The sequence below is a fragment of the Streptopelia decaocto genome (genome assembly GCF_964273445.1).
Source record: "Streptopelia decaocto genome assembly, chromosome: 23".
In the NCBI taxonomy this organism is placed as follows: Eukaryota; Metazoa; Chordata; class Aves; order Columbiformes; family Columbidae; genus Streptopelia; species Streptopelia decaocto.
The window spans coordinates 3,059,797-3,199,479 of NC_138678.1; the positions used below are offsets into that span (position 1 = coordinate 3,059,797).

The 139,683-nt window shown below is 49.4% G+C and overlaps 6 protein-coding genes and 1 long non-coding RNA gene across 13 annotated transcripts; 3 read left to right on the plus strand and 4 right to left on the minus strand.

The window, feature by feature from the left end:
- Window positions 1-6,795: 6,795 nt before the first annotated feature.
- Window positions 6,796-41,698, plus strand: LOC309449531 (zinc finger MYM-type protein 4). Of its 7 annotated transcripts, none has more exons than XM_082071723.1 (29): window positions 6,796-7,066; window positions 14,749-14,791; window positions 15,197-15,727; window positions 16,983-17,050; window positions 17,335-17,778; window positions 20,623-20,701; window positions 21,138-21,390; window positions 21,810-21,984; window positions 22,088-22,300; window positions 22,842-22,992; window positions 23,641-23,756; window positions 24,412-24,684; window positions 25,176-25,326; window positions 25,582-25,754; window positions 26,123-26,273; window positions 27,296-27,415; window positions 27,711-27,748; window positions 28,601-28,745; window positions 29,355-29,473; window positions 29,661-29,832; window positions 30,881-30,934; window positions 31,062-31,241; window positions 31,412-31,506; window positions 32,066-32,237; window positions 33,603-33,754; window positions 34,582-34,693; window positions 35,745-35,993; window positions 36,375-36,504; window positions 37,354-41,698. In XM_082071723.1, the coding sequence occupies exons 1-29, from the start codon at window positions 7,025-7,027 to the stop codon at window positions 37,559-37,561; spliced, it is 4,809 nt and encodes a 1,602-aa protein (XP_081927849.1). In that variant the 5' UTR covers window positions 6,796-7,024; the 3' UTR covers window positions 37,562-41,698. The 7 variants fall into 7 exon arrangements, with proteins under 7 accessions (XP_081927849.1, XP_081927850.1, XP_081927852.1 ...); XM_082071724.1 differs by having other exon boundaries at window positions 22,845-22,992; XM_082071726.1 differs by having other exon boundaries at window positions 17,608-17,778.
- Window positions 41,699-41,791: 93 nt separating this feature from the next.
- LOC309449532 (interferon alpha-inducible protein 27-like protein 2A) lies at window positions 41,792-43,199 on the minus strand. Its single transcript, XM_082071730.1, has 4 exons — window positions 43,109-43,199; window positions 42,924-42,971; window positions 42,436-42,597; window positions 41,792-42,042 (listed from the first exon to the last, which is right to left on the minus strand). The coding sequence occupies exons 1-4, from the start codon at window positions 43,182-43,184 to the stop codon at window positions 41,948-41,950; spliced, it is 381 nt and encodes a 126-aa protein (XP_081927856.1). The 5' UTR covers window positions 43,185-43,199; the 3' UTR covers window positions 41,792-41,947.
- A 7,380-nt stretch (window positions 43,200-50,579) lies between these two features.
- Window positions 50,580-73,042, minus strand: KIAA0319L (KIAA0319 like). The gene is made up of 21 exons (XM_082071317.1): window positions 72,758-73,042; window positions 71,416-71,582; window positions 68,418-69,112; window positions 64,796-65,087; window positions 64,183-64,284; window positions 63,251-63,348; window positions 62,513-62,600; window positions 61,302-61,394; window positions 60,497-60,629; window positions 59,190-59,418; window positions 58,487-58,610; window positions 57,800-57,932; window positions 57,075-57,223; window positions 56,634-56,785; window positions 56,314-56,452; window positions 55,855-56,014; window positions 54,719-54,861; window positions 54,479-54,601; window positions 53,888-53,978; window positions 53,442-53,533; window positions 50,580-52,234 (listed from the first exon to the last, which is right to left on the minus strand). Exons 2-21 carry the CDS (start codon window positions 71,555-71,557, stop codon window positions 52,047-52,049), a joined length of 3,366 nt encoding a protein of 1,121 aa, XP_081927443.1. The 5' UTR covers window positions 71,558-71,582; window positions 72,758-73,042; the 3' UTR covers window positions 50,580-52,046.
- A 154-nt stretch (window positions 73,043-73,196) lies between these two features.
- On the plus strand, window positions 73,197-76,907 carry NCDN (neurochondrin). The gene is made up of 6 exons (XM_082071576.1): window positions 73,197-73,355; window positions 73,715-74,701; window positions 74,923-75,149; window positions 75,326-75,550; window positions 75,742-75,884; window positions 76,205-76,907. Exons 1-6 carry the CDS (start codon window positions 73,254-73,256, stop codon window positions 76,639-76,641), a joined length of 2,121 nt encoding a protein of 706 aa, XP_081927702.1. The 5' UTR covers window positions 73,197-73,253; the 3' UTR covers window positions 76,642-76,907.
- A 4,843-nt stretch (window positions 76,908-81,750) lies between these two features.
- TFAP2E (transcription factor AP-2 epsilon) lies at window positions 81,751-101,730 on the plus strand (the record flags this gene model as incomplete). Its single annotated transcript, XM_082071424.1, has 8 exons — window positions 81,751-81,777; window positions 81,895-82,341; window positions 82,664-82,715; window positions 94,804-95,022; window positions 97,149-97,377; window positions 97,603-97,721; window positions 100,218-100,359; window positions 100,986-101,730. 8 exons carry the CDS (start codon window positions 81,751-81,753, stop codon window positions 101,272-101,274), a joined length of 1,524 nt encoding a protein of 507 aa, XP_081927550.1. The 3' UTR covers window positions 101,275-101,730.
- A 5-nt stretch (window positions 101,731-101,735) lies between these two features.
- Window positions 101,736-106,579, minus strand: LOC309449356. Its single transcript, XR_014185942.1, has 3 exons — window positions 106,108-106,579; window positions 104,246-104,476; window positions 101,736-102,978 (listed from the first exon to the last, which is right to left on the minus strand). It is a non-coding gene; the product is annotated as an uncharacterized lncRNA (long non-coding RNA).
- A 4,965-nt stretch (window positions 106,580-111,544) lies between these two features.
- On the minus strand, window positions 111,545-119,173 carry PSMB2 (proteasome 20S subunit beta 2). Its single transcript, XM_082071641.1, has 6 exons — window positions 118,989-119,173; window positions 117,992-118,114; window positions 117,739-117,809; window positions 114,273-114,435; window positions 112,714-112,763; window positions 111,545-111,775 (listed from the first exon to the last, which is right to left on the minus strand). The coding sequence occupies exons 1-6, from the start codon at window positions 119,077-119,079 to the stop codon at window positions 111,668-111,670; spliced, it is 606 nt and encodes a 201-aa protein (XP_081927767.1). The 5' UTR covers window positions 119,080-119,173; the 3' UTR covers window positions 111,545-111,667.
- Between the last annotated feature and the right edge of the window lie 20,510 nt (window positions 119,174-139,683).

A 139,683-nucleotide genomic window follows, 5' to 3' on the forward strand; every position in this document is an offset into this window, starting at 1 on the left:
CTGTACAGTTTTCACTCCCTCCTTGAGCGCGGGTTAAATCTGCTCTCCAAGAGGTTTTTCCTGTATACCACAAATACACCTGCAGGCCATTTTTCAACCCAGATGAGTGAAAACGATGCAGGGCCCGATACGAGACCACAGTGACAGTCAAGCACATTCAGAGACTGAAAGAAGATTGTCTTTGCACAGTCACACCACTGATTTCAGTGGATATAATCTTGATTCCTAGTGGAACAAAAGAGACCCGAATCAGGCTCAAGAGTCTACAAAAACGATAATATAGCATCAAAAGTACTGCCAGAAACTGACTTGTGGATGGCGTACTGATAATTTTGAAGGCTACGGAGCAAAAGAAGAGTCGCTGCTGCAGAGCAGCATCAGCTGTTCCTAATACCAACTTAGAAGTCTGGGTGCCACATTCGCACATGTTGGTCACTATCTGTTTAAATATTTCACAATATACTCACTTTAGCTCCTTCATCACTGTTGACTCTGTGATTTCAGAAATCCAGTGGACTTATCTATGTTCTGGGCTTATTTTCGCATTTCCGCAGGGTTGTACAGGGACAATGAATGAACACAATTTCCTTTGTATTTATAACCAGATTCACTTTGGGGATCTGAGAACTGCCATATTTGGTGTGCAAAAGCTGATGTCTGGCATGTTTGGCAACAAAGGCTCTACTACTTAGACTTAAAAAGAAGATGCAGAATAGGTTTATAATTATTGTAATTAGAATAAAAGCATGATTGCACTGAACTTAAATCCTGGTCCAAATTTCATACACACCCACAAATCCACCCAAATAGAAATTAACTTCATTAATACTGGATCATTCCCATTTCAAAAAGACACTATTAATTATTGCTGATGCTTCTATTTCTTCCTAGCTGTTTACATCTTTCCACCCTCCAGTTCATGGAGTGCTTTGGATAATGCAGCATGTGCAAATCAAATCCCTTGCAGATGTGTGACTGCTCCGCTCTCGTCCTGCCTGCTCACAGCCAGACCTGCTCCTGGATGTTCTTATCAAGCGAAATACAGAGGGGCATTTGTTTGCATGAGCAGAGCTAGAATATTCTCTTTAGAGTTCAGCTTCCTCCTTTCATCCCACCCACCATCAGACACTTCCTGACATTTCTCCTGCAGGCAGAGCAAGGCAACTGCTTTTCTTTTTTTTCCCCCCTTTTGCAACGGCTGCTCCTTCAGTAACGTGTGGGTGGTGGGGGAAGGGGATGTTATCTCAACAGCAAACACAGCCCAGCAACTCTGGGACGTGAGGGGGAGTTTCAGGATGAAAATAGGCCTCTGCCAGCCCTCCTGCGTTTCTGTATCTATGACTAAGCAAGCTGAATGCGTCGCTTTTTAAAACTTGGCTTCTCTCTTTCCTTGATCTTTGTTGTTTCCAAGCCTCCTGCTCCCCTTTGTCCTCACAGGCCCCTGACATAACCAGTGCCCGGGGGAAAAGCAAATCCCGCCCAGCCAGCCACCCCCATGTGCTGGCAGGACAAAGGCAGAGCAGCTCCCGAGCTGGGGCACAAACCCCCCTCATTGCTGGCCCTGGGATGGCCTGTCCCCCCATCTGCTCAGGCACTGAGAGGAGACTCCACTAGCAATTGTTTTTCCACCAAAATATTCACTGGTTTTGCTTATGTCATTGGAATTGTCCACAGTACAGGGTCTCACCTGAAACTAAGAGGTTTCCAGAGTTGTCTCCATCGGTGGGACAGAAACGGCTGCTGGTGCTCACCTCCTGCCGAGCCGATCCTGCTGCTCCCCTGGGCAGATTCCTCAAGGGACCAGCAGGAGAGTAGGAAATCCAGCTGCCAGGCTCCAGATCATCTCGCCTAGACCGCACTCAACCTCGTTCCCCAACAGAGCCTCCCCTGAGTTTTAAACACGATCTTCTCTGTGCACCCAGGCCAGATGTGTTGAGGTCTGGGATTTCGGGAGCTCCCACTTTGTTTACACTGCCCAATCTATCTCGTCACACTTGATGTAGAATTGGGCTCTCATCACATCCAGTCTCAGTCTCCCACAACGAAGGGGGCAAAGCAAAGAACCACATTTCAACTCCAAGCCTTCCTTTCCTTCATCTCTCACGCTCCTTTAATTCTCCAAGTTCTGTTTCCTCCGTTTTCTCATCACTCTGTCCCTACTCTCAGTCCATCCTATGCCACAAGCACACAGTGCTGCGCTGGTTCCACTCCTGGCATCACATGCCAAGGGAACTGGCACGCTGCTCTTCACAAGTCTCATGCCTGTGTCTGGACTAGACGCTCGTCCTCCTGTTACAGTGTCCGCTGGAGGCCAAACGCCGTCCCGGCAAAAGGTGGAATTTGCAGAGGGATTGAGCACAACCTGAACGAATCTGTTGATTTTGCTGAGGAAACTCCCCTGGCAATAGCACAGTTAGGAGCACAGAGCGTGTTTGTAGAAGAGTGACTTGCCAGTGTTGCTGCACCGGTCCCATCTACGCTGGTTCAACCCTTCCTACTGCCGTATCTTGGGAAGAGATAACACTTTGCTAACTCTAAACTCCCATATTTTCAGGCAGTGCATCCTACATTGTTCTTCTGAGTCTCTCCTTGGGCCCCCGATGTGGGTATGACACGCCACAGCCATGTTGCTCAGTCCATCTTACAAAGCCTATTTGGATGCTCACTGAGCTCACTGGAAAGGAAACGGTTTTCGTTGTTATTAATTTGCGCTTGGCCCGAAACACGCAGCAGTACTGCAAGAGTGTGCAACTGCAATTCTCTGCAGAGAACCTGCGCAAGAACAGAGGAAGAGGCGCCCGGGTCTCGGCGTGCACGGCTGGCGGGTTTTCTGGGTGAGCTATATTCAGCTGTGCGTGCCCGTGGGCATGTGGAAAGATCATTCATCCAGTTCATTGAACTGCAGCCTGCATGAGAAAGGAGTTTCATGGCTTCTTTTTCAAATGTCACTGTTTTAAAGACGAACAGCGTCACGCAGAACTGTGCAGCAGATTATAATATGGGCACTCCAGGGGTAAATTAAAAAGCAATTAAAAAACAAAACCGTGGAACAATCTTATCTTTTCCCTGCCTTATCTAGGCATTTATCTAGGTCTGTTCTGCACTAGTTATCACCACATTATCTACATATTATACAGTGTCCTTTTTAGCCACATTAGTACATACATACTTCATTTAGAGACAAAAGTAAGTCAGGTCTGAACAAGCTGGAAAACATCCCTCACTAGTTCAAATGGCCTATTCAGAACACACCGGGGCTGATCTGGTTTTAAATGGGGCTGCTCACTGTCACCATCTCACCTGGCCAAAGCAGCAGCTCAAGCAAACCTTCATTCAGGCATACAATTCAACATCGTACGGTTGTACTATGATCTATTTTAATGACAGGATCTATTTTTAACAAAATGTTTTGTTTAACGGTCTGAAAGCATTTTCGTTCACTCGTTTAAAGTTCAAACATTTCCATCAACTCCCTGATTTATAGATCATGGAAGGAGGGGCTGGCCACTTGGGGAGAATATAAGGCTGTTGTCAGAGGGTGTAGGGAGGTAACTAGGAAAACTAAGGCCTCCTTAGAATTAAACCTGGCAAGAGGGGTCAAGGAGAACAGGAAGAGCTTTTTCCAACATGTGGCAGATAAAACTAACAGCTGAGGCAATGTAGGCCACTTATGAACGAGGTGGGTGCCCTGGTGACAGAAGATACAGAGAAGGCAGAGTTACTGAACACCTTCTTTGTGTCTGTCTACCCTGCTGGAGTCTGTCCTGAGGATCCCGTACCACTGAGGCCCCAGAGGAAGGCAGGACAATGGGGGAGTTTGCCTGGGTTGGTGAGGACTGGGTTAGGGAGCAGTTGGACAATCTGGACATCCATAAATCCATGGGTCCGGATGGGACGCACCCGCGGGTGCTGAGGGAGCTGGCTGAGGTCATTGCTGGACCGCTCTCCATCATCTTTGCCAAGTCTTGGGAAACGGGAGAGGTGCCTGAGGACTGGAGGAAAGCAAATGTCACTGCAGCCTTCAAAAAGGGCAAGAAGGAGGACCCGGGTAACTCTAGACCGGTCAGCCTCACCTTCATCCCTGGGAAACTGATGGAACGACTTCTCCTTGGTGCCATCTCAAGGCATACCAGGGATAAGAGGGTCATTGGGGGCAGTCAACGTGGCTTCACCAAGGGGAAGTCGTGCTTGACCAACCTCATTGACTTTTCTGAGGACATAACAGGACGGATGGATGATGGCAGAGTGGTGGACGTGATCTACCTTGACTTGAGTGAGGCATTGACACAGTCTCCCACAGCATCCTCACAGCTAAACTGAGGGAGTGCGGTCTGGATGAGCAGGTAGTGAGGTAGACTGCGAACTGGCTGAAGGGAAGAAGAAGGTAGTGCACTAGAATGTCTCAGAAACCAGAGGTTGAAAACAAAAAGTGAGTTTGTTACCCTTAAGATCTTAATTCATAAACCAACATCATCTTCTAAGGTCTTCCTCCTGACTTCTGAATACTTGGATTTCTCAACGTTGTCACTAATTGTGTAGCTGGTTTAGAAATATTTCTATTCTAAGAAGCCTATTGCTTCTTTTTTCTCTATTTTCTGCCTTCCTAGAAAATTCCATTCAGAAATACGTGGATTTTCAGTGTTCGGATCATCTGCACATGTACAGCACATCTGTGCCACCATACACATCTGGGTAGTTACACACATCTGGACAGTTATACACATCTGGACAGTTACACTCCTGCTTTTGCAAAGCTGTGTGCACAGCGCCCATTTCCACACAACATCCACACGTCCCGCCGGCTGCGCAGGGCACGTGTGGACGTCTCCGAGGGAACCTTGACATCTGGCAGCCCTATATTTAGACCATATCAGAATTTCTAGCTATCAAAAAAAAAAAGCCAATATAAAGTAATATTAAAATCTTTTACTGTCACAATATTTTGTGCCATTCTTTTAATCTGTAGCTATCTCACAATTAAAGTTCTTTTTGAATAATTAAATTTCACCTCAAGCTTACAGTTTACATATAACATCTTTTGTCATTAAAAAATCCCAGATTATTATAAGAAATTTCACAAAATCACTCATCAATTAGAATTATGTTATACTTCAGGATGAGGACTCTTGTATAAATGAAAAGCACTGTTCATAGCTTATGAAATTATTACATTTAATTATTTCATTGTCATTGGAATGCAATCATTTCTAAAAAGATATTTGACAGGATTTCCTAAATGAATCCCAGTGTTAAATATCTGACATTTTGGGCCCGATGAAGGACAGTGTTTACATAAGGTTCACTTCATTCACCACTGAAATGCAGCTGCTGCTTAATACCAGCTTCGAATGGTGCAAATCAGATAAAGCTAGGAAGTGGAGATTTCTCTTTAAGACAAAGTTTTAATTAGCAGTTAGATCATTTAAGTAGCAAGGAGAAGGGAACACATTGTTCTTATCAACTGCTTGTGGGTGCGGGTAATGTTTGACATTGTTCACCATAAAAAAAGGCAACAATCTGTATCTTGTGCATAGTTTCAAATTTTTTTCTTAATAGGCCTATGTCCTGCTAACATTTTGCGTGCTTAAATTATCGGAAAGCATGACAATGACAGGCAACATTACAAAGCTTTAAATATTTAGGTTTTAACCTTGAAAGGTTACAGTGATCTTTGCAAAAGAAATGGGATCTCTCAGGTATTTCAGGCTAAGCATACATGCAAATCTTCATGGGCTTAAGTCCTCAGAGCCTGTAAAACAACCATTATAAGAACTTCTGATCAACAACAGATGAGGAAAAATGTGGTCAAATTTAAACCATTCATTTCAACATTAAAAACATGGCTGTTTCACAGTTGTACCAACAAATGTTAAATTAACTAAAAAATTACATAATGGTTCATTCATGAGTGATACAGCAGAGGCACAACAAACAAAAACCAGATTGGTCTGTATTCTCTGGCTGATTCCAATAAAGGGAACAAACCAAATGTTCTGCAAATACTCCATACTCCAAAACCACTGGGCAGCAGATTCAGCACAGGAAGGAAGTGCTTCTAGACTCCATGGCAGCACAAAATTAAAAGTGAATAGACTTGGGCTGAAATGTATGTTAAAACCTCTCATTGCTTTGGTTTGGAACGCAATGACTTTGTTCAATTACGGTTTGGGCTGCGTTGAGCATCCTGTCGAATAAACACATACATACCCTCTCCAACGGGAAGGCCGTGGGTCCAACGTGTCAACTTCTGGAGCGTTCCTGGATGGAAATTACGACAACCCTGGTTTGCCTCGTGCCGCCGGAGTGATCTGCAGGGCGCTGGGCACGAGGCCGCGTGTCCCGGGGTGGCCAGAGGCACCAGCGTTGCGCCATGGAGGCGTCGTGGCGGGAGCCGCGGCCTGGCGGTGCTGCGGCGGGAGCGCCGTGTCCTGGCCTGACACCCAGAGAACCTCGGCCTGGCGCCGCGCGGGGCCCGGCGCAGCCTGCCCGGTGTCACCGCCACCCGCCACCGCCACAGACCAGCATGGCGGCCATGCCACGAGGTTACAGGCGCTGTGGCCGCCATGGGGCCAGTCGAGGCTCGCCCAGGGCCTCACACATCCCAGTACGAGCCTCGCACCTCCCGCCCCGAGCTGGCCTGGGGGTGCCCAGCTTGGCCCCGACCCCCCCAGCTTGGGGGCGCCACCCAACCTGGCCCTGAGGAGGCCGCACTGCGCCTGCGCGGGTGGGCGCGGGAGGCGGGGCCGCGCGGGCGTGCGCAGGCGCGCGGCGCATGCGCGCTGGGGCCCCGCGCTGGGCTTGTCGTTGCAGCTTTAAGAGGGCTCGCGGCCTGGCGAGTCCGACCCCCCCCGCCGCCCTGAGGGAACCGCCGGGCCCCCGCGCCTGCCCCCTCCCGCCGCCGCACGGCGCGGGGCCGGCACCCCGCGGAGCCTCCCCCCGGCGCCCCCCGAAGGGGAGGGAAGGCTGAGAGGGAGTGACCCCCGGCCCCTCGCCCCGGGCTGGGACAGCTGAGGGGGGGCGCAACATGGCGGAGGCCAAGGAGGAGGGGCCCGGCCCCCGCGGCAGGGTGAGTGGGGGGCACGAGGGGAGGTCAGAGGGGAGGGGTCAGGGGGCGGGGGCAGCGCGGGAGGGGCCGGGGCGGCCGCGCATCGCCGGGATCCAGCGTGCGAGGCCCCGCCGGTGCCGCCGCTGTCCAGGGCCCTGACGGCCGGGCCCGCCGGGCCGGGGGCTCCGCAGGCTCCCCAGGCACAGCGGCCGGACCCGGCGTGCGGGGCCCCTCCGGCCCGGTGGCCCTGCTGGCTGCAGGCCCCGAGCAGCGCTGTCCCTGCTGCTGCCCAAGGTGTCTTTAGTTTTCTCTTAGTTCTCCTTAAGGAGCATGTCCAGACATCATTTGGCATCACTTAAATAATAAACTTACAGCTAACTGGGATCCATCATCACCATCTGTCTCCTTGTTTAAAACACGGCGTTGTTGTTGCTCTTTTTAAATGTATTTCAATTGTCCATGTCAAGCCATAGTGAGTTGCCAAGATGGCAGTTTCAGCCAGTTCTTAGGTGCTCAGACTGCAACCATTGTGTGAGCACCATTGGCCATGCTAATCCTGAGACGTGGCTCTTCGTTCTCACGGCTTGGTCTAAGCACGCTGGACAAACTCCTCTGCTTGAAGAAATACTTTGTCTTTTAAACAAATGGAGGGTTCTTTGTGTCCACACCTTGTAGCCCTTGGAGCAACTGAGGGAGAATAACTTTTTAAGTGGTGCTCAAAATAATCTTGCAACAAGTCAAGTCCTCCTTCTTGCATGCAAGTTGATTGAAACCTTTCTGTTGCGAGTGAGGTGAAGTCGCATTTGTAGTTGGGTGGAAGAGTCCACAGTCCATGACAAGACACTGAGCTGTCCAGTTCCCTTTTCCCAAAGATGAAGTTTTCCTGTTCTCCAGCCTTGAGAAGGACAAGAACGCTAGCTCACTTTTTCCATTCCTGTGCGTAAGAGAAGTTTAATTTGCTGAACTTGTTTCAGGGAACATGAAACTTGTGATTGCGGTGAAGCTAATTGTTGCTAAACAGAACAGTTGGCCTTCAGGGTCTAATTTGAGGCGTTGCACAGGCACCGTTTGGCTATTCTGCAGTTATGGAAATGGACATCATCACTAAATTGTCTTAGACCCAAATATTTCAGACACTTGCACTTATTTCCAAGCAAACTCAAAGAGTTTTGCAGAATTGCTCACAGATATTACATAAATGTATAAGTCTTCGGGGGAATCGTGATTTTGCCTGTCTGCAAGAAGTTTAAAGTGAAGTGGCTGCATGTAGGCCAATAACTTAAGAAATCTTAAATTAAATTTCATTCCCAGTAAGTGAAATGTTAGCAGACATAAGGAAATGCTTTTACACCACGAGGACAGTCAAGGTTGTGCTGCCTCTGTCCCAATGTCTAGAGGACTCTTTGTGCTCGTTGCGTTGATAGGATCAATTTTTCTGTTGTGTTACCTGGTCTTCCCAGTTGAAAAAAAGAAGGTTGCCTTTTTTCTTCTCGAGCTTGCCAATTATCTGCTAAGGAATAACAAAAAAGCATCATCAAGTTAGTGCCATCTCCACCAAGTTTTAAGTGCAAAAGTCTCCATCAGTTGTTGCTCCATGTGTCCCTGAACATTATGGAATGCATCCTGTGCTCTTGGCATTGACAACAGTCTTTGTTCCTGCAGAAGCAGAGAATTTGTTTAGTAAAATCTAGGAATGGTGCAGGAAAGTTCATGCATCAAGAAGTTCATGAGGAACGTGGGGATAAGTGGATCCTTCCTGGCTGCTTGAGTGACAGATGGAACCTGTGAAGAATGAGCTGGCTTTAATTAAAAACTGAATGACATAATCTCATTTAGAAAGTTTTGGTACTGAACTACTCTTGAATGGTACAAAGACGCTGAAGACTTCTCTGCAAAGGCTTGTGCAGCTCTCAAAGGATCCTTTAATGTCATAATCTTTGAATTCACCTTTTTGGTAACAAACCCAAAACCTAAATTTTACACTTAGTCCTTTTCCATTTTGATAGCTGGTCCAGATTCAGAAAAATATTTGAAGTCCTTTAAGAGCTTGGATAACTTGAGTATCAAAAATCCAAGCCTTGAGTTGTTATAGTGCCATATGAAAAAATTACACTTTTTTGGTAGTTTTTGGCAAAATTTCTGCTATCTCAAAACTTTACCAAATTAGTTGGTTAAACATGTCTAAAGAAAATGTCCTTGGAGGGAGGATGTGTATGGAAAGCAAGCTTCACCTGCATCACTCATTTTCAGGCAGAATAACAGAGCAGACGGGGGTTGGTGTTTTTAACTGTCTCGCTGTGATGGTTTTGGTGTCCTTGCTGGTGTTTTTGCAGACAGTCTGTTTGTTCGTGTGACAGGGCAGATCTCGAGGGCCTTGTGAAGCAATCACAGTGGCTCTGATCACACAGTACTCGTGGGTTTTCTGCCTGTTTTTCCAGGTGTTCAGGCATTTCATTCTGAAGAGCCTTGGATACTTGTAATAGTATCTGCAAAGAAGGTGGAACATCCAACTAAGCTGCCTGTTGTAAGAACCACTTCTTCATAGGAAAAGAAAAAGTAGAAGCTAGCCAGGGCAACAACTACAAATGGGGCTGGAATTGTAGCAAATGAAAGAGAGTTTTTGTAAAAACACGAGAGGAGAAAATCGTAGAACTGTACAGGAATGTGGAAGAGAAGTGGAACAGGCAAAAAAGAAGCCCAAGTTAGGAAGGTCCTTTGAAGAATAACGTAGATCACATACCTGCTTTTCTCTCTTTAAGGGCAGAAGTACTGAGATAGAGGGAACCGCATATACATACAGACTGTCCAGTTTTCACCACCAATTGGTGTTGTTGGCACCAAACTCTTAGGAGAAGCGAAAAGACTTGCAGTACCTCATGGTGGATGGGATGATTCACCAGTGTGGGCATGTTCATGTGTGAACCGGTTGGTGAATGACGGCTGATAATCCCCGCTGTGTTTATCAACAAGCAGAAGTTGCTACGGTTGTAAATTTTCCCAGTGTGCATGCAGAGGCTTCTTATTTGAGGACACATTCTAATGAAAAGCAGACTTAGGCTTTAGACATATTTCACTTTCTTTAAAGATTAATTTACAGAGAGTTGGAGGTTTTTCCCTCAGTAGCAAACAATTGCTAGCGTGGTTAATTATCCTCTTGGGGGAGACATTGAGTAGAGGGAGGTTGCAGTACTGATCCTGCATCCTAGACTGTTACTCTCATTTCTTCCGAGTTGGATTGTGTGGACTGGTTTCCCTCCAAAGCCACAGTGATGGCTCTTCCTCAGTGAGCTGCTCAGCTTTGGGGTTACATGGAGTTAAGGGAATTGTGTGCTTTGCAGAACATAATCTAAATAGCCATCCTTTGGAAAGGTTTGCCCAAAAGTGTACCTATGTAATCTGGGAAATGCTGTCTTTCTCGTAGGATGCCGAAATATGTAACTGAACTGAACTGTTTGCATTGGAATAATTGCTTGCTGAGTATCACAGCAGAAACAGGCATTGTTATGGTATGGACCCTACTCTGATTTTGGTGGTTTTTACATTCGTGTAACTTCAGTTTAGTTTTTCTGACTGATGCTGCAAGAAATAGGAGTTTTCCTAATTTCAGCTCACAGATTTAGTGTAACCAAAATCCCATAAATCAACAATTGTTTGTAGTGTCTTAACCAGCAATAGGAAAGTTCAGTGTGTAGCCAGGGGTGAGGTTTCGAGCGGTGAAGTTCTTTGTTTTTAGAAGAAAGCCTTTATTGTGGATGTCTTGGTTAATTCGCTGGATGTGTGTCTTGTGTCTGCACGTTTCTTAATTTGCCAAAACCACAAGTCTTGCAGGCGTCAGATCAGCACATCAAACTGGTGTCTTTGCAAAAACCATTGCAAGGTGAAGCCGCTTCCTTCTCAAATCTACGGTTTTGTGGGCAGATGGGAGAAGGGCTCAGATCCCCCTCTGGCTTTTGTAGGTATAGATTAAAACCACCGATCATTCAGAAAAAGTAAGGCATGCTGTGACTTTGTGTGTTTGACAGACTCATCTGCTTGACCCCACGTAGGTTGGTAATGGTTTGTAGCTTGTGTGTACATGTTTGGTGGATATGGAAACCATAAGGTCGACATGGGCTTTGGTTGGAATTGCTTGTAAAGAGTCAGAAAACTTGGGAATGTTGTAAAAACCTGGGGCTGGAAAGGGGCAGTAGATGCACTTCTGTGCTGAAGGGCTTCCCATGATTTCTGGTCAATCATTCAGTATTCTGAGAATGCACAAATGAAATGGCAGCAGCACACACCTAAATCCTCTTTCACAAAACTTAAAAATCGAAGATGCATAAGTAAGTGAGTTGCAAGGTAAAAGTGTGTTTCTGGAGCACAAAGACAGGGAGCCACAAGGAACTGAAACATGCCTGCCTTTGTCTGTTTACATGGATAGGTGGTTCTTTGGGATTTGCCTTTAAAAATACCCATCATAGTAACCATTTGGTCACCCTTAGACTAGAATAGTGATTAAAAAGACTCTTTTAAAGTCTCAAGGACACACTTTGCAATGTCTGCCAAGCTCGCGCTCTCCCCACGCACGGCTCTGAGCCTGTTCCCACCCACAGAGCACAACGCGAACCGCACGGCTCCTGGGGTGCCGGGCCACGCGTGGGGGCCAGGGCACACATGGTGGGGTACCGGGCCGCGTGTCGGGGACGAGAGGCCGCGTCTGTGCCGCGGGTGGCTGTTGGTGGTGGGGGCCAGCGTGGAGGCCGGCGTGGGGCTTGGGGGCTCCGCAGGCCCCGCTCGCGGCCCCAGCTCCTTGGCCGCGCTGACCCTGCCAGGTTCCCTTCCTGCCGCAGCGGCTCAGTTCCTGCAGCAGGTGTTGCCGCAGCCTGGCTCGGCTCTTTGTTGCCCTCTGCTCCGGTTCGACCCCACGGCTCTGGCTGCGGTTTGGAGGAGAGCGGATCCACTGCTGCGTTCCCAGTGTTCCCATGGTGGAGGCTCCCGCAGCCTTTTGGGGTTGTGGTGTGGAAGGTCAGGGGATGCTTTCTGGGCTCACCTGGGTCAAGAATAGCAATTACCATTTAAATTACTTTTATTTTTTTTGTTTTTAAATCGCGTCTTATCAGTTTCATTACTTCTGACATGGGGGGTTATGCTGGAACCAGGAAACTGTATAGACAAGAAACTGAGAATCATCACTGACTATTTTTAATTGCAGTTTTCTTAACAGCTGCTTCCTTTCCACAGTTTGCTTATGGGTGCAGTAAAACCTAGGATCAAACTTCAAAAGGCTTGCTAGAAAGATATGCGCATATGTATGTAAAGTTCTTACATTGTTTTGTTTATTTTTTAAAAGAAATTCTCTATTTTGCATACAAAACAAGGTTGTAGCCATAGGCAACTTCTCTCTTTATATTGCGCAAAACCAATCTATTAATTGTTAAAGACTGTTATGGAATGACTAATTTATTGGGGAGATATATATTTATGTGCATATAGATACATATGTATCCACATGCACAAGCTTACAAACACTTCCCGTAGTTTCCTCTCTTTGGATTTACACCATGTGGGAGTTCTGATGATTCTCACCATCAGAAACTGATGGTGGCTTAGATAAGACTGCTGGTGGTATCAGATGCTGAAGTTCCTGTTTTATAAATAATTCCAGTCGAAGCTTTTGACCACAGACACAGATCTTCCTGCAACTGATATTAGAAACAAACTTCTTGCTGTCAGCTGAAGCCTGGGACAATATGTTGTCGTGCTTTCCTGGAGCTGACTGCTACTAAACCCATAGTTCCCATTACAGTCCTGTGGAATATTGGATTTATCTACTATATGAGTTAAATGAAATTAGAGATGATCCCTTTGCTATCAAATCGCATTACTTTGCTTAAGATGGCTTAAGAGTTAAGCATGAGCAGGATCTACCAGAAAAGAAAGTGCAGAGCCAGAGAGCCGTGGTCAATGGGGAGGAGTCCAGTTGAGGCCTGTATCTAATGCAGTGCCTCAGAGGTCAGTACTGAGGCCTGTATTATTCAATATATTCATCAATGATTTGGACGAGGGAATAGAGTGACTGTCAGCAAGTTTGCTGATGGCACCAAGCTGGGAGGAGTGGCTGACACTGGAAGCTGTGCTGCCATCAGAGACCTGGACAGGCCGGAGAGTTGGGCGGGGAAACATTTAATGAAATAGAACAAGGGCAAGTGTAGAGTCTTGAATCTGGGCAGGAACAACCCCAGGTTCCAGTATAAGTTGGGGAATGACCTATTAGAGACATTCATAGAGACATACTCTGGAGACATTCAAAACCCACCTGGACACCTTCCTGTGTAACCTCATCTGGGTGTTCCTGCTCCATGGGGGGATTGCACTGGATGAGCTTTCCAGGTCCCTTCCCATCCCTGACATTCTGTGATTCTGTGAGCTGGGGGTGTAGAGAAAGGAGAGATGACTGAATGAATGGCTGGTATCTTTGGGGCAGAAAGGAAGGATGCTAATGAGATATTCTAAAGGGAACTTTAATTATGCTGAGCATAGAGACTTCTTCAGGCAGCGTTCAAGCATGCCATCAACTTTAACGTCTGTCAGAGAATGTTTAATGAAAACAGATGTTTTGTACAGCACTCAGAGTCATCATCTGGTTCTTTTTGGTTGCGCTCGTGCTGACATTCGTCGTCTCGTTCCCGGTAGGAGGCTCAGCGTTATGTTCCACTGTTCCTGGAACATTCCCTGTTAGAGATGAAGCCTTTCACAGAATCACAGAATCAACTGGGTTGGAAAAGACCTGAGAGATCATCAAGTCCAACCCTTGGTCCAACTCCAGTCCGTTTACTAGATCATGGCACTAAGTGCCATGTCCAATCTCAGTTTCAAAACCTCCAGGGCCGGTGAGTCCAGCACCTCCCTGGGCAGCCATTCCAATCCTGACCACTCTCTCTGCACAGAATTGCTTTCTCATCTCCAGCCTCAATTTCCCCTGGCAGAGTTGAAGCCCATGGCCCCTTGTCCTATTGCTGATGCCTGGGAGAAGAGCCCAATCCCCACCTGGCTAGAACCGCCCTTCAGGTAGTTCTAGAGAGTGCTGAGCTCAGGTCTAAGCCTCCTCTTCTCCAGACTGAACAAGCCCGGCTCCCTCAGCCTCTCCCCATAGGGCCTGTGTTCCAGTCCCTTCCCCAGTCTTGTTGCTCTTCTCTGGACCCGCTCTAGCACTTCAATCTCTTTCCTGAGCTGAGGGGCCCAGAACTGAACACAATACTCCAGGTGTGGCCTCCCCAGTGCAGAGCACAGGGGAAGGATCACTGCCCTTGTCCTGCTGACCACGCTAGTTTGTCCGTGGAAGCTGCTGTTTTTCCACATGTACCATTCAGAGGAAATGAAAGCTCTTAGATCATTGAAAAGCGCAGAATCTGCGATCTTGACCTGATACAAGTGTCTCACATGGAAGTGAAAATTTTGACATTCCTTCCCTCTCTCCTCCACCTTCTACAGGAAGTGACACTAATTCTAAATTTTCATTGTGTGCTTTTTCTTTGTGCTTCTGAACTTGTTAGAGTAAATGTGACTTCTCAGTAATGTAACAGTCTTAATTTGTAGAACTTTGCTTGGAGCAAGAAAGGAAGGAGAAGGAATCATGATCCTTCTTTTTGGTTTTGATCAGATACTTTTTAGCAAAGTACGTGGCAGCTGACCAAGATAATGATATAGTGCTTTCCTTTTTACAGTTCGAAGATAAATCTGATGCGGTATTTGATATTACAGAAAAATGTAAGTATTTTTATTTATTTATACAAGGCCATAGTTTCACAAAACATCTCTTAGAAGTATCATTGCTGCTGAAAAAGACTCTCTTGCCCTTCTCCCAGCCCTTGCTGCTCCTTCCCTCCCTGCATTGCCTTCTTCACAATTGTTACAGATGAGATGAACTGAAGTGAATGTTTTTTCTCTCTTTGGTTAGTTTTACTCAGTTCAGCTTCTGCTCCACTGCGTGGTGAGTGGGACAGAACTGTTTCTGATGTCAGCAATGTTTTATCAGTAATGTTGGCCCAAGAATGTTTAGAGTATTCAAGGAATTGCAGCATCAGACAGATTAGCAAAGGACACACACTTGTCCTTTGATACACATGAAGGTGGTGAATTTTCTGACTGTTTATGTGTTTCTTTTCTCCCTAGGTGGTGAAATTCTGGATGCAGAAATGTCTGAGGACACTGACCACAACTTAACGCCTGCCCTCGACAGCATCTCTTACAGAATACAGAATCGAACAGGATCTGAAAACTCCCTGCTGGATGATGATGATGATGATTATTTTCTGAACTCTGGGGATCTTGCGGGCATACCTGTTGTTGGGAGCGACAATGAAGATGATCAAAATTTCGCTCCAAAAGACACTCTTTCTTCAGCAATGCATGATGAAGACCATCTGGAAGAGGGCAAGAGAGTTACAGATCATGAACTGGACAGTGAAAAAGAAATTCAGATTCAGAATGCAATCCAAAAGGATCTTGCTTCACCATTTGAGCAGGGCCCTGTATTTAAATCAATGCGGAAAGATTTTAGCATAACAAGAGATAATGGCAAAGAGACTTTTTCAGCAAAGGACAAGAAGAGAGAAGGACATTTTCAAGAACGTGAAAAACGATTGGAAAAAATCCCTAAAGATATGGATTCTAGATTGAAAAGCAGTTTTCTTGACAAAGCAGGTAACTGTTGACATCGTAGACCTGGCTACCCTGCAAAGAGGAAGAAGGAACTAGACAGAAATTAGCAATGAGGGCTAGTTATTAAAACCATCATCTTACTGAAGAGAATATGCATGGCTGTGTGTAGGGCAGCATTTTATAAAGAACCCTGAAACACCATGAACTCTGTATTAGGACTAGGATTTGCAAAAGGGCCTGGCAGCGTTAGGGGCATCTCATCCTCCACAGCTTATTTCAAAGCCTCAACATATCCTTTGTTGTTGTGGTTTACTAAGCCAAGTTGGGTGACAATTTAAGCTTCCTTTTGGTTTTTTTCTCACTGTTTTGTTTTTTAACAGACCTTGGAACTCCTTAAAAGAAAAGATGCTGAAGTTTAGGTTAAGTTTGTTAAGCTTTGTCCAGCTGCCATGGGGAGAACCCAAGCGCGTGTCGTCCATTTCTCATTTGAGGGAGCCTGACAGTCACCTCTAGTCTTGCTGCCCCCACGCTTGTTTTGGACTTCCCAGGCTCTGAAAAAATTCTGATATTTAAACTTTTTACGTTTAGTAACAGTGTCTTAAAATCAGTGTTTCCAGGTTCCGCAGATGGTAGAGCAACAATACAGATGCTTTTAAAACAAAGAAGAGTTAAATATGTCTCTTTACTTTTGCCTTCAGGTAGAAATCAATTGAAGAATATTTCTGTGCAAAGACGTATTTCAGAAAATTGTAAATACCTGCAGTTATAAGATTGTGGCTGAAAGCTGGGCAGCCTCAGGTAGAGTAGTCAGTAATGGAAACAGCAATTGTAACTGCTTATAGGCAGCATGCAGTATCCAGGCAAATCCTGTATTGTTAAAAAGATACATACTAAAAAAGCATAGCTACTGTTTCCTAAGAAGTGCGGGGAAGAGGCAGAAGACCAGGAAAGCAAAGAAAAGGATGAAAGTTGTTGCTCTGAAAAATGTTTTCTGTCAAAACATGGCAGAGTTCAGAACTCACTGGGGTACAGAAAATTCTGAATAAACGATTTGCCTCAGAGTCTTCCAACCATTTTGCTGGAATGGGAAAATAATGACCCAATAGACTAATTAAAAAATGTCAGTTCTCTTTAAGGATTACCATCATCTTTGCAGGGACGAGAAAGGGAAAAGTTTCATACTTCTGAGGTGCTGTCAGACTATGGGGTTGGGGATCAGTATCAGACTCTAGGTAGTTTTAAAGGAAATGCATTGGAATCTGTATTCATTTCTATTTAATGTATATGTTTTCCTCAGTTCATAATCAAGTAGAAGAAACATTACGGACGCAGTTAGCGCCACAAACTCCAGAAACTAACTTCAGGGTAAGCTATAGATCTTTCAAACACTTTTGCGAGTGCAGAAATATACTGGAATAATTCAAAATACGTATTTTGTATTTGAGTGTAAATTTGAGTATCAAGAAAACTGATCTTCTGACTCTTAGACATCTTTGCTACTTAAGCAGTGCCTTTAATTTTGTAAAATTTTGCTGACCCTCTCTTTGGATTGAGGATTCTTTTGATAGCCGTGTTCAGCACGGTCTGACTGACCGGTGAGCCGAATCTAGACCCGGATGCCTCCATCTGACCTGCTGCCTTTTTTCCAGACGAGACAGGGAACAGCTGTATCAACAGGAGACCGAATGTCCCTTCTGACAAGCAACTTAGTGAGCTGGGTGGCTCCTGCTTTGTCCAGCGGAGTGGAAAGGCGCGGGGGTGGGATGGCCGAGGGTGCTGCAGCTGCTGCCCCCAGCGTTTCTCCCACCTTCCAGAGGCAGGACCCATTTCTCCTGGTCTGCACCAGGAACTCCCCTTGGCAGCAGCCCAACTCCTCATGGCAGATGCAGGAGGGTGAATTCTTTTTCATATTATTGTTTCAGGAGTCTAGCTACCTATTTTCTAGTAAGGAATCTATTGGACAAGAGCTGGGGAATTCCTTTGCACGAAATATTAGAATTAAGGAGGAGCCTTTGGATGACGAATATGATAAAGCTTTGGCCCCACAGCAGGGACTGTTAGACAAAATTAAAGATGAACCTGATAATTCCGAGGTAAGTTTCCCGTTGCATTTCTCATTTTGGTCTGACAGCTGACCGCATAAGCTGGATGTAAATTCAGCAATTTCTTTGGTTTGTTGACCGAAATTTAACTTGAAGAACATAGTTTAGTAGAAGGATTTTTCCTTCTTATACTACCATGAAACCCAAACCCCCAACTTTTTGATGTCATGTTACCATGTCACTGAAGATGTTTTGCTTTTTAGTTAGAGACAAACCCAAGTGCTGTAAAACTTGCATTATTAAATCTGTGGCAATATAAACACTTTCTCTCAGCTCGATCTAACTAGAAAATAAAACGCATTCATGTTTTACTGACTATTTTGTGAGTTGTCACAGGTAGAGCGGTGTAGTTGAAAGTGCTATTCCCACTACTTCCCTCTTAAAGGTTATTGCGAGCACAGTGGTTCCTGGTTGTTCTTGTTTTAAATTAACACTTAGAAGTCTTACCTTAGCAAAATATTGAAATACGTGCACATTGGTGAAGTCAATTTAAGCATGTGTTTAAGTCACCTTCTCATTTGACACTGAAATTTTTATGATGATACAGGTAAAAGGTCAATCATTGCAAAATGGAGAAAGCCTGCCCGATGGATTGAGCGGTGCTGGGGCAGGGGTTGCTGAGCTTTAACTGGTCTCTGCCACTGGTTTGCTGTGTGGCACCAGGGAGATGATCTGTGTTGCAATTCCTGTCTCCTCACAGCTAATATTTGGGTTATACGCTAAACTTTATGTGCAGTTAAAGGTGTGCAAAGCTTCCCAAGGGGATTCATCCCGCTCGCATCGACTCCAGAGTGCTGGTGTTCTGGTGCATGCATTGTTTTTTCTGGCATCATTCTGTGAACTGCTGCTAAAACTCCTCTTCTCTCTGGGCCTGTCATCCCAACATTTTTTCTTCTTTTCTCATAATACTCTTGGCTTGATAAAATAAAGAAGTAAACTAAGTATTTGACGCTATTCAGATTTCACTGCCTTTCTGATTTGTTCAGTGCCTGTGGGATTGTTTGATTTTAGTTTTCCTGAAGCGTATGCAGCGTCAAACCACGTGTAGGTTCGATCTCTGTGTTTTGTCCTCCCAAGATGTCATCTGCTGGGTGGATTTGTGCGGAATGCAATACAAGATGTCTGTAGTTATCAAAGATCATATTAATAAGCGAAAGTGGAGACTTGAAGAATTTGAATATCGAATATTGTATTGTTCAAAGTATTAATTCCTGGAGTAAAATCCTGTAACCATCAACTCTGCCTGATACTGGACGAGTGTGGGAACTGCTGAAGGTTCATTTTGTTTTGCTTTAGATTGGAATTACTCTGGGTTGGGCTTGGTTGTTTGTATTTTAATGTAATTTGGAAGATAAGAGCATTTCTTACTGTAACCAATAGTTGGAGCTGAAGATTCTTGGCTTCCAGCACTTACACTGCTGTAAAACTACGCTTGATCAAGCACAGTTGATGTCAGGATTTGCCTCCATATGCACTAAGGATAAAACCGCAGTTAAAATGCTTAAAAACTGTATTTCTGCAAATAACTAGTTTTAAAATTGTAATATTAAAAAAAACCCAAAACTGATGCTTTAAACCCATAATCACAGCAGGCTTATACACAGCTTAAAAGCTTCTCGAGGCGTTGTTTCCGTCTGCTGGTTCACACGATGAACAAATACTGTTCTCCTGGCAAACCTGTTGGGAAATAGTTTGGTTGTCCCGGTACAGAAACTTGTAATTTTCCCCCAGGAGTAAGTGAAGTGTTAAGTTTTAGCATATATTCTGGGGATGTTAGTGTGTGATTTAGGAGACGGCGTAAGCTGAGGGAGCAGTCCTGTGCCGCTGAAAAGAGAGCTTAATTTTGCTTAGTCCTTTTGAATTGGCTTTACCTTACAGCCAGACAGCAACTGCGAGTTTAGCTCGGTCATAACACGACATCCTGCCCTCACTGCTCGCAAATGACTATAAGTAGGTTAAATCTTATCATCTCTGTAGTTCCAAGAGATTATGCTTTTCAGCCTAAGATTTACATGTAGAGTGTTGCAAGCTGCTTTGTGGTTCAGCTTTCTAGGCAGAACACGGGCAGGAAGCACAGTGTCAAACGTGAATAGCTGCTGGCGAGTACGCTGGTGATTTATAGTAGTCAGCTATTCCACACGCGGCTGGCTGGAGGGATTTGCTCGTCCTGTAGAAGCTGTGAGCTTATTCCCTTCTCAGTGAAGCCAGTCTGAGCAGGGACCGTGACGATCTGGCTCTAGCGAGCCCAGCTTCATGCAGCTAAGCTGGCCAAAAAAAAGGAAAAGACTGCAATAAAAGGACTTAGTGCTATCAAGCAGCATCCTGATCCGGGATGAGAGGTGGGGCAGAACCGTGTTGTCCCAGTTTAAAATTTTAACTGCTGTGAACCTTCACCGTAGACCCCTCCAAGGTGCTTAAGTGATGGCTAAGTACAGAATGCTGCTCGCCATCCCGCTCTCTATTTCATTATCATCACCTATGAATGTGAAGATTAAGCTTGTTTCACAGAGCAGGGGCAAGGACTGCAAAGCACTTGTAGATGGAAAGTTTGTGTGAGAGGAAAGCAGAGATTTCTCTTAAGCTTTGGCTGAATTCCGAGGTGTTTTGGAGCACTGGCCGTGTTTTTCCACGGCTGCACAAGACCCCACTCGTAGTTGCCGTGAGCCCCTGAGCGGGTTGGGTGTACGCTGCTCACACAGTAAGCCTGGCTTTGGAGCAGGCTTAAGAGGCTCGCTCTTCCTTGACATTCAATACAGCATTATGAAAGAATGGAAATCATGTCACCTGTGATTACATGTGTGTATTTGTTCTCCTTTTCCTTTCCCTTTGTTTTAGGAGTACGGCCAACAGCCAAAAACTCAGGAAGGGGAGCTGAAAATCAGTGCTGTATTTTCAGTCAGTGGCAGTCCTCTTGGTAAGGAATAGGCAAGACTAACTTTACTTAAATCTGTAAAATATATCACCTTTGCAAATAGTCTTGCAGTTTGTTCTGCATTTTGTTTGCTATGTCTGATCCCAGTAGGAAGAAAAAAAAGTTTGTTTTAGAAACAGAGATTATAAAATAATTGTATTTTTGAGGCATAGGAAAATGGAATGTGAAAGGGATGTTGAAAGTGCATTCTCAGTCTTAAGAGGAGTTGAAATAATCTGCTATGCATAAAACCAGCTCAGGGCATATCTTTATGGCGAGTTCGTCTGCTATTTAATTCTCCCTTAGACCCTGACAACCCAAATGAAGTCATAAGCTTTGTCCTTGCCCCCTGCACAGAAGCGAATGATGTGTAATACATATATAACAGTTACTCTATGTTTTCTCTGTGTTGTTTTTTTTGTTTGGTTGTCTTTTTTAGCTCCACAGCTGTCATCAGGTTTCCAGCCTGCTGTGGCGTCCTCTGGCATGAGTAAAATGCTTCCCTCAGTTCCAAGCACAGCTGTTCGGGTTTCCTGTTCGGGCTGTAAAAAAATCCTGCAGAAGGGGCAAACCGCATACCAGCGGAAAGGCTCGACCCAGCTCTTCTGCTCCACACTGTGCCTCACTGGATACACCGCTCCAGCCTCCCGCCCACCAGCTCCTACCAAGAAAACCTGCTCAAGCTGCTCAAAGTAGGACAATGCTTGCATTTGTTCTAGTAGGAACATTACAGCTGCCGTTTTCATTGTTAAAGGGAATTATTCCACCTATCCTGCTTTCTAAATATTTTTTAGTAAAGACTCTGCAAAACAGCTATTTTTTCCAAGTTCCTTTTGAAAAGATTTAATGATACAACCTAATGTGTTTGTAGGCCACTCTAAAGTCCAGGTACAAAATGTTTCACAAAATATCTACTTGAGAATCGTACTTCTTACCTATTTTCCTAATAGGAAAAGAAAAAATCAAGTCAGGTACTTAGATCAGGGAAAAAAACAACCAACCAACCAACCAAACCCTCTTCTAGAGAATGTTTAGTCTGCAGAAACAGAAAGGACAGCAAGTTGACATGAAACTAATGTTAATTCTTTATCTGTTTTTCTTTTTTCCATAGAGACATTCTAAATCCAAAGGATGTAATCACTGCCCAGTTTGACAATACAAACGCCAGTAAGGATTTCTGCAGCCAGTCTTGTCTGTCTACATATGAACTGAAAAGGAAACCTGTTGTTACTATTCATACTAACAGCATTTCAACCAAGTGCAGCATGTGCCAGAAGAATGCAGTGGTAATTGCAAACTTCTTCTTCTTCTTTCCTTTAGATCAGGACAACTAGCTGTCTCAGAGAAGAACACACATATTCTTTCTATTCTTGCTATGTGTTCTTGCAGATCAGACACGAAGTAAACTACCAGAATGTTGTGCACAAGCTGTGCAGCGATGCCTGCTTCTCCAAGTTCCGCTCGGCTAACAACTTGACCATGAACTGCTGTGAGAATTGTGGAGGGTACTGCTACAGCGGCTCTGGGCAATGCCACGTGCTTCAGATAGAGGGACAGTCAAAAAAGTTCTGCAGTTCAGCATGTGTGTCAGCATACAAGCAGGTATATTTTGACAGAACGTTAAAAATACCTGTGATTAGATTTGGGGTGTTCTATGAAACACCCAGTGTATTAGTTTATTATTTCAGTTACTATCTTGGTCTAAGATATATCTTCTGTCCCTGGTGAGTGTCACGAGGATGGAGCCAGGCTCTTCTCGGTGACAACCAGTAACAGGACAAGGGGCAATGGGTTCAAACTGGAACACAGGAGGTTCCACTTAAATTTGAGAAGAAACTTGTTCCCGGTGAGGGTGGCAGAGCCTGGCCCAGGCTGCCCAGGGGGGTTGTGGAGTCTCCTTCTCTGCAGACATTCCAACCCGCCTGGACACCTTCCTGTGTAACCTCATCTGGGTGTTCCTGCTCCATGGGGGGATTGCACTGGATGAGCTTTCGGGGTCCCTTCCAATCCCTGACATTCTTTGATTCTGTGATATATGACCCTGGCAGGGATTTCTATACACGTTTTATATGTTAGTGATTAATTTCCAGGTTAATAAAAATATTAAGTTTCAAATGAATGACGAATTTCCGTGTTTCCCCAGAAGTCAGCTAAAATCACACCTTGCACACTGTGTAAGTCTTTGAGATCTTCAGCCGAGATGGTAGAGTGCACAAACACCTTGGGAAAAACGGAACTGTTTTGCTCTGTTAACTGCTTGTCAGCGTATAGAGTGAAATTGGTTACTTCTACAGGTAACTTTATCCTTTTCTTCAGAAGCATAGTTTAATGTAGCTCATATCCAGACTTAATTTGTCTTGAAAATTAAGGCAAATATTCTTTTGTGGGGGTTGTGGGTGGAAGGTGACTTTTTTTATTTTAAAGGAAGGTACTAAACATAAGGACTTCCTACCATAGATAAACCTAACAGTACAGCCATCTCAGCTTTGTTTTAGAGAACTTAAACATGATAATAAACCTTAAATCTACTTTCTGCTCTTGCAAGTGCAGCTGGTGGGTTTCCCAGCTGGAGAAATCCATTTCTGTGGACATATGCCATACCACTGCTGTGACATTTCTGCGCCTGTTCTCCAGGGTGATTGCCTTAGTTACCTCTGCCTAATGTTGCATTGAGCTAGGCAAACATCAGCTATTTTTCTTGTAAAACAGAAAAATGCTTACTGACATCCTAGGGATACTGGGAGATTAATGAAAGGATCTGGCAAACAAGAGGCACCGCAGCTGCAGTGTCCACTTCTGAATCTGTAAAACTTTATCTTGGGCTTCCGTGTGTATCTTGTCTTGTCATTCAGATTCTCTGGTTTTGTATGCACCGTGCAAAATTACCTGCGGTACAACTTGATGTCACATAAATCACTTTTTCTTCTCTGTTTTGCCCTCAGGTGTTCAAGTTCAGTGCAACAGTTGTAAAACTTCAGCAAACCCTCAGTATCACTTGGCTATGTCAGATGGGAGCATACGCAATTTTTGCAGCTACAGTTGCGTAGTAGCTTTTCAGGTGTGACTTCTAGGATTTCTTCTTAGCTGAATTAGTAGAATAATAAATCGATGGTGGGAATATCTGCAGCCCAGCCAGGCGTGGTGGTGGAGTTGCTCTTTATATGAGAGAGCAACTCCAATGTATTGAGTATTGTCCAGGCACGGATGAGGAGCAAGTTGAGAGTCTATGGGTGAAAATTAAGGAGCAGGCTGGCGAGGGTGATGCTATTGTGGGCATCTATTATAGGCCACCAGATCAGGGTGAGGAAGTTGATGAGGCCTCTACAGACAGCTGAGAGCAGCATCACAGTCACAGGCCCCGGTTGTGGTGGGGGATTTTAACCTCCCTGATGTCTGTTGGAAGGACGACTCGGCCGGCAGCCACAGTCTAGGAGGTTCCTCCAGTGCCTTGATCAGAACTTTCTGATGCAAAGGGTGGAGGAGCCGACTAGAAGAGGAGCACTGCTGGACCTCATCCTCACTGACAAGGAGGGTCTGTTTGAAGTGGTAAAGGTTGAGGGCTGCCTTGGTTGCAGTGACCATGAGATGGATGACCTTTCGAGGTCCCTTCCAGTCCCTAACATTCTGTGATTCTGATTCTGTGATTCTGTGATATTGGGTAAAATATGTTGTAATGTAAAATAAAGTGTCTTCCTCAATTTGTTTTCCTGCAGAATTTGTTCAACAAGCCCACAGGAATGAACTCTGCAGTGGTACCACTGTCACAAGGTCAAGTTATTGTCAGCATTCCCTCGGGGGCAGCGGTTTCGGCAGGTGGCACCACCTCCACGGTGTCCCCCAGCTCCATGAGCAGCTCGGCTGCAGCCGGGCTCCAGAGACTGGCTGCCCAGTCCCAACAAGTCACTTTTGCCCGCCCTGTTGTAAAACTCAGGTGTCAGCACTGCAACAGGTTGTTTGCAACCAAACCAGAACTGCTTGACTACAAGGTAATAATGACTGGAGCTTTTCTGGCTCGTATTTCTCAATAGAAGCCTAAGAAACTGTAGCTTATCTGCAGTGGTCTCTCTGTAGTGATCTGGTGCTTACTGTGACCTGGTATGGAGGAGTTTGGAACTGATTTTGGTATTATTTAACCATTACCAGAATTAATACTGATACTAGCTCTTTGATCTTTAAATAGAAAAAAAACCCAAAACACTCCAAAAAAACAAAACCCTATCATTACCTAGCTAGGTAAGCACATTCTTGATTCTTGGTCCCAGAAGTAATCCTTTTAGTTCCAGGACAAAGCACATTGCTGAGAGCTTTCTGCAGAAATTTGTGCTTTATTATAAAGCTAAATGGGGAGACTGACTGCTAGTGCTGCCTGTTGTTGATTTCCAAGAGCATGAACATCCGTCTGAGTTTTTATTAACAATAAAAACGTATTATGTGGGACGTGAAACACTGAACCCAAAACATTCTGGCTGTGTTGCAGGGTAAAATGTTCCAGTTTTGTGGGAAGACCTGCTGCGATGAATATAAGAAGAGGAGCAGTGTCATGGCTTTGTGTGAATACTGCAGAATTGAGAAAATTATGAAGGAGACAGTGCGATTCTCAGGCGTAGATAAGCCGTTCTGTAGTGAAGGTAAGAAGGGGCAAGACGGCGTCTGGGACAAATCAAGTCAGACGTGTTTTGCCTTAAAATTATTTGTAATACTAAGAAAAACCTACTTTTAGGTTAGAACACCATTTTTATGTTTAGAAACACAGAATTTGTTCACACTTTACGTTTCCGTGGTATGTTTCAACAAATTATTACAGACATAACTAAATACAAGAACCAGAAGTGCCGAGCAAATGTCATTTTGATATTGAAGGTTTTTTTGCTGTTTTCTCTTAGGTTGTAAACTGCTCTATAAACATGACTTGGCTAAGCGCTGGGGAAACCACTGTAAAATGTGCAGTTACTGTTTACAGACTTCCCCCAAACTGGTCCAGAATCACTTTGGGGGAAAAATGGAGGAGTTTTGCTCAGAGGAGTGCATGTCTAAATTCACGGTTTTGTTTTACCAGGTAAGCAATATTCTCACCCAGCATCCTCTAGAATATGAATGTGTTAGCAAAGAACCTTTGTACGTTAGGAGCCAAGTGAACTAGCTGTAGTTATCTTCTGTGTCTTGCACATATTGCACATGTGTGAGAGATGAGTAAATCCCTCTTAACTTTTGAGTACCAGTTCTCTATATAGAGAAAACCTAATATGGGTTGTGGGAAGACAGACACAATGTTCTGCGGCTTTGTGTTACACTGTAAAAATGATGCGCTCTTGACAGATTTCTGTACACTATATTGGCTGCGCGGGGTGCAAAGAGGTTTTTATATGATACTCCCTGTTGCTTTTTACAAGTGTGTTTAATTTCTCCCTCGCTCTGTTTTCCTAGATGGCGAAGTGTGATGGTTGTAAGAGACAAGGTAAACTCAGTGAGTCCATGAAATGGCAAGGGGAGATCAAGCATTTTTGCAATCTGCTTTGTATTCTGTTGTTCTGTAATCAGCAAAGTGTTTCTGACCCTCCAGCCCCAAACAACACAGGTAAAACAAGCTGGGAGTGGTATTGCCTTTTGCTGTGCGTGATAGTGATAGGAACTTTTATTTGGAAACTTGATTCAGTGAACTTTTTAGGATATATCTTCTACTGGGGGGAATTGCCCATTGCCATTGCATAGGCTCAGGTTTAGATCTCTCTCTTCCTTCAGACAATTTCAGACTTCTGCAGGTATGAAATGAGATTGTTCTTTAAAATCACAATCTAGGTTTGGTATATGAAGCAAACAAAAGCACTTGCTTTTCAGTCGCTTTCAGAAAACAAAGGCCCATTTTAGTGGGGTAAAATGTACTGATACCCATTAAAGACATGTTAAATACCTAGCTTGTGTCCTGTGCTTCATAACACATAGCCAGACATTTTAGAATGTTAATGTTCATTTAAGAAAAACAACAAAATGGTGAAATTAGTAGACTTAATGGTTGTAAATACAGACTTCCATATGTGCACTTAAAAGAGCCAGTTCTGTGTAGTCTGTAGGCATATGAAGAGGTAGCATTTCTGTGTCATTAAGTGTTGATTCTTGAAGTACCAATGCTGAGATCAATGTGCACTGTAGCTGTCTCCTTGTTTGTTATTTTAGCAGATGGAATGGGAAGGAGGGTGGGAATGAAGCCCACAGGAATAGGAACTGTGAGTTTCTGTAGGGAATGAAATGCAAAGGGAAGAAAGGAAGAAAGGCCCACAAAGACAGGAAGAGGAAGCGAGACAAAGGGCAGAAATAGCACTGATCCTAAAGAGGGGCATAATCTCCCACTGAGTGATGGTGACTGCAACAGTAAGGTACCCGACAAGCACTAAAGAATGTTAACTGAAATGTATAGTATGCGCCAGGCCACATTCAGCTCTGGAACTCTGTGCGCATCTCCTGCTTACAGCAGGCTTTTTCATTTGGAGCTAAATCGGGAGGGTGGGTGTCGTTTCAGAAATGCCATTTTGTAAATTATCTTATTGCTTAATTTACTTTTCTTCTGTTCATTGTGTCCGTCAAACCTTTCTACGGCACCAGCTTCCTCCTCAGGCCCCCCTTCTTTGAGAAAGGACTCAACCCCCGTCATAGCAAACGTGGTGTCCCTTGCGAGCACCCCTGCTGCCCAGCCCACGGTTAACTCCAACAATGTTTTACAGGGTGAGACTGCTAAATACCGTGTCTATATTTATAAATCTCTATTCTCGAACATTTATATTTGTTCAGGGACCTTTTCCACTGAGAATAGCCACTTCTTCATTATGCTGCATGTCAATGCAGATGGTTATGGTTTTGTCCTTCCTTTACCTAGGTATAAATAATGACTTAAATTTGTATACACACACCAGGGAATGGGGTTTAATGGGAATTCTTTTTCTTGACCTTGACAGAATATGGGTTATTTTCCTTGCTGGTAAATACACAGACTATTCTTGTATGGTTCTTTCTTTTACAGGTGCAGTCCCTACTGTGACAGCAAAAATAATAGGAGATGTAAGTTTTACGAGAGACTCTTTTTTCTCACTTTCGCCCAGATTGTATCAATAACAAGTAAAGTATCCAAGAATTTTTGCGCTGTCATTTTTGTAACTGCTTTTTCTGGGTGTTATTGGGATTTAAAATTCATCCAGCTTGCAGATGCCTTTTTAAAAATTATGGTATAAAAGTCTTTTTGTGTCCACTGACAGATTGATTAGATACGTTAAGACGATAGGAAGATTTTATTATGTAGCTCTCACGTTCTGGAAGACTGACACTCTTGCTTTTAGCTGAAGTGTCATTTATGGATTAGAGTACGAATTTTCCCTAATGAAACAGATCCTTATATTTGAATGCATTACTGGAAGATAGAGTTAGCAGGACTTGAAATTAGTACAAGCAGGAATAGTCAGTCTGTGTGTATTCAGGATGTGATACTGATATTGCCAGCATTTGTGTTCACTTTTAACTTCATTTTCAGTTGTTTCCCATCAGTTTACCGTGGGTTTGGGGTATCTGTATCAGCCAGACTCTTAGTCATCAAAAGTATCTTAACTCTTCTTTATATTCTTGCTGTCAGTAAGATTCTGAGGTCAAAAGTTTAGAGAGGTTATTTGACTAGAGAAGCTAGCCATTCTTGCAGATTTGTTCACTGCACTGTTAACAAAAAGCCTATTGTTTGATTAAAATAGAGGCGAAGACACCAAACGCATTAACAAGCTGGTTTTGCAATAGTTTTTAAGTTGTCATTCTTATCAGCAAAGAGACTTTTAAATTCTTCAACGTCCCGTAGTAGGGAAAAAATACTAATCTTATTATATCCTTCAAACCAGTACTGACTGCGCTCATTTTTATTGTTCTGAACAGGCTAGTACTCAGACAGATGCCCTAAAGCTGCCACCATCACAACCACCCAGGCTTCTGAAAAACAAAGCGTTGTTGTGCAAGCCAATCACACAGACTAAGGCCACCTCATGCAAACCTCACACACAAAACAAAGAATGCCAGACAGGTACGGATCTCATCTCCTACCCATTTTGTAAAATCCTCTATTGCAGCTGAGAGACTAATGTGTGATTTATGTATCAGAAAATATTTTTAATATTCTTCAAAACCTTAAATAGTTTTGAGATTGTCATGTGGTATTTTCCAAGTAGCAGTTTGCCTTAAAGATGTAAAACATTTGCTGTTCTTTGAAAGCCTCAGCGCTTCATGTATGATGAGTCTTGAGATTTGCTTTAACTCATCTTCAGCAGTTTGCGATCATCTTAACTGTGAAAATGAAGTGTAATAGAAGAGTGACATGCGAAATGCTACAGAGGGAACTTGTTTTCCTCAGGACAGGATTTGTGCTCTCACAGCACAAGGCACAAGAGCAGACTCAGAATCACAGAATCCCAGAGTGTCAGGGGTTGAAGGGCCCTGGAAAGCTCATCCAGTGCAATCCCCCCATGGAGCAGGAACACCCAGATGAGGTTACACAGGAAGGTGTCCAGGCGGGTTGGAATGTCTGCAGAGAAGGAGACTCCACAACCTCCCTGGGCAGCCTGTTCTGTCACCTCTGGAGTGTACTGGATAGTCATATGATTAAACAGTTTTTGCTTTGCTCTGTTTTTGATAGAAAAAGAAGAAGTTCAACCCCAGATCGTTGTGGTACCTGTTCCTGTACCAGTGTTCGTGCCAGTGCCCCTTCACCTCTACACCCAGTACACACCAGTTCCACTTGGGATGCCAGTACCTGTAAGTTATAGTTCAGTTCACTAGAGAACTGGTTTCCAGTCTTTAGTTCTGGTTCTACCAGCTTGTAGCATTGTTGCAGAAATGAAACAAGTTGTCCAGTCTGGACTTACTGTAAAATTAAATTTTGTAGTCCTAAAATGTATGTAAGATTAAATGTGTCTGCTGTTTCCCTTCATGCATTCCATAGGTACCAGTTCCCATGCTCTTCCCGACTACCCTGGATAATGCTGATAAGATCATTGAAACTATTCAGGATATCAAGGAGAAGGTTCCTGCGAATCCGTTTGAAGCTGATCTCCTTCAGATGGCAGAAATGATTGCAGAAGATGAGGAGAAAGAAAAAACACACTCTCATGGTGGTATGTGGTGTTTTCAAAAAGGAAACTAAATGTGGTGAGATGAAGGTCCTCTCATATAAAACAGAGAGAAGTAGATGCAGGGCCTGTGCTGGCTGCTTCCCAAGTACACATGGCATGTTAAATGGTCCTGTTGTCTTACTAACATCTATTTTCCACAGTGTTCATGTAGGTAAAGTGCCAGCCTAGACTGGGCTATAACACTTTTGTCATGTCCTAGCAATTTTGATGACTTACTCTTTTAAAACAAGGGGTCTTCTTGGGCCTACAGCTTACAGCTGAACTGTATATTCGGAGGTAATTTTGTTTCAGTGTACAATATTGTCTTCTTTGTTTTGAAAACATGTTTTAAGCATAATTTACTCTTCCTTCATAGTTCCCATCTCAGGTGCTGGTTGTACTTGCACCTTTCTGAAGCTTTTGTAATTTCACAGAGGTTTATCAGTCATTATTCAGTAGAGCTACGCTTCAGCACAGAAACCACATTAGATACCAAGCGCTGACAGTGCCTTAAATGTCTTTGCATTCCCTTTCCCTGATCCTAGGTGCTGGTTTGACCTTTGTTGACAGTAAAAGGTTGCTGGAGGTAATAATCTCCAGATCAGCACATCATGCATTAGCAGAAGGAGTCAAAGTCGAGAAGAGAGAGCTACCGCTTTACAAGAATATTTTCCTGTCAGGTTTTTTCTGGTGGATTCTTGGAGGGTGTTGCAAGTTAGAGGGTGTTGGATAGTGATCATCCCATGGAGTGGAACGAGCTGAAAATAAATGAACAAAATATCTTACGTGTCTACAGATGAGCCAAATAACAAACACCGAGGGATGGAAATGTTTGGAAAAGCAAACATGGGTTAGTTCTGTGTTTCTGTTTCTGCCGTAACAGCATGGCCAAGGTAGAAAGCTGTTAGGAGGGCTCTAGTGGAGGAGAAGACACATCTTGTGTGTTAGTATTATGACCTAGTTACATAGTTTTTTGGTATTCACAGTATTTTGTGTGAGTTGTGTAAGCTGTCAGTCATTTGTAGATACAAGTTTCTTTCTTTTTCTGTAGGATCTCAAACATCTGAACATGAACTCTTCCTGGACCCCAAGATATTTGAGAAAGGTCAGTTAGATTTATTATTGTTTTTTTGGCAAATGGACTTGGATCCTGCTGTATTTTCTCTTGTATACTCCTCTTTTTGTCTGCCCTTTCCTATAGCACGTGGTGTATCTGATCACTCTCTTTTCAGACCAAGGCAGTACCTACAGTGGAGATCTTGAATCAGAAGCGGTGTCCACTCCACACAGCTGGGAGGATGAGTTAAATCACTACGCCTTGAGGTCGAACGCCCTGCCAGAGCCAGACCCCGAGCTGAAGCAGTTCTCCAAAGGTGACGTGGAACAGGACCTGGAGGCAGATTTTCCATCAGGTCAGTGTAACGTGAAGAAAAAATGCATTGTTGTATAAAAGTACACACAATTTTCTGAGTAAGCGTTGTACCTTGACAACTGTAAGGTGTTCCGTAGTATCTAAGTGACACTTCTACCTGGGCTGTTAAATCATCTCATTAAACTCTTAATGGTGTTGATTTGACTTCAGACTCATTTGACCCTCTCAGTAAAGGACTGGGTTTGCAGTCACGTTCTCGAGCAAGACGGAGACACAGAGATGGCTTCCCACAGCCAAAGAGACGGGTAAGAAAACGCTTCTGGAATGCAAGATCCTTGCATTTGAAGCAATAACTTTATGTGCATGCTTATTCTCAGAAGAAAGAAAATACTGCTCCAGGGTGAAAATGAGAATTCGATTTAACTCTGCTGTGTATTTTTGCCTGTTCTGTTATAGGAGATAAGATTTTCTTTCCTCCCACTCTGCAACTAGGTAGAATAAATGCTCTTTTTAGTGCAGACCATTTCTCAAATGTGTATCGTTTCAAAAAAATGCAAAATAGATGTCCTTTAAGTAGTGGCATAATCTACAGGAAAGAATAAATTCTTTTTCTTGTGTACCTAGAGAAGAATGTATTTCTGTGCGTATTTATCACAGTGAGAATTATTGTATTTTGTTGCACCTTTTCTGTAAAATGTGGTTTTGTCCACATATTAAAGGTGCATATATATTCATTCAGATTCTATCATACGAGAGCAGGATGTTGTTATCATGTGAGCCTTTATATGTGAGAGCAAGTTAAGCATCCCTAGATGAAGAGCCTATTAAATATTGATTTGTTTTGATTGATTTGTTTGCCCGTAGGGACGGAAGAAGTCTGTAGTTTCTGTGGAGCCGCGGAATCTGATGCAGGGCTCCTACCCGGGATGCTCTGTTTCTGGGATGACCCTAAAATATATGTATGGGGTAAACGCCTGGAAAAACTGGGTCCAATGGAAAAATGCACAGGAGGACCAAGGGGACCTGAAGTTTTCAGGTAATTTTTTCTCTCTCGGTGGAAACAGAAGTACTTAGTTGAAGAGCGCTTGGCGTGATATGTAATTCACATAAAAATTAGGATTTGATATTACTGAGCTTTAAAATATTTTGTGGAATACTGTCATAGGTCTTGTTATGCATTTGAGAATCATAGCTATTACATTCCTAATTGATCTGTTACCTATTAAAACAGGCTCTAAAATACCAGATTTCTTTTCGGCATTACAAATGTTAGTCTTTCAACCTCCGCTTATGTTCATTTACATGTAGTAATTCACCTGTAGAAGAGATGCTTTGTGCAGAGCTTTACTGAACTATTACCTGGCCATAATTCTAAGTTGGCAACACCGACTTGGCTCCATCTTTTTCACAGAATCACAGAATGTCAGGGATTGGAAGGGACCTCAAAAGCTCATCCAGTGCAATCCCCCCATGGAGCAGGAACACCCAGATGAGGTTACACAGGAAGGTGTCCAGGCAGGTTTGAATGTCTCCAGAGTAGGAGACTCCACAACCTCCCTGGGCAGCCTGGTCCGGTGTTCTGTCACCCTTATGAGAGAAGTTTCTTCTCAAATTTAAGTGGAACCTCCTGTGTTCCAGTTTGTACCCATTGCCCCTTGTCCTATCACTGGTTGTCACCAAGAAGAGCCTGGCTCCATCCTCCTGACACTCCCCCTTTAGATATCTGTAAACATGAATGAGTCCCCCCTCAGTCTCCTCTTGTCCAGCTCCAGAGCCCCAGCTCCCTCAGCCTTTCCTCACACGGGAGATGCTCCACGCCCTTCAGCATCTTGGTGGCTGCGCTGGACTCTCTCCAGCAGTTCCCTGTCCTGCTGGAACTGAGGGGCCACAACTGGACACAATATTCCAGGTGTGGTCTCCCCAGGGCAGAGCAGAGGGGCAGGAGAACAACTCTGACCTACTGACCACCCCCTTCTAACCCACCCCAGGTACCATTGGCTTCCTGGCCACAAGGGCCCAGTGCTGGCTCATGGTCACCCTGCTGTCCCCAGGACCCCCAGGTCCCTTTCCCCTACACTGCTCTCTAATAGGTCATTCCCCAACTTATACTGGAGCTAACACATGCACAAAGTATTTCTTTGTCAGCGTAACTGTTTGCTGTAAGAAACATTATGTGCTACAACATTAAAAACTTAACACCTTATTTCTAGGCTTCACAGCTGGAAAGAAACTTGCCAGAATTGTTAGCCAACAGATAGGAAGTAGTTCACAAGTTTAGTTGTATGAGGTACTCCATGTATGAGAGAGAAGGTTTAATAGTTCTGCCCACATTAATAAGAAATGTGTGAAGATTTAATCTCTTTAATTAAGTTAATTTTTCTAATAATTTTCTTGGCCACAGTTCGCCCTGTGAAACTGAAGGAGGACATTCTCTCGTGCACTTTCGCTGAGCTGAGTTTTGGCTTGTGCCAGTTTATTCAAGAGGTGCGGAGACCAAATGGAGAGAAATATGATCCTGACAGCATCTTATACTTGTGCCTTGGAATTCAGCAGGTAACCCAGAGAATTAGTGTATTGCTGAGAACATACAAAACTTGCTCTGCTATTTATGCTTTATATCCATAGTCCCGTGTAGCTACTTCGATTTTGTAGAGGAGGCAAGAATGGCTTTTTTGTGCTTTACCTTTAGTCTGTCTTAATCCCATATTTGACTCATTTGTCTAGACCTCTTTATGATCAGAGTGAACAGGCTGCTTCTGCACTTGGGAGGAAGGTGGTGTGGAGGGCTAGGTGTTTCTACCTAGACACAAGTCTTTGGGTTTGGTACCTTTTTGATCCTTTTTCATGTATAGGAAAGATTTGCTCCTCAGAAATATTTGGTTTATGATGGAATATTTTAGATCTAAGATAGAAGAACATCATGCAACTAAAATATGAGTTTCCATGGAAGAGGTTACCCAGCAAAGACTGAGCGACATCAGTGGCCAGGCAGATGCCTGTTTTGTTGGCAATATTTACAGAAAAAACTCAAACAATGGGAATAATAGCATTGTAGTTAAGAATGCTAAGCCTATATCTATTGCCAGGAGGTATTACCATGTGGAGTTTTTTACTCTGTCTTTTATAGACAGACCTTTTTCAAGAATATTTAACACTTAGAGGATGATGATTTTTCAGAAAACAGCTGCCTAGATCTCTCATTTCAAACTGGGGAGGTCCCAGTCCCTGCAGCACATTTGATATCTTACCAAAGATTTCAACAAAGTGTTTTGGACCATAAGACACTGGGACATAAGGAAAGAAAATAATCTGATGTCCTGTATCTTCTCTGCATTGTTATATAATCTCAAACTGTGTGTCTTCCTTTTTTTCTCTTGTAGTACCTGTTTGAGAATGGTAGAATAGATAACATTTTTACCGAGCCCTATTCCAGGTTTATGATTGAACTTACAAAACTTTTGAAAATCTGGGAACCTACAATTCTTCCAAATGGTAGGACAATTATTTTGTTTTGTGTAGCTGCATGACAAAGCCGTATTATAAATTACTATTTTCTCAATGCCACGGAGAAGCACAAGATCTGAGGCATTCCCACTAGTCTCCTCTTTCTCCACCATGTCATTGTTTGTGCTAGACTAGCAGCATGGATTTCATGTCTGTCCATCCCAGTTACAGATTACACTTCAATATATCTTTGCCTCTGATCAACCTCTCGACTCCTTTGACAGAAAAGCTTCCCATTCCATTAGTCAATATGCTAGTTCTCTCAAGTTTTACCTAATCTTTTTGAATACAGGTAGCCAGGATTGTATGTAGTATTTGAGATGAGTGACCGCAAATACCATGTACGGTTGCACTGGTATTTCATTTAGAAAATGAACTTGTTATTTAATACAGGACTAATCAAATTACTTATAGGCTGCTGCATACAGTGATGGGGTTTTTTCACAAATCTCTTATAAACCTCCATATCTCCTTTTCCTGACTGACTTAGGATAATCGCAATTTGTATATAACAATGGTAGATTTTAAACTCATGCTCCCTGTCTTAGGAATTATACATTTTGCAGTTGGCTGACTGTGGTTTAATACAGTGAAATTAGAACTTAGTGAGATTCTGCTCGTGTCCGCAATCTTCCTTTATATGCTTCTCTCCATTCTTCAGGTGTTGGAAGGTCACGCTGTTCCACAGCTTGGTTCTCCACGCTCCCTCTTATGTTTGTGCATGCAGTGTTCTTGGTTTTATCGGAATTAAAATTGCTCATGATAGGTCTGAATTTGATCTGGTATGCAGTTCATTCATATAGAAGGTTAGCCGAAAGAGAACTTACACGCATCTCTGGTGAAATCTGCCTAGTTACTTGTACTCATTTCTGCCTTCCCACCCTGCTCATGTACAATGTTTTCATTGCTTTGGGAAAATTGTGCAAATCTGCTGGGTTAGACACAGCCCGTAAAAGCTGTTCACTTGTAACTGAGTGTGGAGACAGCCCTAAAATTGCATCAATAACTCTCTTCTTTTTTCTTTGCCCATTGTTTCTAGGTTATATGTTCTCAAGAATTGAAGAGGAGCACTTGTGGGAGTGTAAACAGCTGGGTGCATATTCCCCTATTGTTCTATTGAACACACTTCTGTTCTTCAACACCAAATACTTCCAACTAAAGAATGTCAGTGAGCACCTGAAACTATCCTTTGCCCATGTTATGAGACGCACCCGAACTCTGAAGTATAATACTAAGATGACATATTTACGTTTTTTCCCACCCTTTCAAAAACAAGGGGTAGAATCGGGTAAGTGAGCACTTTCTGATCATCTGAATTTTGGCAATCGTATTTGGACTGTAATCTCCTTTCTTTTTAAAAAGAACTGGGGAAAAAATATACACTAAGCAGGGCTATGAATATTCTGCTTTACCAAGAAAAATTACATCCTCCATATTTTTCTGCGAGATATTAGTTGTCGTGGTTTTCTAGAAGAGGAATGGGCTGTGGGCAGCCTGTAGCATATGTGATCTTTTGCCCATCCAGCAGATCAAAGCAGTTGACCTGCATGGGAGAAATAATACGTTCAAGCCATGTGTTTCTGTCCCGACACTCGGTGCTGGGCTGGGGCTGATTCTCGAAGCTGCTGTTTTTCACTGAGCTTCTGTGATGCCATTTTTGTGTATCCAGATAAATTATCTGTAGGCAAAAGGAAACGTGGTGAAGATGAGGAGATCGCAACGGCAGTGGAAATGGCTGAAAATACGGATAATCCCCTGCGATGTCCAGTCCGACTCTATGAATTTTACTTATCAAAATGGTAAGTGACAGAACTTGATTTTTGATCCGTATGTAGACTAGAGCAGGCATTTGGGCAAGGATCCTGCTCTGACATTGTGTTCCTTGTGGAAGAAAGTAGGAAAAGTGTGAATTAGGTAGAAGTGCTCATAGCTTGTGCCTGCTGAAATGTGAAGTTAACTTTTATTTGGGAGGTAAGGACTGTATAGCAAGGACATAGATATAAATCATTTTGTCTCCCCTGTTTCTATATAAACTTCAGTTAGTTCATTGAGCAGGTGGAATACGATGTTCTTCTCTCTTCAGAGAAAATACACATGCAAAATGAAACAGCATCTCATTAGTGTCAGCTAAAACTCAAATAAATCACCCTCAAAAATGCACCTACTGAGCTTACTACAAATGGTCCCATTACTTAGGGAAGGCATGCCTAGCAGCTGGCCAGGCTCTTTGTCTTCCTCTTCTTACCTTCTTGTCTTCATTTGCATATCATTAGAAGCTTTTGGCTGTCCTTGGGCTGGGAAAACATTTTCCTGCTCCTCATCATATATCAGAGCTGAGCCCCTGCAGTGGTGCAAGCAGCAGTAAAAATTCAGTTTGCTGTTTAATGGGAATATTCCAAAGCCAGGCTTGCTTTGTTTCTTTATAAGCAACTAATGCTAAGTGACCTGGAAACAATTTAACTGTTCCTTAAGTTGAAGGGGGAGAAACCAGATCACTAACAAAAATATTTTAATTATGCTGTTTAAATCACTGCGATGTTGTCTCAATGTAACTTTTGTTTTATTTGCTGTTTCTCCGTAGCGTTTTGTGAGTAGGACTGTTCACGCTGCCTCCTGATTACGTGCTCTTCCTTTCTTTCCATTGACAGTTCTGAAAGCGTGAAGCAGAGAAGTGACGTGTTTTACCTTCAACCCGAGCGCTCCTGTGTACCCAACAGCCCCATGTGGTATTCCACGTTGCCAATAGACCCGGGAACCTTGGACATCATGTTAACGCGGATTCTTATGGTGAGGGAGGTACACGAAGAACTTGCCAAAGTCAAATCAGAGGACTCTGATATTGAGTTATCAGACTAACTTGAAGTGGGGTATTTTCCTTTGAATACACATGAGAAGCACCAAACTGTGAATACGTCCAGCCTTTGGAAAATGTGTAACAAATAAGCCAAGACAATGTCACGTGCAGGCGCATTTTGAACCACAGTAGATGTACGAACTGGAACTGGAAGGAATCAAGCTGTGTAAGCTGCAAGAAACAACGTCCTGTGGCACCAATAAATCCTCTGAACAAATTCAAGATGAACTCACCTATTTGAGTGGTGCATAAATCCTTTCTCTGTTTGGGATTTTTAAAAGTCGTGAGATGTTTTTAAGGAAAACAGTTGTGTAAAATCTACCATAACACTGTTGGGCATGGAGAGCTAGACTGTGGCTCCCGCGGCCTCTCAGCCCGCTGGCTGGCGGTCCGCGCTGCCAAAGAACACGTGGAGATCCTCGAGCTCTTCACAGGGACAGGACAGAAAGTGGTGGTATTTAGACAAGCAGACACCTTCCATTATAAATACACGTACATGTGCGCTTTTATAAGTTTTTTCTTTTGAAACTGGGATCAAATGTTTGGAAGGCAGAGGCCGCTGGCGTGTCTGCAGGGAAGCTTTGTGGAGGGACAGCTCTGGCTGCTGTTAGGCGGGCACACAAAGCCAGAGTCTAGCTCTCGGTCCAGGCTCACAGCAACACTGTCGGTCTCGCTGTGAAGAGGTGCTGTAGGTCAGAGTTCCGAGCGATCATGTTTCTGGGTATGTACAGGAGAGCGGCTGTTCTGGGGTACGTGCAGCAATCCCTTCCCTAGCCCGGTAGCTCTGCAGTCCGTCGATATAATCTAGCAAATACTGTGGTGCGCGGAAGTTTTTCTTTCCCTTAAGGCAGCTTTCCTTTCTCCTCTTCCCCTACTCCTATGGTTTGGGTTATTTTATAAGGCAAATCCGGAGGGCCTTGTCATTTCAAAAGATAAAGATCCATGCACTCTCTCTTACCGCCTTTGCAACGACAAAGGATGCAGTATTACTTCTGACAATGGAACTATGGTAGAAAATTACCACGTTTTGTCCCACCCCACCCAAAGAGACTTAGTCATAGTGTTGGAAATCGAAAGAGAGGTTTTTTGAATTATGTTTTTTTAGGCTTGGCTGTTACTGCATCTTTTTGAGGATAAAAGCTCCCACATTGTGTTTAGGGGACAGGACATTATCAAATACCGTCTGTATCTCTGTTTTCTCAAGCTATAGATGTGTGTTTCTGATGACCAGTGGTCACAAATCCATTTGAAACACAAACTATTTTTAAAGAAGAGACTTGTATGGTTTTTATCTCGCTCTGGTCAGTTAGCCATCTTCTGTCACAGGGGTCTGGTGTTTGATCTTGTCACTAAAATTTCAAGAGATGAAAATCAGCAGCCTTGAACTCTATTATTTCCTTTTTTGTTTGTTTGTTTTGTTTGTGGGGTTTTTTTAATTATTTTTTTAGCAGTAACTAAAGTAATTTAACAAAAATAAAATCCAAAAGTAGTCTATTGACGTTGTGTACTCGGTAGTCCTGTCCCTGCCTGTAACAGATTTCACTGATGTATTTTTTAATACAGAAAACTATGTGAAAAAGTAAACCTGCCCCTGGTTCTGTCTGATCAAAGCCCACCTGTGTCTGTCGTTTCTGATCAAAGATGCTGCTTTGTCCGTGGCCTGGGAGCCGTTCTGGCCGTAATCCGGACCAGGGACCTGCCCAGGCTCAGTGCTGCTCCTTTGGGCTGGTTTCATGTTCTGTGAACACCGACCTGGCCCTCCCCAGAGTTATATTAAAGTAGTGAAATAGCAGGCACGGATTTGGGTTGGTTTGCTTTGCATTGGGGCAGCTGATGGACCATTTCAGGGACAATAAAACTCTGGAAAGATGAGCATGTAGGGTTGTGCTGGTTGCAGATGTGCCCGGACCCTCCATGGCAGCAGCGCTGGGGGATCCAGGGATTTCTGTGTCCGTGGGGAGCGCAGCCTTGGGGCTGACATACACCACCACAGCTGAGAAATATTCCTATAGAATAAAGTAGTGTATTTGCATCTTCTGAGCAACTGATTTTCCTTTCTCTGAAGACCCTCACTCTTGTCTGTGAACACTTTCACATATATTAGTTTGTTTTTTTTTTTTTTTTTCCCAGGCACTTGGAATGAGATATTTGCCATTTTATCCTTTCAGCAAGGAAATGTAAATCACTTTAAGCTTGATAGGCTGAAAACAAAGTCGTTGATCATTGTGCAAACTTCTTTTACTCAGAGGCTCTGAGATAAGAAAGGTTCAGTGCAGTTCAATGCTCTAATGAACAGGAGTAGCTTTAGTTTCAGTTTCCTCTGGTCGGGTGTGTTGACTCGGGGAATTGCTGCCTGGCCTGCCTGGAGTTCACAGGGACTTACAAGATGTATTACCTTGAAGGATTAAAATACATGTATAGATTACACACACACATAGGATCAAAGTTCTGAACATGTAGACAAAGTTATTTATATCAAACATAATCTCAATTGTGTTGACCATGCAGCAATGTTTATTACTTTAAATATTCTTTTGAGGAGAAAAATTGTGCTGTAGTCTCAGTGTGGACAGAGAAATGACAAAGATGAGTGTGAGGAATAGAAATAGAAGATGGTGCTCCCTGGGTTTCCATGGTGGCTCCTCAGAGACTTGGAATGAAACAGCAGCAAAGTCCCTCATTGGTGTTTCCCCAGGTGTGCAACCAGCACCGGTTCAGTGCCGGGGTCCCAGAACTGCCTCAGAACCTGCAAAATCTTTGGATTTTGGTAACAACCTCAGTAACTGTCCTTAGTCCCTTGTGCAATAGTTTCACTGTTGTCTTTAAAAAGAAAAGAAATGGAAAAAACCACTCGTGTATAAAACCCTCGCAGTGCTCTTCTCAAACCCCCAGCACTGTGCCCGCGGTCTGGGCTGCAGTTTGGCTCCCATCAGCACAACAGGTCCCCTCCCTCTTTTTCTTCTATTTTAAACATTCCTAACTGAGCAGAGGCAAAATTAAGGTTTGCTGCCTTCTGTTTCCCAGCTCTCATCTGCAGGGTGAACCCCGGTAGCACCGGCAGAGCTGAAGAACAAATATACAACAGCTTTTCTACTTTTCCACTGTCACCAATAGATTCTGCGGCCATGGAGAGCGCTGGCGCTGGTCCAGGGAGTGCTCAAGGCTGGAGGGGGATGTGAGTCATAGAATCTCAAAGGAACTCAGGCACATTGGATTCCTCCAGCCACACTACTTACATTTCCACTGGACATAATGTTCACTAAGCTAATGGTTTTTCACCAGAGAGATGTTTTTCAGTAAAGCAAAACCTGAAGTAGCTTGTGGCTCACTTGGAGGGAAAGAGGGAGTTTATTACAATTAAACAGTCAAGCCTAACAAAGCCTCAAACACCACATCTCAAAATGCGCCTCAAGTGCACCATTTAACGAACCCAAATGCGGTCCAGCTCCCCGCTGGTCAGACTTGTGGGTGGCACCAGCCCCACGAGCCGCAGCTGGTGAGCCTGGGGGTTCGTGGTTGACCGAGATACGCCAGCAAATCCCATACCAAGGGTCTTAGATCTACAAGCCGTGGACGTTTTATACTCTCTTCTACATATTTACACCACAAAGCAAGCCAGAACAATTTGGAAAGGTGTTTTTGACCTGCTGCAAGCCCGGCTTCTTCCTTTAAGAGAAGGATGTGGTTGATAACTCTCAACTTTCTCCCCAATTAAGCATCTGACTCTATTATAGCCCAGGATCCAGAGTACACGTCACGTCACTACTGTTGTATAGATGAAGCCTTATGTTTGTCCCTTGCCCGTCTGTACCTCGGTTGTACCCACCTGTAAATTGGCCAGACTTTCCTACCTCGTTTGGGCATTAAGAGGCTAAATTCTGTAGGATGCTTTGCAGCCCTATGATGAAAGGTGCTATATAGCTGCAAAGTGTTACTTCAAGAGACTTAAATAGGTCACCAGTGCATCATAACCTATATTAAAAAGACTTTTTCTTATATGAGAATTTACAGAGTTCAATGTATGGTATTAATAAGTGAATTATTGAGACCCCCCCCAAAAATAGTTTTTGTTTGAATCGTATCTGTATTCTGGAAAAGTGATTAAAAACCTTTAACCTTAATAAAAGAGTACACCCTCATTGCCTGTATGATGTCTGTTCCTGGGCCACCGTGAACCCCAAGGCGCTTGACGGGTACGTTGGCAGCGACCACACACCAACCACCACAACAGCCCCACCTGCAAAGCACCTTTATTGGGCTCAATCCACTCATTGCTCAAGGAGATCTGCAGCTCTTAGGAGGGCAGACGAGTCGCGGGGGGGTCTGCAGGGGCTTCCCGGCTCTGGCCTGGCCTGGCAAGAACCGTGGGCGCTGGCACCTCCTTGGCATCACTTGGGAGTGTTCCTCTTGAACAGCGTGGCACCAGCTGCTGAACCGAGCGTCCCCAACCCAATTTTGGTACCAAGAGAGCAACCTGCAGCTCCTGCAAAGAAAGAAAGAGGTGTGATGCTCCGGGAGCATGGATGCTGCCTGCAAAGGGACTGAGCACCGGGCAGCGACAGCCAAGGAGCTCTGTGAACTGTGCCGGCCTGGAGCGGCTCTGCTGCCCCAGCGCAGCCTGCGCCTCCCGGTGACCGCAGCCGTGTTCTCGGCAGAAGAGCAGACACCCACCTGCACAGCCCCGACGCCCGTGGGTGCCCTACCCCGGCAAGTCCTGAATGTTCCCACCACATTGCGGATTTATCCCTTGGCCACACTTTTGGGTGATTCAGCCCACTGACGGGTTCGAGGGCTGGTTTGGCTCTACAGCACGTAACCCCACGGAACCCTCCAGGGATGAGCCCAGTGCAGCTCAGCCCGTGCCCTCCCCGCTCACCGATGGACTGCAGCACGGCCACGCTGCTGCCGGCCGCCACTCCTCCGCCGTTGGCGATGGCAGCTGCCGACATCATCTTGGCAGCCACGGACCCGGCAGCGATGCCAGATGAAGTAAAGCCCAGCGCACCGACGGCCATCGGGGTGCCAACAAGTAACAATCCTGCAGGGAGGACATGGTGGTGTCAGTGCGGTGTCTGGGACCCCCATGTCCCCCTAACACCAGCGCCAGATCCAGCCTCCCAGAAAGGACAGAGGGGTCAGAGCAGGGAGTGCGGGCTGTGGGGTGCAGGGACGGGGACACCCCATCCTTGGGAGGAGGACAGAGCCGTGCCGGGCTGCAGCAGTGGGTGCAGATGGATTGCCAGGCACAGGCCAGCGCGACCCCCTCCCTCCCAGCTGCACCCAAAGTCTCCCCAGCAGCCGCAGCCCGCCAGCCCGGCCGGGTCCCCAACTGCCATCGGGGAGATGGGACCGCCAGACCCTCACCTGCTCCGAGAGCCGCTCCAACGGTCATTCTTGCGATGTTTTCCATTGCTAAGAAGGAAAAAGGCAGGAGAGGGGGTCGGGCAGGAAAGCCGTTCTCGGACGGCCCCGCTGCTCCCGGGCCGGGTGCGGGGGGAGAAGGGGCAGCCCCGGGGTGCCCAGTGCCCACCCGAACCCGCTGGACCTACCGGCTGCGCTGCCCGTCGCCCTGAAATGACGGCGGAACCGAAACAGTCCCGCCCCGGCTCCCCCTGCTGGGCGCATCAGGACCGGAGGAAGAGTCGGCGCTCGGCTTTGGGACGTGTTTGTTCGCGGGGGTCAGATACAGCGTGGGGGGGTAGGGGTGCACGGGAGAGATGCAGGGGGTCCCAGCAGACAGCAGTGAGGGTCCCGGGGGGAATGTGGGGGCTCACATCACGGCAGCCCCAATGGCAGCCCCGATGAGAGTCCCGATGGCCACCAGGGCAGCCCACACAGATGTGCAGAGTTCTGCCATCTCTGGGGAAGAGGAGCAGAAATCAGCCCGAGCATCGCCAGCCCCTGCATGGGGCCCCACTGCACCCCCATAGCCCGGGGGAGCACCCCAAGGAGGAGCAGCCCCCCACCGCACCTCCCTATGGGGCCACACCAGGTACCCCAGAGTGGGTGGGACCCCAGGGGTCCCCACTGCCATGGCCACCCCAGACCCCCTCCTTGCTGCCAGTACCATCCAGGGAAACAGAAACATGGGGTGCACAGGGGTGACCCATGGACCCCGCAACACTGCACTGGGACCACTCACTGAGTGACTTGGCTGGGGCCATCGCCTTCCCAAAAGCCACGCGCCCATCCTTGACAATGGCAGACAGAGACAGTGTGGCGGCCAAGCATCCGTCTACAATTCCGAATTTGAAGAAGCCCCAAAGGTGCAGATCTTCCGGCATAGTTGTAGCGATCCGTGCAGTGGAGAGAAACAGTGGTGAAGCTCCCACGGGCACATGTGTGACCCCAGGCTGCAAAACCCTCATTCCCATGTCACTCCTCCCTCACACTACCCAGGCACCCACAGCCACCCCCCCAACCCTATCCTGCCCCCCAAGACCCCCCGGCCACACCACAAAAGCAGAGACCCTCATTTCTTCGCATCCCAGGACTCCCCATCCCCTCTGCCAGCCCAGTGGGGTGAGCAGCTCCCACTCCGTTCCCCCCTCGGAAAAGGGGCGCTGTCCCCAAACACATATCATGTCACCAACCTGTCTGTCCGCCGTCCACCAGCAAATCAGAGATTTCCCAACTGCCGCTGGTAGATGAAGCCTCAGATGATATCGCGACAGCAGATTTCCAGGCAGCTCAGCTCAGTTTCCTTTCCCCGCACTGCTGGTCCTTGTCCCACTGTTTAACCTGGGCTGCCTGGCTCTGTCGGTGCGGGAGGCAGCGGCTGCACCACCCCTGGCTTTGCACTCTGGGGCTGCTCCTTGTGGGGACCCCCTCGGTGGGGACACGGGGACAGGAGGTGCTGGGGCTGCAGCGGGGAGGATGCTCCTCGCACCCATTCCATGGTGGCTGCAGCTTTATCAGCCATTTCCCAACCAGCTTTGGGGATGGTGAAGCTCCACGGGTTTAGTCGAGGATCACGGGTAGCGCGGGCGGCCTGAGCAGCGCAGGGACTTCCAGCAGCCGGCAGTGGAGGTGCAGCCCCTCCGGCTGCCCCAAACCCCAGCCAAAGCTGTTTGACAAAGCCCCTTTCCATGCTCCCCGTGCCCACCCCTCGCCCCAAGTCCCCTCAGGGCAGGACGCAGCCGGGGCTGTGGCACATGCGCCGCTGCAGCTGGTTGAAGGGGACCAAATCCAGTTGCAAGTTGATCTGGTTCCTTTTTACCAGCCCCAGGGACGCACCATCTCTCCGGAGGCGCTGCCTGGGCCGGTGCTGGTGACGGGTGGGTCCCAGCCCAAAAATACATACTTCTTAACATTCCATAACGCCGGCCGACTCCATATGGGTATATGAAGAAGTATGTAGGGTTGGGAGGGAGAGGCGGGCGGCGCTGGGCACCCAGGACAGGGGGCACCGCTGTTCCTGCCAGCGCCGGGCGGTGGGACCCTGGGTAAATCTGGTGGAGCATCGTGGGGGCTGCACCTCTGAGGAGACCAAGTGGCCAAGTGCCGTGTCCCGGGAGCCCACGCGGATGGCGGAGATGGGTGCCTGCGCTCGGAGCTGCTTCCATGGGTGTCCCCGTCAGCCCTGGCTCTTGACAGGGTCCCCACTGCGCTGGGCCAGGGGCTGGATACTATAAGGGGGTGCATGGGGACCCCCCAGCTCTGGCACAGCACGGCCAGGGCAGGGTGACAGCGGAGGCGAGTGTCACCACAGCCCATCCGTTCCTTGACCCGGTGACTTCCCTGCCCCTAAATTCACAGCTGGAGCGGTGTGACAGTGGGGTGCAGGGAGCCATCCCGGGGGTCCCAGCCCCGCACCCCAGGGAGCGGGGGGCAAGGGGTGCCCGGGGGCCGGGCTGCGGGCAGGAGGGACGCGGGGCTGGCCAGGGCCAGCGTGGCCGTGACTCAGCGCCGGGAGCCGTGGCCACACGCGCTGCAGCTCCCTGCCAGGAGCCGGGGGGTGCCAAGAACACGCTCACGGCGCCGACCCCGCTCACAGCACCCACCGGCAGCAGAGATGCTGTGGGACAGTGCTGCGCGGTTTTACTGTCAGGGTACAGGGGACCACGGGTCCGCTGGGGCTGTTGAGGTGCAGCAGGAGCCAAAAGTTTGTGGCTGTGCCCACCCCAAACCCCCGGAGCCAGCGAACGGGGTCGGGGCTCTCATGTCCCAGCCTGGTTCAGCTCCAGCCACTCTGGCTGACCTTGGGCAGCCTCCCAGAATGGTGGCGCTGGGGGTATCCAAGCCCGGGGGGCCACACAGCCCCACCCCAGGGCACAGGGTCCCCTCGGCCGGGCTCTGCCGGTGACCTTGGAGGGCCGCACCGGCACCGCGGGACGCTCACGGCACCCAGGCCACCCCGTGCTCCCTGACCCCAGCACCCCCTCACCCTGCCCCGCAGCCCATCTCTGTGCCCAGACGTTCCCGGTGACCAGTGCAAGCCCCTCTGCAGCCCCAGGGCTGCGCCCACCAACCCCAGCCCTCCCCAGCCCCAGCGCTGCCCATGATGGCTGCAGATGCACCCCTGAGCTCAGCCCCCTCCCACAGCTCCTCTGTGTCCCCACACCGCCCGGGACGTCCCAAGCTGGGCACCCCGGGGACCCTGCCCCAAGAAGAGCTCCCTGCCCTGGGCAGGGTGGTTTGTGGGCACCGGGGACACAGGGCCTGGCGGGGGGAGCAGAGGAGCTGGGGGGTGCCGGGGCTGCGGTGGCACCCATGCACTCACACAGCACCCAACAGCCCCAGCCTGGCTATAAAAGGAAGCGTCTTTTATCCCGCTCCCCCCAGCACCGCGTGCCCGGCCGTGCTCTGCAGTCACTGCCTCGCAGGGGCCTGTCCAAGTTTTACTATTCAGCGCTGCATCCCCCCCATCTCCCCCGGGCTCATCCGTCCCCGGCAAACCCACTGCAGCAACTGCTCCAGCTGCTGAGCGCCTTAAAACGTTGAAAAGAAGAGACCCAGTGAGGATTAAGGGGAGCAGTTTGGCTCCCGTCCTGCCACCCCTCGCCTGTTTCGGGGCTGCGGGTGCACGGAGCCTTGGTGCCCCCAGCCGCGGTGCTCAGCACTTCCCTCCGTGTGTGGCCAAAATATGATGCCAAGATGCCCAGGAGTTGGGGTCTCCTTCCTGCCCCATCCCACGCCATGGGGTGTCCCCACTGTGCATGGCCAAAGACACCCCAGCTCCTGGGGAGGGGGTGACCAGATGGGCCGGGCAGCACAGTGCCCAATGACCCAAACACCCACCACCCATGCACCCTGCAGCCAGGACCCCCGGGGTGCCCCAGTGCCCCCCTCAACCCCACCAAGGATTTGCTGCTGCCCCCACTGCTCTGCCCACGCTGGCCCAAACCACCGTGACCCCCAGCCCCGGGGCTGCCCCCTCCCTGCCCACACTGAGCCGCTGGGGGGGCTGAGCATGAGGCTGCGGAGCAGCAGCATCCCCAGACCCAGCGGGGTCGGCACCGGCTGCGCTCGCTGAAGGTTAAACGCATCGGTGGGGAAAGCCCCACTGACCCCCGCAGCCCCTGCGCGGCCACTCACCGTCCTGGAGGTGACACTGGGCGGCTGCAGGCTGGGCTGGTGGCAGCGGTGACACCCGGCATGAGCACGTCGCTTCTCCATTCGCCTTGACTTTGCCACAGGACTCCTCCGGCTCGTCCGCAGGAGCTTGCAGCATCCTCCAGCTCCGCGGGAGAAGTTCCTCGCCAGGGAGGAGGGAGGGAGGGATTTAAGGCAGCCCCTGCCTGGGATGCGACAGCTCCGGGCGCAGGTGAAGCCGCCGCGCTGGCAGGACACCCTGCGCACGCCCCATCCCCGGTGGGCGCCCCAGCCCACGGCTCATGGTGTGTCCGGCTCCGGGGATGCTGCACAGCTCATCTCTGCCGGGAAACCCCCTCCCCGCCGGCCGAGGCAGCCAGAGCTGTCACCCGCACGCAGGCAGCCAGGCACCTCTGTCCCACGTCCCTTGGGTGCCCAGGGGGGTCCCACAGCAACGCCATGGGGAGAGCTGGCCCTGCTGGGCCCAGCAGCTGCCCAGGCAGCTCGGAGGGTGAAGTGGAGCCCATGAGGCACTTGGGAGGGTGAAACCTGTCACCATTGGGCCAGGGGGACCCCACAGAGATGGGGATCCCCAGGCCGCCCCAAGACACCCGCTCTGGGTGTCCCCAGCACCCACGGGGCAGTTGTTCCAGCACCCGGAGCAGCAAAGCTGGGGGGACAGGGCAGCTCTGCACTCTGGGACCCCACTGCCCCCCGGGCTCACCCCAACCCTACCTCTGCCTGCGGAGGGCTGGGGGGCGAGGGGACCCTCTGCTCTGAGCTGTGCTGGGGGCAGGATGCCGGGAGACACCAGGTTGTGGTTCCCAAAGTGAAAAACCAGAAAAAGCAGCGTGGTGTCCCCTTCCCGGCGATGTCCCTGTCCCAGTGGTGTCCCTGTCCCGGCGATGTCCCTGTCCCAGTGGTGTCCCTGTCCGGGCGGCTCCCTGCCTGCCACACCACCCTCCCCACGCCGGGTGCGCTCTGTTTGCCTGCTATTTTTGGCAGCCTCCTAAGAGCTCCTCTCAGGCTATTAATAATGAGAGTGCGAAATTCGTTTGGCCTCTCCTATATAAGGCAAGGTAGAGGCTCAGAGGCAGCTAAATATACTGCGGGAGCAAGCGGGGAGGCTTTGGCACCGAGTGTGGAAAAGAGATTGTTTGAACAATGGAAAGACGGACTCACTCGGTGCACAGGGGCCTGCGTGGATGAACAGACGGACAGAGGGATGGACAGTGTGACAGTGGCCACGGTCCGGTGCCACAGCGCCCGCATCGCACCCAGTGCCCTTTGGAGAGCGGAGCAGGCGCCTGCAGCAGCGATGCTGCTCCAAACCAGCCGTGCTCTCCCCGTAACCAGCACGTCGTTACTGTCACTGTGTCACCCCCGTGGCAGGTGTAGGAGCTGCTGTCCCTGCGGACACCAAGGCCGGGAGAGCCCGGTTGGAAGAGGGGAAGCAGCAGCTCAGGGAATCCTGGTGACTGGAGGAGATGGGGAGCAGCGCCAGCTGCACATGGTCGGAGCAAGGACAGCGCAAGGGGAGGGTGAGAATGTGCGCGGAAAGAGAAACCTGCTCTCCCACCAGGCTCCAGCTTTTTTAACTCCTCCCGGTCCTGGGCGCTGCTGGGGGCGGGACGAGCGGAGCTGGGGAGCTCAGGGTTGGGGCTGCGGTTCCTCCGATCTCCCAGCTCGGTGCCCTGGTCTCAGCATCACAGTGCTGGGGGCCACGTCCATGCAGCCCCTTCCCCACGGGCGTCAGCCGCCTCTGTCCCACGCTGGGAGGGAGCACTGGCTGGGTTGTCACATTAGGAACCATCCCACGTGTGAAACTGGAGAAAGAAGCTGAGCAGCAGCAAAACACCTTCCCTGTTTATTTGCAAGAAACATTTCATTTAGAAAAATTACTTTTAGTCTTGATCCAAGTAACACCGCAATCAACAAACATTGTTAAACCAAAGTTCAGACAGGTTGGGCAGCCCCGCTACACAGAAGAATAAAGAAAAGATTGAAGAGCAAATTGTTTCAAAACTAGATCGCAACATTTGCCCCAAACATCTTAACCAGTGTTTGAATACATTAAAGAAAACAAAATCAAGTGAAGCTGATGGTTCGTCAAACAGATGTCTCAGCTTTTAACCTCCACGCACGGGTAACCCATAGCCAGCGTCTCTAATTGTGCAACCGCGATGCAGAGCAATGCAGAGACCTTCCCCAGCAAGGTCACCGTGCTCGGGGACACAGCAGCGCTGACACTGGGGACTCCTCTGGGGAGGAGGAGAGGGTGGCGAGGGACTCCAACATCCCGCCTTTGCTCTGTGTGCACACACCTTGGGAGAGCTGTGTGTCCACGCTGCGCTACAGCGGACAGTCCGCCTGTCCCCTGGGTCCGGGGGTCCCTGTCCCAGCCTGGGGGGTCCCCTCGGCTCCCTCCTGCTCCCACGTTGCTGTGGGTCCCTGCTCCCCTGCGTGGCACCGAGGGTTAAATGTGGAGCGAGGAGCAGGACACAGCCAGGGAATGCTAATGGGAGCCAGGAGTCTAAGAGGAGCTTGCGCTCTGCTGTCACAAACCCGCTGTCACAAACCTGCGCTCAGCGACGACAAATGACCAACGAGCGAGGAAGCTGCCTGACCGAGCGGCTCGGCGCGGAGGGAACGCCAGAGCTCACCGCAAAACGCACCCTGGGCGGGCGGCGCTGCCCGCTAACGCTCGCCAACCCCGGCGTGCGGCACCCGCGGCCAGACGCGAGGAGGGGAAATCTCCGCTAAACAAAGGTGTGGGCGGCAACAGCTGCACAGGTTTTAATTCTTCCCTCTTCCGTAACGAGAAGCCAGGCTTGTTTGAGAGCAGCCTCTGCCTCTCCTGAGGGGCTCGGATCCCTGCAGCAACCGGTGCCCCACGGCCGAGCCCCCACCGGCTGCAGGGGGACTTCCCCAGACCCGCAGGGACAAGAGGCTCAAAAAGCACAAGCCCCAAGGACCAGAATCAGAGAGAATCCAACGTCTCTGTTGTAACAGTACAACTTGCTTCCAGGCGCAGTCCAGGGACCACATCTGACTCCTCCCTGCACCTTCAAAACCGCATTTTGTCATCACCTTACATCCAAATAAAGGGAAATGTATCAGAGTGGTGTCACCCAAGAGTTAAATGTCCGGCTGACAGCAGCGGCTGCAGCCGGCGCTGGGCCGTGTCCCTTTGAGACGTCACGTCGCAGGGAGCACCGCGGTGTCAGCCCCGTCTGCGTGTGGTCCTGGGAGGGAAGGAGCCGTCGGGAGAGTGGGCGCAGGACGGCGGGAAGGGGACGCTGGCGCTGAGCCACACGGACAAGCCGCGGGGCGGCCCTGCCGTGACGGTGACAAGCGGGAAGCAAGTCCGGCGCCTGGCAGAGCCGGGAGGGCTCGAGGCTGCCGGGCGGGAGAGCCGCAGGCTCCAGCGCTGGTGCCCGAGGACGACACGATGGCCGGGAAAATGAACTTAGCAGCAGCCATGACTACATTCAGCGAGGGAACGTTCCCTCCCATTCAATAGTGTTTAATCTTCATCTAGCTCAACACAAATCAGTAGTGCAGCAATATAAATACAACCGAGGAAGTTAAAGCCTTTTTGGCTTTCATAGCTCAAAAAAGCCAACAAAACAAGTTTCCAGTTTTTAAATTAAACACAAAGAAAGGCAATGAGCCACCCACCCATCCACAGGAGCAGTGGCATCCTTCACGCCAGCAAGAGGCTGATTCCTGCCCAAGGACAGGGGTGCCGCTCGTGAAAGCAGCACAGTGAGATAACGGAGGGGTACGGGGAAGGACCCCCCGCCTGCCGGAGCCCTGACGCGCGGCCAGCGCCACCGGCACTCACCACACAACGGCCTCGGCTACCGAGTTCCCTTTTCCACCAAGCGCGCACGTCCCGCCGCGTTAGGAGCACGTGCGGCTCTTCAATTGTAGCGTGAGGCCACTAAGCTGCCGGACAGAGGGAGCAGCCAGCTGCTGGGGACCCAGGATGGCAACCCCTGTTTGCCTGGCTTGTGCAAATTTTCAGGTAAAACAAAACAAAAACAAACCACAGTATATGGCATTTCATAACCGAGATATGGTTAATGTCCAGACTCACAGACGGCTTGGCGACCCACAGAAGGTGCTGGGGCCACTGAACATGTCACAGCTTTGGAATTCAGCCAGATGTTGGACACAGGTAGCACAGGCGGGTGTCCCCCCAGCGCAGAGGGGTGTCCCAGCCCAGGCAATCACCACAGCCTTTCACATCCCAAATGCCACCGTGTCACCAACGCTCCCAGTGAGAAGGGCCTGCCGGTAATCTGAACAGCTACAAACCCCCCTCTTACCCGCGAGCTGATGGAGTGTGACCATAGTGTTTAGATTCCCCCTCCTCTACACTCCAAAAGCAGCCAAGTGCATGTGAAAGGGCAAGTGTAAATTAAAATAGTGCTTAAACCATTAGGGAAGGTGGGAGGAAAAGAGAAAAAGAAGCCGTTGGACAGCAGAAGTAACCCGTGGTAGGCTGTAGGAGCCTGAAGGGAGCTCAGAGCACAGCTCAAAGCGCAGCCTCAACCTTCCTCCTCCAAGGAGCTGCCGTGGAGCTGAAGTCCGAAGTCCCAGAAGTCCCAGGTGTGTGTTTCGTGCAGTTCGAGTGGGCCAGGAGGGTCCTGCAGTCACGGTCGCTCCGAGTGGTTCTGTCCTGCCGCTCTCCAGACGCCAGCTCTGTCCTTTCCCGACGCTTCGCCCGGAGTTCACAGTTGCTTTCTCCTCCCTTTGATTTCCCTTGAAGTTCAAATTCAAGTACAACCAGTTTTAACTGAATGAAAAGAAACCCACAAAAACAAAGTTATTTTCTGTGAAACAAGTTAGCAGCGTTGTCCTCATCAAACCGGCCACCACGGCCGCTGTAGGACGGGGACAGGAGCGGCCTTTCCCGCCAAGCTCGGCGACGGCCGCCCCGGGGAGCTATAGGATTTCCTCCCTCTGGTTCTTGGCTTTGGGCGCCACTTGTCCGTTGCGCAAGGAGCCGTTCTGGCTGCGGAGCAGTTTCCCTTTCTCGCGGTCAGGCCAGGTGAAGATGGCTTCATCGCTGTCCAGTTCGGACTCCGAGTGCATCAGGCTGGTGTTGAGGACCTGGGCTTTCTGTCTGCCGCCTTGAAGGAGAGAGATTCCGGGGTTACACAACCTCACCTTACTCCGTTCCCTCTTTAAGTCTCCTTTTCCTCTCATGTCAAAGGGGCAGCCTAATCAGAATTCCCCAATTCTGTCACTTATTCCCTCGAATGCTGGAGCCAAAGCGACCCTGTTTCAGACACCCTGGCACCATAGAGGTCGGGACGACACTGGGAGGTAGTGCAAAGTCCACCAAACAGGTAGGAAAGCAAATGACATTGGAAAGGGCTGTGGGTACACATGGGAGCTCTGTCTCCCTGCCCTTGCTCAGGGCACTGTCTAAACAGCTCTCTGAGAGCTAACGGCTGGAGCAAAGAGAACACGCAGGTGTGTGAGGGAAGATTGCTGCACTCTTACCACCCTCCCTACTCTCATCTCTGCCTCTCCTGCCTGCAAGGGAGAAGAGATAAATCAGCGGGCTGCATTTAGATTAACGCACAAGGACAGGAGAGACACATTTACCGATATTGTCAGCAGAGGAAATATTTAAATTTAGCTTTTCCTTAATGGAGAAATGCAACATTTCCTCTGTTAGCAGAATGCTCCCTGGACATATCTAGCAGGGAAAAAGGCTTTAGTCAGCAGCCGGCCTCAGAAGAAGCAAGATGAGTTTAGTTACCAGAGAGCAAATGGTTGAGGCACATTTGCTACAGACTGCAGAACAACGAGCCCTTTATTTAACACTGGGCTCTTCTGTGCGAGGTGACAGATGGTCAGATTAAAGCAGAATTGGGTGCTGAGGGAGGAAAACACACCCTTTTTTTTCAAGGGTATCTGTATTTGTGCAGTTGGGACAGGCGGGTTCTGGGAGGATTTGTCCGATCAGCTCTTGCTGCAGTGCCCTCCAATGCTGCTTCAGGCACTGTTCACTTTGCTGGATCACCAATAAATGGGATAACACTAGGATGAGCAGTTATTTTCCACTAGCAAACACGAATCACGGACTATTTTCCCCACACAGTAACAACAGATTTTCCCACATTTCCCTCCTTTCCCAGTCAGTCAGCAGGTGACCACAGCTCGGCTCAAGTATCAGGTACAATCACAGCAAAAACACTCCAGCCTGAAATAACTCATTGATCTCTGCAGTCTCTAGGCCAGCAATGCAGCCAGGAAAACACTGCTGAGAGCCCACTGAGGAAGAGTGTTCTTAGTCAGCCCTCTGAGCTCTTCCTTCTCATGTTTTACCTCCTTTGGGATTTGGTTTTAACTCCAGGCTTTCTTGATCCGTTGCATCCAAAATCTTGTATTTGCTTTTTCTTTTGGATTTTCCTTTTCGTCTGAAAGGTAAGAGAAGGAATTAAGAGGCGGTCCATTTCTAAAAAAGCCAGATGAAAAAAACAACTCTGATTTTCAAAGCTTACTTGCTTATTTCAGATTATGTTCGTGTCACAACGTAAAGCATTAAAAACCTTGCTTTAGTTGCACATTTAAGGGCCAATCCAAATCTTGCTTCTTAATTGAATCCAGAGTTCTAGGACTTCAATACTTCACAAGAAACACCGAGTAACAAAACTAACATCACAGATGACCTGCCAGGACAATGGGTCCTCATGCAGCTACCTGGCTTGGAATACCCCCCAATAACCCTCAGAATAACCCCCCAATACAGGGGGTCACAGCCTTGCTCCTACCTCTTACAACAGCAGATCACCATCCAGGACAGGATTCCAAAGGCAACCACAATGAGAAAAGATGCGATGATCACATACAGCACACTCCACTCTGAAAGCAAAATACACCAGAGGTAAGTACGTTTGGGCACCTCAGAAAGCTGACAGTGTGTACTTTGGGTGATATTCTTGGAAAGAGAAAGGCCTGACCCTTTGCGGAATTCAAGTCCAGCATCCATCACTGCCAGCACCACTGACTCACCTACGGAAGCCAGAGGCTTGAGATCGAGTGTGTGGACTCGCTGCACAAGGGCATTTTTCAGCGTCTGTTGATTTATAAAACTTGCTTTTCCTGTGGCACGTGTGACTTCTACACTAAGAATGGTCTCAACCCCTAGCGCGTGTTCACCAAGGGTCTGAAGGAGTCACTTCCCTATCAAGTATCGCCTGCCTAGACGGTAACGTGTAGCAAGCCCAGGGCAGGGACTATCTCCTCGTGTCAGCATCATGTCAGAGATACCGTGAGAAGGCAAGTAGCTGTTACTCTGCCCCCCAGTTTTCAAACACTGTTTGCTTTCCAAAGATGAACAGTCCCAGGGAGGCCGCACGTACCGCAGTTGCTTTCGCCGTCCCCCATCTGCACCTTGATGAAGTTCTCCATCCAGAAAGGGTCACAGACACAGCGCTTGGTGAAGGAGTCACAGCGCCCGTGCTCGGAGCAGTTCAGCTGACACGCTAGGGACCAAAACCAGCAAGGTCAACCGGATGGCTTGCGAGTGAGGCAGAAATGGGACGGGATAGTTCAATACGGGCAGTCCCTGCAGAGCCCGTGCCACAGCGACTCGTACTTACTGACTGTGTTGATTTCTAATGCCCGGAAGATGAGGAAGTCTGACTGTTGTTTCCGTAGTTCGTTTTTTAGTGTCCAGGCCACCTCTCGTCCTTTGAATATCTGGTGTGGAGGCTGGTTCTGCACAAAAAACACCATCTTCGTGCTGCAAGTCAGACAAAAATGATTAATCTGCTGCTTCTCATCAGGTAGAGAGCCATTCTCCCCAGTCTGTCACTAGAGGGGTTTATTCTGAATCTCCTATTTATTTGAAGGCCAGATTCCTGGCTCCATCGTGAAAGCAGTAATGGTAGAGCTGGTCATTGCATTAACTTTATGATAGAACAACTTGCTCCACTACGCTTGCCAGGTTTGCAGAGTCCTGTGTATCCTTCAGATTCACAAAGGGATGCATGGACGTTTCAGGTTTTTTATTACCAGTGAGCCTATGAGTCAACAGGATATTAGTGAAGCTCTCAGAGTATGTGGAATAAAACAAAACAAAACACAAAAAAAACAATAAACCAGCAGCTGGGAGGAAAAAAAATAAGTCTTTTTTAAACAGTACAAGTTACTTTGATCATCGAGGCAAAAATGGGATCTTAAAGCCATCTGTCAGAAAATAATCTCTGCTCTTTTATAACACTTCCCTCTTGTCTGCCTACTTAATAAACATCTAAACAGATGAAGCATTAATTACAAGAATCCCTTACTTGCCTTACTCAGTGAAGAACAGTGGCAACTGGCCTGGCCATGGCAGGGACAGAAAGGTAATATTACAACAAAAAGTGCTGGCTCTTCTGTTCTGAGCTCTTTAGGTTTGCACAGACAATGAATTCTGATTTTACTGCTACAGCAGGCAACTTGGACATGAAGGAATCAATACGTTACTCAACTCAGGAAAGCCCAAAGTATAACTGCAGATTTTTTGCTGACTTGCAGCATGACTTTAAGCACACCCCTTGACCCTTTTTCAGTGCTTTATCTACCCAAGACCTGCTTGGCAACACACCTCTGACCCGAACAAGCAGGAATATCGATGTTAAGCAGCATCTCTACGTGTTACGATTGCCCAATCTGCTTCCCAAGAGAAAAATCCCCTTGGTTTACTAGACCCTCAAGCGATTCCCCTCCGTGTACCCCCTCAGATGAACCCCACCTTTGCTCAGTGTACGGCTGGATCTTCTGCACGGTAATGTCCGAGTCGAGGACCCCCAGCAGCACCCCGATCTGTCGGATGAACATCCCCTTCTGCCTCTCGGTCAGCTGGCTCACATTAACATCCAGAATGATCTCCACAAGGTTATTTTTCCTAGGATCTAGTGAGAACACACATAATACAGATCTTTAGAACTTCTATTTAACAGTCTGGGTACAAGTCAGGTCTCTAAAATTACAGCTTCACACAAGTGGAAGAGATAAAGTCAATGACTTTCACAGGTAACAGCAAGCAGGAAGAGTCAGCCCCAAAAAAACACATGAAAATACAATCACATCCCCCAAAACTTTTGGCTTTTACAGTTCTGAGCTGGACTAGACTACACATTTTATGTATCCAGACACAGGGCTTGCTAATGCTCTCTAAGCATACGCGGTACAGCACAAAACCCAGACTCACCAGGTTTTACTTCCACTGTGGTCCTTTCCACATCACTCTCCCCTTTGGCATCTGTTACTCTGAGGTGGAACGTGTAGGTCCCTTCTACCAGATTGGACAGGAGGAGGACAGGATGATGGTCTGAATTATTTAAGACTTCCTGGAAGGCAGAGCAAAATAAGTATCAGGAAACAAAGGATCAAACTAGCACGATAGATCGTCATACTTAGGGATATCAAAGGTAATGAGTGCCAACAATCAGCCTTATGTTTCCTCAGGAGCTGCCAGCGCTATTTCTCACTGATTTTTGTGGTGCCGCCGTTTAAGAAAAGCAAGCTCACCCCAGCGGCAGGGCTCCCCTCGTCGCGGGTCCACAGGTAGCTGACAATTCCCTTATCGTCAGAGGACTTGGATCCATCCAGCTCAGCTGTGTTTGTGGGCAAGGTGATGACAACATTTCCAGCGATCTTTGCAACTGGTGGCTTGTTTATCTCTAAGGAAACCGAAAGAAAGCAGTTGGAGAAAAATCTGGTCCTACCCAAACAAAAACTGCTGCATTAGATCTTTAGAAATCCCTGTCTAACCCCAGGGGAGGAGAAGGGAAACGATGTACTGCAGCATTCAGCTGAAGATACCGCTCCTCCAGAAAGGGCAGAGCCTTGGCTTAAAGACATTTCAGTGCTATCCACAGTATCTTTTACCTATTTTTTATTTTGGCACGCCTCTGCTGAACTGCTTAGAGTTAACCTGTGTGAGGCAGCTCAGCACACGGCTGGACGTACCTTCTTTGACAATGACGTTGACGGAGCTTTGGCTCTGCAAGTTCCTTTCGTCTTTAACCGTCAGAGTAAACTCGTACGTCCCAACTTGGAGGCCGGTTACAGTGGCAATGCTGCTGTTGGCGTTCTCCAGCTTGACGCCATCGGGGCCCCTAACCAAAGCACAAGAGGATCTGTTTGAACTTGGCACAGGTCACGGGAGCTTGTGTCACACCAACCAGGAGGCTCAAGCTCAAGCAGAATTTATGGGGATGCAAACACACAGTTGCCTGGAAATACAGAGTCCACAGCAAAATGCAAAATTGTTTTCTCCAGTTACAAGATAATCAAAAGCGAAAGTGCAGCACTCGGAACAAAACCCATGATTTCTGGTGGTTTAGTGTTCTGGTTATTTTTAAATCAGGGGAGCACTGATATCAGCATTTAAGTAAAGTTTACAAAAAGTGGTACTTTCAGCAAAATCGGCTCATAAACTGCACAATAAGCCAATTTTTTTAAGGAAAGGTATAAAGAAAAATAGTTTCTTCATTTCTAAGAGCTTTGCACACTTTGCATTAGAAAACAGAAAAAGCTACTGCAAGTTGCTCACAGGCTTTTTCCTGAACTCCCTGAAGCACTTCAGGGAATTTAGAGTCTGAAGGGAAGCAGGACAAGAAGAGGAGAACGTTGCCTCATTCAAACACCGAGCCAGAAGGCCCTGCTGTTACCTGATTACAGAGGATACACACCGTGTTTTTTCCCAAAGAAAGGAGACAATCTTCTGGTCATCTGAGCTCTTGCTGCCATCCAGAGTGGTGCTGTCCACAGGAAGAGTTAATTCTTTATCCGGACCAGCATCCGCCTTTGGGGGCTTATTGTTCTCTGAAAAAGGATTGCAATATTTTTCATACACATACCATAAAAGGTGGAGCTTAAAACCCCAGCATTAAGAAGTTTCTCCATGATCCCTAGTATGCTTATTGCCTGTTATCTCAACCTTGTACTCAGAAAAACTGAGGTTAAAAGCAGTTAAGAGTTCAGATCAGCGTTTCATTCACACATCTGCAATAAAATGAGAAGAAAATCGAGGAGTTCTGATTTTTTGCTCTCATTCTGTAAGCACTGCTCCACTTTTCGGGCTCCTGTCCCAGGACCAGCACTGTGGGCAGAGAGAGCTGCTTGGAAATACAATCCTGCCATTGCAGTGGGATAACTTCAATCAGACTACATTGTGTAAAACGAGAGAACAGCCTAGAAAGGCAATATCCCTAGAAACATTATTTTGTTCATTCATCAGCAACATACCAGCCCAGAATGGTCTTAAATTAAACAGCTTTTCTGAAAGCAGCACAAAGCTCCCGTGAGTCCTAGAGGATGCTGACAGATTGATGCTCGCTTCTAAGCCTGGAATGGAAGCGGCAAAAGCAGCAGCTCACCTGGCTGGACTATCACCGTGACCTCTGCAGTGGATTGGTGCCCAGCGGAATCCGTCACTATCAGCTGGTAAGTGTAATCACCTTCTTGCATCGCAGAGAGCTGTAAGACTGGTGTCCTCACCCCCTTCGAGAAAACATAGTCACGTATTCAAAATAATCCCTACACAGATGATAGATCAGAAGATCCTGCTTCTAAAACAACTATTATCAGCAGATTCAAAGGGCTTCAGTCTCGCTCCACACCTGGGGATGGCACTTAGACATCCCTATTACACCATCATTGATTCCGCTACCACTGATGTTCTGAGAAGTCAGCAACCGAACAGAGAAAGAACGCGCTTCCCTAGCAGGTTAAAGTGTGATCGAGTTGTGCTGAGAGCTGCTGTAAAAGGCATCAGAATCCAACACCATCGAGTTTCCATTTCTCCTCATCGTCCATTCTTGAGCAGTATTTAAAACCGCATCGCTCAAGGAAGGAAACAGGATGCCAGTGAAAACCTGTGGCCAGACTGGCGCACCAGCTCAGGCACTAAGCCAATACCAGCTTCATGAGGACTTAGTTTTAAGCATATATTTAATCATCACATGCTGGCTCTCTAGGATTATAAGTCATTTGCTAACAGTAATTTTAAAATTATTTGATTATAGAAAAATAAGCCAGCTAGTACAAGATCCAGCATGAGTATGGGAGAGCCACACTGACCTGCATCTCCATCACCTTCCCTTTGCTGTTCGGGCTGAGCAGCCACTCGTAGCTGACGATGCTGTGATCATCGGTGCTCTGATTCCCGTAGAGGGTGATGGAGTTCTGAGGCAGGGTGATCACTTGGTTTGGGCCCGCGTTTGCCACTGGAGGATAATCCACGGCTTTGTTCACAGTCAGGTTTGCAGTGGTGGAGTTGCTGGCACCGTCTGAGTCCACTACTGTTAGACTGAAAAAAAAGAGCAGTGAAGAGTCAAGATTATCGAGCTGAACACAAAACACTGGCTAGAGTGAACTGAAATGCAAAAGGAGAGTTAGAAATTTAGGACACTTTCAAGAACAGGAGAGTAATTTTTTTTAAGAAGTGAAAAAACCCTATGGTTTGAGGCAACGGTGCTTTTTCTGAGTAGTAATTTCCCCCAAACACCCAATGATCATCCTCAAAGTGATGCAAGAAATTCAGTCACGTCCACCTCTAACTCGAAATCTACCAACTAGTTCCAAGATTAAACCACCCTAGTGAAAGATCAGCAGCTTTTACATACACAGTTGTAACAGAAAAGATCTCCCTGAGTATGACACCGCTTCCCAATGGGAGATGTTCGTTAACACGGACACAGAAGTTCATTAATAACCCACCAGTGCCCTGAACACCGTGTGCCTCTGCAGGTAGGGCCAGGACCACAAAACAGAGCAGCTTTCTGCTAAATCTGGATCTGAGCATCAATCTGATTAGTTCATATACCAACAGCTTAGGGATAAAACAGTGTTCAGTTATGGATACTCAGGTTTATTTTATTTTAACTAGATCTGCTGATGCAGCACATGGACATCACACCAAAATGCAGAGCAAAGGAAAAACACAGAACATTGAAGTAAAATCAGCTACTGTCTATTACTCAGGTACGTGCAGAAAACCATTAAGCCTCATTCACTTATCTGGGACAAACACATTGCATTTGAAAACTGGATTTAAAGACTACAATTCTTCCAAAGCCTTTACTCAAACAGTTTAGATTTGACATTTCAAGAGACATTTTGTAGCACTGGCAGACCATACGTTCCCTTCTGCCATCATCTTAGACCAGCGCTACAACTTAAGAATAAAAAGTAGCTGGAGAGCTTATCTCTTCTGAAGTGCAAAGCTATGAAACTACCTGGAAATGTAGGAGTGGAGAGAGAGGGTATGTCACAAAATAGAGTTCTCTCCCTGTTTCACCTTTGTTTTTTTAAACCAGACTAAGACTTTAGGAATCTTCTGCATTTTAAGGGATGAGAATTGATCAACTCTTGCAGCTATAACCCACCTGAAGGTGTAATTCCCGGGTACCAGGTTGGTCAGCGTCAGTATGGCAGTGTCGCTAGAGACCTTTTCCTCCCGCAGAGGACCCTTCAGTTCTTCCCAGTGATAGCTGACAATTTTATCATCATCAGTGCTTTCTGTTTCAGTTGTGGAAGAAAATGAACATATGAGCAGTTGGAAAATGCTTCACAAACCCCAGGTGTTCAGTCCCCTACTCCAGTACTGGGTTTAGCAGCCAAAGGTGGGTTTGGTCCAAGCCCAGAGGTCTCTCTTGTGCCCAGATACTCAAACCGTATCCTCTTCTCTACCTTGTTTCACAGGGATACTCAAACACTCTTAATCCCAGGTCTGTATGTGTGCTGGGGAAAGACAAAAAGCCCAAACCAAAACTCTAACAAAATACTAGTTGGGGTAAGACAACCTGAATGTACTCAAAGAAACCCCTGAAAAGCTCTAGTGCAGGCCAGGATCAGGAAAGGTGCTGTGTTAACTAATAATGTTTGAAGCTTAACACAAGAGGCCAGTAATTTTGACCAACAGTAGTTTTTCTTATTCTAAGCAGCAACCTCTAGAGCTTCTCCTTTTTTAGGAATTGGCTCAGAGCAGTGCCCTTCAAAAGGAAACACAGAGAGATGCTGTCGTGTGTGTATTCCCCTCTCCTGACAAGAGAGGCTGATTCTTTTCGCTAAAGTGTGTTTGATTGTGTCACAGCCAGTTCCTCTTAAACTTTATCCAAAGGGTCAGCCCAGAACCAAACACACAGAAACTAAGCTTGCTGGACTACTGCCCTTTAAACTGTGGGTACTCACGGCTGCCATCAATAACCGTGGAAATGGTTGGCAGTGAAATCTCCTGGAACTGCGGGGACACGATGGCAACAGGAGGCTGATTCACCCGAGGCTCTGCAACAACAACCAAGCTGTTACAATGACATCTACAGGCAGATCGCAATAAAAACACCCTGCCAAAGAACTCAGAAAAACCGCTCTGCTGTTGTGCACCATGAGCAGCAAGCGGAATATACATTGCACATCCTCTTCCCAGCCCTATTTAGCCCTTAGTGCTGTAGTCAGTGAGTCCAGAGTGTGGAATTGCTGCGCCACCGATCAGACTGACCACAGAGAACTGCACAATCAACCACAGCAACTCGTGCTATCAGCAAGTTGTACACCAGTGCGGGGAAACAGTGCTAACAAAAGGGATTTAAACAAGCAAGGAGGCAAACCACCACACTAATGCTCTGGAAATGGCTGCGCTGCATCAGTTGTCCCATACTGGGGCAAGCATTCCAGCACAGACCACCCGAACAGAGCAGCACCTACAGCTTCTTGCCAAAGTTCAGCTGCTGCTCTGAAAAATGAATGATTTTGATGCATGCTGCCAGCCGCAGATTCACTGCTTATAAGGAAATGATCAGCAACAGCATCCAGAAGGCCAGCCACACACTTGCTAATTTAGGGAGTGCAAGAGCACTTCTTTGCCCACAAAGCTTGGAGAAAAAGTCTTGCTGAAGTGTACAAAAGTAAAGAGTTTTTTTGCATAAAAGGCAATGCAGAACCTGTGCTTGCTTCTTTACACAGGCCATCTAAAAACTGAGACGTGGTGAGACAGTGAGCACAAGCTGCTGTATCTACACCAGCCCATCTGCAAACCACGTCTTACCATAAGGAATGAGACTGGAGTTAACCTGCATGGGGTTGGGAATGATAGGGAAGAAAATAACCTCCAAAGGAGCTTCAAAGCTCTGGCTTCCCTTCATTTTGTGTTCCTGCTGCTATATACTTTTTACCCAGTTACAGCTAGTTTTTACTGAAGCAGCGGCTTTCCATGGTGCAGCATTTGCTAAGCTTCACATCTCAACAAATAACTTCATACATATATATATACTGAATTCGCAGCACAATGAATTTTCACTATGTTAAACCAGGGTCGAGTCAAATACGCCAAACACCGTGGTACAGGTATCGTGGTTTGGCAGGGACAGATGAAGTTAAGAAAAGACACAATCCTACCAACTCACTTGGATTCACCGTTACATTCACGTAACCCTCTCCACGGGCGTTTTCCCCATCAACGACGACTTTGAATTCATACAGACCAACAGTAAGCTGGAAGGAAACACAAAAAATTGTTGACCTTCAGGCCAGTCGCACCTTCTCAGGAGCTGTGAGAACGTCCAGTTACCACCCTTGGCACAGCAGCACATTAGACACGGGCAATTATGCTCCAACCTACACATACACAGCAAGGGATGGTTTCCATGCCAAAACATATTACGTATCTTTTAGTTTACAGTGGCTATGCAGAAACCAGAGACTAGTATTTCTTTCTACCACAGGTGCCACAGGATTGCCAGTCAAGCTTTATTTTCTAACAACAATAGGCAAACAGAAGAGAGATAACGGAGATTAGTTCAGGTTGTCTGGGCACAGGAATCTGTACTAGCAGGTTGCATTTGAGCTGAGAAAGGCTGTGTGTAAGGAAAAAAACACCTCTCTTCTTGTGTATTTTTACAAAGGGAAGTATTTCTTCTCTTCCTTCTTAAATCCTGAAATCAATTCCTTCTTTCCCTCGTGCCAGATCAATCTCTGTTTTCTAAGATACACAGAAGAGCTCGCAGTCAAACGCTGGCTGCCTGCCCATTCTGCAATTTCCTGTTCATCCTGAAATCAGGTACAAGTCTTTCCTGGCTGCCAGGGTCCCCGTCTTCTCCACCTGCCATTTAATACAACAGGATACGAAGCAGCAAAAGCTTTACCTTAGATAACTTAAGAGTCTGTGAGTGCTTCCCTTCCATTTCTCCACTGTAGTCTTTTGGATGAGTAATCAATTCCCACTCATAGGAATAAGTGGTTCCTTAAGAAAAAAAAAGGTCCAGATATGAGTTTTTACAAGACTGCCTTTCTGCCATGCTAAAGAAAAGCAAAGGCATTAAACATTTACAAGGCACATTCTGCTGCGCTATGGAGAAATGAGACAGCTTGGAATCTGAGTCGCAGCTTTTTGGGAATATACCCAGGGAAAGCGACAATCTGTGCTTCTAAAAACACATTTACTCCGGAGCCAAACCCCATCTCTCAGCTTCTAAGGCATTAAAGAGCTTTGGAACAATCACAGCTCCAGGATAATAGGAGAGAAAAGCCTTATCACGCTCTCAAATCCTGCAGACACAACACAACGCCAGTGTTTGAACAGAAATGCATCTATCCCTGTTGCTGTACAACATGTAACACCCTTGCAGTGCAGTCTCCCACTGCCACTGTGGACAGAGCTCTAGAGAAGACCTTTACAAATACCTGTGAAGGATTTGCGCGATGAAATGAGGAGTGTTTAAAATGTCTTCCTCGGTATACCAACCCCAAATCAGACTGCAACCCACCAAATGAGAGATCGTTTGCTGAGACAGCTTGTCACCCATCGGTAAGTATCACAAACAGATGCTGAAGATCCGCTGCTTCCTCACACACTTAGGGAATACACTGCCTGCCAAATCTAATGACTGTGGAGCACTCTCAGTGCTTTTTGTGTCTTGCTATTTTCTGGGAGAGGTAATAGCACGGGATGAAAAATTTCTACAGGAAAGTGTTCTCTGACAAAAGACATCTGCAGGATTATCCTTATTTAATGTTGTTTATACTGCCTATTTGCCATTGTCACAAGCCCTCAGCAGAACTCCCCGGGAAGCCTTACGAGGTGGCGGTTCGGGAAGCACAAACGCATTCAGCTGAACTTCATTCTTTGGCAGAGTCACTTGGACGCTGTCTCCAGCAGAAACCACCAGCTCCTTCATAACTGAGAGGGAAAACACAGAATTGAAAGAGAAACAGGAAAAAACAAAGAAACCAATCAGACTAAAAAACCCAACCAAAACCCTGTTCAGAAAAACTGCCTTTCACACCATCTTTGTATTATTTAGCAAAACGAGGAGGCCCTGGCTACATTACTTTTCCAACACAAGCCACTGAAGACATTTAAAATATATTTTCAAGTTTTAGCTGGGGTAAGCCCATAAAAACAACACTAACTTGTCAGCACCAGCATCCAACGAGCTTCCTGCCAAAACCATCTCTGGATGCAGCATTTCCTTCACACTTTCCATTTGTTCCCTTGTAAGGGAAAGGAACTTGTGAGATTTATGGTGCCAAAATCCCGTTCTCAGACCTCACGAGTTAATGGGGTCCAACCACCACCTGCACTGAAGCACGTACCTCAGCGCTTTTTCAAAGGCACCGTGATTTCTGAAACTCTATTTTTCAATACTGCAAGAGCTTGTCATCAAAGCCTGGCCAGATGATGTCCTCACCTGGTGTGGTGGCCGTCGTACTCGGTGACACGGCAGCGCTGGTCTGGGTTGTAGAAACGCTGCCGTTTGTGGGGACACCACTTGGCACTGAAGTGGCTGTCTGCAGCTTCGCTGTGCTTTTTCCTGGCACGGGGCTGACCGTGGGCAACACATCCGAGGCGTGAGGATGGAGCAAAGCATCCTCTGGCTGCCCAGGCTTCTCAGTCTCCCCTGCGGCTGCTAAACCCTGTGCCACAGGGCTGGAGAACGCAGCCAGCACTGACGGGTCTGGCGCAGGTGTTCCTGTGGAGATCTGTAAAGGAAAAAGTTGTGTTAGTTTGACTTGAGCACTTTCGTTTCATTGTGTTTAAGTTGCACGTCACCTCCACCAGGCTGAAAAGTCCCTGGTTTGTTTTGCTCGGAAGTAGGATGTTTTATTGCCCCCTCTTCTCTCTTTGGAATTGTTTCTCCATGTTCTTCCTCCACAGCTGATACGCTATCTCTAGCTCAGCTGAACACCAGTTAATACCATAGATTTCGTTCCAGCATATTAGGCACCATGGCTGTTGATGTGGCAAACCTGACAGAAGGTCTATGTTCAAAATTGCAGTGAGCGGAGCTAAAAGAACAGAGAGGTGGGTAAGACAGGAACAAAAAACAGGGACCAGGAACTGGGGTTCATTTGGGCCATTTATTTTGGCCATATATTCCTTTCTCTAAAGCTGTGCAGTTGGCAAGCACAAAGCAGGAAGATTGCAATGGCATTTTTATGCAATAATCAAATCATCGCAGCAAAGGGAGAATTTATTTCAGAGCTGCTCTTCAAAGCAAGGTGGCCTGACACAAACAGCTCCCTGCGTGCGTGCCACGGGAGACGCTGCCGGGGCAGAGACCTGTGCTCGCGGGCAGAAAGTCCCTCACATCCATACAGGATGAGCCACTTGATTGAAAATAATCAAAGTGGCAGGAACAATTTCCTTTCTTTCATCAGAAAATTCCTTTTACAGTACCTAGCCCCATTCCAGTTCTTAGCCTGCCAGGCAATACTCTTGACAATTTACCTTCCACTGACTCTATTTTGAGAACATCTGCTAAATATTTTAAATGGAGCAAATTACCATCTTTGACTTGGGAAGTGTTTTGGAGCTGAATTCCCCACCACTGCTCCCCACTCAAAAGCTCATATTGGAGGAAATACTCTCAAGCTCTCATACCATGCTGTTGGCATTCACTCCAGCAAACAGCAACTGGAAAAACGCTCTAGACCAGGCTGGGCAACATCATACTCAGTAGATGGCCTGGGCTTTACAAAACATTAAATGTCAGTTGTAAAAATAAAGCCATCCTACATGTACTGCAACAGCCAGCCAGGCCAGGAGTAGCAGTGAAGGCTTCTCTGCAAGAAGGTTGGGGTTGTTTTTCAGTCTTTGGCAAATCATTTCTTAACTCTACAGTTAAGAGAGATCCTCTTCCTCCCAGAAGTCTTCAGGATGAATTGACAGCCAAATGTCTGCAGAGAGCTCGAATTAGATAAGCTTTGCCTGGGGCAACATAACAGTCAAAAATGCCTCTAATGCTTGCAAGCTGAGACACTTCTTATCTTTACTCCATAACCCCAAATTCTTTAAAGCAAAGAACAGAAGATTTCATTCTTGGAGATAAATGAGGAGCAGATGAGAAGTTTGCCAGCTGTCCTGTCTTATTAGCGTAGGAAATCGAGAGAAGGGGCACACTGGCCTGAGTGAATGAATACAGAAGTGTCAGACACTTGATTCCAGTCCCTACTTGCCTTTGGCGAGGGATAAATGACCTGGTGCCCCTGGGAGTCCCGTGTCTATCAGATGGAACTAGAGCAGTGGAATCTGCACCGAACCTGAGCTATTTCAAAATCCAGCCCAGGTGAAATTCTACCCATTTCAGCATATGTGTAATTCTACTTATTTTGGCCCAACCCAACTCCCTGCTGGAGCATCTCCCTCCTGCAAAGACTGGCCACCTCCCAACTATAAAGCCCTGAATGTTATATCCTTGGCCTAAATTAAACCGCTCACAGATCAGCAGCACAAGGACAGCTGCATAGCTTGCCTTAGATTTTCCCTGCGAAAGCTGGATGGTTCAATAACCAAGGAATTAGCCCAGGGCTATGTAGAACCAGCTTCAGCTCAACATGCCTGTTAAGGTGGATTGTTTTAATTCTTTCTCCTCCTCAGAAACTCTGTTCTAAACCTCAAAAATGTGACAGCCAGGAATTCCATCACAGCAAATAGATTTTAGTAACAAGTTTTTATTTTGATGAACCTGTGTTCTGTCAAGAGATCTGGACCTTCATACTAGCAAAAATTACTAAAAAGAAGAAAAAGTTAATGACACCAGAGAGTGCTTCCTAAAGATGGGAAATCCTGGATACTCAGCAATATTCAGAAGCTGATTAATCCATGTTATTTGGTATTTGCAACCAGTTTATTGGACAGGCACTGAACAGTAATGATGTGACAACTCAGAACGCAACACTGCAAACTCAACAAGCAGCGAGATAGAATGGGGCCACTGGGTAAATATCAGATATTAAGAGGAGGAAAGAACAAGGAGGGTGGAAACGCTGCAATACTTTGAGTCAGCCCTAAATGCTGCGGGAATCTGGAAAATTAAACATTTGTGAAGTTTTTGCGGGTGATTTCCCGGGCTGGCCTGGCGCTCTCAGCCCTGGCCCTTGGCCCCGCTCCACATCCTGCTCTGCAGGGTGGGGGCTCCGGGCAGTCACAGCCCTGCCTGCACCCAGGCTTTGAACACAACGGAGAGAAATGCATTCACTCAAGTTCCCAGAAGGCATCAGGCTCCAACAGCACCAAATCCTAGAAACACGGCAAAATGTATTTAAGTAACAGCTTCACCAAGTAGAATTCTTTCTATTCACCATCACGAGTGCATGGGCTTTCTGGTATGATAAGGCTCAAAACACTACTTGCAGATTTAAAAATGGAAACATCATTTAACAATTGAAATGCGCCAGTTTCTCTTTAAGACTAACATCTAGATTTACTAGATTAACATTGTACATGTTTGGAGTAGAGACTAACTGTTTTAATTCAACCAATGCCAACCTAAGTTTGTGGATTTGAGAAACTGAAGTAGTCTTAAAAATGGAGCGGAAAAGTTGGCATTAAGATGCCACCTCAAGCAAGTAGGCTGACATGGAAGTGCACTGAAAGCTCCATGCATGAGCCTATAAAATAACATATTTAACTGCCTCGATTCAGCACTCAAAACAGCTTATTCTGTTCTGTGGATTACAGGTAACAATTTTCAACTCCCAGGCACTTCCACTGACATCACATCTCACTTCTCAGTCGGCAAGTACACTATGTGATTACACAAAGGACAAGCATCATCACGACATCCATCTCCCCTCACCTTCCCAAAGACTCTTTATTCCACTGAGGAAAAGGGAGGGAAAAACCTCCACCCCCCAAACAAAAACCCCAACCCTCAGCCTTGCCTTATTGACAGGAGGCTGAAAACAGAAATCCTGAAAGGTTGACTTAAATCTGCTGAAGTGATAGGAAAAGTCTACATAAAGCAGATTGAGCGGGAAGGTGAGAGCTGGCCAAGGCTGCCCCGTTTCTGCCCCAGCAATCCCACTTACCCATGACAAACCAACACCGTCTGCGTCGCTCGATCTATTCACATTATTGCTGTTAGGAGGGAAGGGGCTTTGGGGTTTCTGCTCTCTTGGGTTCTGTCCATCTGTCAGCGAGTCCTCTTGATTTGCATGGCCTTTGGGAACTGGCTTGTCTGCCACTAAGTGCCTCAGTACCTGATCTTTCAAGCGTTCTGCTTCGCTTCGGCTGCTTCTGGATTTGCCATGCGGTGCTCCAGCCGCAGCCTCAGTGCCAGGGCTCACTGCTCTGTCCCCTCTCTGGACTTCCATTCTTCTCCCTGCGAAGCTCCAAGTCTGCAACGACCTCCGCAGTCTTTTTCTCCCCTGCGCAGGGATGTCCCAGTCCAACCGCTTGTGAAACCAGGTCTTCACATCACCTTCTGTCTGAAACTTTAAGGAGCGCTCCATGCTTTTTGATTTCTTTAAAAATACCAAAACAGAGTCAGAAGCGTCAGTCCTGTTCACCTGACACGTGCCACGCATAGTGCAGTTCACCTGGATGCACAGATTTTCCAAGAACCAAAAGGCATCACAGGTGGGGCTCTGGCAGCAAGCGCTCTGACAGGACCAGATGGTATGAAATCCTTCCAGAAGCTGTAAATTATGATCTTCCCACGATCTCAAATGGCCACCAAACACGATCTTCCCCGGCTCACATTTAGATCTGTTCCAGTTTGCATCTGGGAAAGGGGAGGGAAAACAAATAAAGACAATTCTCAACCCTTTAAAGCAGTGAACAATAGATCCTCATCACCATTGTTAAGATTAATTTAGTGCACAAAAGTAACGTCTTCCTCTTCCACGCTGATGTTTGAAGTCAGTCACTTGACTGAAATTCCCCATTTGAGAAGTTGTATCTCCTAGAACAGAGGTCTGTGAGGCCTGTTCTCACCACCTGCTCCACCATGGGGCTTTCTACGACAGAAATTACCCGTCAAACACGTTTCTGAAGAGTCAAGTTACTTCACATCTCAGGTCGGCAGTAAAGCAGCAACTGCTTTGCATATGTTTGGGGTTTTTTTCTTAGCATAAAAATTTAGAGTGCTTGCAGGGATCAGTGGATTAAAGGCTTCCAAAATTCAGAGCTCTGCAGATTAAGGACTCCCTAAAAATAGACTAATGACCTATGGGACTGTTACACTGTGCTGTGTTCAGCATCCAAGGGATAATAGGTCACTGAAAGATTACTTTACGAACGATGTCGCTGGAGGCTGAGTGGTGCAGCCGGGGGCTACGCTCCGGAGCTGGCTCCCTGCCTGGGAAGAATGGAGCTCCTGAACACAACGCAAACGGGATACTTTTTTCTCCATGAAAATAAAGAAGTCTGAATTTAATTTATAATACCTCAGTCCCCATTTCTTCGCAGCATATAAAGAAAAGTTCACAGCAGGCTCATGGAGCAGGACGCTTTCCCAGAGCCAACCACAACACAGAGAAGTGCAGAGGGGAGGTACCTTTCTGTGCAAGCCTGGGGCTCCGGAGCGGCACTCAACCTCTGCCTCCTGAAGCACCAGCTCTGGAAAACTCCGTGAGAGCAGAACAGCACAAATGGATGCAGGCGTCTGTTTGCCTTAGGCTACCTGAAGTGTTTGACTTCAGGGCTTTAAACTCCAGTCACAAGGACACTTAACCCCACAACTACTGAGCTGGCGAGGAACTCTGACCCTCCGAATCACAGCTGCTACCCAAAGTTCGTGATATCGAAGTACTGCCACCTTCGCCCTCCTCCCGCACCTGGGGAAGAGTCCTATGCGTGACATTCACTCAATTCATTTAAGCGCCATGGCAGCGAGCAGAGCTCCTCAGCCTACATTTGCAGCTCATCTCTGGAAAGATGTGTTTGTTTTTCTTGGCTTTTTTCTTTTTCTTTCCAAGTAAAACAGTACAAAAAAACGCTGCTCTCCTCAGGAACTCGGGAGTTCCCATCCTGACGATGCAGCTCGGGGCTTTGCTGAACAGCAGCGGAATGGAATGGACAAGAGCAGTTTCTATTAATAAGCTCAGATTCACAGATTTGCCCAGGCACTTAATCCCTCCTGATATCGGATTAATGATTAAAGACTTGACTCCACAGACTTTTAAAATCTGTCACATGTAACCAATTATGTCAAAATAACTCCTCTTGTGTAACTCCGCGTGATCACACCAATTTCTAGGCAGTCATAATTCCTCCTCAGTTTAACAAACTCTGCTGCCTAAGTTACACAAACAAGACCAAAGAACAAAAACTCTACAGTGGAAAAAGTGTCCACATCAGGATAACCATGTCACGTATAATTGTATTTGTTTCCGCACACGCATCACCCTTCGAGGTTTAAGCTCTCCAAAGCAGATCAGCCCTCAAACACTCACTAGGCAGCAGCCTGAAGAACACATCCACATAACCGAGAAACAAACCTTCTGAACTAGGATCTGGTGAATGCTACACACGCACATAGGAAAAACATGACTACTTGGTAAAGATGTGGCCTCAAAAACACTCACAGGACCTTACTGCATCTCTCTGAAGAGTCAGAATCTGAACTTCTTAATTAAAAAAGCAAAACAAAACACAATCCATTATGCAAAGGCTTCCATATAAGCCACCAACTTGGTTATTTACTTGAGCAGGAGGTTGGTTACTCAGGTTTGAACAGGAACTAAAAAAACCCATAACAACTGGCTGTGAGCAAATACACATTATTGACATACTGTGTTTGGGAAAAGTCTTAACATTTGAGGGCTTAAAAAAAATGTTCTTGCCTTCCCAACCTGCTTCAGGTATTCCTTAGATTAAATTGTTTTCCCTCATGCCCCACATCTCTCCTGCCCTTTGGTAGTTCATTAGGCAATCATTAAGGGTGGGGCTTTGTTTGTTTTTTAAACCAGCTACAATGTCTACCAATAAATAATTTCCCTTTCCTCTCAGAACATTTTAAACAAGTGAGAGGGATAAATAGCACAAAAAATACAGCTACAGTCCCAGAGAGGACAGAAGAATCACCTGCTGAGGAGCACAAGGCACACAGGCAGGCGCACAGGCAGAGCAGCTGCAGACCTCTCCGCTCCCTTGCTGGCTTTCCCAGGCAGTGTCGCGACAGGAACCGGGCGCTAATGCTGAACTTGGCTTCCAACCTCTTCTCCATGGCCTTTGTGAGCAGCAGTAGGGTTCTGGAAACAAATAAGATAAGAAGCACAAAACATTGACCGGCAATTGGTATGTTCTTGCACTGACCAAATCGACACTATGAAGAGCGTGGAGCATTTGCGGGGAAAAAGCAATGGCTTATCTTATCTGCTGTGACTTAGTCCAGCTGCTGCTAAGTAACTATCGATGTACAACACTAAGACGAAATCCAAAGTAGCCAAGTTTCCCGTGTTGAACCACGAAAGGCCGCCACGCTGGCCTTTCCCATTATCCTTGTGATTTCCTCATCTACCACTTTCAGTGGCAAAATACCTAGTATCACAGCCTAATGGATTCAAAAGATATGTTTAGGAAATTTCAGTTTGAAATATGCCCCAGAGAACGGACACCCAGGCAGGACCACGAGCATAACAGAGGCTCCGATTGACCTCCACATCTGCCTGGCCGTGTCATCACAGGCATGTTGGCACGGGCTGGTACCAGCCAGGACTACAGAGAGACAAGGCAACAGCAATGCTGAGAAACATGGAGCTAAAGATGTGTTTTGCCTCGTATTTTGCTCCACAAGGCACAAATTATTAAAGCACTGATGCTCCTTCTCAGCCTTCCTAATGCTAAAGGCTCTTTTACAGCCTTGGATGTTACTGAAATCGAAATTAGCTCTGGGTGATGTGACATGAAAACGTTATTTCATAAGTAATAAACATGATCTGTTTTCAGAGACTAATGAGCTACCGTTAGACACAAAAAGTTAAATCTGCCATTTATGAAGACTCAAAAGGAACGGTATTATAGATCTATCAGTGCTTTGCTGAAACACCCAGCGCTTGTCAAAATCCAAGGGAATTCCACTCCGGCCGCGAAGAGCGAGGGGAAGGAGCCTGACGGGCGGACACGGGAGACCCGAACCTACAGGGGATCTAAAACCACAGGGGACCCGAACCCACGGGGGATCTAAAACCACAGGGGGACCCGAACCCACAGGGGACCAGTCAACAGGGCGGGACGGAAACTTTCCGCCCCCCGGCCCCGCCGGCTCGGTCCCCGCCGCCCCGGTGACTCAGGGCCGGAGCGCAGACACCGACGGGCCGGGCCCGGTAGGACCCGCCGGGGGCGGAGGCCCCAGCACGGAGCCCCCGCAGCCCAACAGTGCCCCGGGGCCGCGACAGGGCCCCGCCGGGAGCGAGCGGGTACGTACCAGGGGGTCATGGCTCGGCGGCTCCTCAGCGGGCTCAGGCGGGCGGCGGGGCCGGGCCGGGCCTCCAGCGCGGCGGGCCGGGGGGCAGCGCGGCCTCCTGCCCCGCGGCCATGGCGGCGGCGGGCACCCGCTCACCCCTCACCCGGAAGCTGAACCGCCGCCGCCTCCCGGAACCGGGAGCGCCTCAGCGGGCACCGTCCGGTGAGCGCCGGGACTGCGGAGCCGCCTGTCCCGGCTTACAGCGGCCCTGGGCGGGGCGGCGCCGCCCTCCCGCAGCCAGCGGGCCAGGAGGCCGCGCAGCCACAGGTGATTTGCCCACAGGCCGCACGGAGGAGGTGGCTTCGGCGGCTGCACAACAAGACGGCAGGCGATTGGTTAGCGATGAGGAGGCGGCACGCGGATTGGCTGAGAGCGGGCACGTGACTTTGGGCGGCCGGGCGGAACAGCGGTGAGGGAAGGGACTGAGAGACAGCGGGTGCCACGGACTCACCTGGCCATGGCCGCGGGCTCCGGAGACGGAGCCGCGACGCTGAAGAGGTGTCTCGGTGTCCTCAGAGAGGCGAGAAACGACAGTGAGCAGTTCGCAGCCCTGCTGCTGGTAAGGAAGCGCTGCGTGGCGGCGCCATCGCCTCGGGAGCAGACAGCGGGGCGGAGAAACCGGCCGCTGGAGGCGGGAAACCTCTGGTGCTGGGGACTTGGGGACAAGGTGCTTCAGTGCCCTGGTGTGTCCGTCAGCAAGTGGAGGGAGCCCGGCCTTGGCTCGGGCCTGCCGAGGGCTGGTCAGCGCGGCCACACTCCTGAAACAGCCTGGTGAAGCCCTCGATTAGCACTTAGTCTAAGTGCCCAGCTCAGAGAGTCCTTCTCAGTACTAATGAAAGTTGTTTAAGGCTTCTTACCTGCCTGTTCAATCCCATAAATTTAGCAGTGCTATGCGCTCACCCCTCATTTGTCTTGCAGGTGACCAAAGCGGTCAGAGCTGGAGAAGTGGACGCCAAGACTCGTCGCCAGATCTTTGACGCGATTGGGTTCACGTTTCCGAATCGCCTGCTGGTCTCCAGGCAGCCCCCGGCCGGCTGCCCCCCGCACACCTTCCGCGCGCTGGGCCTGACGCTGTTGGCGTGTTTCTGCACTGACCCAGAGCTAGCTGGGCACTCCCAGATCCTGAACAAAATCCCAACCTTCAATGACATCCTGGTGTCCCCCTGCGATCCAGACGGCACGTCCATGATCGATGATGCGTACCAGTGCCTCAGTGCTGTCATGGCCACTGCCAGGGGCCCCAGAGAGCTGGTGACCAAAGGGACGGTGTGTGCCCTGTGCCAGGCCTATGTGAAGAGCGGTTATGGCTCCGACCGTGCTTTGAGCCTGCTCTTGGGGCTGTTGGCTGTAGCAGAGGAGAAGTGCTGGCAGAGAGATGCTCCACACCTCCTGGCCGTGCTTAGCAAGCTCTCCGACGATTTCCTCAAGGCTGAAGACATGACCAAATTTGAGCTGTGTGAGGTTCTGCCTCACTTCGTCCCCCTGTCACCGCCGCTCACGCAGGACCCACAGGGCCGCGAGTGCCTGCACAGACTTTACAAAGGGCTGGCTGACATCTTGGGCAGTAAACTCAGCCAGTCGCAGCGGGACCCTGCTCTGAAGCTCGCTGCCTGCCTTGTGCAGGCCTGCGGGTCAGAGTGGATCCCAGCAGGGAGTGCTGGAAGCAAGTTCCTGGCCTTGCTGGTGAACTTGGCGTGTGTGGAGGTCCGCCTGACCCTGGAGGAGCCAGATCCTGTGGAGGCGGAGGGGAAAAAAGAAGTGGTGACAGCCTGCTATGTCCTTATCGAGATGGGGATCCAGGAGTGCCTGAGAGAAGAGAAACCACTGCTGGAAGACGTGCAGAAAATACAGCTCATGAGGATCATGGAAGAGGCATTTGGAGCTGTAATATTCTACTTAAGACAGGTGATACAGGCTTTCAAGCAAAGACCACGTTTTTTGTGGGTTTCTCTGGGAGGGTTTGACAGCTGTTTGCTGAGATGCTTCATGGGTTCTCAGCAGCTCACAGCCATGGCTCTGTAGAGAAAGATGCGCACATTGGCCCACTGTGGTTTTCATACCTGCGATAGCTCAGTGGGAGAGCAGCCTTAATATGTCATTTTCCATCTGCTTGCTTCTTCATGCAGGTTAAACAGGAGGAGCTAGAAGATCCTTTCATATTTGCTTCTGTTCGAATCCTTGGAGCATGGATGGCAGAAGAGACATCCTCCCTCAAGCAGGAAATCTGTGAGCTCTTGCCTTTCCTTGTTCATTATGCCAAGAAGCTTTTCCAAGAGGGCAGCACAGCTGCGAGTCTTCCTCAGCCGGAGCTGGTCAGCACCGAGGGCTCTGACTTACCCCAGGATGCTCTCAGGTGCATATTTTAAGCACAGAGTTGATGCATTTTAGCACAAACCTGCTCAAATCTGTTTCTATTTTCCCTTCTTCCTGCAGTGCCTATTCCGGGACTCTTTTTTTCCCCCCAGATGGATGTAAATGCAGGAGTTAGACCCATTCTATCTCATGTTCCAAATTTCTTTCCCCTTCCAGGTTTCTGCTACCTGGCTTTTGCCATTTAACAGCAGAGGACAGGCCCCGGGACATCCTCGTCGCAGCAGGGGCACCAGCACTGCTGTGCGAGTACTTCCTCCATCAGTGGGAGCTGCTGACCTCCAAGCCCACCTCCCCAACTCCGCTGACAAGCGCTGAAATGAGTCTACAGACCCTGTGTGGGATTTTCCTTAACCTGGTTGTGACTGCACCAGATCTCATCAGGTAACAGGGCCGCAGGAGCTGGCTTTAAGCTTCTCGGAGGGAAGAAAGAGGGGGTGTTGTGAAGTGATCTTGCAAGATCCCTTTTTCAACACCAGTTACATTACTTTTTTGGTCCAGTATTTAACCTTGATGTTTTCAGGTGCTTCTGGCTCTGCTCAGGAAATGCATCTCAGGGTTTGTTTTCTCTCCAGGCGAGACAAAACCTTTTCCTCCTTGATGGACATGTTGCTGAAGTCTCTTCCACTGGTGCTGCCCCAGAAAGATCACCTGGTTCTAGCAGCCAACTTTGCCACGCTGGGTCTGATGCTGGCCAGGATTCTTGCCAGTCCAGCAGGTAAGAAGAGTTCCCACTGGCAAAGCTGCGTGTTGCTCTGCGCGGGCAAGGCCAGGTCTGGGTGGCTGGGCCAGAGAAAGCAAATACAAGGGGAACGAGGTCCGGTTTCTGTCATTGGAAAAGTACAAACCCAAAAATCTGGAGGAGAAAGGAGTATACAGAAAATTCAGTGGGGTGATGGGTTGGGATTAAGAGATTGCCAGGTCAGGAGGATGGTATTCTGCTCTCCCCAAAAGCCCTGCTGCAGACAGACCCACCGGAAGGTCCCTTGTTTGGCCAAGCAAGCTTTGTATGGAGTCATCATTCCCTTTTTCTTGCAGTTCTCCAGGGGACTCAACCTGCCAAGGAGTTTTTTGGAGCCGCCATTCGCTTCCTATCGCAGGCCCACACCGCCCAAGCGGAGCCTGGCAGCGACACCTTGGCCATGGCCGTGTCTCCCGCCTACAGCAGCGCCTGGGCCGAGCTCCGCGAGCTCTGGCTGCTGGGCTCGCAGGCGCTGGCGGGCTGCGTGCCGCTGCTGCCCTGGCTGCCGCAGGCCGTGCTGCAGGCGCGGTGGCTGGAAACCCTCGCAGACCTCCTGACCCGCGTCGATCCAGCCTCGGTGGATTTTGAACTCATTGCTGCGTTCCAGGGCGTGTTGGTAGAACTGGCCAGAGCCAGCAAGGCGTGCAGGGACGTCATCGTGTCACACCACGGTGGGGAATGGGCCAACCTTTACGGGATGGCAGCTTTGGAGCAGTGTCTGTCTGAGCAGTGAGGAGCCAGCAGCAGGAAGACACCTGCGTGAGATCTGTTCAACACCCTTCGGTGCCAGATAGGGACAAAAAACCCCACATTTAAATGAAAAAACTTTATAAAACTGGAGTGATACAGCAGAGCTCAGTGGGATTTGCACTGTCCACAACCTGCTGCGCAGAACCATTGCTGCCCCAGAACATTTCAACGTGCACCTGCTTGACCAGTAATATTTATTTTTGCAAACAGCCTGTTTTATTATTAAAGGTGTTTTCTGTTGATTCATTTTTCAAACTCCTGCAGTGTTGGGATTTATTTCTGCGCAGCTTTCCTTTCCCTTTAACATGCTTCCGATGTTGTCACAGTGAGCCCTTTAGGACGTCCCTTTGTTTTCTGTCAGAGGCCTGCAGATGTTGGTACAGAACCCTGTCATTACACCTAGAGAGGGGCAAAAGGTGGGAACAGGAATAACTTTAACAGATGGCAGTGAGAATAACTCTAGCTTGGCACAGACCTGTCCCCCTCAGGGTAAAGACGCACCAAGGCCCTTTTGCCATGCTGTGGGGTGACCCCCCTGCTCTTATGCACAACCGGTACCATCATCCCAAATTTATGCCTTCACAGCAGCGCTCACTGTGGCCTGTTTTGCCCTGTAAAACACCTGCACAAGGTGCAGCCGTGGGGATTTGTGTTTGCTCAGGCTCGCTTGCTCCAGGGCTGGGATGTACATGGGGAGTTTACCGCTCCTGCAAGGCAAGGGGTGCGAACCGCAAAGGCTCTAGAGCATTCGGCTATGGACTGGAAGAGCAGAAATGCGTGAATTACACATCGCCAGCTCCCTGCAGACCGAGGAGTAGTTTGCTTTGTGGAGGAGAAAGACCAGATGTAAAAAAGTACACACATGTACAAGGGGGGAGTCAATCACCGTGCAGCCTGGGCTGGCAGCTGGGGAGCCTGAACACACAAAAACCCCAGAAAGAGCAGCGAGGTGGTGTGGACATTTCAGAGCTGGGCTGGTGGAGAATGACTCGGCTGGGCCCGGGAGGATTTTCCACCAGGTGTCAGTCGAGGAGCAATTTGGGAGCTGCAGCCTCACCAGGGCCCAGCTCTGCGCCCAAACCACGGCACTGATCCCGGCTGCACCCAGAACTCAGGGTGGGGGGCTGTGGAATCGTCTCATTGAGACAAAAATCGAGTGAGGAGGTGTCTCAAAAGTATGGCTGATTCTGGGTGCGTTCCTGCATTATACCATAGTTACAGTTTGTTGCTTTATGCAAGCAAACACCTTACACAACTAGAGAGGGGGCGTCTGCTGTTGCTCAGGAAAAGTATCTTTCTGATCTTTCCAGCTCAGCCCTGAAAAGTTAATGCAAGTTGGAACAAGGGTAGGTCCTACCAGAAGAAAGTGATGCAAGCCAAAGAGGCAAATGAGCCTCCTGGCCCTGGAAAAGAGCAGAGCTCTGCTGGAGCGTGGGCTGGGAGAGTGTCCCCAGCCTGCCAAGAACACCTCATTCTGCACCGCGGGGAAACAGCAGCGCCTTGGAAGAGCAGAAACACACTTCAGATTGTCAGAAAATAAAACATCCAAACCCTGAAACACTTTACCTTCCACTATTCCCAGTCTGTATGTTCTTCTGCCTCTGGTCAGAGGGTGTGGGTTTCCCATTAATGAAAGGCTATCATTAGTGCTAATGAGCGATACGGGCCTGTATCAGCAGGAGGGTACTCACCTCTCTCCCCCCAGTGCTGTGCGGGGCTCGCTGTGGTTTGCGGTGCTGGCTCGACTGTTGTTCATCCCTGTGGGCAGTGGTAGGAGCTTCCACAACACCTGAGCAGAGATCCTGGTCTGCCAGACCCTGCCCAAGCCCAGAGCAGTCCTAGACCAAGAGCCTGGGGGCTGCTGGCCTTTAATTCCCAGGCAGGGTCTCTGGGAGCAAACCAGGAGCCTGGGGACATCCTCCAATTTACCCTTCCCCACATCCCAGTGGGCTTTGACCACCAGCAGGTGCCTGGGGAAGAGCACCTGTCCTTCATTCTCATGGTGTTCAATGGGAAGTCCCATCAGGTGTGGGAAGGACCACCCATGCCAGAGCTGGACCCTCCCAGAGACCCTGATGGCTCATCGTACACTTGTTTCTTTGCATAACACAAACCACACTCCTCTGGGTGGTACGGCCTTGTGTAACGGAGATGGTGCCCCAGCAGCCTGGCCAAAGCTGCGAAGGCTGCAGGGTCCCTCCTCAGTCACCCCTGGCTTTGTGGGCCCAACCACAGGCTCTGCCACCAGCCCCTGGCGTCTGAGGGCATCAGTCCCCTAGTGCCAGGGAGGTGGATGATGGCATCACCTAATGTCCCTTGTCTGCCACAGCACTTCCAGATCCTGGCACAGAGCAAGATTTCAGCCAGCAAGGCCCAGAACAAATTGTGTTTTATATCCTGGTGCATTTTCAACACCAGGGTGAGCTCTCCGGGTTGATTGTTCACTGTGGCTTGGACAAGATGGATAAGACTCCAGAGGAGCGCATGCACATTCTGTTTTGCTTTGACAGCTTAAATGTCATAATGCCATTGCAAACCCAACGGTGCCATACATTATCTTACAGTGTTTATTCGTATCACCCCAAAAGCACTGCCAATAAAATTAAATATTTCATAAGGCTGCTGCGTTGCAGAACCAAGCGCAGCCCCCTCCCACAAACCTCTTGCCACAGGATGTCACAGGGGCTCTGGGGGTGCGAGGGGGCTGCCCTGTTCCCTGCCCACCCACTGCCAGGGTCCCTGAGTGTCTCCCCAAAGCCCTGCCCGGCCCTCCAGCCCCACAACAAGGAGCTTCCTTCCCCACCCGTAGTCCAGATGTGGGAAACCACAGGAGCAACCCCCGATAGGAGCCGGGCTTCTGGGGAAGAACCAGTTCATCTCTGGCTGGGGCAGAGACCTGTGCTCACATACTTTTGCCTCCATGCCCCTGCTGCCCTGCTCGGCAGGTATCTTGACTGCTGAGCCCCGAAAGCAGAGGTCACTGCCCCACACCCTTTGCACACCACATCGCCACAAGTCAAATTTGCCCGGCATCTTCAGCGTCAGCTTTGCCTTTTGTTTTTCCTTCCCTTTGTGTGTCAGTGTTGCAGGTTTCCCATGCTCTGTCTGATTTTTGGGTGGAAACACGGCTTCTCTCTGAGCTGCTGCCGGGGAGCATCCTCCTGCCCACCCTGTGGTCCCACACGCAGGCCGGCTCATGGCCCTTCCTGCCTGGATTTTTCACAGTTTCACCTCTTTCAAATGAATAAAGACTCAGCATTATACGGACTAGACGAGCAAGAGATGTTAAGAATGAACTGGAACATAACTACAAAATACAGCATGTCCAATCCAATTTTTCCTAGCAAATGAAACGGATCTGGTGGAAAATAAATACAGAACTTTCAGGAGCAGCGTCCTTGAACAGCATTTGAGGAGGGATGAAGAGATTTGAATAGATCAGCCCTTTACACCTCTGCATATCCCTCCTCCCTCCCTTAAATGCCATCTTTAATAGAAATAAATTAGAATAAATGATCAGCCTTTGCCTCCTAAAGACAGGTGGCAGGATAATATTAAAAGAAATGAATAAAAATTCATTTAATGAGCATTGTTAATTAAACCTGGAAATCAAAGAGGTCTGAGTTGTGGGAATTCAGAGGAAAAATGAAAATGAAGGGAGCTGTAGCTCGGGGCAGGAAGAGTGGAATTAAATTAAATGCAATGTGGGATTGTGTTTGTTAATGTCTATCACACATCATGGTGTGTTACAGATGGGGGTAAAGGGTTTGTTCTCTGTTCACACACAAATTACACTCTGCCCCCAATGGAAAGTCCCACACAGCAATGGGCAGCACGGTGAGGTCGTGGGGACCCCGTGGGGACATGGTGACCCCAGAGCACGGGCATGGGGCCAGTGGGCTGCGGGGAGCATGTGCAAGTCTGTGTGTGAGTCCGTGGGTGTCGGAGTGCAGTGGGGTGTGTGTGGGCCAGGGCTGCTGTGCATCCCCCTGTATCCCCCCGCATCCCTGTGCAGGTGCATCACCGTACCGGTGGGGCCATGGACAGCCGCCTGCGTGTGGTGTTACCGGTGGGGAGGTCAATGGGGATCACCCTGTGCTCGCCCCGCCGGTAGCCGGTGCCCGGTGCCGCGTTCAGTCACCCGGTGCTGCGGGCCCGCCTCACCCTGCCCCGGAGGGAGGGCCCGAACAGAGGGAGGGATGGAGAGGAGGGAGGGATGGAGAGAAGGAGGCAGGGATGGAGGAGGGAGAGGAGGGCGGGGAGGCAGGCACGCTGCCTGTCGTTGCTCCCCCGTTTTCCCTCGCTCACTCTTACCCGGCGCCCGCCCTCCCGCCCGTCCCCTCGGGCCTAGAACCAGGCCTGGAGCACCCCCAGACACTTTTCTATCTCCCCAGGCAGGGCCTGTGGCTTCGCGCTCCCCGTCGGGAGCCTCAGGCTCTCCCGGCAGGACCGGCCCCGGGCCCCGCTCCGGCCGCCGTCGGGCGGCGGTTGCAGCTGCAGCCGTGCCCGCGCTGAGCTCACGGCCAGGGCACCAGCTGCCTGCTCGGGCTAATAAAGTCAAACCGTAGAGCATCACCGCGGTCCCGAAGCCGGCCCGAACCCCCGGGCCCTTCCGACCCTCGCGGCTCGGCCCCCGGTCCGGCCCGGGGCGCTCCCCGATAGGGCTCTCAGGCGGAGCCGTCCGGGGCGAGGGGAGGAGAGGGTGGCACCGGGGGAGCGTGCGGCACCGTGCGACACGGGAGCAGCGGGAACGGGGCCGCCCGACGGAGCGGGGAGCGCTCCCGGGGTGGCGGGCGCCTCTTGCCCCGCGCCCGGCCGCCTCCCGCTGCGCCCGCCGTCGGGAGCCGCTGGGAGCTGTCGGGAGCCGTCGGGGCCCCGCGGGAGCGGGCGGCGCGTCTCCGGCCCCGCGCTCTGACGCGCGCTCCCGGGGCGGCAGGCGCGCCCCCGACGCTATAACTGGCGTGCATGGAGTCGGGGCCGGCGCAGAGGAGCGGGCGGGCGATGGGAGACGCCGCTCCGGCGGGATAGAGGGGCGGAGACGGGGGTACCCCCGGGGCCCGGCCCGCCCGGGGCTCGCCGCGGGCCCGCACAGATGCTAGTGCACAGCTACCCGGGCATGGTGAGTGCGGGACAGGGCGCGGCGGGGCGGGACGGGACGGGATGGAGGGTCGGGGACGGGGGGTCAGGATGTCGGGGTTCCGCACCCTCCTCACCGCCGCTGTCACCACTGCCGCAGGACCGCGCCGAGGGGCTGCCCGGGGCACCGGCCGGGGCCCGCCTGCCGCAGCTGCCCGCGCTCAACCAGACGCCCTACGGCTCGGCGCCGCCGCTCTGCCACACGCCCGCCGCCGACTTCCAGCCGCCCTACTTCCCACCGCCGTACCCGCAGCCGCCGCTGCCCTACCCGCAGGGCCAGGAGCCCGGTTACCCGCATCTGGGGGATCCGTACGCAGCGCTCAGCCCGCTGCACCAGCACCAGCAGCCCGCCTGGCCCCCGCAGCGCGGCCGACAAGACGACACGGGGCTGCTCTCGCAGACGCACCGCGCCCTGGGGCTCGACCCCCGCCGCGAGTATCCCACCGTGCCCCGCCTGCTCCACGGGCTGCCCGATGGCGGACACGGCCTCGCCGACGGCCCGCTGGGCCTCCACGGCCTCGGCCACCACGGCATCGAGGACATCCAGGTACCGGGGGACGGAGGGAGGCCAGGGAGGGTGACCGGCGGGGCGGGCGCGACACAGCGAGGACCGATCCCGCCGCCGCCTGTGCGCCTGCGGGGGGTCCCAGCCGGGACAGGTCGGACCCCGCGGTGTCCGTACCCCCGGGCAAGGAGGACCTCCGGGGCGGGAGCCCCGTCAACGGGGCTCATCCGTGACCGAACGATCCCTCCTGGCTGGGGACAGCCGGTGAACCGGGCCCTGGCCACGCTGTCCCCCCGCTCCGAGCGGTCGGTGCCCATCCGCACCGGGAGCCGCCGGCTGACGGCTCTTGCTTCGGTGCTTTCAGGCCGTGGACGACGGCGGGATGAACCTGCTCGATCAGTCCGTGATCAAGAAAGGTAAGAGTGCGGCGGCACCGCGGGACGCGACATCGGGCCGGCTTCCGCTCCTGCCCTCGGGGCTCCCCTGCGTCGGGTTCCCCCCGCGACAACCGTCCCACGGGGCCGCTCCCCCCGCGTCGGGAAGCGCTCGTTGCGGTCCCCGGCGAGACTGCAACGAAAGCGGCGGGTCCCGGCGGGCCAGCGCGTCCCTCCGTCCCCGGCTCGCTGGGCTCCTTCGGGCAGTACCGAGGCCGTGGCGTCTTCCCGTTACCGGGGACCAAGGGGCCCGCAGGGACGGGCCCGGCTATCGGGGCTCCCGGGGGCAGCCCCGCCGGCAGCCCCGGACGGTTTGCGTAGGAAGCCCGGGGATACCCCGGCGGGGCTGAGCGACGCCTCCGGGCGCTCCCGGTCCCGGCGCCCCGGACGGGAGCCCTGCGCCTGGCGGCGGGGGAGTCAGCCCCAGCCACGCACCGCTCCGCACCGCCTCGGGCGGGGAAAGCGCTGAGCCACGGCAGAGCGGGCTCGTTCGGTGGGGCTCTACCGTGGGGAAGGACGAGTTTAACGGGAGCGAAGAGGTGGCGCGGCCGTAGGAACCGGTGCTGCCCGTCCCTCTGGACCGGGGAGCATCCCGTAGACCCCCGGGTGGCCTCCTCCATCCTCGCTCCCCGCCTCGGCAGCAACCCGGGCCTGCGGGGACTCCCCGTCTGCGGCTCCAAAAACGGGGCTTTGTCCCGGGGACCGGCGGCGACACCAGCCGCTCCCTCCGTGGCCGGAGCGGGGCAGCCGGGCAGCGGGCAGGGGCACCGCACGGCCCCCGATGTCTCCCGCCGCCTCTCCTAATTTAGTGCCGATCATCTCCGACCTGCTAAACACCCCTCTGCTCCCAAACAAAGCCCCGTGGTTAGAACAGCTCAACTCCGTAAAATATTTTTCTAATAAAACTTCAGCGGGGCATTTCTGGGAGCAGGGGGGACGTGAGCGATTTATGCGGCTGCTCGGAGCGATAACTCGTATGAAATATTCAAGCGCTGCTCTTGGCTTCTCTCGGCGATTTTTTACAAAAAGCTGGAGATGGAGAGGACGTGTTTAACGGCTGCTCCGTGGTACGGAGCCCAGCATCCCCCGAGAACCCGGGAAAAATATCCCAATCGTGCAGGTCTTCCCCGCCGACATGGGCGATGGAGGTTGTTACACGGAAGGAGCAGCGTTCACGGTGCGTTACAGCCCCTTTGCCATGAAAATTGTTATTCTAAGAACGCAACTTCATTACACGCGGCATTTCTGTGGAGCATTAATGACCGTAATTATTTTAGCTTTAATTAGAACACATGAGAGGCATTTCATTAAATATCCTTGCATGGGAAATGGTTGCAACAAGCTGTGTGGTGCGTGTGCGCTCTGGTCCGGCCGTGCCTTCGCTGTTTTGTGTGTCGGCAGCACTCAAGGTATCTTCAGAAAATACTCTGCAATGAGAATATTTGTCTGGAAGTTCGGTTGAAGTTATAGTGGTTTGGAGGGCTTTTCCCTCCTTTTCGAAAGGCGCCATTACTTAGAAATCTTCGTCTCTCGTTGTTGTTCAGTGCCAGATTTGTGCCTACAGTTTCTCTAGTCTCTCTTTCGAAATAAAAGGAAAATAACCCTGGCTGAAAAGCAGGGTTTGTGGGTGCAGGACATTTGCAGCTCCTGCGACTACGGACACTTGCTCTTCCCGCTCCGGTTCCCTTGTTTCCCCCCCTGCTGTGTTTGGAATAAAGAGGCAAACTATATTTAGGAGAATAATCGGATTCCGACGGCAGCTTTTGGGGGTGATGCTCTGCCGGGGTGTCCCCGTCTCTACTCGGAGCTCAAAGCCCCGAGTTTGCTGGAGCAGCCTGAGAAATCGATAAATCCAAAGCAAAGCGTGTGGGGTTTTTTTTTGTGGGGCGGCGCGGCCCCCAGAGCAGCGATCCCAGGAACCGCAGCACGGCCGGGACGGGGGCGCCGGGGCTGTTCTTGTAGCGGAGCCGGAGTTCGAGACCCCCCGGCCCCGCTCCGTGCGGCGGCAGCACCGGGGACCGCCCGGGGCCGCATCCTGCACCGTGCCCGGGGCCCTGGACTGGTCCCCGTTCGCCCGTATTTCGATGGCCGCGCTTCCCTTTCTCTGCCGGCGGCCCTGGAAGAGATGCCCCAAACCGGATAATTGGAGCTCAAAAGAAAGCTGGGGAATTAGGGAAGCTGAAGTCGGGGACCGGGACCGCGGGTGATGCTGCGCGGGTCCCCGAAATCGACGGTCGGTTTGCTCCCCGCAGGAGCTGCCGGGCGATAGCGGCAAACGCCGCTGCCCTCCGCTCGAACCGGCCAAATTAATTACTTTGCAGTCTGTTTTTGTTTGTTTGTTTGTTTTATTATTATTATTTTTTAATATATAATACGGGGTCGTTTCTCCTTCGCTGGCTCTGTCTGCTTGGAGCTGACTCCCGAATCCACAACGGGGGCGAGAGGAAAACACCCTTGGAAAAATAAAACAAACATATCAAAGACAAATCCCGAGCGGTTTCCAGGCGGGCAGAGAAGGCGAGGAGGTGTGCGGACGGACAGCGGCTTTATCGCTGCCCTGCTCTCCGTGGGGAGTGAGGGTAAACGTTGAAAAGCACCGTTTCGTCATAAATCGTTCCGATATCTCAAATACCGCACCGGGAATGGTTAATCCTTGAATTCCTGACGGCATGGCCGTCGGACAAAAACCTGATATAAATCTGTGCATGTGAAAACAGATAAATCTCTCCTTAATTAGCTGCCGAGATACGGTTGTCCTGGTTCAACAAAATATTAATCACCTGCCCCAAAACCCTTTAAGCCACCTTTTAACTCCTGTGTCATTCGAATCAAACCACTTGTCCCTGGCTGCATGTTTGCTCTTTCCCCCCCGTTTCCTTCTTTAATAAACTTCAACGGTTTTAGCAGTTCATGTCATTACAGGCGATTTTTGGGGAGACCCGAGGGTGCAGCGCCCTGATACACCCCGGGTGTGTTTTCCCGAGCCCACAGCGCTCCGGCCCTTTTTGCTGCAGGTGGCCTCGAATTTAGCAAGCGGCGGAGGGAGAGGATAGGGGGTGACATCGGCTCAGCAAGGGCTTGGGGGGCGGCCCCGGGGTCCCCGTCCCGCGGCCCCAGCGGTGGCTGCGCGGGTCCCGCATCGCCGCGTCCCGTCGGCGGGGGCAGCGCCGGGAGGCAGATCCGGGCCGAAAACCCACGTTCAAAACTCAATTTCCACCATCGCTCTCTGGCCTGGCTCCGGTTCGTTATTCCCGTGGGCAGCCCACGGGCTGGAAACGCCGGGAGCAGCCCCGGGGATGCGCCGGTCCCGGGGGAAGCGGGGACGGGAGTTGCCGGTTGGGCTGCGGGGATGCGGGATGCCGGTTCGGCTGCGGGGATGCTGCGTGTGCCGGACGTAGAGCCGCGATTTGATTTCGAGCACAGAGAGCTGTGAACAGCGCTAAAAAAAACGGAGGCTGAGCTCCCCCGCGCTGCCGTGACAAACGGGATAGATTTAGTTTGAGAATTAAATGGATAAAATCCTGACCGGGGTAGAAGAGCTTTCGTGAATATTTTTTTTGCGCAAACGTTTGTTTGTTTTTCCTCCTTTTCAAAAGTATTTCGGAAATTATTTTCTGTCTCATTTTTATTGTTGTTGTATTTGTTTGTTTTGGGTTTTTTTTCTTCTGTTGTTGTTTTGGTTTTTTCTCCCAAACGTTTATATAACGCCAGGGATACATTTGACTCGAAAACAGTAAAATTCACTCTGAAAAAGTTTAGTCCATGGGTCTGTCTGCTTCAGGCTACGGCAGCTACAGGCGTTTTCTGCTCTCTTCCCCTGATGCCTGGGACAGCTACTCCCACCCTGACCTGAAAACCCCCAGAAAAAGGGTTGGAGACCCATCGGTGCCCAAACAGCCGCTGCTCCTGCTGCAGATCCTTCCCTCCCCTGAGCGGGGAGAGCCTGGTTTTCTGTTTATGAAATCCAGCATTATGCCATTGCATTTGGTAGCAAAAAACCCTGCAGCTTGGTTATAAAATAAGAAGGGGGTTTATTGCTTTGACATCCTTTAAGGATCAGCTGAAAGCTTCTGATGGAGCCTTTTTATTATAAAGAGAAATACAAATCTCTCTCGCTGGCACCTGGAAGGAGCCTGGGGGCTCAGCGGGGTTCAGGAGCAGACCAGGGGCCCTGCGAGCAGTGGGAAGAGCTGCAGGGCCTGCACATCCCGCTTGCGGGCAAGCGTTTTACAACCTGGAGTAGAGCCGGAGCAGGGCGCAGCCCATGGGGACTCACACTAGCACCCAGGGGTGCATGGTGCCCAGGTGCTGCGTGGCTGGAAGGGACGGAGCTTCTCATTGAGGCAGCAGGATTTGGCCACTGTGCTTTCCTTCGTGTTTGTGACTCGTTTAAATTTCCATCCGAGGCTTTTCAGCTGCTCCGGAGCAGCAGCGCTAGTGTTTGTGCTCAGGAATGTGGACCTGTTTGGCTGAGTGTTGGACAGATGGACAGAGATCTGTGCCTCAGAGTGCTCCGAGCCCACATCCAGAAATATTGCAAGAAGTAGTTGTCACTACTAAAGAATGCAGCAGAGGAGGGAGAGTAAGACCAAGATCCTTAGATCCACTCGCCACTGCACATGAGCTCCAAAATCTCCCCGCGGGGCTTGCGTGTGGGGCCGCTGTTGGGATGGGGCGCTGGCACGGTGGCAGCGGTGCCACCTCTCCTGTGTTTCAGTGCAGAGAGGAATCGAGCTGGAAGAACCGCCACGTGCAGCCAGATGTGGCAGGAAAAACAATTCCTGAAAGAATGGTAGATTAGATAAACATCATTTCCTGTGACGAGCAAGGTAATAAATGAGGTCATCCTGTAAAACACCCGGGGCTGCAAAGACACGTCTTTTATAAGAGTGTCCTCAGCCGTGGGCGGCGGTGCTTGGACTCAGCGAGCCGCAGGGTGCTGAGCGCTCTGGCACAGCCCTCCCGGCGCTCCGCAGCTTCATCTGCTGCTGTAGTTTGCCTGAGTTGGGAAAAGGGGCTCAAAATGGGGCAAGCCGGGTCTTGACTGGAGGTTTTGCTGCCTCGGCGCTGCTCACGCAGGCTTTACAGTTGAGACAAGCCCTCGCACACACCGCGAGAGCCAGCGCTCATCACAACAGTCACACCTCCGAGCGCCGCGCTTCTCCCTCCGCACACAGGCGTGCGTGGCGGGAACACCTACTAATCAAACAGTGAAACTTAAAAGGAAGTTTTTGCTCTGAACTGCGTCCAGATCACCATTCCTCCATTAAAATTATATTTTTAATGTCCTATAATTGCACCGGGATAAAACCAGGTGTGTGTTCATGTGAGATAACACATGCGGGTACCGGTGAAGGCGCTGGGCTTTGTCTCAACCTCCCCAGTGCCTCCCAGGCATGTGTTATCTCCAAGTTTCATGTACCTTGTAATGACTTACTGTTTAATTAGATGTTTTTAAATGAATTTTTTTCTTTGTTAGAAGAGCAGTTCTTAAAGGGTAGGCTCAGAAAAGCCAGCTCGGGTTGCTTTTTGCCACCGCCTCAGCTCCCATGGGGGCTGCGTTGTCCATCGGTGGGTTGACAGTGGGGTCAGTAGGAGCAGCCTTGGCCAGGTGACATGCAGCCCATGGTGTTTGTCCCCACATCAGCCCTGCAGAGGAGGTGGCCCTGAGATATTCAGTGTGCAGGCAGTGCCCTGCAGCAAGTGTGAGCCTCACCAGGGCCCCATGGGGCACCCACCCATGGCAGCGCAGATACAGGCAGAGCCATGGGGACCCTCATGTGCCCCCAGCCCAGGGACACACCAAATCTGCAGTGGAGCAGAGGCAGACATAGACCATTCCTCCCTCTTTCATAATATTCCAAAATATGTGATCTCAAACAACCCCAAAAAGTTTGTAATTTGTCCTAATTATTTGAAGAGCCTAAACAGGGTTCTCTAGTCCTAGACTAGCACCCTAACAAGTAAACCAACCCACCCTTTCCTGTGTCATCCTGGGGAATTACTCATTCTCGCTGTCCTTCCATTTGTTTGTTTATTTTAATTCTTAATGGAGGAACTAATTAGCAAATGTGGATATAGAGCTTGGAGCTGCTGCACACTCAGCTCTCATCTCCTTGCCCTGTCCCACATCCAGCTCTGCCGTGTCTGGGTATCGCCTTTGGTTTGGCGAGAGGTTAAGGGTTGTGGCCTGACGGAAAGGCAGAACGAAGCAAGAAAGAATTGCTAGAAATGAGCCCACACTACCCCTTGCAATCCAATATCCCAGAACACGGTGTGCCCGCGGCTCGGGAGCAAGGGGCTCTGGAGGGGGACGAGGGGACCTGCGCGCAGCTTCACCCCTGCAGCCTAAAAAGCCATCGCAGCTTCTGCAGCGTCTGTGGTGCGTGTTTGGGATTCCAGCCCGGCCGAGTCTCCCCACCCTCTATCTCAGGCATTTATCTGGCATCAGTCACCCGAGTGCCGAGGCGCCAGGCAGCGAGGGACGGGGTCAGGCCGTATTCCCTCAGGACCGGTCAGACAGGTCTCGGGGAGCAAGTGGTGTCCCCAGCATGGAGGTGGCTTCATGGGGATGGTGCATCCCCAGGGCACCCTGGGAGCCTTGTGGTGGCCCCGTGTGCTGGGCAAAGTGGGGCAGCCAGGCTTGCTTAAAGCACAAGATCCAAGTTAGCAAGAGATGGGGGAAGACATTAAAGAAACGTCACCAGAGGGTTTGTACACACAGCAAGAGCTGCGCTGCGGTTACCTGTGTGCAGATGTGTCCCCTCCTGCACAGCTGGCTGGGCTCTCCTGATGCTGTTTCTGCGGCTGGTCAGAGTTGGTTTCCCCATAGGAAGACGTGGATGTTGCTCTTTCCCAAGGTTCCTCCCTACACCGCGGTGGGTCCCCATTGCTGCACAGGGTTTCCTGGTGCATCCCCCCACAGCTTGGGATGGGACGTGTGTCCTGGCCAGGGCACAGCACTGACCCAACATCTGCTTTGCTGGACATCCTGCCAACACACAGACGTTAAAAACCCAGAGCGTGTTCCAAACCAGGAAAAGTAACAGCATCCTGGCTGTGACAGCGGTGCCTGTCCCCAGAGCGATCCGGCAGCTCCAGAACCGCAGGTGAAGCAGCACATTCACGCTGCTGCGCTCCGAGGCTCAGATTGAAACCCTCCCGCGTGCTCTGAGGGTTGGCAGCAAGTTCTATACGAAAAGTATTCTTCTATTATTATTCCTCTCTAATCTTTGCTGAAGGGTCTTTTGCCCTTCAATAATCTAAATACATTTTAGCGAATTGATAGCAACACTACGATGGCTTACATAGAATCCACCGCCGTTCGCAAAAGACACTGCGCCTTTGTTCTCCCTTTTTAGATTATGTAGATCCAAGCCACACAAATTCAGGCGCTTCTATAGGGAATACAGGGAAAACCTCTCAAGCATGTTACTGTAAAATGGATTATACTGTTTAAACACATAAAGATCCCGTGGACTGTTTGCCAAAATGTAATGGGAGTTTGCGCTGCTAAATGAATAAACCTGTGATGGTTAAAGCCACAGGGCAGAGCCGGGGAGGGTGCGCGAGTCCGGGAGCTTTCGCTGCCGCGCGGCTGAGCTGGGGGTGACATAAGATCAGAAACTTTCCTCGGTGTCAGCACAAAGCAGCACAGGGTTCCAGCTCCTCTGGCTTCAATCCTGGGGCTCTCCAGCCCCCTGTTTCGGTTTCGCGCCTCCCCGACCCCTGCGCGTTCTGTGCGCTGTACAAGCGGAGACGGAGCGACTCGCGTCCCTCCGGAGCAGTTAATAATTTAAATGACTTTAAACCAGCTTTTTCTAATGTAGATGAGAAGGGGCTTAGCTGTATATTAACAACAACAAATCAGAGGGAGTGGAATAATCAATTACTGCACTAAACTGATTTTTCAAATGAAGTCGTGAAGGTAACAGGCGTTCCTGAGGTTCAGGCTGTTATGTCCCGGGCTCCCCAGGCAGCACGGCCCAATCTGTAAAATGAAGTACAGCAGGGAAATGTGTGGGAACTCACAATACATTGTTATTTGTGAGCAGTTACCAAAAAATTCACAGAATATGCTGAGCGAGCAGTACATTTGAGGCCAACTCATTCCTATATGGTAAAGCAGCAAAATGCATTAGCTGAAATTATTAATTGCAAACTGCTTACTAATCCCCTTCCCAGTCCTGAAGGAGCACAGGGTGCTTTTGCAGAGGTCTGAGTAAATTTTGTTGTTTTATTGGGTGTTTATTACCACCAAGACACCGTGCACTAGGCAGGTAACATCTGTAACAGGTGTTGTACCTGCTGGTCTGGGGGGGCTGAACCCTCCTGCCCCATTGATCATCCCAAAGCCCCCCAGGAGCAGAGACCCGCAGAGACACATTGCAGGAGCTTTGCTGGGTAAAACAGAGGCACAGAAAGAAAAATGCATTAAATATCACATGGCACCTTAGCATTTAGTTCACAACCTAATGTATTGATTTGCATTGGAAACAAAATGTTAAGTACGGAGCTTTGCATAGGCATGGGACCTCTCCCGATCAGCTTTCTCATGGGAATGGTTTGAGGCTGCTGAGTTGTATCTCTGTCCTCTCTTCTTCCAAGGGTCCCAGATCCATTTCCCTATCGGGACTCAGTGATCTGGAAAGCACAGAGATAAAAAACCCCAAGATTCTTTCCATCCTTCCATTTGAAAAGGCCTCCAAGCCGATTACGGGGTTTCCTAGCGAGGCTCTTTGACATGGGGACCTGCTTCAGGTTGTGCATTCGAGATAAAGAAAATACCTGTATAATCCCCTCTGGGAAGAAAGGATAATTACAGACTTGGGGTTTGAAATACAGCTGATGGCACTGACCTCCTTCCCTGGACCATCAATAAATACCTCTCTGCTGAAGCACCAGGAAATTGAAGCAGCTCAACTCTGCAGCATCTCCTCGCTGGAAAAAGGCTTTTAAAGCCATGGCAGGAGCAGCTGCCTCTGGCTCACACCCACATGCAGATACTTCTTGATATATGTATCTCCATCTCATAATTTACATCGGAGACATTCAAACGAAGGTTAGATGAGTGCACTGAAAGCTCTTCCTGAAGGAGCAGGAATCCCTCGCCTTTCCAGAGCGCCTTTCATCAGGGGCCGTGCACAAGCACCCATCAGCCAGAGCGGGACGGAGCTGCAGGACCCCAATCCGCACAGGGGACAAAATCTGGGGGGCTCAGGGCTGTCATCACCAGACCTGCAACACTGTGGAAGCGAAACCTCAGCAGCTGCAGCGAGGAATGTCTGAAACGTGCTGGCACTGTGCAGGCGTCCCCTTTGCAGGGCAGCACCACCCGCAGCACATTTTTGGGCTGCTCAATGCGGCCGAGCTGAGCGGTGCACGACCCGGGAAGGGACTGGGGGGCTCAGATGCTTTTGGGGTGGCTGGGGACAGCACTGTGCCCAAAAATGAGAGATCGCTTTGTCCCAGGTGGTCTCCTAAAAGGATTAACTGATACCTCTTTAAAATGCGATCCAAGCCGTAGCACACTCCCCCTTCTGAAAGAGATGCTGCAACAAAAGCTCCAATATCCAGGGATCCAGCACTGCTGAGGAAGAGGATTTACCTGTAATGTATCTAAGGAGAGAAGAAAACAGACCTGTAAGACAGGCAGCGATTTGCATGTTCCCTCTGGACTTGTTTTTCCTCTTGCAGAACCCCGAGCTCCAGCTGGAAATGCAACTGGACAAGTAACACCACGATAAGCAACTCAGTTTCCAAGTCCCACACATTTTCCTGCTTACAAATGATTTTGCAAGCAGGTAACACATTTCTCATATGGAAATGAGTCAATACTTTCTTTTTGCAGGCAAAATCTATTTTTCTTTTTTAAAAAAAACCCAAAGCTGATGGTCCTCAGCCAGCCCCTGAGCACCACGATGCCCCAGCTCCCAGCCCTGCCCACATGCAGAAGCCAGGCTGTGGATGTGCTTTCTGCACTGGATATTTATATGTAAAAGTGACCATTTTCAGGAATTGGAGTGGTAGTTTCAGACACAAATGTCTGTGAACACAAACAAGGACGGAGAGGAGGAGCTCAGGGCTGGAGCATCATCAACCCAGACTGCGCTGGAGAGGGATGAGGAGGCAACAGAGGTGCAGGGCTGTGGGTCAGTCTGTGCTGAAATTCCTCTGGAGAACGTGTTTCTCTTGCTCCTTCTTCTTTGTACCTGGAATTTAAAAAGGGACTCACCTCTGGAAACCAGAACAGAAGTGTCAGAAACTTCATGCTTTATGCTGGGACACTTCGAAGGCACCGAGCTCCTTCCTCCCACCTCCTGACAGCAGCAAGGCCATAGCATCCCACCCCACCTGCAGCGTTGTTGGAGATACCAGGAGCTGGTGCTCACAGAACTGCCTTTCCACCCCATCTGCCTCTCCAGGGAGCATCATCCTGTCCCATGTCCAGTGCTGGACCAGCTCCTTCTGGCTACATTTACCACCTACAGACTTTATAATGTATTGTGAGTGGTACCTGCCTTGCAGTGTTAAAGGCGGCAGGGAGATGCTGAGCCTCATGGAAACGCTTCTTGGGATGTAATACAGAAGAAATGAGGATTGTTTTCTTCCCACATTCAGCAAGACGTCGTACACTTATTATCAACACGTTGCCATTCTCAGCGGCTATCTTCAAATACAAGAGCATCAGGAGACAAGATGATGCAGCGACAAGCATTTCACAGCATTAAAAAGGCACTTTGGAGTTAGAAAAGCAGAGGCCATACTTAATGGGGTTTTGATAGCTATTGCCCAAGTGTTAGGAAGTGCTGTAGAGCCTGGATTGCTTATAAAAGCATTCCCACAGACCAGAATTGCATGCAATCAGATTGTGCCCATATGCCTGATGTTTGGTAAATCATTTAACTTGTTCTGTGCCTCAGTTTTCCCCAGCTGCAATAACGATCCAGCTCACACAGGCACTGGGATGGGGTCCTGTACCTGCACTGGGGATCGGCAACCCGTGAAGCTCCCTGAGGTCTGTCAGCACAACCTTATTTTGAAATCAAGTTCCCCTTTGAGAACAGACCCCTCCAGCCCTCTTGCTGTGCAGCCCTGCAGTGCTCACCCGCCTCCAGCATCCCCAGCACCAGGGGCTTGTCAGGGCAAAACGCTTCACTGGGGCTTTAGTTGGTGAAACCCGCAGCCGAGCGCACCTCTGCGTGAGAGCTGAGTACCAGCAACACCGGTCAAGGCAGCAGGATGAACGAACGAAGCACTCTTCCCATGGGGGGGGAAAAAGCTCTCAGTTAAAGGGAAGAACAAACAGGCTTCGGGGGGACACAGTAGAGCAGCCAAGCCCCAGTGACCAAAGCATTTCAGGGAGCAGACTAAGTATTTTTTTGTAACTTTCCCCCACGTAGCCACATCTACAGCCTCTCCGGTGACTCACCCCGCCAGGACTGTGCCCACGGCAAAGATGGGCACAAGAAGAGAAAAAGCACCTTATACTCATCATGAGGATTCTGAGCAGTCACCAAAAACCTGATGTCCCCTTCCTGCCCTTCTTTTGACTGAACCAACCCAACCAGAGCCCTGCAGAAAGAAATACAGCCTCTGCCCTGCCCTTTATAGCTCCCTGGGGGGGTGGCCCCAGCTGAGCCCTGTTCTGCTCATCAGGAGGGGGCTGAGCACCTGGACACTGTGGCCGTTTGGGCACCAGCACCCGACCCTTTCCTCGGCAGCCTGTGTGACAGCGATGTGACACTTCTATTCCCAGCTACAAAGCACCGTGTGGGGCTCAGCTCCATGTCTTGTCCGGTGGCTGCCCCGCTCGGGCACAATGGCACCAAGTGCCTCCCGCTCGCCTCGGCACCCAGAACCCCCGCCATGAGCCCTTGTCCCAGCGGTTGATTTCTCTGCCCCGTAGCTGGGACGAACCCTGACACGATGCCATGCGGAGCAGCCGGTTGCGTCCCCATCTCGGTTCGGCGGGCGCCGCGGCGGCGGCGGGTGCCGGGGTCGCTGTGTCCGTGCGCCGGGGTTGGGGCCGCGGCCGCGTCCCGCTCTGATGCTTCCTTCTCGTCTGCAGGCTGGCTCAGGTGCTCCGATCACCTGCTGCTTGCGGGAACAGGAAAGCAGCAACTGAAGATCGAGGGGGACTTTTGGTTTACTCAGATGACGAGAGACAATTTTGGTTCCCCAAAAGCCAAGGAAACAAAGCTGTCAGGCTTTAATGGTAGCTTGTCTCCCTCCTGCAGCATGTTTATGGGCAAACAAGCTGCAGATCAGACCAGGCAAACAGCAGCAGGTGAGGCCAAATAACAATAATTAATAATTAATGGTGAACGTGGCTGTGTTTATTCTTGCTGTGTTGGGGCAACGCTGTCTAGTGACTGAAGCGCTGTCACAGCACCCAGGAGACCGCTAACCCCCGCGATGCTGGGCCCGCCACCCACCCTGGTCCTCCCTTCGCTCCCCGTGTGCCCCGCGGCTGAGGGTGCCAGCTCGCTGGGACACGGGTGGCCCTGTCCCACGCCTGCACGTGCCGAATGTGCCGGGGTCAATGTTTCTGTTCCGCGAGCGGTGCCTGCATGGTTTGCCTGCAGCACGCAGCAGGGCTGACCCGGCTGCTCTGGGCATCGCAGCGGCGGGTCTGGGTCACAGCTCTCGAGGGGATTTGTTTCTGAGAGCAGGATCATCGCTAAAAATGCGTTTACAAGGTGTTGTGGTGTCTTGGTGCTGTGCATCGGCATCCATCCCTGCCTTCCCACAGCCTGGTTTTCTGTAGGTTTGTCCCCTCGTTCCCCGGATGCGTGGTGAGGCACGACCCCCTCGCTCCTGCATGGCTGCTCGGTCCCCCCGTGTGCCGCTCCCCAGCCACGCATGCGGCTCAAGCGCACGCATGATCTCCAGCATGCACAAACACGCGAGTGTGTGCGTTACACGAGCTCTTCGCAGGGAGAAAAAGCGTTTGACACCACGGGCAACACCAGCTCCCCGGGGGGGCTGCTTTGGGGTGCCCTCGCTGCAGCTGAGCCCCCCTCGCTGGGGACCCGGCCCTGACGTGACATGCGCCTTGGCGGCAGCGCGGGGGTGTTTGTAAAACACACCCTGAGATTTTATTGTGAGGGTGTCCCCTAGAGACAGATCTAACCTGTTCTGGGGCTGTGGAAGAAAGCTTTGAAGCTGCTGCTTCCTGGAAATAGCTCTGGATTCCGATGGCTCACAGTGATGTCCCCGTATTTGTCCCTCAGCCAGGCACCGTGGTGGCAAACGCCGGCACCGCCGCGGCTGATTCCAACGTACCGCAGTTCCTTCCCATTCATCTTTTAGTCTGAAAACATTAGTCATTTTTATATACCATGTGGCACATTTTATTGCCACACTAACAAGCTGTTGAGCCGTATTTACAATATGTTGGTTGTAAGCACCCCTAACAGGTCCGGTCTACATACCCTCCCCAGTTAATTTTCCGGTTTTCGGTTTCATTTTGGGCATGTGTGTTTCCTTTATAAAACCTGCATCTTGTGCTGGTATTTGTTGCTGTGTTGCTTGCAGGAACCATCTGAATGTGCATGTGGAACAGTCATTGCCGAGGAACCACAAAGATGCCAGGGCTGAAATGATCTGGAGAGATGGCTTTGCCGTCCTCTTTGGATTCTTTCAAAACCTATTCTTTTTCCAGAGCTAAATTGGTTATTAATTTCAGAACATAAAAGCCAAAGAGATTTAGCACAGCTTTCAGCCACAGTTTTAAACTATAAAACTTTATTGCATCTAAGAACGTTGATACTGGAATGACGTATGGGAAAACCATGCCCGCTTCACCCAGGTGCGATGCTGCAGTCCACATTGCCTCTCCAACTTCTCGCGTTAATTGACTTTTGCCCACAAATTAAAAGGAAACCGGTGCTGGATTAATTGGGTTTGATCTCCTCAAGCTCCTTTAAGCCAGGGATGATGGAGGTTTAGGGCTGCAGCTCGTGGGGCTAATCCCAAAGTCAAAGAAACTCTGTCCATGGGTTCCCGTGAGCACCCGCTGGCTCTCGGCCACTCCGGCATCTCCCGGGGTTTAGGGGGGTCACGGCTCAGCCCTGGTCGCAGGATGTCACCAGCGCCATGAGCCAGCGCTTCGCCCGGCCACCCCACGTCTCCGAGTGCCCAGAGGGGACAGGGAGGGGACACCAGTCACAGGTCCAGGTAGCGATGCTGTGGACAGCCCGTCCAGGAGACCAGCCCAAAACCTGGGGCTTAATTATGGTAGAGCTGGGCGGCGTGGGAAAGCAGGTGAGAGCAGCGGCCAGGCTTCCTCCTTTTTTTCCCCTTTATTTAATTCAGTTTCACCACCCCACCTCTCTTCTTGTATCGAGGAAAACATGAAGCTACCTGAGTGATCTCAGCCACCGTCTCCTCTCTCCCCTCCTTGTCCCCCAGTGCCCATCCCCTCGAAGGCCAACGGCACCAGCATCCCCAGCCTGGCCATGAACAAGGACGGCCTGATCGGAGGGGTGACGAATCCCAACGAGGTCTTCTGCTCCGTGCCCGGCCGCCTCTCGCTCCTCAGCTCCACCTCCAAGTACAAGGTGACGGTCGGGGAGGTGCAGCGGAGGCTCTCGCCCCCCGAGTGTCTCAACGCCTCTCTCCTCGGCGGAGTTCTGCGCAGGTGAGCTGCTCCTCGCTCCTGCTGAAGAGCAGGGGGTAAGGCCGAAACAATAATTGCGTTCAGCACCAGCTCTTACCTCTCAGATTAACAGGGATGAGAAATTCCGGTGTGTGACATATCGGGGAAATAGCACTTTTATTGCTTTTTCTTTTCTTTCAAACCTAATAGTTGAAACTGGGATTAACAATAGTTATTCTAACATGACTCCTTGTTTTCTGTTTTCAGAGCAAAATCCAAAAACGGGGGGCGGTGTTTAAGGGAAAGGCTAGAGAAAATCGGGCTAAACCTGCCTGCGGGAAGGCGCAAAGCTGCCAACGTCACCCTGCTGACGTCCCTCGTGGAAGGTAAGAGCAGAGGACGGGAGCGCCAAAACTTCACCGCCCTTCGTTTGCAGCTTTCCACAAACGAGAACACTTAAAATATGCAGCGGTCACCACCGATTGAGACTGGAAATATCCCTGTGTCAGCCTCCATGCTGATTCAAGCACATCTGTCTTCCAAAACTCAGACATTTCTGTTGGACCAGTCACAGCCCATGGGGAAAAGCCGTCCCCAGGCTGGACGGGGCATTGAGCTTCCCTTGGGCTGGATCCGAGCGTTCAGTCACTTCTGTAAACTAGTTCTGGTAGCGCTCAGTCAGGCTCACAGAAACCAAACACACACAAGAAAGCTTGAATAAAGCTGCCCAGAATTTAGCCGCTGTTCGGCAGCACCGTGCGCCCATTCAGGACACAAACCCAGCGCTGCCGACAGTGTCACCCCTCTCTCGAGGCTCCATCGCCATGTTCGGCTCCAGGTCTTGTCTCTCGTAAGGAGATGCCCTGTATCTGAGTCCTGCCGGACAGCAGGGGACGAGTGAGACCTCGCAGAGATGCCGCACAGCTCTGAGGACTTGGAGGTGAAGGTCAAGTTCACAGCAGCCGTCCTCAGGGCTGGCGATGGAGAACGTGCTGCGAGGTCCCTCTGCTTAAGGCCGCCTGTTTCTTTGCTCCCCTCCTACTTTTTGCACAATGCAAACGGTGATGTCGCCACCGCATCTCGGGAGAAAGGGCCACAGGATGCAGACAAATGTGATGACAGCGCCGGCTCCCTTCGAGCTGCGGAATCCATTGTGTTTGCGCCCAGCGTGTTGGAGGCAGCTGCCTGCAGGTTCTGAATAGAAAATCATCTCCATTGTTGCCAGCAAATTAAATGACCCGCTTCATTAGGCGGAGGTTGTTACCGAGGGCAGTTGGTTCGTGCTGAATGAAAGGCTGATTTCCATCAAAAGAAAGAAAAGAATGGAAGAAAGGAAGGAAGAAATGTCCATTTTGATTTCAGGTGGCTGCTGATGTTTTGGTTACTGCTTACCAGTTCACAACAAATAAAAGAGTGGTGTCATGTGTGCTTGATGGATGTAATTTCCTCCTGCACATGGCTGTTGTGGTACTGGGAGACGTTTCACCCTGAGGAAGGTGCTGTGGCGTTGTCATTGCTCAGCACGCAGGGACCGGTGCGTCCTCCTGAGCCCCAGGCACCTTCTTTCTGGGACATTTGCTGTCTTGGCTTCATTTGTTTTCTTCCCTCCACCTTCCCAATGTCTGTTGATTTTAAAAAATCCCAACACACTGGGGTTTGAGTGCTAATGATATAGTTTTTCTTCCCCTGCCCCACAGCTGTTTCTCTGGATGCAGAGGACGGGCGCTGGGGAGCACTGCAGGGGCTGCAGGTAGAAATGCAGGTTCCTCTGGCTGTGTATACCCAGTGCTGACCCTCTCTTGGGCACCTGCTCCGTGGGATCAGTTCCCATGTGGTCGCAGGGGAGCTGTGGGGCTGTAGCTCAGCCTCAGAACCATCCCGGAGCTCTCAGAAGGAGGTTGTGCACTCGGACAGGCTTCTGTGGCCCCTCACTCTGCTTCCCTGGGCTCTGAACCACTACGTTCCCTGTGCTGAAACCCCTCTAAGGCAGCATCAAACTGCTGCTCACGTGTTCAGCTGCGCAGCCACTCTCACTCGCTCAGGGACGGGATAAATCCTGGCTCCAGCCTCGGCTCTCACCCTCAGGTCACAAAGTCCTTTTGCATTGTCACAAGAACTGTTTTTCAGCAGCTACTACTTCCCGATTGTTTTTTAACACCAAACAACCGCAGTTCAAATTCTCCAGGTTTACCTTATTTGCTCCTTTTTTGGAGGAGGGGATGAAGTGGAAATTATCATCGTTAGATGGGCGGCACAGACACTTTCCCCGTAACGTGGCTTCGCAGACTGAGCTCGGGGCGCTGGGGAGCTGTGATGGGATCTGGGTTAATGCTGTTAGGATGGATGGTCTAATACATACAAGCAGCAGGGGGGCGAGGCAAATTAGCCCTGCCTGCCCAACCAGGATTTCGGGTGTTGGGCATGATCAATCGCCATCAGTTCTGATTATTTCCATGGGGACGCCTGGAGATGGATCAATCCTGTCCATGGGGGTCATGTCCACAGGGTGATGGATGTTCTGCCTCCGCATGCAGCCTGAGGCCCCACTTGCTGCGGGAGGATGGAAACCCCTTCCTTCTGCCCCGTTCTCACATCCCCAGTTTGTCCAGCAGCCACCGGGCTAAAGTGGCTTTTTCACCCTTCAGCCCCTGTTTAAATCTCTGCTCAATTTGGGGAGGTGAAGCAGGAGATTGTGGAAGAAGTAGGGAGAGGAGGATGCAGCAAAGTGAGAAACACCTCAGACACCCAGAGAGCTTTTGAGTGACAAACAAGAAAGGAAAGTGTTCCAGTCCCTGCAGGAATAACCCACATCAGCAAAATGGCTGAAGTTGCTACAGAACGTGCTCCCCTTTCACATGGGTTTTTAATGTTCCTGCTCACAGGTGAAGCCGTTCATCTGGCTCGGGATTTTGGGTACGTGTGTGAAACAGAATTCCCAGCCAAGGCAGCGGCGGAATACCTGTGCCGACAGCACTCCGACCCCACGGAGCTCCACACCAGGAAAAACATGCTGCTGGCTACCAAGTGAGTACAGATGGCACCGGGCCACCGCTGCCTTCGGTCCCCACAGCCCAGAAGGGCAGCGTTACCCCCAAAGCTTGTTCTCCTGCAGGAAGGAGATGACCTCATGCACTGCACACAGGTCTGAAAGATGTGCAGCAAGGGGAATAGCTGGCGTGGAGTGAAGGGCTGCGTCAGAGAATCATAGAATCACTTTGGTTGGAAGAGACTCTCAAGATCATGGAGTCCAACCATTAACCCACCCCTGGCATTGCCCCGTGACCCTGAGAACCTCATCTCTGTCTGTCCAAGCCTCCAGGGCTGGTGACTCCAGCACTGCCCTGGGCAGCCTGTTCCAATACCCCACAGCCCTTTGGGGAAGAAATTGTTCCCCAGATCCAACCTCAACCTCCCCTGGGCAACTTGAGGCTGTTTCCTCTTGTCCTGGCGCTTGTTCCTTGGGAGCAGAGACCAAGGGCTTCCCCAGGCTGGAGCCCAAAACTCCCAGCAGAGATGCAGCTGCTGGGGCAGGGAGCAGGAAAAGAAACCCCAAATACACCTATAGCATCATAGAACTCATAGAATCATAGAACCCACATCCCTGCAGCTTTCCAACAGCATCTATAGTAACCCAACCCTCTCTCTTTCAGGCAAATTTGTAAAGAGTTTGCAGACTTGATAGCCCAGGATCGCTCACCATTGGGGAACAGCCGCCCCTCGCTCATCCTCGAGCCCGGTGTCCAGAGCTGTTTGACTCATTTCAGCTTGATCACCCACGGTTTCGGGGGCCCGGCCATCTGTGCTGCCCTCACCGCCTTCCAGAACTACCTGGTGGAGTCCCTCAAGGGGCTGGATAAAATGTTCCTGAACAGCACAGGGAATGGGCACGCGGCCGGAGACTCCAAAGCGTCAGAAAAAGAAGCGAAGCATCGGAAATAACGCGCTGGAGGGGGAAAGATGACCCAGGGCACTGTTTTCTGAACTGCTACATTGGAACTTGGGATGAAACTCATAAAGCAAATAAAGACAAAAAAAAGAAAAGAGGAAGATTTAAGGAATTTAAGAAGAAAACAACTCTAATGGACACAGTAAGATTGAGAGAATAAGCCAAGGTGATGGCTTTTACCTTTTTTTTTGTTTTTAAATCGTGGATGCAGGAAGCCAAGTCATGTGCAATTTTGTTTTGTTCTGTTTTAAAACCCATAGTGAAATCCTCACGTGCTCCAGGAATTTGTTCCAACTGAAAAGCTGGAGGAGAAAGAGCAAAAGCCTCATCAATGCAAGAAGCAGAGGCTGGAGCAGCAGAGGGCAGGGAGTCGGGTCGCCAGCTGTACCTGGATTTATCAGCTGATTTTGACAGGCAAACACACAGAAAAACCTCCCTATAACCCCACAGCCCAGCCCCGTTCTAGAGCCACGCCAAGAGGAAATTGCCAGGAGAATTGCTTTGGATTGAAAGCAGCTTCAGACTTCGTTTACAGTTGTTAAATTGAGACTCAAGGTGGATTTTCCCCGACGGCTGCCAGGGCAGGAGCCCTCCCGACCACTACAGGCACAGCTGGGGATAAAGCAGCGTCAGCTCAACCCAGGACTAATTCAAACTCCACAACCTACCGATAACAGCACACAAGTTTCTAAAATTAATAATAATTAATAAAAGCACAAGGAGCAGAACTTGAACCAGGCCAAACGGAACTGTTCTAAATCTGTATATATTTATTTATGTGTAATTAAAATCTGAAAGTTTTAAGATGTCCAGTGCAAGTTATTTATATAAAATTGAGTTGGGTTTTTTTGTTTTGCCCTTTTTTTTTTTTTTTTTTTAAAAAATACGAAAGTCTTTGGATTTTCTGCCATTAGAAATGGGAATGAAGTTTTGGATACACAAAACTGTAGCATGGACAAGATAGGCTGTCATGATAATGACTATAGAAGTTCTGCAGGATTTTGTACTTGCTGTTGTTTCTCTTAATGCTGCAATAGATGTACAACACCCACACCACAATGTCATTCTCATTATCTTAATAAACCTCTTTTTATCTGAAGAAAGCACCTCCATCGTCTTTGTGAGCAAGGATCCTTCTGCCTCTGTGGTTCTCTCTTGAAATATTATGTGGTTTTAAGAAACAACATCCTGCAGGTTTCTGGCTGATGTTTGCCCAATCTGTGCAGTGACAAATGGAGAGTTGAGGGAATGGCAGGAGCTGGTGCTGATGCCTTGAGCTCACAGGCTCTGCTGATGCTGGAGGTGAAACGATGTGTTCAGCCATTCCTGAACTACTCCGGAGAGTCAAATCTAAACGTGTCTGTGAAGAGCTGCAGAAGGACCTCATGGCATCAAGGCAACGCGTGATAAATTAGCAGATAAAATAACTCTACTAATCTACGTGCAATGAAGCTCTAAATGAGCTGCTGTGTTTGTGTCGTTAAGGACAGGACTCTGAAAACAGCCACCTTGTACTCACAGGAGGTTGGAAATACAAACAAAACGATGGAAATGGTTAAAATAGGATTAACAAACCAGAAAACAGATTATACTGCATGACACACGTGTGCTTGCGTGGTGTTCCTCTGTCTTGAATGCCTCTTGCAGATCTGGCCAGCCCCACTGGTAAAACCGCAGAGAAAAGCAGCCGGGGAGATCTGGGGTGGAATTAGAATAACAGAAAACAAACAGAGAATTAAGAAACTAAAACTAAGGACAGGACCCCAAATGACACAGTCAGGAAGCAGGTTTAGATAAATGAACAGAAGACAAGTAAGAAGCTGTGGTGTTTTGTGGAAGCGGATGGTTAAATGGCTTTCGACACAATGGAAAAGGGGCAATTTTAGAGAGGACGTTTGCAGCCTTCCCCACACATCCACTGCAGATGGACACGGGCCTGGGTCATCACAGGGCTCGTTATATTGGACCTTTTTCACAGTTGTGCCCATCAGTTTTGCCTGGAGGTTGCAGAATAGGCAATAATAGATAATAGAGAAATAATAAGAGATAATAGAGAAATAATCAACCAGCCCCAGAAGGGACCACAGGATTCCAGAGGGATCTCCCTTTTAGAAAAGGGTGAAAGGAAACATTTTATGTACTAACATAATTTGTGGGATGGCTCTGAGTCAGAAACTTGCATCTAAATAGTCCCTTCAAAGGCTTAGGGATGCATTTAAACTGGGAGTTGGATTGGAAATGTCCCTTGGTATGAAGTTTGTGAAAGCAAAGACCTAAATGACGAGCTCTGCAGGTCTGGTTTTGCTGTGGACCTTCCCAAAGGAAGAGTCAGGGAACAAGGAGGAGCCAGGGAGCAGAATGGAAATGCTACAGACACATTAGAGGCTTGTTTACACTTCAAAGCTATTTTGGATAATGCAGGGTGTGAGCCGAAAGCACAAGAACTACTCCTATTTAAAATCATTCCAAAATAGGAGTGTCCCGTTCTGCATCAGCATAATCCATGTTTAAAATGGATTACGATAAAGGAGAGTAAGGTGCTTTTGTGCTAAAATACAGGTTTCCCTCCGTGGAGTTATTTAGGATAACTATCCTGGAATAATTCAATTTGTAGGCATTCTCTGGTGCATGGTATCAGAGAAGAGCAAACTGCACTCCAGTACGTGATGAAAGTGTGTATGTGCACACTGTAATATACAGGCGTGAAAGATAATTGCATAACTTAATCACATTATGAAAACCTGCCTTGGTTAGGGCACTCTTTGAATATCAAGGAATTCTTAGACACAGTGGCGATGAGCAACGCAGACGAGGAATCAGGCTGTGCCCATAGTCATTACATGCCCCGTCCATCGGGTGGAAAAACACCTCCCTCCTCATTTTCCTTTTTGGGTGACTGCGAGGCTTTTGAATGTTTTATGAGGAACAGTCTGGTGCCTGACAGGCCAGGATGCCACCAATTACCTTGTAATTGCGAGGAAGTCGGATGATTTGGATTCACTTGTTGATTCCGCCACAGATGCTCGATACCACCCTAAATTTTGGACCCCTTCCTTTCTGCCGAACCGCAGAGACGTGGAGCTTTCTGAGGTTGTGCCAGGCCGGTTCTGGTTTGTAATGAGTTAGTACCGGAGTTCCCTTCCTGGATCACTGTCAAACAAGGCTGTTCCCTGATGTGTTCTTTGCCTTTCCATCCTAAGAGAGAGAAAAACAAATTTACACAATTCAGGGCTTAACTCTGGTATAAATTCCCACACTGCTTACAAATATTATCGTGGGAAAAGACGTGGTATTTTGTCAGGGAGTAAAAATAGATTCAGGCTCATGGTTTCTACGCTTGTTATAAAACACTCTGGAATTTCAATCCTAAAAGGGAACTAAAAAAAAAATGACTATTTTTTGAATGAATGACAAGTCCAGGGAAAGCACATGATAATCCCCGACTACTGAAAGAGACGGACCATTAACAGAGACTCTTCATTCCCCACCAGTCAGCTGTCCCAAGGGTAAACTGAGGTTAACACCGAACTGACTCTCTACTGCATCACTAACACAAAGAGGCAGAGGTTGTGTTTGCATCCTGCATGGCTTCGGACAGACTAAATCATTACCTTCCAGCAGGCTACCTTAAAAGCAACAGGGTAATAACAGCTCTCCGTACTAAAACAACACAATAACCAGACTTTGCTGACCTGTAGTTAATGCATTCTTTCATATATGAGAGAGTCCATTAAATTCCAGACTTTACATACAGAATCCGAGGAGCCGCAGCATCAGTGAGCAAGGGAAGTTTTTCCTGTTGGTGCAGCTGAATCAAAACACCAAAACCGAAAACACTTTCAAATCAGACAGTAAAACAAACGTTATTTGCAAGGGTGACAAGACGCTTGCTTCAGAGATTACTGATTGAGCAGCCCAGACAGCATCGTGTGCAGCCTTAATTATCCTAACAGACTTTGGGACAAGCAACCTAAACCCATCATTACACAGAACCTGGACATGCTGAGCCAGAAGGTGTCATTTTGGTCTTCCTGCCTGACCTCCTTTCTATTGCAAAGAATTCCCACTGGGGCCACCTGAGCATCACTGCATTTGCGCCAGGGTACCATAAACAGTGATAATAACTGCAGACAGCAGCTTTGACCCCACAATGCTGAAGCATCCTGGGAACATCTCTGATGCAGGTAGCAAACAATGCCAGGGTTACTCCGGATGGCTCCTTTGTATGTTTTTATCCTGACACCTTCAGATGCTTCTCATTTGATTCTTCTCAGCAGAGAAAAGGCTAAAATTGTATCTTGAAATCCAGAAGTCTTTCCCATACGGATAGCTTCATTTTAGTAGCAAAGGTTACAGCCAAAGAAGATTTGCTAAATGGAGACAACTCAGCTTTTTTGGGGGGTGTGAAGTGAGTTCAGAGAAAGATCAAGATATTGCTCCAAGTCAAGGAGTTCTGCAGCATGTCAGGGTGTCTGGATGCTGCAATCTTCTCACCTGATGATGGGACTGTCGCTGCAGAAGTGCCTTGGGGTCCCCTCTGAGTTCTTCCGCTCTACAGATCCCTAAACTGGGTACAGACTCCCCAAGAGGCGGCATTTTCTTGGTGTGAGCTGCACTCTACAAAAAATGATAACTAGTCCACCATCCCCCTCTGTCTGCACCCAAAATGTCATGTGTTCTGTGTGGATCTATTTATTACCTCACGGAACAGATAAGTTCCAGCTAATTCCGCAATGGTGTCTCGGACTTATTTGTTCTCAGGTGCACGCTGCAAGTAGTAAATCACATTCTTTCCTCCATAGTCAGACTTGTACTGTGTTACAGACCTGACCAAGTGGATCCATGGAGGTTTCTACTCAAGCTTCGGAACATTGGTGGCCGAAATACAGCAGGCTTTTCTTCTGGAGTTCATGAGAGCTTCATCACACCTTGGAGACTTCACTGTTTCTACAAAAAAAACCCCAAATTAGTATCAACAGTCTGTTTCGGACAAAGTCTACAAGTTTATTATTTTATTTCCAATGATAAAAAGTCATGACCTTTAAGAATCCCTGTTCTACTTTGCTGCCTGTCGCTGGGTTGCAAAAACAAAAGCAAAAAGCATCAAACTAGGGAGGAACTCATCAGCTGTTGTGCTGAGGAGGAGACTGGTGGCCAGGCCAGTTTGCTGGGTTCGGACAATGCAAACAACTTTTCTCCACCCTCTTTGTAATGTGCTGCTGCTGCTTTGACTCTGAAATGGGCCCTGGCACCAGGGAACTGCTGCAGCCCCGACCTCCCACTCCTGACCCATTTCCATTTCATTTCCTCTCCCCCAGCCCTGTCATATGTCAGGAGCATATTATATATTATACCTTTTAGAGTTTCCTGCTCGTTTGGTCATCACAAGCAGCCTCCAAAAGAACGCAGTAATTACCACGCTAAATCAGACGAGGCGTTTAGCACAGATAACTCCGCGTCTGCCCCATCCAGGGGCTCTGGGAGGGAGACGGGGTTTGGTGCAGCCCTCTGGAGCCACAATGGGAACAAGAGCACCCACAGCCCCGCGTGGGACGGGGACCCCAGCACGGCGTGGCCATTTGGGCACAAAAAGGCAGGTTTTGGGCAAAATGAGCATTCAGCTGTCCCCAGGAAAATGAGCAAGGCAAAAGAGGTGGGGAACCTCTCCACCCCATGAAGCATCTTTCCTAACATGTGGAAGAAAGATGGACAGTTGAGAGAATCTCCACCGTAGGTCTTACCTGGTAAAGTCTGAAGACTTTGATGAAAAGATAAAAAATAAATGAACATTCCTGTTTTAAAGTATTCTCTGATTGCTGTGAGGGAGTAATATCTCTGTTCAGTTTAGTTTGGGACAAAGATTTTTTTTTTTTTCTATTAACGCCATGTGTTAATAAGCTTTTTGAACACAGACAACCTCTTGGTCTAGTTCTCCACATTCCAAAAGGGTCACTTCAGGCTTTTCCTGATGTATTTTTTTTAAGCCAATTTTGCTGTGGGATCACAGAAAGCTCTTTGAAAATAGCATCCCATGGTGCTGTAGCTTTCCCCCCAGCACAGTGTTGCTGATAAAACATTGTGAGCATCCTCACTTGAAGCACACAGTCAACATCAAGTGCACTTTTGCAAGGGAGAACGGGATTATTTTAAAAAGATTAAAGATGTACCTTATGTCCCTGCTCATTAGTGCTTGGAGTAACTAGTAGAGGATGGACTCCAGTTACTCTTTTTGGCAAATCTCTGGCTGTCTTAGCCTTCACTTGTGAAAGCATCGATAAATACCTGTTTCATGGGATAAGTGTCCAACACTTGTGAAAACGATTCAAGAAACAACCTCGTACATCCGATGTGCCGCTGCCGTGGAAGGCGTTAATCCCTCCTCCATAACACCAAGGTTCTGTGCCCGTCGCACGATCCACACGGGGATGAAGAGCCAAGATGGGTCTGGATGGAGGCGGCGCAGCGTGTGCAGGATCACTGCCCTCTGCTGAGACGCGCGGGTCGCAGCGTTGGGGCATCGGCTGCGCTTCAAGTGCGACATTTAGCAAGAGGAGATCAAGCATCGCGTAAGCCCGTGGGCATTTTGGTGGTGCTGTAATAGGATACTATCAATAACCCTAAAAATACTGGCACAAAATCTGATGAAGCCTGCTTTGTCTTCAGTTAATTAACTATTTCCATGTTTGTGCATAAAGACTAGAAATATTTAACATCAAGGAAGCCCCTACTAAGCAAAAGGTACTTTACCCAAATCAAAATACACTTAGGCAAGTTGTCATTTCAGACAATTAGATTATTAGGTTGGCCTCACCTTGTATGGTTAGAATTAATTTATAGAGCCAAACTCCCTCAGTTTAGCTGTGAGGATGCTGTGGGAGACTGTGTCAAATGTCTCAGTCAAGGTAGATCACGTCCACCGCTCTGCCATCATCCACCCATCTTATGTCCTCAGAAAAGTCAATGAGGTTGGTCAAGCACGACTTCCCCTTGGTGAAGCCATGTTGACTGCCCCTAATGACCCTCTTATCCTTGATACGCCTTGAGATGGCACCAAGGAGAAGTCGTTCCATCAGTTTCCCAGGGGTGGAGGTGAGGCTGACCGGTCTAGAGTTACCCGGGTCACCCTGGCAATTCTGAAACGGATCCTTTTGAACAGCCTCTCACCATCCTCGGCAGGAAAGGGTTTCTCTATTCCAGCCACAGCTGCCTTGAGTTAGGCTACATGAAGAAGCTTATTGGATAACTACCTAATTGCACATTAGCACAGAAACAAAACACTTAAGCTGTCACTTCACATTTTCAAGGCAACTAACTTATTTTTAACATAGTCCTCAGCAAGTCAGGAGTACACAGAGATTCAAATCAACATAGTCAAGAACACGGAAGAAAAGAAGTTACATGTTTTAATTCCACCATTTCCATTTGACTTTTTAAAATCTGTTAAAGCAACTTATGCCTGTTCAGTTTGATCAGTGCTCACATGAAAATTTCCTGCACTTAATTGCTGCTGATGGCAGACTGATAGCAACACATGGAAGCTCCGTATAAGGTTAAACCTTTGAAAAAAAAGAATTAAAAATGGTTTGAAGGATAAGCTTTTTACAGGTAGAATAAATTTATGTTTCCTTACAGATGCAACCAACTCTTAAACATGAACATAATGTCAGCCCTGGCTAATGCTTCTTGTAGGAACCTACTGCCAAGTGATTATTCTATTGTGTAGTCCCCACATTGGCTCACTGATTTCTGGGGGCACAGCTGCCCAGGGCCTCAGCTTTACACAGCAAAAGCCGTCCTGCCCACAGCATTTCACCTCCCGTGGCTCAAGTCTCCTGGCTTCTTTAACCGAACAGGGTCACAGATTTCTTGGGCTGGAAAAAATCCTGTGGAAACATTCAGGTGAATGAACTTGGCGCATTCTCCCCCACCAACAGTCCCAGATAAAGGTCTACAACAAAATGCAGATTTTCTTGCACGAAAAGGTATAATTAAGACCAAGAAAATGAGCTACGAGCACCGCACCTACACTCACAGGCTGCTTTCAGCACAGCACTCCCAACCCAACCAGCCTCAGGCATGGAGACTGGTCCCTTGTAAACCGATCTGGGAGCAAACCCCAAGCTCTGGGATGAGCTGGTGCAATGATCTGTTGCACACAGGGCTCAGGAAAAGAGCAGCTTTAAACAGGAAACCTAAAACAAGAAAAAGTGCCTTGTTAACTCTTTAGGCCCTGAGGCTTTGGTAGTAAAACATATGGTCAGAATTACCAGCCAAAGCAAAGCAGAGCAGCTCACTGAGGGTACAATGCCCCAGGAATACCTTACCTTGGTTGACAACATTAACTTTTTATAATACGAAGAACAAAAAAAACCCCACAATTTATTAGTAGAAAGCAGTACTTTCTTGTAGTGCTCAATTCTTTCCGAGATTTTTTATGAAAGAGAGGCCTGCCATGATAAATACAGATGTTTTTCAAATGGAAAGGTGAATTCTTCCCAAAAGGTATTCCCAAATTCTAGGCAAAATAGTTTTCAAAAGCTTTAGCCCTAAAAGTTGAAGGAGGTAGGTTTTCTTCTCCTTACATAATGCAAATGGGAAACTTAAAACATTGATTTTTCAAACAGATTCCATGTATTACTATTAAAAACACAAGTTGACTGTTTCTGAACTTACAGATCAGCACTGCAGACCTTTTAAACAATTCAAAGTTACACAGTATCACACCTTTGCTTAGGGAGTGTAAATTATTGGAAAGGCCTCAAAAGAATCTACTTCATTAGAGTCTGGAGTCCAGTCTCATGGTGGGCCAATTCTTTTGTTCTGCTGCTTTGCAATCAAGGTCTGGATTTATTCATTCCTAGAGGCTGCTGCTCCGCTGGCTCCTGCTGCAGCCCCTTGTATCTCTCACTCACCAGGGGATTCAGATCCTGGGCCCTGCCCTGGGGCAAAACATATGTTCAACCTGCATCCAACACGGGGGCTTGCAAGGGAATAATTGTTTTATGTTTATTAATCACCTGCATGCAAATAGGTGCCAATAAAAACTCCAGGCAGATCCTCTGCCAGACTCACATGAGCTAATAGCACCACAGCCCAGTTTTGGTGTGTGCAATAACGAATCTCCCCAAGAAGGAGGCATTGCTGCTTTGATATGCAGTGACAAAAATAGCACATCAGCGCAGCCACTCTGCAGTGACGAGAAGAGACAAGAAACCTGCAAAAACATTCAACATCGGCGGGAAAATAAATTAGAGATGCTGCATATTAAGCTAAACAAATACATTAATGCAACATGAAGGGGTGAGATTTCAATTACAGAACTAGAACACTCAGACTCTACCCGTGTTAACTGTGACCTGCCAAGAGAAAATAATCAAGACTGGGGGCTTCTTAGTGTAAAAAAAAGTTTGAAAAGGTTTTTAAAAGACAAAATTTTCAGCAAAATGTCTTGTATGCCATTGGCCTCACATAAAAGCCACTGCGGCATTGACTACAACAAAACCAGCTGATAATTAAACCAATTCTGGAAAGAATTAAGCAAAAAGCCTGATGGGACTTCAGTTAAGAACTGGATTTAAGGGCAGCTTTAAGAGGCAGGATGAGCTGCAAATCTCTTGTGTGACATTAAGCAAGTCTCAGTCTCTAATCCAGCCCTCACCTGCTCAAAAGATGGAAATACTTGGTCTCTAAGACTGACAAGTTTTGGGGGAAAAGACTCACATTGTCAAACAATTATGCAATTAATACATCAGTTTATATTTAAAATACTTAACGAAGTTATGAGCCTACTGTGCCAGCAGAATATTCTTTCCCGGTATCACAACCACAGCCAGGCGAGTTAAGTGACATTAGCATCTTAAAATTCCATTCTATTTGAAAAGCTTTTTCACCTGGATTAGAATGAAACAAAGTATAACAAAAGCAAGTCTTAGAAAACTGATTATTATTGTTTTACAAAGCAAACAGCGGTAATATCTTCAGAAAAATAAAGTTGGTGCTGTACATTCAGCATGAAACACCTGCCTGGTGTGTTTCGAGTTTGAATTATGAGAATGGATGACAGCACACACTGTCATCTAGATAATATAGCACCAGTTTTCCCACACCTAAGAACACTTGGGGGGGTATTAAAATATCAGAAGAGGAAAGAAAAGTAAGTAACCCACATGTGTACTTATTAACAGTAAATCCAGTTTCACCTTCACTGTGGAACAGTTCACTTAAACACTCTCAGGAAGGATCAGTGGAATAAAAAGATAAAACTGGCTATATAAATGTCAATCTTTATTTGATCTCCCGGTGCACTACATGACTTGTGTGCTCCAAATGAATAGAAAAACACAAAGTGAACAAAAAAAGACGACTGCTGAAGAAAGATCTCAGGGGTTAGGACGTTGCTTTTGATAGGGGTATATTCTCCACTTCATGGATGCCATCCTTGTCAATGAACCGGGCATTGAAAGAAGCCAGATTTAGGATGAAGCGTTTCTGAAGCTGTTCAACAAAAGACAAGACAAAAGAGATGAGATTCATTCAAAGCTTAAATAAAAGATGAGAGCATTCATTTAAGGGATATGCTGTTGCACATGTACATTTCCATCCTGGTTCTAGCAACATGACATATCAGGAACTAGAGTGTTGTTTTCACTGCTCAGGAGTCAGAGTGAGTTTGTTCTCTGCTATAAGACCATCCATGTTAGATGAGACTGGATGCAAAATAGACAAGCTTGTTAACAAGGAAGACATTGAAGCAGGAAGACCGGTCGGCTACAACGTAGGGCACAAAGTGTACGTATCCAAAAGATCCTTCAAGCAGAACCACTTTAGAGTATTTCTACCCTATGTTTCCCCAGATGTTTCTTCCCACTTACATTCAATTCAATCTCTTAAAGACAAGGATGAAGAATATTATCCTACAATAAAAGCCTTGGAGTATGAAAGGTCATGTTTACGCTAAAATTGATCCTGAACTTTAAGGTTAAATTTTTAACTCAGATATCACTTCACGAGCTGGAAGAGAAGTATGCTTGCAGGTATATACACAATAACAGAAGGATGCTTGCATTATGTTCAGAAGAAACATAAAAGGAAAAAGTCAAAGGCTGGCTGTGTCAATATTATGCTAAGCATGGAAAAAGCAGAAGAAAAGCAATTAGGCTTCAAGTTTATGTTCTGGAGGACATGAACCATGCTAAGACAACGCAAGTGCCCACAAATCCCTCTTATCCCTGATATGGCTTGAGATGGCACCAAGGAGAAGTCGTTCCATCAGTTTCCCAGTAGCTATTCCACATCTGGTCAACATGCATTTATTACCCCTTCTGGCAAAGACGGCAAAAAAATGCGACAAGAAGAACAGGAAAACATCAGCAAATGAATGCAAACAAACGTTCCTTTCTCAAGATCGTAAGGGCCTAAGTTTGGCAACTCACCTCCTCTAGACATTTTTTTAGGAGCTCCATAGCTTCCTCACGTGTGATACCTGAAAGAGAAAACATCCACAGATTGATTTAATTAGAGGCCATCTCTCTCAACAGAAACTTTATTAAATTTAAACAACTTTTCAGCTGAGCACCAAACCCTCTCCTTCCCAGCTCACAGAAAACACTTTCCAGATGTACCGAGGACGCCCTGCACTGACGCGCTCACGCTGCAACAAGCCATTGAGAATCGATTTGTTCCACTGAATGGGAAGCATGACGGAATTCTGCCTCCCATGGCCAGGGACTGGGCTGCGGAGAAGTCCAGCCGTCTCTCTCTCCCCGAGTTTATTACAGTTTAAATCAGCTCCATCTGTCCACAGCCGGCTGCAAGTCAGCGACAGTACGAGGAGACGGGTTTTAGTGCTACGTTCCCTGCTGGGTATTAGTTTTAAGAATGGGAAAGGCACGTGTGTGATGCCCTGGCTATTCTCACCCATTTGGATAAAATCCAGCACTCTATGGGGACAACCAGCCATGACAACATATTGTAGGTCACTATTTTCCTCTTTTCACAAGGAATGGTGAAAACGGAGCAGTATAATTTTCAAGGGGCAGGACAAGAAAACAACTAAGCTCTGTGGATCTCACAAAACCTGTTTCTAGAGTTCATTCCAGCCCTGTGTCCACTGCTCGGGCAGAAGGCCCATCAGAATAAAAATGGCAGTTTATGGCTCCGTTTCTTGCGGGAGACAGATGAAAGGATTACTAAGCAAACATTTCTCTATGAGATTAAACTCAGCTTTGCACGCAGGAGTAAAGGAGTTTTGTAGCTAAAGCCAGAGATGTCAGATTAACAATATTCCAAGCTTTGAACATTACCTCATCTGTAATGTGGGGATGGGGCCATGTTTATTCCTTGGCAGTGCAAGAACTGGATTATGATTCTAAAATTAAAACTTTAGACAGGTACAGACACGTACAAGAATTATGATCAAGAGGTATCATGTGCGTGAAACTGTAAACCAAGCCAACCAATCTTCATCGCCACCACTGCAGAGTACAGAAGGAAATCTTGCTAGGAATATCTTTTCACTTGTTTGCTTTTAATATATCACACAGAGCCAATCCAAGATATGGAGCAACAGAATCTGGAACTGCCCTCCTAAAATTGATACTCTGGGAAAATGTACACGTCGTAGCCAACAGAAAAGCAAGTAGAAGGTAAAGCTATCAAAATGTTATTTATTAAAAACAGACTACTAGCAGCTAATGGTCCAGGAAAGCCTAGTCATGTTTTAGAATAAATTGAAACTTCCTCCACTTACAGTCTGTTATGCTTCAAACAGGAAAACACGTTAAGGAGTTGACTCGTTTCGTATTACCCTTTCAGCAAAACCAGAAGGCAATCTTTAAAGCTACATTTATTCTAACAAAAAGTCAAGTTCAAATCTGTACCACCTCAGCAATTGTGCTGGACCATCTGACTCAGCAAAAGCCAATCTCTCAGTTTAAGCCTTTAATTTATTAACCCGTAACAGAAGAATTTCTTCTCCACAGACTCCACTTACTTGGCTTGTAATAGCGGTCGAGGATGCTGAGGGTGAGGAACGCGCCGTACCCGTGTGCTGCAAATGGAGCCTTCGCCAGAGCCGCCAGGTAATCCATGTAATAGAGCGCGGGCCCGTCGTGCTCATCGTAGCCGGCCAGGAGCAGGTTGACATGGTAAGGGGTCTGCAGGCAGAACCGGGCGCTTGTTAAGAGTCTGCAATCCTAATTCCCCTTGCTACCTACAGACCCGCAACATCGCTGGTTGCACAATCCTCCCCCATAAGGCACCACTAGCAAACACACCAAGACTGTCTTCTGGGAACATGGAATGCAGAAGTGAAAACATAACGCTCTGATTCTCAGGCTTTCATGGCAGATTCAAACTTCAGAAAGCTTTAATGATGTTTTCATACCAGATTCTTTCATCTCAACATACGACTTGTGGATTTTTACCGCCAACATGTGAGAACAACGTGAACATTTTGCAGTTTGTAAGAACTTCTTTGTTCGTTGAGCACGCTCTTCCCCAGTCACACCACCCTTAACCCTACACTAAAGCCAAAATGTTATCATAAGGAAAAGCTAATTTTGATACTAAGTACAGTGGATTTGCACTCAAAAAATTATTACATGATACCATGTTTTGACTTTGACAAGATAGTGAGAAAGAATAAAACCAGCTACAGTTACACATATATCAAACATCACTGTAAATTGTGTGATTTAATCTTCAAAGCATTCAAGACTATTTGGAACCAAGTTACCATGCAGCTGCATTAGTTTAATTAGTCTGTATTTCATCATTTATTTATTCTGAAACATCACACAAGTTGATATTTAAGCGCCATGACACAAGATCACTCAAATTACTGTGTGACTTTGAATTACCAACATTGGCATATGCGAGATACTCAACCATAAATAAATGGTGTTATACAGACTTGCACAGATCTGTAAGCTGTTGTTCAGCTGTAGTTTCTACCGCTGATGGCCTTAGAAACAACTTCTTAAAACTCAAATGTAAATCAACTGTTCCTCACACCACCTTATTATTCAAGAAAGGTAGGATTTAAGCATTAGAAAATATACATAATCTATTTAGTACTTCCATGATTACTAACTAAATTTGCAGACAGGACCTCTTAGGGCTCTTAGTGGGACTAACACCTCAGTCCTGGACTGGTTATTCCTCATACACCTCCATCCTTTAGTCCAGCCCAAAGGCAGCCCCTTGGCTTAACTAAATCCATCCTAACAGTTCAAAACTCTACAAGACTGGTGTGATTAAAGGGCTACCAAATGAGTGGATAACTGACAAACTTGACTTTTTTTCCAAACTTGACCTTCCCGTTAAAGGCGACATTTCTCATCCCAAGCAGCTTTGCACTTTGTGCTGTTTGATTTAAAATAACTACAGCAATTAAGAGATGTGTGAAATTCTTCAGAATTTACAGCTGAACAGTTGTGCTAAACACACTGAACCAAGCGGCTCGGCAGCGGGAGGCCGGGCGGTGACAGCAGCGCTGTGACATCTGGCGGAAGCCAAAGTCACAGCAAGGGGACAAGGTGGGCGCGGGGAAGCTCCTGCCAGGCGTGGGCCTGGGGCCAGAGCCTGGCACCTGGAATTAAACACAGCAGCACAATAAGAAACTCAACTTCGTCCTGTTTAGAGGGGTGTGGGGGGGTATTTTTCCTCTTCCCCCCAGCACACAACCTCAGTAGTGTGTTAATGTACCAAACCAGGCGCTTGATTGAGCAGGTGGCTGAAGTGAGATGCTGGAGCAGGTCACATGGAAGGGGAACTACAGCACCGCTCACCTACAGGAAACCCAGCTGGCTCCAAAGCTGTTTCTAGGTTTGGCTCAATTGCAACAGATAAATGGAAATCAAAGACGTTTTTCAGACCCTACTTCACTTTTTAAGCGTCGTTACGCTTGATATTTCCCACCAGAAGAACTTGGAGGCACTGCCTTACATGACAGCCATCTCCAAGAGAGCAGGAGCTCAGACTGCAGGAACCATAAGGTTCATAAAAGAAATCCAACTACATAACACAGGGAAGAACCCAGATGGTAATTAACACCACAGAACAAGCTCTGTTACAGACGAGACCACAACAACAGTATAATGCCTGAACTGTTTCAGTGTTAGAACTTTTTATTTCTAAACTATTTCCTGTTTCTAACAGGAGGTGGTGACATGTTTTACCTTTTCATTTTTATCATCCATCTAATTAAATTAGTAGCCTCCAGGAATCCTATATCAATTTAAATAGCTACAGAGAGCTAGCGTTAGTCCTTCTGGTAGCCCACAAATTATGACAAAAATGTAACAAAAATTCACAGGAAAGAAAAAAAAACGATGGCATGGTTTGGATCATCAAATTGATGATCCCACAAGCAGATCACGGAGGGCTGTGTTTAAAGAAAAGGAGATGGCTGTGATGTGACAGCAGTGTCAGAGTGCAGCGCTTGCTCCAGGGCATTGCCATCTGCAGCAGCACAACATTGTGTCTCCGGTAAATAAACACATCTGCCTTTGCCAGTGTCCTCCTCACTGTGCTGCCCATCTGGAGCAGGGGAGCTGGAAGGGAGGAGGGGACACATGGGGACAATCGGGGCTCAGGGGACACAGCACTGAGGAAGACGACAGTGCCACATCCTGCTGGCTAAATTTACCTGTTAAATCACTCCTGTTAGTGGTACTTTAAGTCGTACATAAGAAATAGCTGCCTCTGCTCAAACAGGCAGGATGGTCGGTGTCAGCCTCACCTGCACCGTATGCACAGGTCAGACACCCTTGGGATGAGGCACCAAACACCACCACCCCCTTCGCACCAGCCCCCAAACTGCACAGAGTTCCGCAAAACACACCCAGTGGAAAACTCGCTGCCTTCAGGTGTCACCTGTGTCAGAAACGGGATCAATGATCCTTCCTAACCTTGGATCCTGAAAAGCCCATTTGCCCCTTCATGACATCTTCTCATACTTTGAAAAAATTACCATGAGAAAAATTAGTAACTTCCCTTTAGTAACTTGAAAATACAGCTCAGACTTGGGCTTGATATTTACTGAAAGCCTTGTGTTGCTGTTTACAAAAAGGGCTTGTTTTGCTAAGTACATCAAACAGCTTTGCTCTATTAAACCATTTTCCAAGAAGATTAAACGGATTCAGCGCATTTGCATGAAAACTGACAACCTTATCTCAATGTTAAAGAGGCTTAATTGACTGAGCTGTCTGCAGTGCTGTGACAAAATGTTTATTGGGCCTAAGGCTGGAATTTCAAGACTACAGTTGTATCAGTTATTGATAAGCGATAAGTTTTTTAAATATGCAAATCAAGTTATGTTTTAATAAAACATCCTTTCAGCAAAGCGAACTGACCACTAAAGACAGAAGCTGCCACCTTTTTCATCAGACTTCATTACTTGAAAATGGAAATTTTCCCCTGCGAGCCTTTGCCAAAATCTTTCAGCTCTTACTCACTCGACTCCGAAGATAGTCAGCCAGGTTTCGGCGTGTAAAGTTTGCAGCTGCAGTAGGAGACAATTCATAACCTGGAGAAGAAACGTGTGTATTTGATAACAGGACAAATCCATATTCATGTTTCACTTCCCGACTTCTCGTTCCTATTTTGAAATTACCCGATATTCTTTAATGACAAAGCATCATTAGTCTAATTCCAGTTTATTAACTCGGCTTCCAGCCCCTCAGTGAGCAACTGTGCTCCCTCACTCACCATTTCTCATTTTGTATAGCTGAACATTTTTCTGGATGTATTCTGCAAACTGCACAGTGTCTCCAGCCTCCCCGACACACAGGAGCAAGATCTTTTCACTCATCTTAAACATTTTGTCATGGTCTGGACAAAGAAAAATAATATTAAGAGCCACAGTCATGAGAAAGAATAAACTATTTTGCCATTATGATTTCTTTCAGAAGCAAGAAAGTTAAGAGACTCTGAGAACTACATTATGTTCTGGAACGTCACCAAAAGAAACAAAGCTGAGACACACAAAGTGCTTCCTTCAGGCATTTCAGAAATATATTGTCTTTCTTATACAACAATGAAGACTAAAACTTCACATAGAATATTGAGGTCAAAGTTCAACATTATACGTGGTGCTTCCTGGGCTCAGGAGTAAGAATTTGGTTCAAAGGCAGTTCTACTTTAAATATTCTACCACATCAAGCAACCAAAACCATGTTACAGTTTGGCTAATATTCTACAGATTTCACTGAAGCTTTTACTTCCAATATTTCTTTTTTTTTCCCATAAATTACCTTTTACCAATGAATTAGACACAACCAAGCGTTTAATCTCACCCACTGCTATCCCTGTGCAGTTTTTTAACTCACCTACATTGCAGTACATTGCGATTTGGGTTAATGAGCCAGCACTGACCTGAACTGCTAAGTTGACGTGACAAACCAACTAATATGGGCTCAGGTGTGGAAACTTTACACTCAGCGACCGGTTCTTTGAGCCCTCAGGTCACTCTGTGTGCCAGAGCCCGGCCAGCAGCCCCCCCAACCAATAAAACCTCAACGGGGACATTCATCTTCACCCAGAGCCAGAGCCTCGGAGCGCCGTGAGCACCCAGACGGAGCTCATCCCTCATCCCCCGTCCGCCCAGGGCCGCTCCGGGGCTCCCCGCCGGGCCTACCCGGGGCACAGAGAACTCCCGACCCCCCGGAACAGCGGCGGGGCTGCCCGCGCAGGCCTCGCCTCTCACCGTGCTTCATCTGGACGATGCTGGAGGCCGCCACCATGTCGGCGGCCACCAGGACGTAGTCGGGGCCCTGGATGCCGATGAGGTACTCCATGGCGGCCCCGCTGTCCCGTCCCCTCGGGCCGCGCCGTGACACAGCGAAGCGCCGCCGCCACCGCCTCCTTCCCTCCCGCGCAGGCGCTGGCGCGCAGTGATGACGCCAGCGGGGGGCGGCGTCACGTGGCGCTGCGTCACGTGGCGCGGGGCGGCGATGGCGGCGGGGGAGAGACCGCGGAGAACACCCCGGGTTATGTCCCGCTCACCCCCGGGTTATGTCCCGCTCACCGGACCCCGACCACCCCGGCGCCGCACCAGGCCGGGCTGGGGGGTCCCGCCGCCCCCGCGCACGCTCCGTGGGGACGGGGCTGCTCGGAGGTTCCGGACAGACCTGGCAGTTCGGTTTGGGACGAGAGTCCTGCGAGTCTGGGAGTTCGGTTCCGTTCTTGGCCAGAATGCACCGTGTGTGGTGTTAAAGAGCAGAGTCTCGATGCGGGAGGTGGAGCGGTGACAATGGCAGTGACACATCCCGCTCCTGCCCTGCACTCTGGAGTAAAACTGGCATAAAGCACTCAAAGAAACCGAGCTGGAATAAAACACTCAAAGAAACCGAGCTGGAATAAAATAAACCGAGCTGGAATAAAGCACTCAAATGAACAGAGTGGGCTCAGCAGTGTCAGCCAGAGCCAATGGCCGCCTGCTTGATGGGCTGGTCTGTGGAGTCCGAGAGGAAAGAAAAGCACTAATCCCTCCTTTTCTGGCAATTTCCTTGGGCACAAATTCTTTTGGAAATAAATCTCCGGTGCTCCTGCAGCCTCTGATCCGTGTAGTCGAGGGGAATCGAGCCGTGAGAGGCAATGAAACCCTTCCTGGAGCGATGGGTGCTGGGTTTGCTGCCCACGTCTCTGTTTGGGGTATTTCCAGCTGTTCCAGCTGTGTGCCGGGCTCCCTGCAGCTCCCGCCGCCTCTGTGGCTGGGAACCACGACAGCGCTCTCAGGTCCAGAGTCCCTCCTCCTGCCCCCATCCCACCCATTGAGCCAAAACAGGATTGTTTTTGGTCCACGCCGTGGGCTCAGGTACAGAGCTGGGCTGGCATCTCTGCCCATCCCCTGGCCAGATGTGGTTCTGACAGCCACAAATCCTGTTCTCTGCTATTCCCTTCTTTCCCCCCCACTATCTACTTTAAAACTGCCTTGTCTTACGGGGCTGCGCGGCACCCGGAAGCTTCCAGGTGTGGCTGCGACGTAGATAATTAATAACAAGAGAAACAAACCAAATACTCTAATTGCCTGGATATTGTCTAAGTGCTGGCGCCATCCTGACAAGCAGAGTGACTCCAACTGGCACTTGGTGTATTGATTACCCTCTGCCTGAGCCCCGTCTAATACGTTCACTAAGTGCTGCTCCACAAAGGCCCAGCCCCGCGGTAATGAAAGGGGTCACCGAAGCATTAAACCCCCCCGGCAGTTGCCGTGAAGGCGGCAGCCCCAGGAAATAAAACTCTGGATGCTCCAGCACCTGGCAAACGCCCAACTGCACCTACACCGAGAAAGTCACTGTGTAATTACGAGAGCTGGGCATAACCTTTGTGTGGTTTAAAAAATACTAAATGTGCCAGAAAGCAACAGCAAATTGTCTTCGGGAAACAGTATAAATGAGTGTAAGCAGCAAATTCACCATTTTGACTGTTTTCCAATTGCCTGTAGCTACACTTGTTAAATTGAGTGCTGCGTGCATAAATCAAAACAGGATGTTTTCTTTTACCTAATGATGGCCGAGTTCTGTGCCAGTGCTTCAGTATTTTCTATGTGGATCCAACCTGAAGTTTTAAACACATTTTTCCCTGTGTATCTTTGTACACATTGCACATGTATGTACAGCCAGCCTTGTCTAACTCTGCAGTTATTTTTTGAGACCTTTTTAAGAGAAGGTTAATGAAAAATCAACAACTACCGTCCTTGTTGATTTTGATTGGGCCCTAGGGTGCAATTAAATGTTAAGGTTGTTATTGAATTTTCTTGACAGATTGAATTTCCCTGTTTAGGAAGCACGCGTACATCCAGAACACACCTACCGCTCTTCCCGGGGCGAAGGCGCTTCTGACATTGTTACATCGGAATAAGGATGGGAGGACATCTCTGCCCAGCAGGAATCAGGGTATAGTTTCTGCCATGGAAGGGAACCTGTCATTATTCCTGCCGAACTTGTCAGGAATTTCGGTGCCTGGTGGTGTGGATCCCCAGCAGCCCCCACTGTGCTGCCCCCCCCGTCCCAGACCATTGCAGGGTGTTTACCCTCCACCTGCGCTGGCAAGAGCGGGGCGTCCGCTGGAGTGTGCAGGTGCAAATGGATTGTAACCGGCCGTCTGGCGTGTCAATAGAGCTGATTAGCGCTTGTGTGCGGCTCTGGCGGGATTGATCTCGCAGGTGAGAACGTGGCACAGACCAGCTGGGGCCCCGCTCGGTGCAGGATGCTCCTACCCGAGCTGTTCTGCAGCGGCCGTCACTGTCTCCTTGCAGTGAGCAAGAGGATATTCCCCCCAGGCAGCTGGGATGCCCAGGGACAGGGACTGTTATTCGTTGTTTCCCAGTTTTCCCATTTCTGGAGCTCCCCGGCATCGTGGCTGCTTCCCACTGTGTTAACTTCCAGTTCCCTCTCCCAGTTCGATTTGCTGCTCAAACCTTCTCGGTGAGGCGGGGGAGCAACAGGCTGATATTACAAAAGCTCCGTGACATAAAACCAGGCTGGAGATCCCAGTACCATATGTGGCTTTGAGTGGTGTGTGACCCACAACTGTCCCGCTCCACGGGGTCCAGCAGGATGATCATTGCATAACTGCTGCTAATTGTAAAATTAAACCATGAAAAGAAAAGCTGCTTCTAGTAATTTTGTTTTGTTTTTCCCCACTGAGGAGGCTCAAATCAAGGAATCAAAATGTTTAACAAAGCAAACAGCTATTTCTGCAGCACTGTGGGGGATTTATAGACAACAACATCTAGACAAAGCTCCCCCCAGCTCCTCTAGCTCTGTCCTGTTCGAATTCCTGCTGGTCACTGAATTATTACTTTTCTTACTATTTCCTGTGTTTTAAAAGTGGGGAAAGCACAATCAAATTATCGTCATGCTCATTTGGTTAATTACCCATTTAGTTACTTATTCAGTTCATTAAAAATACGCTGGCCACTGTCACTTTGGAGGAAATTCAGCGGGGCAGGCAGGATATAGGACGAAATAGGCCATTACTCCAGCCCAGTGAATGGTAATTTATATCCCTTCTTTTCTGCTACGTCATTTCTGTGCACAGTTTATTCTGGATTTTAATACAAACAACAACCAGCAACCAAACAAAGCAAGCTGGAGATCACCCTTACTGCTTGGAATCCTTTTTGGTTTAACCCAAAGCTCTGCAGAAGACCAAACCACCTATTTTAGAACTCCTTTTCTTTCAGTTGAGAAAAATGTGCTGCTCCACAGGTCATACGATGCCTGTAATTATGACCCTGAATAGATAGAAATGTTGCTTCTTGAGACAAATTCTATCTGACAGTTTTTACAGTACGTTCGTTCAGAGCAAAATGCCCTGTCCCCTGTCACCCGGATTGAAATTATTAAGAAAGACAGACATTTCACTGACAACTCTAGCCCCAGGGGGGAAAATATTCCTTCTGTTCCCCTCTGAAGGTCAGAGCTCACATAATGCAAAACACTTTGAACACGCGCGTACACATGCTGACACACATGCGGAATAAAACTTCCTCTCCAGCGGAGCTCTGGATGGATTTTGTGGCAAAGAAGAACCCGCTCACATGCGTCTCAGAGAATTTTGGCCAAAAAGAGACGAGCCTTCAATTTTTAAGTTCTTATTGTTGTAAATTACGTCTTTGGTGCAAAGCACATCAGCGGATGGTCTTGTGTGCTCACATGTTCACACTCCTCCTCGCATGATACAGACCCAGACGTGGCACATCAGGCGCTGAAAATGAGGGATCTGTGGGAAGGTCCCACTGCCCTGGCATCTGCTCATTCCTTCCGAGCGTCTCCTGCCTTCTCGTCCTCACCGATAAAAGCCCATTTGCAACTTGTGTGTCCCACTTCTCACTTAAACGGAGCCGTTTTAGCGCGGGAGGAAGGGCAGAGCCTGGCCGTGGGGTGCACCCGCAGCCCCGCTCCGCGTGCGAGCGCACGGGGACGCTGCCGCACGAGCTGTCACTCACCGCCTCTGGCCTGTGAGTCACTGGGCTCGCTTAATCTCGGGCTGAAAATTGGACTTGAGCCAAGGTGAGCGGAGGTGGGAAACCAGCCTGCGGTTCATTAACCTCTCCCCGTCGCACGAGGCAAAGCGGTGGCTCCGTCTCCCCCGTCCTGCCGGTGATTCGGTGTGCAGCACGGCAGGTCCCTGCTGGCCACGTCTGTGACCTGGTGTCGTTTGCACCCGGTTTCCCTTGGCTGGAACCAGCTCCCAAGCACCAACCCGGCCTTTATTTTTTTGCTTTCTAAATCAGGGTGTTAACAGGCAGTTGGTTTGCAGGTCCCCTCCCAGCACCCCAAGACAGAGCCCTTCTGAGACACCATCCTGCACTTGTCTTCCAGAAACAGCTGGATTAATGTCACCATCTTCCCGGTGACCCGAGGAGACCACGATCACACGGACCAGCTTGTTTCTTTGCCTGGCCAAGTGACCTGCCTCAACTCGCATGCTGGCATTGGTGGCAGAGCTGGAAACAGAGCTGGGGGGCCTTTGTTCTAAATTCACACGCATTGAAAGGGTGGAAATCCCGAGTTCTGTACTGCCTGCTCCGAGCATCCCGTCCCACCATGCAACCCAGCTGGACTCATCTCCCCATCCTTGCTCCATCCATCACATCCAAGAGCCTCATGGGGGCTCTCGGGGCCACCGGCGCTGGCCTGTCCCCTGTCCCAGCACGTGTGCTGGTTCCTGTCCCCTGTCCCAGCACGTGTGCTGGTTCCTGTCCTTGCTTTTTGACACCGCGTCTTCCCTCCGATCCACAAAAACCTTAAAACTTTTCTTCCTTCTTTCTCTCATTCCCTCTTTTTCCAAGTTTAATTCTGAACAGCCGGCTGCGTTCAGCCTCACTGGTTTGTTATGGCTTATAATTTGTGTTAGGATTAATTAACTAATTACCGACAAATGTCCGTTGGCAAGATTCTGCTTCTGCTTGTCAACTTGAAGTATTTAATTATTTTAATCATTTACTTTCATCTTCAGAATTTATGCTCTTCCAAGAGCGTTTCTAGGCATCTTTTAATTATTATTCTGATTTTTTTTTTCGGAGGGGTGGTGAGCTGGGGGGAGAGGGGTGGGGGATGGTATAATTCCTCATTAACTATTTCAGTGAGGTAACTTGGTCAGAAACTCACCCTTGGTTTTCAAACAGGGAAGGCAGGAGCACACCAGGACAGATTTGGGCTGTGGGCAGCGATGGGAAGCCCAGGTCTACCCAGGTCTGTGAGCCGTGGGCACAGGTTCACCGGGCAGCCATGTCCTGGCAAACCGGGCAGGTTTGGGCAGCGCCAGGAGATGAAACGGCAGCTCGGCACCTTCCCATGCCTGGGCAGAGACTGGGAATACAGCCTCACACTCAGGGCCGAGCAGCCAAGAGATCTAATATCTCCTTTTCTTTCACACATCAGAGCTGCAGCACTTGTGTGGGATTAAAAGACGAGAAAAGAAAGCACGATAAGCTGATAAAAGACAGCGAAACTCAGCGTCTTTCACTGACATTTTCCAGCAGACTTCCAGGGGTTTTTCTTTGCTTGCCAAATGCTTTATGCTGCCGACAAATCAAATTCTGAGGTGCCTGCAAAACCCTTCGTTTGCGGGCCAGGTGCCGGATGGGCACAGCCCCACGGCTCCCAGGGGGCACACGTACCCACCCACGGCAGCGAGAGTCTCTCTAGTAAAGACTAACGAAGGATTCAACCCCGAGAATTTTCTGAAACAAATGAATCCCTTGGACCAGAGCGCTGATGAGCGTGCGCTATTTAAAAGGTTTCTTGAGGGTACAGAATTATATTGAAAATAATTAGGGGCAAGGCAGCGGTATAATTACTACTTATCATATCACTCTAACCTTGATCCACACTGATCTTTTGGAAGGGATCAGGAATGCAGAAGATGGACCTCTCTTAAGTAAGATGAGTCCTTAACATGGCCAGTTTACTGGCTGATTCGGGGGGCGAGAGGCCAATTTCACCTATTGAGGCCGGTGGGTTGTACAATAACAGTGGGTCTGATGGAGAAAAAGGGCTCGTTCTGCATTGCTGAGCGTTGCAGAGCAAAGACATGGGTTTATGTGACACCATCGCGTTCACTCGCCGGCACTGCCAAATGTCCCGGTGTTAAAAATACAGCTGGAGCACCAAGGCTGCTCTGAGGACCCACAGTGGGGCATGGCATGGCAAAGAGGGGACCGGGACATTTGAGAGAGGCTGTGGGACTGTGAGAGAGACACGACAGGACTAAAACCCCAGGAGAGCTGGGCTGGAGGGGCTGGATGAGCCAGCAGATGGGGAAACTGAGGCAGGAGGGGAGCACAGGGCACAGAGGAAGGCGCTGCAGGGCTGTGCACGGCCTCTGCACCCCCAGCTCCTGGATACCCAAAGATCAGCCCTATGGGGCTACAGGGACTGGCAAGGGGTCCGGAGGGTCCCCCACTCCCCCCAGCCCATGGGAGCAGCTCTGGGGGCAGCGGGCGCAGGAGCCGGGTCTGAGGGTCCGTGCGGTGCTGTGGGAAGGAGAACCTCGTCCTGTGCGGGGCTGACAGAATGAACTTCAGTTGATGCCCCCGGCAGTTTTTTACAGCTCAGCTATTCCATTGAGGGGCTGGGGGCGGCGGGAGGAAACCGGGATCGCTTCACTGACCAGCCAGAACATCCAGCCAGTACATTAACTGCCCTGCTGCCCTGATCTGATGTGGGTTTACAGACAATAGCTACCGGCTATTTAGGCAATGTATAAATTAACATATTCTGCACAAACTAGGAGCATATTTAAATTAAAGGAGAGTGCCCTTTATTTGTCAATCATCCAACATCCACGTTTTTACATTCCTTTAAAAAGGCGATTTCATCCTTCTTAATCCTACCTCCAACCGTTTGATTTTTGCGAGGGGAAAATGTTTGATTGCTCAAGTGTTGCTTTGCCCCCCTTCCCCTGCCTCTCTCCTTTAATTAGAACAATCCCAATCTGCTCTCCTGGAATTTCTTTCCCAGTTCGGCTCGGTAACTTGTGACCTTCGAGTCAGAGCAGCTCGGTTTCTGGTCAGGCCGGCACGCAGGGCTCAGAGATGCAGAGATAAAGAAATCACCTGCCGAATGAGCCCCCAGCACACGGGCGCTGCAACCGCACGTTGTGCAGAGGAGGTTGCACCAACAAACTTCATCTGTTCTGATATTGGTGCCTGACACTGTGGTAAAGCAAGAAACAAGCGTTGGAGGTGTATCGAACGGGTGGACTGACAAAATGGTCCACAAAGGGGGAACAAAGTGACCCGAGTGATATTTTGCAAACCTGCAGCAGCCTGAGTTCACTCCTCTCTCATGCGCCATGTCCGATAATTGTAAGAACTACATGATGCTGGTGCAAAAGCCAGAGAGGAGTTTCCTTTTTTGCATTTCCAAGAATCTCAGGGTTTCTTGGAGCTCTATGGCTCTTGCAGACATGAATTGTGCAGCTCAGCAAATTATCAAAGGGCTTTTCTCTTGACAGCAACTGTCAACAATAAAGCACCTTTCCCTGCTGGATGGTCTGATCTAGTCATGTCTGACGGCTTTCAGCAGGACAATACTATTGGAATATATGAACTCCATCTCAGTTATTTTTCTATCTACGAAAAACATAACTGAAAGGAGAAAAATGCAAAATAACCCATGTCCTAACTGCCACATCCCAGCTTTTGCCACAATGCTGATAGCAAAGAAAATACATTTGCAAAGAAATGCCCGTTTGGCAAAGTTTGCCCTCTCTCTGCCTGTCAGCCAGATGCCGACACCTCGCTCTTCCCCGCCAAACCAGGGCCAGTGTGTTTATTTAAGACCCAAATCAGCATCGATCAGAGTCTGTCAGTCACTCTTCCGGAATAAAACGCTGGGGCTGCGGGGGGGTTGGAGTGGGGATGGTAATGGACACACGCTTGAATGAGCTTGCAGCCATTTCACTAAATGCCCTAAGGCTGGAATGCTTTTTTATTATTATTATTATTTAGAAAACAAACATTTCGTTTGTTAAGGAACTGTATTTAAGGTGCTGAAATGGAGCTTTCTTCAGCACTGAGGGGACTTTCCCGTGACCTGGCAGGGCAGCTCAGGGGGGATTTGCAGCACTCGGTGCTGGGCCTGGTGCTGGTTCTGTGGTGGTAGGACGAAGAGGAGGAAGAGGAGGAAGAGGAGGAAGAGGGGGAAGAGGAGGAAGAGGAGGAAGAGGAGGAAGAGGAGGAAGAGGAGGAAGAGGGGGAAGAGGAGGAAGAGGAGGGAGCAGAGCTGCTGTGGCCATACAGGACGGATCAAGCCCAGTTTCATGGGTCAAGACGCAGCGTCCAACGGCATCGTGGTGGGACCTGCTGTGAACAACGTGCCCCAGAGGTGCGAACGCTGCAGTGCCCAGGAGGCTCCACATCACCAAGACCCCCCCGACTGCCCTCAAAATGGAGCTGGCTCCCCCCGGCTCCCCTCCCCTCCTCCTCCCACCTGCCTTTCATTTTTCCTCATGCATGGAAGGTATTAATTACCCAGCTTGCGCTAATGGCTCGCAGGAAGTGCCCTGCAGCAGTGCCGGTGCTGCAGCATCAGTCCTGGTGTGCGGCTGCCAGCGAGGAAGAGGAGCACGGGATGAAGCTGCTGGGCATAGGACATTTCCCGTGGCCCTGCGGAAGGGACCCCATTTTTCCAAGCCCTTGGAGCAGCTCCTTTTATCTCTGGTGTCCAGCTAAAGCAGCTCCTGTGCCCCAGGGGTGGCTGCGTAGGGTTCATTAACCTCTGGGACACGAAACCACAACCTCTCACCTCCCCGCAATGAGCACGGCTGCTTGCTCCCACTCACCAGCTTATTACGGGCTACCGTTGAGCTGTGCCTAACCTTGCTGAGCTGTGCCTAACCTCGTTAACCTGCCGGGAGAGCCTGGGGGATTAACTCATCCCAGTAACACATCCCAGTAACTCATGCCACAATTTGAGTGAAGGATTTGGAAAGCAGACAGGTAGGGCAGACAGGTAAGGCAACAAGTCAGAGGTGCATTTGTCCCCAGCAACCTCTGCCTCAGGACTAAAACCTGGGGTGCAACTCCCTGGGGAGCTCCTGTGCTCAAATTTGGGCTCTCTCCTGCTCCCAGGCACTGCTTTATTTGCAGCAGCCTAAATCCAAAGACAATGTGCTCATCAAATTGGTCTGAAAACAGATTGACACCGGGCAGCTCCAGCCCATCTGAGCAACGTGCATGTGGCAGGAGTTGGGTCTGAGCCTCAGCCCTGGGTTTCCCAAAAACCTGGGGTCCTCGGGGAAGGACAGTGACAAAACCGCCTCTTCTGGGAACAGCCGTTAATGCATAGACCATTTCACGGCCACGGACGAGTCCCTGGGTCAGAGCTCTGCCCTTTCCCCACGCCGCCATCTCCATCCCTGCTGTCGGCACCAGAAAACTGAAGCGAAGCGGCTCACCGGGTGCCCACCGGCGCGGGACCTGCCGGGGCAGCAGGAGCAGCGAGGCACGGGAGCAGAAGGGCATTAATCACCTCGCCGTGACGAGGGGCTCACTGAGCACAAGCCGCCTCGGGGCCTTTCTGCTCCCGTACCTCCCGTGCCCCAGTTTGCCGCGCTCTCCGGCAGACGCATGAGCCCTCGGTCCGGGGAGCGCTGGCTGGTTTGCATTTCCAGCTCCTTCCCACCCCCTGCCAACTGCCACAAGATGATGTGTTGCCATGGTGGAAATGGCCGTTTCTTAATTGCTTTTAGTGCTTTTGCTGCACAGGAGAGCCGTAAAAGCAGAGTCTGCCTCCCACGTTGCTCCCGGCTGTAAGTCACCTTTCTGGGGATGAAACTTTAGCCTGACCCTGGGGACCGGAGCATTCGGTCCATCCCTTGGAGAGGATGGAGGTGCTGGTGGCCAAGGGCTTCCCAGAGCCTGAAACCCCAGGAAGGGCCATCGGAGGACGGGGCAGGGAGATAGAGCTGCTGGGAGTAATGGGGACAACATGGGGACAAGGGGACATGGCAAGGGAGAGGGTGGCCTGGGCCATGTTGTGCTGGGGAAGAGCACCCACCTCAGAAAGTCAGGTGTCAGAAGATGCAGAGATGCTTTTTTGCCATCTTGAAACACACAAATTTATTCACTTGGAGTCATCCTTTTATTGCGTAGAGATGGATGTGTGTGCACGTGTTATTTTAACTTCACGGCTCTGCCATCCGTACATAAAACAGCCCAGGGAGCCAAAGTTGATTCATCTGTTTCCCACAGAAGATGGATCAGTTAGCAAATTATTTTATTGACCGGCAGCTCTGCTCAAGGTCGTTTGTTTCGGTGGACAAGGCAGCATGGCTGGCATGGCAAACGGGGCCGAGGAGGGAACCTCCATATGGGAGAGGCGCATCCAAGCCCCTGGGAAACTGGCCTCGGTGCAGCATCACACTGGAGCCCTCGCGGCCCGGCTGTGCTCGCCGGATAAGCTCAGCATTTGGGCTTTAATGCTGCAGCTTTCTCAGCTGGCTGGGCTTTTATCCCTGGCTGCTGCTGGGAGAGAAAATCCCTCCTTCTTCACCAAAATGCGGTTTGAAATCTTTTTGCTTTGTTCTGGAAGGACAATGAAAAGAATTTGTGATGGGGAAGGGAGGAAAGAGAATTAAGTAGCTCAGTCCTCATCCAAACTTAACCCAGGTCCGCAGCCCATAGGGGTGAGGGATGTGCTGCAGAAAATCCGGTCCCTGCCGAGGGTTGTTCATCTGCACCTACAAAGAGGCAGGGAGAAAAATGCCGACTTTCTTACAGCCCTTTCTCACAGGATGCATCAGCTGGGCAGGAAAGTAAAGCTTCACTTATCTCTGAGCTGGACGGACCTCTGGGCTTCTTCCTCCATTTACCTTTCCATCAGTAGGAATGGGACAAGACCCCTGGGGAAAAAGGTGCCCTATAGGATCTGTACCATTAACCCACTCCCCACCCAGGACAGAGGAGCCACCCACCCTGCAGACACCCCCAGACCACAGGGCAGCTGCCAAGCCCCCCCATGCCAAGGAAGAAGCCTCCAGCTCAGTGCAAAAGCCCCTGCTCCTGCTGTGCCTCCCATTTATGCTCCTTCCCCTCCTGCTGCCCAATTATCACCCCGTTAAACTGCACAGCTGCTGGGACTTGCATCTTCAGACTCCTGCACCGCAGGTTGTACCCCAACCTCACACCACTGGTGTTAATGGAGCTGGAGGATGAGCTGCCCTCCCAGGCTCCTGCTCTGCCGAGGGGTGGGCTCCTGGAGTGGCACCTCCATCTGCCCGGGCTGGTGCCAGAGCGAGGGATTAATTAGCGGGAAGGAACCCAAAGGATGGTCTGAAAGCCCAAGATCCCCGTGAGCTGATGGCCGTGCAGGGTGACGCTGTGGATGGGGGCAAAGGCTGCTCATCCTGATGGGGACACAGCTCTGGGGATCTGGGGGGACTGCAGGCACCCGACTACATGCAGCTCCCTTCACCTTCCCCTTTCCTCGCTCTGGGACGGGAGACAAAACACCTTTGCCAAGCGCTTGCAGGGGGTTTGAAGACCTATAAAAGTGATGAGCAGGCTGTTAGTGCTCCAGTGGAAGCAGTTTATGAGAGATCACCCAATTTCTTTCAAGCTGCATGAAGCCCCACAACAAAGGCCATGCATTTTTAAAGCACCTTCCACATACAGCGTTCCCAAGCTGAGATGCACTTTAAGGGATGAGCCTTGATTTACTGCCTGGCTTCAAATGGGAGATGACGGTACAAACGCTTTTGCGCCAGCTCAGCCGGCTTTTGCAGAAGCACTTGGTGCTGCCAGCTCTGACCTCTGTGGTCAGGATGTCCCGAGCATCCCGCAGGATCGGGGCGCTGGGACCCCAAGGGGATGCTGTAAATCCCGTGGGGTTCGCAGAGCCCTGGGGGGCTGAACGCAGAGGGAGGATTCCCTCAAGTCACTGACACACGTGGGGCTGGAGCATCCCTGAGCTGCACAGACCACCCCAACTCCACGGGGCTAAACCCACCGATGCACCAACCCTGCAATGGGGGGGGGTGCTTGGGGGTGACACCCCAGCTTTGGGGGGGCTTGGAGGGACTATAGCCAGAGCGAGAGAGGAGGGAGGGTCCCAGGCTGCGATCCCTCCAGGCCTAACCTAATCACCATCGCTCTGCATTATTACCCTGCCTAACGCGGCATGCTTTTAAATAAAATATGCAAAGATTTCTCAAATTATTTCCCCGGGGCGAGTGCGTTTTCTATCTTCGCTCGTGCATGTTAATCTGAAAAATGCAAATTCCACACACACCCCCATCTGTTGGGGCTCGGCCATTTATTAACTTTTTATTTGAATGCAAAATATTTCTTTCTTTTATATATATATATATATATATGAAAAAGCAATGAGTTTTGTTATCTCTACTCCTATTTTATTTCATTTAGAGAAAACAGGTTTTAATGGATAAAAAATAATAATAATAATAAAATAGCCCTGAGGTGGCAAGGATTACGACTCACTCAACACAGGAGTTTTAATCAGAGATTGGCGTTGGGGGGGATTACAGCTACGAGAAGGCTGGGCCTGTTTTAAGAAGAAATGCTAATGTTTAGGGGACAAGATTTATTTCTTTATCGGGGCTGACTTTGATACTCTGAGCCAACAGCACATCCTGAGAGGCTGGAGCTTCCCTTGGCTGCCCAGACTTCGGTGGCGCATCCCCTGGGATGCAGGACTGTCCCCATCCCTGCCCGGGGGATCCAGCGTTAGGGCTCCTTTGCAGAATCATTAAAAAGATCAAGAAAAAAGCAAAGCAGGGACAAAAAAAAAGGGGGGAAGAAGGACCCCAGCGCGATGTTTTCCCTGACAAGAACCTGATCTGACATTGCTCGGCGTGTTGAGCGTAATTGGCAGCCTCTTCCCGGGAGAGGCCCAGGGACAAAGTTGCTCCAGGAGCAAACGTTGCCCCGTCCCCCATCCCGCTGCCTCCGGGTTGCGGCGAGATGGGGACGGCGGCTCCAGCATGGTCGCCGTGGGGAACATCAGCCTTCACCTGAGTAATGAGACAAAAACCAGGGAAAAAGCACATGAAAAGGAAGGGAAAGAGAAAATCTTAGGAAATAAGATCAAAGTCCTGCAGCTTCAGAAATGTCCTGCAGCTAAGAAGAAACCCAGATAGCCCTAATTGCGGAGCCACAGAGCGCAGGAGCGAGCGCCGGCCGTGCAGGACGACGGGCTCGGGGGACCCCGAGGTCCCAGCCCCCAGCCAGGAGGGGCAGGAACACCAGGGCAGTGCTGCTTAGCTTTTTATTATTATTATTTTGGGGCACTCCTGCCCCATTCCCACAGGCCTATGGAGCTCGGGAGAGGTGTGCAAATCTTTTTCCCTTGCTGGATGAAGGAGCATAGGGAGGCTGCTGGCTCGAGACACTTTACACGTTCCCTCTAGATATTTGAAAAGGAAACATTGCATAAAACTCATGGCTAACTGCTTGGACGTGGCACTGATTAGAGTAATTTTATGCATGGGAAATGGTTATGAAGGGGAATAGAAATGGGGAAGAAAGTCTCTCTTTTGGTAAACTGCAGACAAACTCGAGAGCTGACGCTCTCCCGGGTCCCCTGTACAGCTCCCCGGGGCAGGACCAAGAGACGGAGCAGCGGGGCGGTGGGACGGGGATGTCCCGGGGCTCTGCTGGGGCAGCTCTGGACCGTGTGGCGACACACTGAGCCGGGCTGGCGGCTGCAGACCCCCTCTGTTTATTAACATGTTCAGCACACAGATTTATTCTGCAGGCAGACGCTCTTATTGCTGCCTTCAAACCAGGGCCAGCACCGGTGATGGATGACCCAGCAGCTTTGCCTGTGCTCGCTGTCAGGGCTGCAGGACACCTCTCCAACCCCTCATGGGACACTGGCCCCCAGAGCCCTGGTACCCCCATCCCCAAGGGGAGCCGGGGGTCTGGGAGCCCCCGCACCACCCCAGCCCGACCCTTGTGATGGGTGTCAGGGTGACTCCCTCTGCAGTGCAGGGAAGCAGCTGCCTGGCCCTTTAAAGCCTTTTTTTCCCCCTCTCTTGTTAAAAGATGTCTGGGAGGGGAACTGCCAATCTGAAAAATGATCCTTTCTTTTTTCCATTTTCTTCCTTCTCTCCTTCTAGCTTGTGCTCATCTGTTCAGGTGAACCGCAGGCACATTCATTAAATCTCTGTCTTTGACACCTCAGCTGCTTTGGAGCCCTGGGCTGCTCTTTCTCCTTCCTTTCTGTGTTTTTTTTCCCTTTCCCCATCTCCAAGCCCGCCTGATCAGCACACTAAAGCAGCGAGAGCGAGCCGCAGAATAGTTAACTAAGCATAACTTTAACCGCGAGTTGCTGAGTGGCCGGTTTTGCATTGGGCGCTGGGTGCAGCCGCTGGGACAGACACTGGGACGTAGTGGGGACATCACCCACCCCGCTGCCGCCAGGAGGGGTTTGGCCTTGGCTGTCTCAGCCACGGGCTGGGGTCCTGGAGAGCCCCGGCGTCGAGGTTGGCGTGGGATGAGATGCTCTGACCACCCCCTTTGCACACGGGGTGAGCGATGGATGTTCACGGGCTCATGCTGGGCGCTGAGCAAGGCGCAGGAGCAGAAAGCATCATTTTGAGAGAGGTAGAGCCAGGCACCTCGGGAAAGCACCTCTCCAGATCCCAGCTCTCCCAGGGATGCGGCACCTCAGACCAGGGCACGGCGGGGCCGAGGGTCCCACGCGTGTCCCACAGGGAGGGGACCAGCGCGGTGCGAGGACGGGGCCGAGCAGCCCGCGCGGCTCCGGGAGGCTCAGCGGGGCCAGACCCCGCAAAGCTGTGAATTCCTGCAGAGTTTTGTTAGCGGGATCAGCGCGCAGCCTGGTGCCCTGCTCCGAATTAATTATCCGCTGACACGATTTAGCTTCTTTCCCTTTGTGTTATTTTAATTAACAGAGATCTCCTCCAAGCAAGCCAGCTGTCATGTAAATTGTAAAACTGTCAGCATGTACAGGAACTTAACAGGGATTTTAAGAAAGCCTTGCACAAAGGGATGTGCTACTTTCCCTTTTTTTCTTCTTTTATTTTTTAATCTGGCACATTTGTAAAGTTGGAAAGAAGTGTGAAGCCCAGGGTGGGGCTACAGCTGGAAAAAGCCCAGCCTTTCTTTTAGGTCCCTTTCCTGAGGCAGAGGCGATGGGCTGAGGTACCACCCAAGTTCTGCTCATGGGGATCTTTTCCTGCAGCCCGGCCATTCGTCCCTTCCCTCCCGCCCAGCAAACTGCAGGTGGGATGAGACCCACCATAGGACGGGCTCAGCATTAAATCAAGCAAAAGGAAGCATCCATAGCTTTGTTATAATTAATCCATCCTGTGTCCATTGCAGATTCAACCTCCTCCGCACACATCCTGAACTCGATGCGACCGCGTGTGCCCATGAGCCAAGCTGCCACCAGCTCCCCGGTCTCTGCTTCTGCACTCAGTTGCATCTAGGCTTGAGATTTTTAACTGTGAACTGAAATCAGCCAGCTCCTCCTAAGATCAAGCTCTGCAAACAAGCAAACCCATGTTAACGGGCCTCATATGTCTTTGGTTAAAAGCCACTTCAGCAGCGAGAGCAGCAGATGCAGAACCGACCGCGTGGAGATGGAGGTATGGCGGGAGTTCATGCGAGGATACGCCGTGGACATCTCCTCTCCCCCGAACGCCAGCAGAAGCCTGTGGTAACCCTGCAGCAATCAGTTAATAAATGTTTAGGCGAAGTCGATCGGGCTTAGCGAGGCTCTGGCTCCATGGGAGGCTCAGGGAGGACAGCACGAAGAAGAGATGCTCCGGAGCAGGGGAAGGCTCCGGGAGACATGCGGGACACAGAGGGCAAGTGGGGGTGTGCTGGGGGTCCCTGCACATTGAGGGGACCTCACAAGGCCACAGGGCAGCAGGGATGCTCACAAAACCTGCTCCCTGCAGACAAAGCCCTCGGGCACCTCCTCTGGGGTTGGGGATGCCGGGGGATGCAGTCAGAAGCTTCACAGGTAGCAATGGGAGAAATTCTGCAACTCTACCTAAAAAGGATAGAAGCACCAAACCCAGGGCCGCGATGCTGCTTTAGCCTTGAAAACCTTAATCTCTTCTTTAATGTGGGCCTCTTCATTCTGGCATTTAAAGCTTAAAGTCTTGTTTGTCGGGTCTTTTTCAAGGTGATGCTGCAAGGAAGACAGTCCTGTGTGATGCAAGAAAATAGGTTGGAGCAGCCAAACCAACGTGATTGAGAGCTGGGAGTGCTGCTCTTCCCTGCTCAGCCACATCTGGGGGGGTTCCCAGTGCTCCTCAAACCGTCGCTGTCCCCTCGCTGCCCACCAGCACCTTCCGCAGCCGCCAGACCCAGCTTAAAACATGGCAAAACCCCTCCTCCCTGGCAAAACCAGGCTCTTGGAAAGCTCCTGCCACTTCCCCGGCTTTGAAATCTGACCCAGAGCCTGGCTCTCTCCCTGTCTGCTCCCATTATTAATAAACTTTGAAGGGCTCCCTTCTGTCCTTAATGAGATTAGTGTTATTTTCATGCGTTGCTGCAGGGCAGAGAACTGAAAAAGTGGCTGATCTGTAAACTAAAGGGTGCTAATCTATAGAGGGTGGGTCCCCCGTTCTCATGGCCTCGGGGGCTGGGTGAGAGTAATCAATTAAAAGAGGGGATTAGAGGTGCCGTGGTCACCTACTTTATTGAGGTCACCCTGCCACCCTCCCAAAAGCAGGCGGCCTGGGCATGCTGTGCTGGGTCCAGCCCGGTCATTGAGGCTCTTAGAATTTAAAAACAGCCTTAATCACCAGCCCCTGTTTACACTCTGGACCCAAAGGAGCAGTAGTGGAAAAGCTGTTGTTAATATATTAATGGGCACAATTTGCTTAGCGGATCTGTCTGGGCTTTGTAAATTAATGCTAATTTAAAGCACAACCTCACTGTCTTTTTTTTTTTCCCCCCAACTTTATTCAAGCACTTTTGTTTTGCCTTGAACTTGGGAAGGAAAAAATACATGACTTGGCCAAGCATGGTATTTCTCCTTCTTTGGTTTCATAGAGGCTGTTTTAAACGGGGATTATTTTAAAGAACGAGAGGGTGGCCTGGCTCAGACTGTGTCAAAACATGATTCCAATGTCCACAACTGTGCATAGAAGAGATTTTCACTCTTAGTTTTTTGCTCTCCAGGAGCACCTTGGGCAGCTTTGTGCAGGGGTTGAGTCGCTCGCCCCTCGCACGACCTGCCAGCTGAAAACGAGCGGTGCTGCACAGACACCAGCACCCATGGCACGTTCCCAGGGTCTCTGTCCTCCCCTCTGTATCTGAAAACAGCCCAAAGCCCTGACTTGCCTCTGGCACATCTTTGGGGAGCAGAGGGAGCAGTTTGCACACGGTGGGACTTGGGTGCTGACAGTAATTAAAAGCCTCTTTGCAGTGAGCAGGAGCCGTGGAGCATCGCTGGCTATGGAGCATCCTGGGCCATGGAGCATCCTGAGCTATAGAGCATCCTGGACTGTGGAACATCCCTGGTCACGGAGGATCCCAAGCTATGGAGCATCCCAGGCCACGGAGCATCCCGGGCCATGGAGCATCCCAGCCGAGGACCATGGCCCAGCCAAGCCCTGAGAGTGGGATGCAGCGCATCCCTCACCTGTCCTCTAACATCCTTCACCCAGGATGTCCCACCCGGTGTTTTTGCAGCCTCAGTTGGCTCCCAACATCCCACCTCCAGCCTCCATGAGGTCCCCACCAGTTGGAGAATCGGCGCTGCTCCCCCCCGGGCAGCAGGTCCCCCTCTTTGCCTCGTTGCTTCCACCCCATCTCCTGCATCGCTCCTGGGAGGGGACGCCCGCTCCACGGGGCTCTTGATGCAGAAAAGCCCTTCTGGTGGGCTTGGGGGGAGGACACCCCTCCACACCCCCTCCAGCCCCACCGCTAAACCCTCCCCTTGGCAGCGGGTTTAATCCTCGCAGGCAGAGGGTCCGGGCTGCATTGCCATGGGCGCTGGATTAGGGACCGGCCCCGCCACCCGCCTTTGTCCTCCCTATTGTGGAGCATTTTGCTCGCCTCTGCTTTAAACCTTGTAACCATTTTGCTGCCTTTTAAAACGGGGTTGAATAGGGGGTGGGATGGAGAGGGGTGAAGAGAAGCATTCAGGCTGCAGCTGCCCCGTCTCAGCACATTCCCCGTGACCCCCACGGGCACTGCGGCGGCCACCGAGCATCATTGGCAGCTCGGCCGCCGCGGGACAATCCACCTGCTTGCTCAGGACAAGCACTTTCATGCCTATTGGGATTAAAGATTTTAAGTGTCGTTCCAAATTGTGCGGATAAACAGTCTTGTGAAAACTTGTTATCGTGGCAAAAAGGCCCCCGCCACCACCCTCAGTCCCCGGCCTTTTGTTCGGGCAATTTTTATTGCCGGATTGGATTTGATGAGGTTTAAGGTTTATTCTTAGGACTCCATTGAAGAGCTGATCCTTTGTCTCCTGCCGTGGAGCGTGAAGAATATGAAACGTAGGCAAAAATAAATCTGCTTTTCACATGCATTAGCCCCCAGTACACGCGGGGACCACCAAACGCAGCTGAGAGCAGCAGCATCCCCATCCCTGTGCCTGCTCAGCCTCTGCTCTGGGCTCGTGGGCTCTGCACCCTCTCCCCGAATCCTCTTGGCTCCTCCAAGCTGGGACAGTAGCCAGCGGTGACTTTCTCCCAGGGCAGCCCGAACTGCGGTGATAAGGATTTAGGAGGTGTCAGCTCTGCAAAGAGCCCAAAACAGGGCTGTGGGAGAGAGAGCGGAGCATCCCTCCCTGCCCACCCCCTCCAAAAAAATCCAGCCCCACTGGCAGGTCAGTCCCTTAATCGCTTCATTTATCACCAGTCGCTTTGGGAGAGATTAATCAGCAGGGTAATTCCTGGGGAAAGGTTGCTCCAGGGGCTGCCTTTCATTTTGGGAGAAGCTCCCTGCGAATTTCACCTTTATTGCTGGGAATCTGCTCCAACACGCTCTGCAGCGGCACGGCCGCAGCTGCCCCAGCGCTGGGGACATGCCCGTCCCCCCGGCTGTGTCCCCCCTGTCCCCGCGGCCATGGGGCTGCTGCAGAACACGGGGCACAGCTCCCGCCTTGGCTTCCAGGCAGATCTGGCAGCACCGGAGCTGGCGGCAGGCGCCTGGCACGAGCCGAGAGGCTGAGTTTCTGGAGGGCCTGGAGCCAGAGGCAGAAAATCATGTAAAATTTGGTGGATTGGGCTCATTCCAAGCTAAAGAAAACCCTCAGGGTATGCCAAACCTGCTCAGAGCTGAGCTGGAGCAGCGCTGGCCTGGAGGAGCACGGCCGGCTATGGGAGATGCCTCTCCCAGTGGCTCCCAGTGTGGTACTGGGAGGTCTATGGACCCGAACCCCCCTGGCCAGGAGGTGCTATGGCCTCATCATCACCCTCGTGCTGTCCCCCATCCACCACGTCGCTTCCCACTGTGCATCCAGCACGATGATTCCCCAGATACCCAGTAATGTTCCAGCTCCTCCTGTTTGGATAAAATATCTGTAATTACACGCATGCCTAATTTGAATTATTTCCACAGTGCAATCCTCACGCTTTGGACCCCACTAAGCAACTTTGCAGGAGGGTCCCCTGTCACCCAGGAGAAGGTGGGTGGTGGCACTTCTGCCCCTTGGGTGGCGACCAGCACGGACACTGGGTGACCCACAGAGTCCCTTCCCTGGGGTCCGGCAGGTTCCCAAATGTCCTTTAGATGTCTGCTCCCATAAAGAGGAGGAGGGAGGGGGATGTCTACATCTGCTCTTAGACCCACCATGGTCACCCCCATTTTGAACATGGGAGGGTGTGAGACGTTAGCTGATGTGCCCAAGGCCCCGTTTGTAGCTGTAGAGATGATGGATGCTTTCCCACGGGTGATGCTGCTGTCAGACATCATGGAGCTGGTGGAGAAGGTGCTGAGTGAGTTTCTTTGGCCCGTGCTGGGTGAGACATCACGTTCGATTCTCATCATGGTCCCTTCTGGCCCTGCAGCCGGTGGGCTCAGAAGTGGGGCTGGCCGGGGTACAAGAACTGTTACATCAAATGTTCAAGGTTTTAAAAGTTGGGTTTCTTCCAGTGTGCAACCCAAGTGAGTCCTTTTGAAAGTTTTCCATGACGAGCCACCCCCGACACAAACGTATCCCAAAGCACTGGGGGCTGTGGGCAGAGCCCGCGTGGGCAGCAGACACCTCCCCACCATGTTTTGGGGGGCTGGCTGCTCCCCAGAGGGTCAGTGTGTCCTGGCAATGAACATGTCCAGCCTGAGACACCCCGGTCTGCTGCCCGGCCCCTGCCTGCCCGCTGCCCGCACTGTCAGGCAGCATCGTCTCCGCATGGCGGGTTTCTTTCTGCGCGGGAGAGTCGAGCATCCGCTCCGAGCTACGCTGAGCAGCCTCTCGCTGTCACATCGT

Coding starts and splice junctions, on each gene's coding strand:
- LOC309449531 (XM_082071723.1), top strand. CDS start 7,025: ATGGCGGAGGCCAAGGAGGAGGGGCCCGGCCCCCGCGGCAGG. Junction 28,746..29,354: donor AAACAAAGAATGCCAGACAG/GTACGGATCTCA, acceptor TGTTTTTGATAG/AAAAAGAAGAAGTTCAACCC. Junction 29,833..30,880: donor AAAAACACACTCTCATGGTG/GTATGTGGTGTT, acceptor CTTTTTCTGTAG/GATCTCAAACATCTGAACAT.
- KIAA0319L (XM_082071317.1), bottom strand. CDS start 71,557: ATGGAGAAGAGGTTGGAAGCCAAGTTCAGCATTAGCGCCCGGTTCCTG. Junction 62,601..63,250: donor AGACTCTTAAGTTATCTAAG/GTAAAGCTTTTG, acceptor GTTTCCTTCCAG/CTTACTGTTGGTCTGTATGA. Junction 56,786..57,074: donor CAACGTCATTGTCAAAGAAG/GTACGTCCAGCC, acceptor CGGTTTCCTTAG/AGATAAACAAGCCACCAGTT.
- PSMB2 (XM_082071641.1), bottom strand. CDS start 119,079: ATGGAGTACCTCATCGGCATCCAGGGCCCCGACTACGTCCTGGTGGCC. Junction 117,810..117,991: donor GCTATACAAAATGAGAAATG/GTGAGTGAGGGA, acceptor TTTCTTCTCCAG/GTTATGAATTGTCTCCTACT. Junction 111,776..112,713: donor TAAAAAAATGTCTAGAGGAG/GTGAGTTGCCAA, acceptor TTTGTTGAACAG/CTTCAGAAACGCTTCATCCT.
- LOC309449532 (XM_082071730.1), bottom strand. CDS start 43,184: ATGCGCCCAGCAGGGGGAGCCGGGGCGGGACTGTTTCGGTTCCGCCGT. Junction 42,598..42,923: donor TGGAGCGGCTCTCGGAGCAG/GTGAGGGTCTGG, acceptor TCCTCCCTGCAG/GATTGTTACTTGTTGGCACC. Junction 42,043..42,435: donor GGCCGTGCTGCAGTCCATCG/GTGAGCGGGGAG, acceptor CTTTCTTTGCAG/GAGCTGCAGGTTGCTCTCTT.
- NCDN (XM_082071576.1), top strand. CDS start 73,254: ATGGCCGCGGGCTCCGGAGACGGAGCCGCGACGCTGAAGAGGTGTCTC. Junction 74,702..74,922: donor TAATATTCTACTTAAGACAG/GTGATACAGGCT, acceptor TTCTTCATGCAG/GTTAAACAGGAGGAGCTAGA. Junction 75,885..76,204: donor GATTCTTGCCAGTCCAGCAG/GTAAGAAGAGTT, acceptor TTTTTCTTGCAG/TTCTCCAGGGGACTCAACCT.